At 42.2% G+C, this 125,747-nt stretch overlaps 2 protein-coding genes across 2 annotated transcripts; one reads left to right on the forward strand and one right to left on the reverse strand.

Moving 5' to 3' along the window:
- Window positions 1-21,362: 21,362 nt before the first annotated feature.
- On the forward strand, window positions 21,363-30,860 carry LOC117654794 (uncharacterized). The gene is made up of 2 exons (XM_034401704.3): window positions 21,363-21,562; window positions 25,506-30,860. The coding sequence occupies exon 2, from the start codon at window positions 26,247-26,249 to the stop codon at window positions 27,348-27,350; it is 1,104 nt and encodes a 367-aa protein (XP_034257595.1). The 5' UTR covers window positions 21,363-21,562; window positions 25,506-26,246; the 3' UTR covers window positions 27,351-30,860.
- An 8,642-nt stretch (window positions 30,861-39,502) lies between these two features.
- GARS1 (glycyl-tRNA synthetase 1) lies at window positions 39,503-80,514 on the reverse strand. Its single transcript, XM_087893116.1, has 17 exons — window positions 79,857-80,514; window positions 75,567-75,668; window positions 74,117-74,219; window positions 73,042-73,183; window positions 59,365-59,453; window positions 56,428-56,504; window positions 55,574-55,719; window positions 54,497-54,646; window positions 52,462-52,624; window positions 50,952-51,116; window positions 48,825-48,933; window positions 47,279-47,423; window positions 45,620-45,705; window positions 45,316-45,425; window positions 44,152-44,245; window positions 41,358-41,548; window positions 39,503-40,816 (listed from the first exon to the last, which is right to left on the reverse strand). Exons 1-17 carry the CDS (start codon window positions 80,100-80,102, stop codon window positions 40,691-40,693), a joined length of 2,244 nt encoding a protein of 747 aa, XP_087749242.1. The 5' UTR covers window positions 80,103-80,514; the 3' UTR covers window positions 39,503-40,690.
- Window positions 80,515-125,747: the final 45,233 nt, after the last annotated feature.

A 125,747-nucleotide genomic window follows, 5' to 3' on the forward strand; every position in this document is an offset into this window, starting at 1 on the left:
CGATGGTGACGCTGAGGCCCCCTGCGGAGTCCTCCCATTCCTCCCATTCCCCCGGATGCCTCGAGAAAGATCTGTGGAGGCTAGGGGCAGCTGGGGACGGCCGCGGGGGGGCCAATGGCGATGGTGTCGGCGGTGGCGAGGGCGTCTGCGACGGTGGTCGGCGAGGATGGCGGCTGGTGCCAGGGAGGCTTCCTAAAGGCCTGTAGACCAACTGAGGTGGCGTGGGACTCTTGGCAGCAGCCTCAAAAGTGGATTTCCCTGGTGGCTGGAGGGTGTTTGGCCCTTGGGGGCAGGGCCACCCCCATGCAGACCCGGAGACCTCCATGGAGAGCTGGAGGGGGCAAAACTGGGTGAGCACTATGTTCCATCAATTGGAAGTCTTGAGAGATTTGAGGGGGCTGGAAAACATCTGTTGGCACTCGCTGCCTATATTTCCCCCTCCTCTCCTTCCTTTTTTCAACCGAGTTAAGACCTTGTTGGCCTCATTATGGCTATAGCTACCCAGCCTATCCTGGCCTGCTGAGCTGTTCCTACTTTCCCCCATTTCCATCAAGCCATCTCTGAATCTCCTGCCTTGCAAGATTTCTCCTGAACTAAACTTCAAACTAATCCTTCTCATGAACTGGAAGATTGGGCTTTCTGACTTCTCCTAATCCATATGGGGAACTGGATCTATGGACTCGAGGCCGGTGGGAGTCGGTGTATGGCTGCCTTCACTCCCAGGTTTCCATCAAAGTTTTATTGGTCGGCCTTTGTGAGAGCCAAGAAATTTCCGGGGGTCAGATGGCATATCTCCCCCTCCACTGCTGTGAGAGGGCAATGGAATTCGGCTGCCTGTGCCATGGACTGGAACTTTTCCCCCTGTATTATAACATCATGGTGGTCTCCCGACCATGGACTATCCTCACCCCTGATGATTTAATGTACTCAGTGTCTGAACTCCTTGCCCTGCGAGATTCCCCCCTCTCGCAGGTTTGGCCCTCCACTCTATCGAGGGCCTATCTCGATGACAGATTTTGGAATCCTGAGAGATGGCATGGCGCGAGGAGGGGAGGGGGTCTTTTAACAATTTTTTAAGGGGAACTGGGAGGACGACCAAAGGGGATGGGGGGGGGGAAATCCACTAAGGTCAGAGCCGAGCTTGGAGGGTGCAGGACGAGGGATTGGGGAGGGGATGGAGGGCTATACCAATGAGGGGTGTACCATCAGCATGGTGGATGGGAGGGGCAGATATGGCGGGAGCAGGAGACCATATCACATGTCGGGGGTGCGCACTCGCTGTTTGAGAGCTATTGCGCGCCCCGGTCTCCAAGGCTCCCCTCGGATACTAGGTGGCTTAGATACTCAGGACCTGGGCCTTCGGCTGATGCTGTGCAATGCCAGGTCCGTGGTAAATAAGGCCCCCCTCATTCACGATTTTATACAGGAGGGGGGAGAGGACCTGGCGGGTATTACGGAGACCTGGTTGGGCCCGGAGGGAGGGGTCCCTCTGGTTGAGATGTGCCCACCAGGCTTCAGAGCATTCCATCACCCGAGGGCCCAGGGGAGGGGCGGGGGGGTGGCGGTTATTATTAACGAGGCTCTTAGTCCGAGGGAGACCACTGTGTCACAGATTGCTGGATGTGAATCCCTCTTTGTGAGATGGGGTCATGGGGTTCAGATGGGCTTGTTGCTTGCGTACCTGGCTCCCTGCCGCGCGGCAACAGCCCTGCCCGAGCTCCTCGACGTGATAGCCATGGTGGCAGTTGATACACCCAGGCTTATGGTCATGGGTGATTTCAACTTGCCATCCATCGGTGAAACGTCTGAGACAGCTCAGGAGTTCATGGCTTCCATGACGGCCATGGACCTGACCCAACTAGTTTATGGCCCCACTCACAGGGGGGGACACACTCTGGACTTGATTTTTGTCTCTGGCCAGTAGTTGAGTGATCTTATTATAGGGGATATAGACATGGAAACCTTGTCATGGTCAGATCACTCACTCCTTCGCCTGGACCTTTGAACCGCTACACCCCACCACAGGGAGGCGGAGCCAATAAGATGGGTCCGCCCCAGGCACCTGATGGATCCTGATAGGTTCTAGATGGAGCTTGGGCCATTTCCTGAGGATCTAGCACATGACTCGGCTGAGGACCTGGTAGCCGCCTGGGATCGGGCGGCTGGTGGGGCCTTGGACCGAGTCGTGCCTTTGCGGCCTCTGACCCGGTGCCGATCCTGCGCAGCTCCTTGGTTTACTGAGGAGCTGAGGGAAATGAAGTGCTGGAAAAGACGCCTGGAGAGCGGTTGGAGGGCCAGTCTCGCTGAATCTGATCGAACACTGGTAAGGTCGCATATTAAGGCCTACCTAGTGGCGATAAAGACGGCAAAGTTTAATTACTTTTCCACCTCTATTGCATCATCAGGGAATCGTCCGGCCGCCCTGTTTAGGGTGACCCGCTCCCTGCTCCATCCGGGAGTGCGGGAGGATCCCCTGGAAGGCAGGGCGGAGGATTTCGGACAATACCTATATGACAAAATCGCTCAGATCCGGGGGGATTTGGACTCTGACTGGGTAGATCAGGGCAGGGTGACGAGGAATAGTCTTGAGAATGTTATCTGGGAGGAGTTTGATGCTGTGACTCCGGATGATGTGGACAGGATTTTGGGGAGACTTAGTGCGGCCACATGTTTACTGGACCCGTGTCCCTCCTGGTTGGTACTGGCTTCCCGGGAGGTTACACGAGGCTGGCTCCAGGGTGTTATCAACGCTTCGTTGAGTGAGGGTTACTTCCCCGCTGCCTTGAAAGAGGCGGTGGTGAGGCCTCTCCTCAAGAAGCTGTTCCTGGATCCGGCAATATTGGCCAACTATCATCCTGTCTCCAACCTTCGCTTTATGGCGAAGGTTGTTGAGAGTGTGGTCGCGCAACAGTTTCCACAATTCCTGGAGGAAACATCTTATCTAGATCCGTTTCAGTCAGGTTTCAGGTCTGGGCACAGCACGGAAACGGCATTGGTCGCGTTGGTTGATGATCTCTGGAGGGCTCAGGACAGGGGTTGTTCCTCTGTTCTGGTCCTGTTAGACCTCTCAGCGGCTTTTGATACCATCGACCATGGTATCATGCTGCACCGGCTGGAAGAGTTGGGGGTGGGAGGCACCGTATTGCGGTGGTTCTCCTCCTTTCTCTCCGACTGGTCACAGTTTGTGTTGGCAGGGGGCAGAGGTCGACCTCGAGGCCTCTCATCTGTGGAGCGCCGCAGGGATTGGTCCTCTCGCCCCTTCTGTTCAACATTTATGTGAAGCCGCTGGGCGAGATCATCCGTGGCTTCGGGGTGAGATACCATCAGTACGCTGATGACACCCAGCTGTACATCTCCACCCCAGGCCACCCCAATGATGCTCTTGAAGTGATGTCTCAGTGCCTGGAGGCTGTGCGGATCTGGATGGGGAGGAACAGGCTCAAGCTCAACCCTTCCAAGACTGAGTGGCTGTGGCTCCCAGCATCCCGATATAGTCAGTTGACTCCATCACTGACTATTGGGGGCGAGTCGTTGGCCCCCACAGAAAGGGCTCACAATCTGGGAGTCCTCCTGGATATGCAGCTGTCCTTGGAGGAACATCTGACGGCTGTAACCAGGGGGACCTTTTATCAGGTTCGCCTGATTCACCAGTTGCAGCCCTTTCTTGATCGGGATTCCCTGTGCACAGTCACTCACGCCCTCGTCACCTCTCGCCTTGACTACTGCAATGCTCTCTACATGGGGCTCCCCTTGAGGGGCACCCGGAGGCTCCAGCTGGTCCAGAACGCAGCAGCGCGGGTAGTGATGGGAGCAGCATGGCGCTCCCATGTAACACCGCTCCTGCACGAGCTGCACTGGCTCCCGGTGGTCTTCCGGGTGTGCTTCAAGGTGTTGGTTATCACCTTTAAAGTGCTCCATGGCATCGGGCCTAGCTATCTTCGAGACCGCCTGCTGCTACCGATGACCTCCCAGCGACCCGTGCGCTCCCACAGAGAGGGCCTCCTCGGGGTGCCATCAGCCAATCAATGTAGGCTGGTGACCCCCAGGGGGAGGGCCTTCTCTGTGGGGGCACCTACCCTCTGGAATCAATTGCCTCCAGAGATAAGGAGAATCCAAGACCTCGGTGCCTTCCACCGGGCCCTTAAAACCCACTTTTTCCAGCAAGCCGGGCTGGCTTAGGAAGAAATTTTTTAAAATTTTTAAATGTTTAATTGGTTTGTGGTTTTTTAAATTTTGGGCCAAATTTATATAGATTTTAATTGTTTTTAATATTTGTATTTCATGTTTTTAATTCTGGCTGTGCACCGCCCTGAGTCCTCAGGGAGAAGGGTGGTATATAAATTGAAAATAAATAAATAATAAAAAAAAACAATTGCAGTGATTCAGTTAACAACAGGGGCAAAAAAGCTTGTAAAATGAGGCAAAATTCACTTAACCAATGTCTCACTTAGCAACAAAAATTTGGGGCACAATTGTAAGTCGTAAACTAAGGACCATCTGTATCTATCTAACCTATACACATAGTCCTTGACTTATGACCAAAACTGGGCCCAAAATTTATGTTGCTAAGTGATATAGTTGTTAAGTTTTGCCTCCATTGATCTTTCTCGCGAATTATTAATACCACTGTTGTTTTGGAGTATCTATCCTTTTGTCAATCAGGAATCAAAGTATTGTATGTCTGGATGTTCTCGGGCACTGATGAAATCTGGTTCTGAATTAAGTTCACTAAAAGCAAATGAAGGCATCGTAGAAAGAAGATTAACAGATTAACAGAGTTGGAAGGGATCTTGAAGGTCATCTAGTCGAACCCTCCCGCCCAAGCAACAGATCCTACACCAGTGATGGCTAAACCTTTTTGCCATCGCGTGCCAGGAAGGTGGGGGGGGCAGGGGAGGTTCGCAAGCAGGCACGTACCCATAATTCTATGCGCCCCGCCCTGTGCATGCATGCATTCTGAAATACTTTAAGATCAATTTTTTATGGTTCTTAATTCTATGAATAGTTCTTTTTAACATCCCACGCCTTTAAAGGTAAACATTTTCTTCCAGATTATTAAATCTATAGGTAGTGCTAGTTAAAAATTCAAGGTTTAAAAAAGGCATTAGAACATCCAAAAATCATGTTTTTCTTCAATCATTTATACTCTTATTTCTTAATCAAATTGTTTATGTATTTATATAAGAATAATAATAGAAAAAAAGGAGAAAGTAATAGCAATAATAATAATAATTACAGTAAAAGAAATACAAAAAAATAAGGCAACACTAAAAAAAAAAGAAAAGAAAAAAAAAGAAAAAGGAAGAGAGTAGAAATATAACAAAAGAAGTCAAATGGATTAAGAAAAAAAAATAGAGGGAAAAAAAAACAAAGAGAAAGATACTAAGAGAAAGAAATAGAGAGAGAGCATAGAGAAGAGAAAGAAAGAAAAATCTCCTAGCATTATTCAACCACCCAGAAACCGTTACATTCATTTAAATCAAAATGTAATATTTTGTTGTCTTGTTACATAATATATTCCATTATTCCTTTCCGCAGTCAGTCCAAATATGTATCTTTTCCATTTCAATGTCATCAAAGTTATAAATTCTACAAAGTTAATTCTGAAGCTATTCCAATATGGTATCATCATGTCCTTCTTTTGTTGCCACGTTTATTAGTTCAGTTTTCATTGTTCCATTTAATTTCTTCTTTCTAACCTTCAATAAATCCTCCAATGAACAGATTATATATCCTAGGTCAAGTTCTCTGAGTCTTTTCCTCAAAATAGTCAACTTTGGATAACAAACGACAAAGTTTCTCTTTTCACGTAACAAGCAGTCTGGAATTTAGACTTTCACTTTTCAGCTGGCAACCATATTTTATCCGTCTCCGTTTGTCTTTTTCCTTTGCTTTTAAAGCCATAATTATTTCCTCTTCTCTTTCCTCTCTCCCAAACATAGTCCAATCTCATTTATCCACCAAAAAGTAAAGAAAAAATATATCCAAATCTGTAGTCAAACATTTCCAGAAATGTTTTTCAAACTTATGACCATTACAGCATCCTCATGGTCACATGATCAAAATTCAAACACTTGGCAGCTGACTCATATTTATTTATTTTATTTTATTTTATTTATTTTTATATGCCGCCCTCCTCCGGAGACTCAGGGCGGCTTACAATGCGTTAAGCAATAGCCTTCATACTTTTGTATATTTTATACAAAGTCAGCTTATTGCCCCCACAAACCGGGTCCTCATTTTACCCACCTTAGAAAGGATGGAAGGCTGAGTCGACCTTGAGCCTGGTGAGAATTGAACTCGCAGTAATTGCAGGCAGCTGGATGTTAAATGCTGCCTTAGTAGGAGGCATTAGCCTCCTACGCCACTCAGGCTCCTCCTCCTTATGACGGTCTCAGCATCCTGGTGTCACGAGTTTGTTCCCCTTTTGCAAGCTTCTGGTAAGCAAAGTCAGTGGAGAAGTTACGAACAACAACTTCGGTGGTTCACTTAACAACCATGGCAAGAAATGTCGTAAAATGGGAAAAAGTCACGACAATTGCCTTGCTTAGCCACATAAACTTTGGGCTCAATTGTAGTGGTAAGTCGAAGACTACTTGTATCAAAATCCAGAAAACCTGCAGCTCTTTGGAAAAGAGACGAAGAAAAGCAGGATATTCTTATCCATGTCCTTATTAAGCACCAGATTAAATCAATGCAAGGCCACGTCAGCTCCACCTACGATTCATTTCCGATCTTCTTTTCTCCCTTTGGCAGAATTTCAGAGGCAAACTTTCTTTCCGTTGGATAAAAAGCATTGGGAAGGAAATGTAATACAATTTCTCTGCTCAATATTACTTTGGAAACAGATTTATTCAAAAGTATACCCCTTAAGTCCTTGATGGCAAACCTATCGGAGCCATATCGGTGGGCATGCCCTAGCTCAGCTCCAGTGCACATGTGCACGCCAGCCAGCTGATTTTCAGGCCTTCCGGGCCCACCGGAAATCAGGAAACAGGCTGTTTCCAGCCTCTGGAGGCCTCCAGGAAAGGAAAGGCCCTTTTTTTGTTCTCCCCAGGCTCCAGAGGCTTTCTAGGTCCCACTGGAAATCAGCAAACAGACTATTTCCGGCCTCCAGAGGGCCTCCCAGTGGGGAGGCCGTTTTCGCCCTCCCTAGGCTCCAAGAAAGCCTCTGGAGCCTGGGGAGGCCGAAAAATGGGCCTACTGGGCCCACCGTGCCATCACGTGCCAAAAACAGGGGGAGCTCGGTGGGGTTGTGTGGGCATGCGCGGGGGGATGGGGTGCATTGAATTATGGGTGTGGGCACACACGCACATGACCCCCCCCCACTCCCCCGACTTTTGCCACACGACGGCAAAAAGGTTAGACATCACTGCCCTAAGTATTTTAACTTGCTATTTGAATCAGGGCATCAGGAAAACACTGGATAAATTTTCCAGCGTGAGAGTTTGGCCTAGTGGTTAAGGCACCAGGTTAGAAACCAAGCAGGACTAGAACTCACTGTCTCCTGATGATGAGTGGACTAAAGTTACCCAGCCAGCTTTTCTGCCTAAGGCTGGCTAGAACTCAATCACTCTTTATTGCAGCCACAGAATAAAGTAAAATAAAACAGGATTGAACAGAATCAAACAGAACAGAGTATAGATTAATTGTGAAATCATCAGTGGCTGACCAAGGTTTGCCAAATTTACAAACAGTGTACCAGAACATTTAAAGAAACTCTATCATACCAATCTGATAATAGTAGTTGTACATAAAATTGGACCAACGTCATCCAGTGGGTTTAAAACGGGATTAGAACCCATGGCCTCTGTTAAGGATATTGTTGTGTTAACCAACCAGCAGAGTGTAGAGCACAGGGAAACGGTGCTGAGAGCGATGAATAAAATACATACAAACGCGTTTATCAAAGTTTTTACTTTGTAGTGAACAATCTCATAGTCTTTAAACAATCCAAGTCTTTGCCAGTCAAATCAGTCCAGCAATACAAAAGTCTTCTTACCATACAAAACAGCGGTAGGTAATAAACAGCAGCACATTCACGCTGGTAACAGGTCACGATGGTAGCATATCCACCCACAATGATAGCATCTCCACACACGATGGTAGCATATCATCAATGACTACATTTCAGCTCCCTTCTTAAATACAGTTACAACAGAGCTTATCCAATTAGGATACAATGACTCAGCATTACAATGACTCAGCAGTACTTCTTAAAGTCATATAATACATATTTATGTTAAAGTCATAGAACACATATATTGTCTATATATTGCCTGGACAACCTATTAGGTATCAGGTTTCGATGTCATCTCAAATAAATTGCACTCCCAAACAATTAATCTTTGCTGAAATATTCCATTTATTGAGTACGACAAATCTGGCCCCCACTTCGTCGTAGCTGATACTAACCCTCTGACCCCCAAACCCTTCCCTTTCCGTTCCCCAATTCTCATCTTCTCATTGGCCATCTTCCAAGTCAGTCTCCCCAGCTTCTGACCTCACCCCACAGGAATGTTCCCCCCACCATCCCATCTCCTAGGGGATATTATCTACAGAGAAAATAAGTAGTTGAAAAGTCAAGCCTCGTCTTTTTATGGCAGCATCAGAATGCTGACATCAGGCTTACACCATAACCTAACAGTCTCTTATGATTGGCCCAAAGCCACCCAGTCAGCTTTTGTGCGTAAAGCAGGACTAGAACTCATGGTCTCCTGGTGATTGGCCCAAAGTCACCCAGCCACCTTTCATGGCTAAAGGAAAGGCCTCCTAGTCCTCTAGTTTCTAGACAAGGACCAAACAACCAATTTTATCTGCCAAATTCCCTGAGTACCAAAGCAAGGTTGCAATTGAAACTGGCTGCCTTTTGCATATTCTGCATGGTGGCCCCTCTGATGTATGGGTTAGGCGAAACCTGGCTCAAAAACAGTAACTGTTAGAGGGACCTTGGAGTCCTAGAAGGGAAGAGAAAAAGCAATGGACGGAAACTAATGAAGGAGAGAAGCAGCATGGAATTAAGGAGAAACTTCCCAACAGTAAGAACGATTAACCAGTGGAACAGAAGTTGTGATTGCCCCATTGCTAGAGGTTTTTAAGAAGAATTTATTTATTTTATTTATTTTATTTATTTAATTTGATTTATATGCCACCCTTCTCCGAAGACTCAGGGTCCTCAATTTACCTACCTTAGAAAGGATGGAAGGCTGAGTCAACCTTGAGCCTTGGCGAGATTCGAACCTGCAGTAATTGCAGGCAGCTGGTCTTAATAACCAGCTTAATAACAGGGTGCCTTAAACCCCTGTACTACCAAGGCTCTTGGACAGAAACTGGACAGCCACTTGTCTCAAATAGAATAGAACAGAGTAGAATAGAGTAGAGTAGAGTAGAGTAGAGTAGAGTAGAGTAGAGTAGAGTAGAGTAGAGTAGAATCGAATCGAATCGAATCGAATCGAATCGAATAGAATAGAATAGAATAGAATAGAATAGAATAGAATAGAATAGAATTCTTTATTGGCCAAGTGTGATTGGACACACAAGGAATTTGTCTTGGTGCATACGCTCTCAGTGTACATAAAAAAAAAGATACGTTTGTCAAGAATCATAAGGTGCAACACTTAATGATAGTCATAGGGTACAAATAAGCAATCAGGAAACAAAATCAATATAAATCTTAAGGATACAAGCAACAAAGTTACAGTCATACAGTCATAAGTGGGAGGAGATGGGTGATAGGAACGATGAGAAGATTAATAGTAATGCAGACTTAGTGAATAGTTTGACAGTGTCGAGGGAATTATTTGTTTAGCAGAATGATGGCGTTCAGGAAAAACTGTTCTTGTGTCTAGTTGTTCTGGTGTGCAGTGCTCTATAGTGTCGTTTGGAGGGTAGGAGTTGAAACAGTTTATGTCCAGGATGCGAGGGGTCTGTAAATATTTTCACAGCCCTACTGCACAGACTCGTGCAGTATACAGGTCCTCCATGGAAGGCAGGTTGGTAGCCATTGTTTTTTCTACAGTTCTAATTATCCTCCGAAGTCTGGGTCTGTCTTGTTGGGTTGCAGAACCAAACCAGACAGTTATAGAGGTGCAGATGACAGACTCAATAGTTCCTCTGTAGAATTGTATAGGGTCTCCTGCTTGAGCAGAGGGCTGGACTAGAAGACCTCCAAAGTCCCTTCCAGTTCTATTCTGATTGTCACGCGAGGAAATCTCAGCGCCTGCTGATCAGTGTAATATAATTCATGGGTTTGGTTAACTATCCTTGCTAGCAGATGGTAATAACGGCACACGTCCCTGAAGATTACAAACTAATTAGCTAATAACATCAGCAATGCCCTCCCCCTTGGTTTACACTTTTCATATTAGTGATCCCTGTCACTTTAATCCTGAGAGATGTGAATCAGGATTTGGGGCTTCCCAACAGATTCTCTTTACTAGGCCATTGGCTCTAACGAAGACTAAACAACGGAAGAGGGGAAAAAATGCATAAGATGCCAACTTTCTCTTTCTCGTCTGTCAAAGGGACAGAAACAAACCCTTAATTCCATGCCGCTTTGCTTATCTTAGATGTTCACGTGATGTTTTGTTTTTAGGAATACAGAGACGGCTTAAAGTAGCTCTAGTCGCACCTGCAACCCCTTTCCCTGCAAATGGGATATAGGTAGTCATCGAGTTACGACCATAATTGAGCTCTGCAATTAGGGTCATAAATTGAGATGGTTGTATAAAGTGGGTCATTATTTGACTGGACCTGATTTTACAACCTTTTTTTTTTTTTGCAGTGGTCATTAAGTAAACCATTGTTCACTATGGGCTTCCAACAAAAACATAAATCATAGTTTAACAGATTTCTAACAGATTAAGAGAGTTGGAAGGGACCTTGTAGGCCATCTAGTCCAACCCCCTGCCCAACCCTCCACCCAAGCAGGAGACGCTACACCATTTCTGACAGATGGCAGTCCTGTCTCTTCTTGAAAGCTTCTAGTGATGAAGCTCCCACAACTTCCAAAGGCAACTTCTGTTCCATTGGTTGATTGTTCTCACTGTCAGAAAGTTCCTCCTCATTTCTAGGTTGAATCTCTCCTTGGTCAGTTTCCATCCATTCTTCCTTGCCTGGCCTTCGGGTGCCTTGGAAAATAGGTTGACCCCCTCCTCTCTGTGGCAGCCCTTTATATCTGCAATCTGCAATATTGGCAGATTGCTATCATGTCTCCCCTGGTCCTTCTCGTCACTAGACTAGCCATGCCCAGTTCCTGTATCTGTTACATGATTGTGTGCCAATGCTAATGGTCAAGCCCGCAAATGCGGCTAAATGACCGTGGGAGAGTGGTGGTACATCAGAACTTCAGAATTAGGCCCCAAGTCATTTCTTTTAGAGGGGGGCTCATAACTGATTGTAAGTCAAGGATTATTTTTAAAGTGTATCGCTCAGTTTTGACACCTTTTTGGCCAATGCAGGTGATCCTCGACTTACAATCACAACTGAACCCAAAATTTCTGCTGCTCAGCAAGAGAGAAACAATTGGTCTATGGCAGGGGTCTGCAACCTTAAACACTCAAAGAGCCATTTTCCCACAGAAAAGAAAACACCGGGAGCCACAAAACCCTTCCCGTGCCTGACTATTTCTTGAGCGGCCACAAAACTAGCATATGTAGTTGAATTAAATGTTCTGTTTTCTTCTGAAACTTTTATTTTCTTGGATCTATCCATGGTTGGCCTACCGGGGCTTGAACAGCTCAATAAATTGCGTGCCGGCAGGTGTCACACATTGGTGATTGTGATGCATATTTTGAGTGACAGGGAGCCAGAGCAGAGGGGTGAAAGAGCCACATGCAGCTCCAGAGCCTCAGGTTGCTGACCTCTGGTCTATGGAGACCTCCTGTGCAAGCATCATCTCATCTTCTAATTCTTCTGAATTTACTACTATTGTTACTGGTGGGCCTTTTGGTGTTAGCATTATGCCACCTAGTGACCTGCTGAGAAAATGCTTTGTATCTGACAAATGGTTGTCCAATCTCTTCTTTAAAAAACCTCAACTTCTGGAGGAAAGTCATTCCACTGATGATGATGATGATGATGATGATGATGATGATGATGATGATTTTTAAGAATAGAATTCTTTATTGGCCAAGTGTGATTGGACACGCAAGGAATTTGTCTTTGGTGCATACGCTCTCGGTGTACATAAATGAAAATAAAATACATTCATCAAGAATCATAAGATACAACACTTAGTGATAGGTTACTAATAAGCAATCAAATCATACTAGAAAACAAATAAAACAATATAAATCATAAAGATACAAGCAACATGGTTATAGTCATAAGAGCCTTGGTAGTACAGTGGTCTAAAGCACCCTGTTATTAAGACCAGCTGCCTGCAATTATTGCAGGTTCGAATCTCGCCAGGCTCAAGGTTGACTCAGCCTTCCATCCTTTCTAAGGTAGGTAAATTGAGGACCCAGTTGTGGGGGCAATAAGCTGACTTTGTATAAATATACAAAAGTATGAAGGCTATTGTTTAGCGCATTGTAAGCCGCCCTGAGTCTCCGGAGAAGGGCGGCATATAAATCAAATTAAAAAAAAAAAGTGGGAGGAGATAGCTACTTGGAAGGATGAGAAGAATAATAGTAATACAGTCTTAGTAAATAATTGTTCTGACTGTCAGGAAATTTCTCCTTAGTTTTAGGTTGGTTCCTTCTTTGATGAGTTTCCATCCATTGCTTCTTGTCCTGCCTTCAGGAGCTTTGGAGAATAGCTTGACTCCCTCTTCTTTGGGGCAGCCCCTCAAATATTGGAACACTGCTATCATGTCACCCCCTTTTCACTAGACTATATATATTCAATTCCTGCCACTGTTCTTCGTATGTTTATATGCCTCCAGACCCCTAATCATCCTTGTTGCCCTTTTCTGCAGTCAACATCTTTTTTTAAATCGTGGCGACCAAAACTAGATGGCGCATTCCAAGTGTGAAATGATATCCCTCCATCCACCACTTTTCATAATCACGAGTAGTCCTTGATTTACAATCATTTGTTTAGTAATTACAATGGCACTGAAAAAAAAGTGACTTTTGGCTTTTGTTTTTCACACTAATGACTGTCACAATATCCCCATGGTCATGTGATCAAAATTTGGGCACTTGGCAACTGGCATGTATCTATGACTGTTGCTGTGTCCTGGAGTCACGTCATCCCGTTTTGCGACGTCAATGGGGAAGCCAGATTCACTTAACAACCGTGTTACTAAATTAACAACTGCAGTGATTCATTTAATGTCTGTGGCAAGAAAGTCCTAAAATGGGGCAAAATTTACTTAACAACTTTCTCCCTTAGCGATGCACATTTGGGGCTCCATTGTGGTCGTAAGCAGTGACGGGATTCAAATAATTTTATTTCTTCCAACAACCAGTTCACCAAACTGCTCAGAAAGTTAACAACCGGTTCTCCTGAAGTGGTGCGAAGTGGCTGAATCCCACCACTGGTTGTAAGTCGAGGACTACCTGTATCAGGATTTTAGTGGCCAAAATCCATTAATGCAACATTGGGGAAGGCTTAAAAATGTAACTTTTTCTTCCGCTCCTCTTTTAACAGTTAGGTAATCTTCAGAAAATAATGACGGCTTTATTACCAATTATTTCTTTTCCTTTAATAGATATACATTTCATAAAAAATAGCAGATGCCTCCTTTCTTTTTGGCACCACTTAGCAAACAAGACTTCTGCTTCATTAAAATATCATTTTGGAACAGAGCAACATGCTTAAGCAAAAAAAAAAAGGAGTTCATTTAGGCTATGAAACAATGCCAGGAGTGTTTTAAAATGATAGGCCTTTCACCCCCCTTGAAAGAATATCTGTAATTATACTTAGTCTTCTGACGAACCTTTAAAAAAACAAGACAGAAGCCTGATTCTAATAGATAATTGCTCTAATTTTCCTTTTGGTATTATTGCAAGGACTGTTGTTTTTCTTTTTTTATAAAAGCAAAAACTACAACCAATCAAACCAAATAAATGGAAATCACAAAACTTGTTATCGGCAATTTATTCAGTTTGATTGTCTTTAACTGAACAATTGAATATCATTGGATATTCAGTACCTCCTCCTCTTGTTTCTTCAACACTTTTACCTTTCACCATGGTTTCCAAAGTCAGATGAATTAAACCATCCGTCAGCTTCATTCTCCAAAAATTATCAAATGGAAGCAAAAAGCATTTTCTTCCAGCTAGGAAACATTGTACCCTAAACACTGAACAATAGCACGAATCCAAAGGAACATGGAACAACTTCTAAAATTGCCCTTAAATCCACCTGCTAATTACAAAGAACATTCTTGCAAGTGACATGATAGCAATGTTTCAATATTTGAGGGGCTGCCCCAAAGAAGTGGGAGTCAAGCTATTCTCCAAAGCACCTGAGGGCAGGACAAGAAGCAATGGATGGAAACTAATCAAGGAGAGAAGCAACTTGGAACTAAAAGAGAAATTTCCTGCCAGTGAGAACAATTAATCAGTGGAACAACTTGCCTGCAGAATTTGTGAATGCTCCATCACTGGAGGTTTTTAAGAAGAGGTTGGACAGTCATTTGTCTGGAATGAAATAGGGTTCCCTTCCTGAGCAGGGTGTTGGACTAGAAGACCTCCAAGGTCCCTTCCAACTCTGTTATTCTGTTATCTGTTTGAGAAATCGAAAGTTTCAGGAAACCAGAGAGAAGTGAAATAAGACTGCCATATGTTTGCATTTCTGCAATTCGATTCTCACTAAGATTAATCTATTTTGCTTCCTGTCAATTTGCTAAGAATAAAATCAGCTGCTCTGAGGAGGGGCAGCGAGTTCATTAAGTCCGAAAGGCAAATTTAATTCCACCTACTCTCTTTATGTTGTTTAAGGTTTCCTGCCATCTAACTCTGTGCCAGATTTCAACTTTGTTATTGCCGTTTATTGTGGAAAGCATCCAGACAGAACAATTTCTATTAAGCGCCAGTAAAATCCACTAGCAATTTATTATCATGTAACTAGAAGCAAATTAATTTCAATGAGACCAAGCTATGACTGAAGTAGCCTAAACTCCGCTGCTCAATTCTCTAAACAGCCAGCTTAGGAAGATGGTGCAGCAAGATATTAACTAAATAAATGTAAAAGACTGCCCTTTGTACTCATAACATACGTGGTCCTGATCACAGACGTGTAGAATGTCACGTATTGAAGTTAACATGGGCCCCCTATTATTTTGAGCATGCAGATCAGGGAGGGGTGGGCCAGGTTTGAGAACAGAGTAAACTTTAATGGACAGAGCTGGCAAAGTGTGGGTAGTTTTCAACGTACGAGCACAGCTGAGCCCCAAATTTTTTCATTGTTAAGCAAGACAGTGAGTTTTGCCTCCATTCTACCACCTTTCTTGCCACCGTTAATAAGTGAATCACTGCAGTTGATAAGTGAGTAAAGGTTGCAAAAGGGGACCACAGGACCGTAGGACACGGCAGCTGTCGTAAGTATGAACTAGGTGTCAGGCAACCGGGTTTTGACCATGGAGATGCTGCCACAGTCTTAAGTGTGAAAGCAATTCTAAGTCACTTTTTTTTCAGCGCCACTGTAATTTCAAATGGTCAATAAATGAAATCATTGTAAGTCAAGGACTATCTGAGATCTATCTCCTCTATCATCTCCAAGGCCTGGAGTGGTCCTGACTCCCTACGTCATTCCCATTATATTTATAGGTTCTCAGTTACTCATTTAGCGACCATTCAAGATTGCGACAGCACTGAGCAAGTGGTACTTACCGTATTTTTCAGAGTATAAAACGCACCATTTCCCCCCAAAAAAGTGGGTGAAAATCTGGGTGCATCTTATACTCCAAATGTAGCCCCGTCCAGCTTCTCAAATGGAGGTTTCAGAGGCTGAAAAAAGCATCAGAAACGAAGCTTCAGAAAAACCTATCTTCTCCCCTTTTTTAAATGTAAATTTTAATTTGATTTTAAATTATGGGGTATTTTAAATTTGTTCAGCCAAATTATTTAATTCGTTTTTATTTTATTTTAAATTTTTGTATTTATGTGTTTTATCTTGTGGCTGTTCACCGCCCTGAGTCCTTCGGGAGAAGGGTGGTATAGAAATTTAATAAAATAAATAAATAAAATAAATATGTTTTAGCCTCCAGGCCCCTCATCATCCTTGTTGCTCTTCTCTGCACTCTTTCCAGAGTCTCAACATCTTTTTTTATATCATGTTGACAAAAACTGGATTCAGTATTCCAAGTGTGGTCTTACCAGGGCAAAATCCTCGACGTTCCAGCCATTATAATGACCTGAAGTCATGTGATTAAGATTTGGGTGCTTGATAAACATACTCACACTTACAACTGTTGTGGTAGTAACCTCCAGGCCAGCTGTTCTTACCCTAATCCATCCCAGTCTTCTTGCAAACCACCCAGGATTTAAGATTTCCCTTCGGCTTCCCCACTGACTTTGCATGTTGGAAGCCAGCAGGAAGCGCTAAAGGGGTTCTCCCTTAACGACCCACAATCCTCACCTAACAACAGCAATAGGGACTGCCAGCATTGCCGTCGCTACATGATGTGGTCATGTGACATTGCATTTTACATTGCTTAGCGAGAGAAATTCCCTATTGCTGTCATTAACCAAGGACTACCTCTATGGACTTCTTGGGAAAAGAAAATAATTAAATAAATTTATGACTTTAACTAAATTTGTGGATTTGGAGACTAAAAAGGGGTTAAAGTAGGAGTGAAGATGGTAACTACTTGATAGATAGAAAGGAAGAAGGAAACCATAAATCTTTTTCCTTTCCCTTTCCTTTCTTTTCTTCCCATTCTCTTCTCTTCTATTTTCTCCTTTCCTTCACCTTCTTCCCCTTTCCTTTCTTTTCATGTTTTCCTCCCATACTTTCCTTTTTCTCTTCATGTCTCCTTTCCTTTCCTTTTTTCTACCTACTCTCTTCCTTTCTATTTTCTCCTTTCCTTCCCCTTTCCTTTCTTTTCTTGTTTTCCTCCCATACTCTTCCTTTCCTTTCCTTCTTTCCTTTCCTTTCTTTTCCTTTCCTTTCCTCCTTTCCTTTCCTCTTTTCCTTTCCTTTCCTTCTTTCTTTTCCTTTCCTTCTTTCCTTTCCTTTCCTTTCCTTCTTTCCTTTCCTCCTCTCCTTTCCCTCTCCACTCCCCTTCTTTTCTTTAATTTCTTTCCTTTTTTCCTCATTTTCTATATTCCCTTTTTTCTTATTTTTCCTTGAATTTTCTTTCTTGTGTTACATTCCAAAATTCAAACAAATAAACAAGCAGCAGTTCGCCTGCACAACACATTTCTTTCCGTCTCTCCCCCACCCTCCCACCCTAAAAACGGCTTGGCAATTGTGTTGAGGTTGAGGTTGTGTCTGCCTCTGTCTGCCTTGCGTGCTCCTATCACAATCTCTGGCTGCTATATGGGCAGCCTTTGTTATCCGCTCCAAATTAGGGAACGAATATTCTGTTTGTTGTCTTTTTGCCACTCCACATCCTAACAATCTCTTTCATGTCTTAAAATTTCTTCCCAGGTTTTTCTGATTCTTACAGCCAGTCTCCAGAAAGGCTGAAAGCTCTACTAACACTCTTCACAGAGATGAAAAGCAAAAAAACAAAACAAAAACCCAGGCCTTAATGCAGTTTCAAAACTGTGCAGCGTATGAAAAGAAAGGGCTCTCCGATAAACATAGTTTTACATTAGCCAAAGGACGTATAAAAACTGTGTGAGATGGAGTCCTCTATCCTCTCTTCCAAAAAGGGGCCTCAAAACTTAGTCATGGATTTCGTAACTTCAATTAACCAGGATGATTAAAGAGCAACTTGGATGATTAAAGGACTGGAGGCTAAAACAAATGAAGAATAGTTGCAGGAACTGAGTACAATTGCTCTGGACAAAAGAAGGATTTAGGTGGAACATGATAGCAGTAGTCCAATCTTTGAAGGGCTGCCACAAAGAAGAGGGGGCCAACCTATTCTCCAAATCACCTGAAAGCAGGACAAGAAGCAATCGATGGAAACTCATCAAGGAGAGAAGCAACTTAGAACTAAGGAGAGAATTTCCTGACAGTGAGAACAATTAACCAGCAGAACAGATTGCCTCCAGAAGTTGTAGGTGCTCCATCACTGGAAGTTTTTAAGAAAGGACTGGGCAGCCACCTGTCTGAAATGTTATGCCGTGATGGTGAACCTATGGCACGCGTGCCAGAAGTGGCATGCAGAGCTATCTCTCCAGGCGTCGCCTGTTGCTCTTCCCACATGCCGGCCAGCTAGTCTTCATGCACGCGGGAGCACTTGCGCACACTAGGAAGATGATATTCTGGTTTCTGGCATGCACACACACACCGACCAGCTGGTCTTCACATGCGCATGCATGCCAGAAACCGGAAGATCAGGTGGCCAGTGTGCATGTGTGCGCTGGAAACCGGAAGATCATCTTCCCACCATGTGCGTGCGCATCGGGCAGCTGCTCTTCCGGTTTCCGGCATGCACGCATGCTCCTGGTTTGGCACTCAGTACCAAAAAGGTTCGCCAACACTGGTATAGGGTCTAGAACCGTGATGGCGAACCTATGGCACGCGTGCCACACGTGGCACACGGAGCCATATCGGTGGGCACATGAGCTCAGCTCCACTGATTTTCGGGCCTTCTGGGCCCAGTGGAAGTCAGCAAACAGGCCATTTCCAGCCTCCAGAGGGCTTCTGGGGGTGTGTGGGGAAGGCTGTTTTTGCCCTCCCCAGACTCCTAGAAAGGCTCTGGAGCCTGGGGAGGGCAAAAAAAAATGGGCCTACCAGGCCATCACATGCCAAAAGCATGAGAAGCGTGGGAGGGTCGCACACACATGCACGGGGATGGGACATAGAATTATGCATGTGGATACACGTGCATGTGACCCCCCCACACTTCCCCCGCTTTTGGCACGCGATGGCAAAAAGGTTAGTCATCATTGGTCTGGAAGATTTCCAAGGTCCCTTCCAACTCTATTCCGATTGAATGCCTCATTATTTCCCACAAATGTATTTGATACTTAAAGGCACACGGTTCAGGATCAATGTTTTCCATCGTGTTATTCACGTCTCCTTATGCCAGGAAAGCATTTTAATTCATCTCCCTCTTTAATGACATGCAGCACTGCTTAACCTTCTGGTGAGATTATAAGAATATTAACAGACGTAAACACCGTCGTAGCAAACCGAAGAGGCCTCTTTTAATTTTCTTAAAAGCATCGTGTGAGTAAGAATCGGATTGATTATTTTGATATTCATTTTGCATATTCAAAATATGGAATATGCAAAACTGTCATATTCTGTACAGGTAGTCCTCAACTTACGACCACAAAAATTTTCTGTTGATAAGCGAGACAGTTCTTAAGTGAGTAATGGCCAATTTTACGAACTTTCCTGCCACAGTTGTTAAGTGAATCAATGCAATTGTTAAATTAGTAACATGGTGGTTAAGGGAATCTGTCTTCCCTATTAACTTTGCTTGTCAGAAAGTCGCAAGAGGGGATCCTATGACCCTGGGACACTGCATCCGTCATAAATGCGAGCCAGTTGTCATGCGTCTGAGTTTTGATTACAAGACTGTGAGGATTCTGCAAGAGTCACGTGAAAAACAGTCATAAATCACTTTTGTTCAGTGTTGTTGTCATTTCGAAACAGTCACTAAATGAATTGTTGTAAGTTGAAGACTACAACTTTCTATTTAGTCTCCTGTCTTGTTTAACGCCACCAATTTCCAGTTTAGATTAACTTCGGGGCGGTTTGTTTACGGCTGGGGAGAAATAATGATCTGAGCTGGTCTGATATCCTTTCGGTTATCTTCTGAACACCCTTGTGAGGTAGGCTTGGCTAAGAAGAACTAATTCGAAACAGCCTAGGTAGGATACCTGGCTGAAGGTGGGCTCACACCTCAGACTAACCTGCAGCTCAGCCACGGTGTTAATCAGGATTTTGAATTCTGCAGGTTACAAAGAAATAATGCTGAAGTGCAGCTGTAACATAGTGACTCCTGAGGACTAGTATCCTGAACTGAATGCCAGAAATGTCACAAGCTTTCATCCCCTTACTTGTCTTAACAGAACAACAGAGTTGGAAGGGACCTTGGAGGTCTTCTAGTCCAACCCTTTGCTCAGGCAGGAAAGCCTAGACCATTTAGGTAAATAGTTGTCCAATCTCTTCTTTAAAACCTCCATTGATGGAGCTCCCACAACTTCTGGAGCCAAGTTGTTCCACCGATTAATTGTTCTAACTGTCAGGAAGTTTCTCCTTAGTTCTAGGTCTTTGGTTAGTTTCCATCCCTTGCTTCTTGTACTACCCTCATGTGGTTTGGAGAATAGATGGACCCCCTCTTCTTTATGGCAGCCCCTCAAATACTGGGAGACTGCTATCATGTCACCCAGGGGTGAAATCCAGCAGGTTCTGACAGGTTCTGGAGAACCGGTAGCGGAAATTTTGAGCAGTTTGGAGAACCGGCAAATACCACCAAATAACACCTCTGGCTGGTAATGGGTAATTGGTAATGGGGATGGGAATGGGGATTTTGCAATATCCTTCCCCTGCCATGCCCACCAAGCCACGCCCACAGATCTGGTAGGGAAAAATTTTGGATTTCACCCTGGATGCAGGGGTGAAATCCAGCAGGTTCTGACAGGTTCTGGAGAACAGGTAGCGGAAATTTTGAGCTCAGAGGAACCAGTAGTGGAAATGTTGAGTAGTTCGTTGAACTGGCAAATACCACCTCTGGCTGGCCCGCGAGTGGGGTGGGAATGGAGATTTTGCAGTATCCTTCCCCTGCCACGCCCACCAAGCCATACCACGCCCACCAAGCCACTCCCACAGAACCAGTAGTAAAAAAACTTGGATTTCCACCACTGCCCTGATGTCACCCCTTTTCGCTAGAATAGAAGTACCCAATTCCAGCAACCGTTCTTTATACGTTTTACCCTCCATCCTCCCTAATCATCCTCGTGGCTCTTCTCTGCGCTCTTTCTAGAGTCTCAACATCTGGGGTTTGTCTTTTTTTTTTTTTTGGACATCGTGGCGACTCAACCTGGACGCAGCATATTCCGAGACGAATTAACCAGATTGGCTTTAGCGCATAGCCTCAATTTCTCACGCTTGGAGACGCGAGTGAAGATTCTTCCAACGCAGAGCTTCTTCTCTTTCTTTGGGAAGTTGGGGGGCCGGCGAGGGTCGTTGAGGACAAGAACTACAATTCCCAGGAAGCCTTGCGGCCCCCGAGCCCATGCCCATGTCCTGGCATGCCACCGTGTTTCTGGAGAAGGCGATTTCCGGGGGGTGGGGGGAGCCAGATTCCAAAGGGAGACACCCCTTTCCTTTCCCAGGGACGCCCTTTGTACAAATCTTGACGACAGGATCACCCATCCCTGGTCCTACCCGGGGCAAAAGTTGCCTTTCCTTTGTTTAATTCAGCTTCCCTGCCCCGGGGGTCTCAGCGCTTTTCCTGCGGGGGCCTCCTGCCCTCCTGTCGGTCATCTCAAGCCTTTTGCAAACGGGAGCTCAGACCAGAAGGATTGCAAACGAGAGCTCGGTAAGGCCGTTTCCACGTCCTTCTCCTACCCACCCCGCGTCCCGAGTGCATTGCATTCGCCTCTCCCCCTTTCAAAACCCTTTGATGAAGCCATTTCCCCCGTCATCATCATCACCAATCATCATCACCATCCGCGATTCCCACTTGGACGGGATTCAATTATGGCGCGTTCACACGAGACGCCCAACGAAGCCAACGCGGGATTCCGCCAGTGGTGGGAACGAACGCGGGCATTAGCTTGGCATGCGGTGACAGGCCAAAAAAAGCTACGAGTTGGGGCTTGCTCAGCTGGGTGAATGCGGCCAATGTGTCAAGTTAACTCTGGGGTTTTGCAGGTTGTGTGAATCTGTCGAAACCAATGGGGTTGAGGGTTGGAGATATTGGGAAAGGGCACCCATCTAACATCTGGGGCAGTGTATCTCTGCTGAAAGTGGGCACATCTCAAACATTTGGAGCGATAGGATCTGAAGGCGCTACTTAGGCGCTTAGGCTGACCCAGATAACAGTTTCCATCATGTCTTCAAGGGCAGTCCCTGGCAGTAGTCAAGGCTGCATTGAAGCCATTGCAAAACGCCTTTGCTGGGCAAAACAGCTGTGAGTTGGTTTAACACCTCATGTTTTTCTCCTTTTAATCTGTATTAACTAAGAAAGTTTTCATAGAATAAAAGAGAAGGGAGGGAGGGAAGGAATCAGAGAGATAAATATTAAGAAATATATGGAGCACTTCCAGTCTTCTTTTTCAACAGATCATTAGAATTGAATTGTTCCTCCTTCCTTATGAATATTATACATCTCCTTCATTTAATCTATGTTTTTGTCAAACTTCAAATCCAAAAATCATGACATCCTTCCTTTTTTTTCTTTTACAAAAAGTCCATACAGATAGTCCTTGACGTACAACAGTTCATTTAGTGACTGTCACTTTAAAAAGTGACTTATGACCATTTTTCACACTTATGGCCAGTGCAGCATCCCCATGGTCACATGATCAAAATTCAGAGGCTTGGCAACTGACTCATATTTATGACGGTTGCAGTGTCCCGGGATCACGTGATCAGCTTTCGCAACTTTCTGCCAAGCAAAGTCGGTGAGGAAGCCAGATTCACTTAACAACTGCAGCAAGGAAAGTCGTAAAATGGGGTCAAACTCACTTCATAAATGTCTCACTTAGCAACAGCAATATTGGGCTCAATTGTGGTTGTAAATCAAGGACTACCTGATTAAGGTTTCCAGCCTTCCAGACCAGTTTTTAATTGGCTTTTTGGGGTTGTTGTTTTTTGTTTGCTTTTCTTTGCATTAATTATACCCACCACCCAACCCAGGAAAGCATTTTAATTAATCTCCCCACTTAATTTGATGTTGTATTATTAACGTCTGATAAGATGTAGGATATTAACAGGCACAAAAACCATAACAGGAAGCGGAAACAACCTATTTTAACTTGTTTTGAAAATGCACGGAAAGTATACAGGTCGTCCTCGACTTACATCCACAACTGAACCCCAAATTTCTCTAGTTAAAGTGAGACATTTGTTAACTGAATTTTGCCCCATTTTACAACCTTTGGTGCCTTCGTTGTTAAGCGAATGACTGCAGTTGATAAATTAGTAACTTGGTTACTAATTCTGTCTTCCCCATTGACTTTGCTTGCCAGAAGGTCGCTAAAAAGAGATCACGTAATCCCGGGACACTGCAACCGTCATAAATATGAGTCAGTTGCCAAGCATTCACATTTTGATCACGAGACCATGGGGATGCTGCAAATGTCGTAACTCTGAAAAACGGTTGTAAGTCACTTTTTTCAGTGCTGCTGTAACTTTGGTCACTAAGCAAACTGCTGTAAGTTGAGGACTACTTTTATAACTTTACTGGATTCACCAAGGGAACTCCCCCCGCCCAACATCTAAACTCTTTTTCAATCCCCCTTCCTCAATGGGTCACTCCTTCCTTCCCCATTAACTAAGGCCACGTCCATCAGGCTTCACCAACACTTAAGTCAGATTTTTTTTTGAAGGATCATGGGAAATATGGTTGGCATTAATTTTAGGAGGTATTTGGTCAGTTCCTAGGCTGAACCATATGGGGACATCTACAAGGAAGTCAAAGGACTCCCTATGTACAGTCACTCAGGCACTCGTCACTTCCCGCCTGGACTACTGCAACGCTCTCTACATGGGGCTCCCCCTGGGGTGCACCCGGAAGCTCCAGCTGGTCCAGAACGCGGCCGCACAGGGGATTATGGGGGCGACGAGGCGCTCCCATGTGACACCTCTCCTGCGCGAGCTGCACTGGCTCCCGGAGGTCTTCCGGGTGCGCTTCAAGGTGTTGGTGACCACCTTTAAAGCGCTCCATGGCTTAGGCCGGGGTATTTACGAGACCCCCTTCTGCCACCAATAGCCTCCCACCGGCCAGTACGCTCGCACAGAGAGGGACTCCTCAGGGTGCCGTCCGCCAGACAATGTTGGCTGGCGATCCCCAGGGGGAGAGCCTTCTCTGTGGCGGCGCCCACCCTCTGGAACAACCTCCCCCCAGAGATACGTACAATAACAGACCTCCGGATTTTTCGTCGGGCCCTGAAAACCTATTTATTTCAACTAGCTGGGCTGGCTTGAGTTAAATTTTAAATTGATTTTAAATTGGGTTGTTTTAATTTACGGCCAAAATATTTAATTATTTTAAACTGCTTTTAAATTTTGTATGTTCTGTTTTTTACTTTGGCTGTTCACCACCCTGAGTCTATTGGAGAAGGGCGGTATAGAAATGGAAACAAACAAACAAATAAATAAATAAAAAAGTTGGCAGCCCCAGTGATTCAATAATGTATACCCTGTTTTCCCCAAAATAAGACCTCCCCTGATAATAAGCCCAATCAGGCTTTTGAGCGCATGGCAATAAGGCCAAGCGCTTATTTCAGGGTTCAAAAATATATAAGACAGGGTTTTATTTTCGGGGAAACACGGTAGCTGGTTCTCGACTTACAACGATTCATAAGTGACCATTCAAAGTTGAAATGGCATTGGGAAAAGTGACTTATGACCCTTTCCCACTCTTACAAACATTCCAGCATCCCCATGGTCACATGACCAAAATTCAGACGCTTGGCAAGTGACTCATATTTATGACGATTGCAGTGTCCCAGGGTCAATGTGATCCCCTTTTGTGACCTTCTGACACGCAAATTCAACGGGGAAACCAGATTCACTTAACAACCATGTTGCTTACTGAACAACTGCACTGATTCACATAACAACGGTGGCAAAAGAGGTCATGAAATGGTGCAAAACTCATTTAGCAAATATCTCATTTAGCAACAGAAATGTTAGGCACAGTTGTGGTCCTAAGTTGATGACTATTGAAAATATATATATATATATATATGATTATTTTTTACCATTACGACTGTTACAGCATCCCCAGAGTCATGTGATCAAAATTTGGAAGCTTTGCAACTGACTCATATTTATGACGGTTGCTGTCTCCGGGGGTCACGTGATTCCCTTTTGCGATCCCCCCCCGACAAACAAAGTCAATGGGGGAGCCAGATTCACTTAACAACTGTGGCAAGAAAGGTCCTAAAATGAAGCAAAAAACTCACTTAACAATTGTCTTGCTTAGCAATTGCTCAATTGTGGTCATAAATCAAGGACTACTTAGCTGTCGCTGCCATTGTTTGACCAACTCCCACGGGACTTTTGCCAGATGTTTCTCCCCCTTTCTGTTTGGAAATCAAACATCTTCCAGCTAAATTGTGATTCTATCCCCAAATAAGCCACAATTGGCTGGTTAAACCGTAACCAGGTTTGGTACCCAGATGTAATTTTATACAAAAGAAAACGCAGGGAGAGAATTAAAATAAGATGGAAAAAAAGAAGAAAAGCTGCAGATATTTTGCAATCCCCTTAAGATATATTTGTTTGTTTGTTTGTTTTCTTCAATCAAACAGGTAAAGGCTAAGAATATCATCCAAGGAAGTTCATGAGAATTAGAATATCAATTACATTGATTACAACAGTGCTTCTTCTATCGTAGTGGAAGAATGAACATGTCAATAAAAAACCCGAGCTGAAGTCGAAAGAAAAGATTCATTTGAACAAACTTGCACAAACTTTGTTTCATTTCTCAAAAAAAAAAAAGAGAGAGAGAGAGAGAGAGAGAGAGAAAGAGGGAGAGAGAGAGAAAGAGGGAAAGAAGGAAGGTAGGAAAGAAAGGAAGGAAGGAAAGAAAGAGGAAAGAAAAGAAAAGAAAGTTAAATTAAGAATTGCATGTCAAGTGACAAATATAACAAGATTTTTGCCATTGAGAGATAATCTGCAAATTTATCAAAATACCTTCCAGAGGAAAAATTGTTCCACTATGCAGCACATATGCCAGCATCTCTGTTCAAAGAATTGTCTGTCTTGAAAAGTGAGCCATTAAGTCTTCCTTTACTCTGAGTTCAAGGTCAAATTTCAAAAATTTATAAAAGGCCGGACTGTGCATTCTTCAAACACGATGAAAAGGATATTGAGGAAATGTTAATCAGGCTTGCTCAGGGGGAAAAAATAAGCCTCATCGTTACACTTTTCTTCCCAGGAAGTTGATTTCTATGCATGGCCCTGGAGAGAAAAGGGTACCACCAGTTGATGGAACCAACCGGTTAATTCGGTTCCAAACAACACACAGCAAACAGGAGTTTTCTTAGGAGATGCCCAAAACTCAGGTGCAGATGGCATCAGAAGAGAGAGACGCTTGGGAAGCTGCAGGAAATCCAAAGATGGTTAAAAATTCCTGGGGAATTCAGAATAAAAAGGAAATAGAGATGAGTCCAGAATGGAATCTCTCTATGGAAGAAGACCTGGCTCTACATTTGGAAAGTCTCAGTGGGAAAAAATCCCTGGACACAACCGAGCAAAAACACTCACCAAAGAGATATTCCAATTTTCCTCTGGAATTTCAACCAGAGGAGGAAGCAGAGAATATTGAAATACATGCCAGTTGCTTAGCGGGTGGGTCCCAAATCAGCATCAAAGAGGAAGGCTTAGAGCACCCTGAATATGAGTGGGCGCTGTGCCAAAACCCTGTCCCGTTTCTGTCTCAAAGGATCAAAAAGGAAGCCAATGCAAATCCTCCCCTGGATTCAGAATGTGGGGAAAACGTTGATCCACCTTCAATTTTCCTCCAAAGGTGCCCTACCTCCGTGTTTGTAAAACAGGACGGGGGCTTTGCCAAATCCCAGAAAAATATCCCCACCATCCTGGAGGAGCCGAAAGCGGAGAAAACTTTCCCCTGCCCTGTTTGCAACAAGGAATTCAATCAGAAGTCCAATCTCACCCGGCACCATAAAATCCACACTATGGAAGGTTCGTATAAGTGTGCCAAGTGCGGGGAAAGCTTTCGCATGAACCGGCAACTCCTCCGACACCAACGGATGCATCTGAGCGACCCGTTCAAATGCACCGAGTGTGGGAAGAGCTTCAGCCGGAGATCCAATTTAATCCGGCACCAAAGAATCCACACACGGGAAGCGCCGTACCAATGTCCCGAGTGTGAGAAAACCTTCAACCAGAAGACCAATCTTTTCCGACACCGGATGATTCACCTCCAGATGGGACCTTGCAACTGTACCAAATGTGGGAAACTTTTCACGCAAAGAAAATACCTGGTCAAGCACCAAAAGTTGCACTTGAGTGAGGGAGACCAGAAATGTTTCATTTGCGGGAAGCAATTCCGTTTGAAGAAATACCTCCGGCGACATCAGAAAATCCACAGTCGCGAGACACCGAATATTCACCTAACTCAGATGGAGTGACAAGGCAGGTTTGGCAAGAAGAACTGGAGTTACAGGCCGGTGGAAAGCTCAGAATGGCAGGAAGGGACGTCCTCGCTGAACGGCTGTCTCTTTTAGTGACCCTTCGTAGTTAACGACGGGGAAAATGAAACAGTAACTTTGTTTGAGACCAGTCTTCCATTCATGACCTTTATACAGGTTTGTAAATCAAAGGAAAGCGGAAAGGAAGATCGTAAGCACAGTCGTGATTTTACGTGGCAGTTGTTTCACGTAGCAACCGGCAAATTATGGTCGCTAAATGAGGACTGCCTGTAAACATGTCTGGAGATGCACATTTGAAAAACAAATCATAGGATCCTGCTTTTTGCAGTCTTCAGGGGCTTAAAGCAGCGTGTTTTGCTGTGTGTGTATGTGTGCTAATTCATAGGACTAATTTTGTGTGTGTTCTCCAGGTACACAAAAGGTAGCGCTAGGAGGAATAGAACCTGTGTCATTGTGAATTTCTGTCCTCGTGGAGGGAGATACAGAGGGCACCAACTTTCTAGTTGCCAAGATACTTTCAGAAGAAATGGGAGTTAGAAATTAGTTCCTAACTAGTTTCATTTCTGTAGTTTATACATGTTGACCGCTTCATTCTCCCAAGTAATTTACCACCTCCACCTAACAAAAATTGTGCAAAAAAAATAAGAGAGGTTATATAAATTTGCTGGATTTGTGTAAGATGCACAAAAGGAATGTTTTGGGTGGAAAGACACACAAGCATATATAATTTCGGTTAAGAGTCTCAGCTCAGTGACCCTGTTATTTAAGAGGTAAGATGGTTCCTACTACCTGTCATTTCTAGCCAATATGTCAGGTCTTGTGGGATGATCTGATTCTACTTTATCGAAAAGTACATTGACAGAATCTTGTGAGTATGAAAGTGCAAATCTCCCGCTGTCTTTTTTTGGGTCCCTTTTGGGCCTCTTTCTCTTCTGTGCATTATGCAGCTGTGTGGCCTCTTTATCTGGCTGTTTTCTTGGCAGTGTTTCTTTGCCCAATCCCTATATCAGTGTTTCTCAACCTTGGCCACTGGACGATGTGTGGACTTCAACTCCCAGAATTCCCCAGCCAGCTCTGCTGGCTGGGGAATTCTGGGAGTTGAAGTCCACACATCGTCCAGCGGCCAAAGTTGGGAAACACTGCCCTATATCCCTATCATGTAACATGGCTAATGGTCAAAGATGAGGGGATTTTAAAACATCTGGTCCTCAGGACATTTTTGCAGGGGCCTGGATAAAACTTGATTTCAGTTCTGCTTCCTGAATCATGCAACTCCCGTTTGCAATTACAGGTAGTCCACGGTTCATTTAGGGACCGTTCAAAGCTACAATGGTGTTGAAAAAAAGTGACCAACGGACCATTTTTCACGCTTATATGGCCATTGCAGCATCCCCGTGATCACGGGATCAAAATGCAGATGCTTGGCAACTGACTCATATTTATGACGGTTGCGGTGTCGCTGAGGTCATGCGATCCCCTTTTCCGACCTCCTGACAAGCAGAACCAATGGGGAAGCCAGATTCACTTAACAACTGTGTGACTAACTGAACAACTCGAGTGGTTCATTTCACAGCTGTGGCAAGGAAGGTCGTAAAACGGGGCACAACAAATGCCTCGCTTAGCAACAGAAATTTTGGGCTCAGTCGTGGTCGTAAGTCGAGGGCTACCGTATCAAAATGAAGCAGGAAGTTGTGACTAGATGTTTTAGAACCAGGATGCGCCAAGATCGGGGTGGATTCTACTTACGTTTACTACCGGTTCGCAACGGGATCGCGTACATGCGATTGCTTTGCTCGCGCAAGTGTCTTGCTTCTCTGCATGTGCAGAAGCTTCTGCACATGCGCAGATCGCTGATGACGACATCCGGGGTGGTGGGCAGGGCCTTCCACCGGTTTTACTACCGGTTCTTGTGAACCGGTCCGAACCAGGGGCAACCCACCACCAGTCAGGATCTACCCTCTCTCAAAAGCTCCCTCCGGCCCTGTCAATCTAAGAGGAAATCAGTGGTCAGTGTAGGTCGGTAATGTCAAACTCAAGACCTGGGGGCCAGATCTGGCCTGTGGGGTGTTTAGATCGGGCCAGCGGGGCCACCTTGGAAACAGCGAAGGACCGGCGAACTGGTAGCTCTGACGATCATCTGGGAGCGAACCGGTTCGCTCCAAATATCAGGTTGGCCCACCCACCCGGCCCTGCGCTTTATTTACCTTTATCTTCTCAGCTAATTGGCGCAGCAAAGCGAATTGCCATGCTTCAGCTGTGTTAGTATTTGTGCACGCATCCCTGGTGTAGGTTAATAAGGACTGTTCAAGCATAGCGTGAAGACTAGTCAAAAAACAACCTCAGGAATTTAGTCTACATTTGGTGATGGAGGGAACAGATAATAATTATGCTCTCGAAGATATAATACAGACCAGTCCTCAATTTACAACCATTTGCTTAGCGAACGTTCGAACTTACAACCTACCCAGAACCAGGGTTCGGTTCTGAAGTTCCTCATGGTTTCCCCCTTCCATAGGATCTCACTTCAGGTGCTTGGCAGCACAGCCACATGGATGGTCCTTACCTGTGTCCCGCAGACACACGGACGTCTTTTGCAGCGGCTATGCCGAAACCTGGAAGTTCCTTCCAGTTTTCGGCAACACTGTGCCCATAGCAAACCGTGGTTTAATCAGGGGTCCCCAACTCGTAGTCCGTAAACTGGCATGGGTCCACGCCACAGCATGTTAGAAACCGGGCTGTGAAAACAAGCGAAGCCCCATCCATGGGAGTCCTCGAGTTACGATCACAATTTAGCCTGGGATTTCTGTTGCTAAGCACAACGATTGTTCAGCGCGTTGTGCCCCCCATTTTACAACCCTAAGCAAATCACTGCAATTGGTAAGTGAAACGTGGTTGTTAAGCGAATCTGGCTCCCTCATTGCTTGTCAGAAGCCAGCCTCGAAGGTCACAAAAATAGGATCACGTGGCCTCCAGGTCACCACAACCGTCAGAATTACAAGTCAGTTGCCAAGGGTCCAAATTTTGATCACGTGACCATGGGGATGCTGCAGTGGTCTTAAGTGTGAAAAACGGTCATAAGTCGCTTTTTCCAGTGCTGTTGAAACTTCAAACAGTCACTAAATAAACTGATGTAAGTTGAGGACTATCTGTCCGCACATCCACAAGGTGAGAGGGGACATATTAGGAAATCTCAATGTGCCCGTTTCCTTTGAAAGAAAAATTTTATATTTGTATGAAAAGCCTTGAAAATGTAGAGACCTTTTATGCCAAAACTCTTACATCCTCCTTTTAAGCACAACCCAAAAAAACAGGTTGAAAATGGGCTTGTCCATTCTCTACTTAGGATTCTGTGACTTGATACACCCACTCATGTAGCTTTTCTGGCACGTTTTTCCTGTTTAGCCTACAAGCTTGGGATTTTCTGGGGTTGCCGTCCAAATATTGGGCAGAGCATGAGTTGAACAATTCAATAAATAAAGTGAATTATCAGTGGCCTCTTTGCTTTAGAGACTGTCATGCATCTTAAAAAGTCAAGGTTCTATTTTTTTCCCCCCCAAGTTGAGCTCAACATCTGGCGTCTTCATGGACTTTTCCAAAAGTGGTCTTTTCCTCATCTATCTTCTTCCTGTCTTCTGCCTTCTTTTTCCTTATATTTCTTATTTTCGTCTCCTTTTCCTATTTTCATCTTCTCTATCCCCTCCTCTTCCTCCTCTGTGAATCCCACTCCCTTCTAACATTTTTTTTTATTAAAAAGTTTTATCAAAGATACAAACATTTTCTCCCCGCCTCCTTCCCACCCACCCACCCCTCCTCCCCCCTCCCCCCACTCCCCTCCCCGGACTTCCCAGAGCAAATACAGGGTATAGCATTTAACAATCATAAACTAAAATGTGCTAACATTTTATAGACTCCAAATTCTCCCTTGGTCCTTAACTCCACATAGTTTAAAAACAAACTATAGACATAAACTAAAAACTAAATTGAATGTTTCATTCATAGGCTATTTGAAGCTTTTTAGTCTGATACTTGTTTTGAATACTCCCTTCTAACATTGATGACGTTACCAAGTTTGGTAATGAAATGTTTGTAAGAAAACAACCAAGCTCAGAGAGCACCAAGGATCCCACAGTCGTTCTCCTTCTCTTCCTCTTTCTGCTGCTCCTCTTCCTCCATCTTCCTCTACTTTTCTGTTTTCTCCTCTCCATGAACCCCACTCCCTTCTTGCATTGATGATGTTACCAAGTTTGGTAATGAAACGTCCTCAAGGAAATCACCAAGCTCTGCTTACTGCTGTTGCTCCTCCTCCTCCATCTTCTTCCTCTCCTCTCCTCCTTTGCTATTTTTTCCTCCCGTTCTTTCTATCTACTTCACCTCCTCCCATCCCTTTCCCTGTGTAGCTGGGAGTCTCCTAATAGGCCGTCATGCAGGTACAGGTGGTCCTTGACTTACGAGAAGTCATTTAGTGACTGTTCGAAGGTACACAACGGCACTGAAAAAAGGGACATGACTGTTTTTCACACAACCATTGCGACATCCCCATGGTCATGTGATAAAAATTCAAACGCTTGGCAATTGACTCACTTTTATGACAGTTGCAGTCTCCCGGAGTTACATGATCCCCTTTTGCGACCTTCTGACAAGCAAAGTCAATGAGGAAGGCAGATTCACTTAACAACCACGATAGTATGTAACTATGATTTATGACCTATGACCCATTACGTGCTGTTTATATGTACACCGTGGACTTATGCACTAGAGACTAATTCCTTGTCTGTCCAATCACACTTGGCCAATGAATAATTCTTTCTCTTTTTTATTCTTCTTTCTTTCTTTCTTTCTTTCTTTCTTTCTTTCTTTCTTTCTTTCTTTCTTTCTCTCTTTCTTTCTATCTCTATATCATATCTACTATTTATCTAATCTCTATATCATTATATTTTTATACTTTATCGTCTGTCTATTATCTCTACCTATCACCCATCCATCATCCATCCATCTATCTATCTATATTTATCTATATCATTATATGTATTTTTATATTTATCTGTATCATCCATCTAGCTATCTAGCTGTCTTTATATTTATCTATATCATCTTATATAGGTATTTTTATATTTATATCATCCATCTATCTATTTATCTATCTATCATCTATCTATCTATCTATCTATCTATCTATCTATCTATCTATATCATCTTATATATGTATTTTTATATTTATATCATCCATCCATCTATCTTTATATTTATCTATATCATCTTATATATGTATTTTAATATTTATATCATCCATCTATATATCTATCTATCTTTATCATCTATCTATCTATCATTTAACAACTGTGGTGATCCACTTAAAAACTGTGACAAGAAAAGTCGTAAAAAAAAGGGGGGGACGCTCACTTTATAACTCTCTTGCTTAGGAACAGAATTTTTGGGCTTGATTGTTGTCGTAAATCAAGGACTACTTGTACTACCAGACGACCAAAGCTATGGTGAGATTGGTCACCTTCCTCTAGGACCCCCCTCAATTCTTCTTCCTGCCCCTCTTCACTATCTGAAATTCAGGGCAGACCTAATTAGTTAGCAAGTCCATAAACCCAGCCCGGACTTATCCCATTTGTTTGTTTTGTAAAATCAGCGGCACAACAAAATTGTTCTGGATGATAGGAGCAGGTGGGTAGGAAGCAATTGCATATGGATCACGCGTAAGGATGCAAAACTGGGTCACTAATCCAACAGCATGGCCGCTTTAATCCTCCTGAGCGAGAGCCTAAAACGAGCCCAGCCTAGTTCCTTTGCTTATGGATACCACGACTTTAAATATAAAATCTACCTCTGTGTAAACTTTGATCCCATTAAAAGAGGTCAGCCAAAGGATTAAAGTGCTCAAAAACGTTTTGCCTTTCGGGCAGCTGCCGAGAATAAACATTGGAGGAGATTATCATTAGATTTAACACCGGAGAACATTCAACTCTGTTCTGCGTAACTAATCAATAAAGAGTAAAGAGAATAAAAGTTACGTGTCGCTGCTAGGAAATTGTGTTTTTTTTTTTCTGCAACAAATACAGGTGTTTTTTTTTTTTTAATTTAAATTTATTTTCCAGGCTATAGTTTGGAACAGAATCGTGACTGGATCCTCCCTATTCCTGGCACCTATAACTATATATAATATATATGTTTGTTTTTAGGAAACAAAAGTGCCAAAACTTTATTTTCTGCAGGATTTCAGCAACTGGGACAAGAGATGAGGTTAGTAGTTCAGGATTGGGCACTCCCAAATTTTGGGGTACAATTCTGGCTGAAGTAGGGCTGTAGGCAGTGGTTTTTCCTGGGTGGATTAAAGTGCTGGTTTTTCCCCCAAATTTGGTCACTTTTAAGATGTATGGACCTTAAAATTCCCAAAATTCCCCAGCTGGCAAGCTCTTGTTCTCCCCAACCACAATAGCTATTGGAATTATGTTTAAATAAGGCCAAAGAATGCTCCGGGGGGTGGGGGGGTATGCTGTGTCTCTGTGGGTAGAGTTTGAGTGTTTGTAACTATCATTTAATTTAACTTAATATGTCAAGGTTCAGACCACTGGATTCCACGATGACTCTGAGCGAATGTTATGTTAGTGACTTACCAAGCACATCTAAATTATATTAAAGTAACCAAAATATCTTTACAATCCCCAAGGTATGTTCATCACAACTTATGAGCAACCCATTTGTTTGGAAACTGAAAGCTGAAACATTTGACACGGCCTAACAATTGGCCCCCAAGACTTAACTCAAGATTTAAATCATAACATTTCTTTAAACCTTCGTGGACCCCCGGTGACATCGTGCCCCCACCCACCCCAGAAGTCCGCAGACCACAGGCTGAGAGTCACAGTCTCAGGACAAACTCCGAAGGTCATTGATCTCCTCGTCTTCCCTTCCTACACAATTTTCAGAGAAGAAAAAACACTGGAGGGTTAATGGGCAGAAGGGTTAGTGTGTAGTTAGACATCCATCGTTCTAGTCTGCACATTCCTTGGCTGAGCCCAATACAGTTAGTCCTTGAGTTACAACCATTTGTTTCGTACCTATTTCAAGTTACAACAGCATTGAAAAAAGTGACTTTGGATCATTTTTCACACTTTTACGACCGTTGCACTGTCCTGGGGTCATGCGATCCCCTTTTTTCGACCCTTTGACGAGCAAACTCAAATGGGGGAAGCCGGATTCACTTAACAACCATGTGACTAACTTAACTACTGCAGTGATTTGACTTAACAACTGTGGCAAGAAAAATGGGGCAAAATTCACTTAATAATTCTCTTACTTAGCAATGGAAATTTTAGGCTCAATTTTGGTTGTTAAGTTGAGGATTACCTACAGTGTAAGACTTTGAAAATGATTCCCGAAGTGTTAAAGGGAAGATACCATCAAGTTGCACTCCCGACAATTTTTTTCCAGTACAAGTAGTCCTCAACTTATGACCACAATAGAGCTCCAAATTTCTGTTGCTAAGGGAGACAACAAAGTAAATTTTGCCCCACCTTATGACCTTTCTTGCCACAGTTGTTAAATGAATCTTCACAGTTGTTAAGGTAGTTAAGACGATTATCAAGCGAGTCTGGCTTCCCATTGACTTTGGTTGTCAGAAAGTCGCAAAAGGGGATCGCATGATTCAGGGACACTTTGACCGTCATAAATATGAGCCAGTTGCCAAGCGTCCGAATTTTGATTAGATGGCCATGGGGAATGCTGCAATGGTTGTATGTGTGAAAAACAATCATAAGTCACTTTTTTCAGTGATGTAAGTTTGAATGGTCACTAAATGAAGTGTTTTAAATCAAGGGCTACCTGTATTATGACACTGTCATTGCTTTCTTCCAGATTTTGTCCTGGTGGTCACGCAATCATCTAACCCAGGGCTTAGCCTGGGTTAAACTCCTGGCCTGCGGGCCGGATGTATAACGCACTGGCCACACCCACACCCAGTTTAGCAATGAAGAGCCCCGATACATCACATGATGCTGTGATGCCGTTTGACACCCCTGACCTAACCAGACAAGATAACGATCTGATCGTTTCATTTACTTCAATGCTTTTGAAGGCATGTTCACTCCAAACACTTAAGGCAAAGTCAATCACACCTGATCATGGCTTGTATCCTCCGTGATCAGGGCTGGGCTGCTGGAGGTTCGCGGTGGCTCAGGAGAACCTCTAGCTAAGATTCTGTGCAGTTTGGAGAACCCCCAAATCCCACTCCTGGCTGGCCCCGCCCCCTCCCCAGAGTTCCCATGTGGCACGCCTGGAGACTTGGGAAGGGCGAAAAATGGGCCTACCGGAAGTTTGGAAAGGCTGGAAACGGGTTAGTTTCTGGCCTCCAGAGGGCCTCTGGAGCCTGGGGAGGCCGTTTTCACCCTCCTGGAGGCTCGAAGAAAATGTCCAGAGCCCGGGGAGGACAAAAATGTCCCCCACCCCGTGGTGCAGGAGGCCAACTAGGCTACACCAACCATGGCCACACCCGCCCAGCGACCAGGCAGAGAACCCCTTGCTAAAATTTTTGAAGCCCACCCCCGTCGGTGATGGCTTGTAAAACCCTGGCATTTTGGCCAGAAATGTTAGGTAAACAGCCAATAAGTGAACCATAGTCAAATCATGGCTGACGAAGCTTTCTCAACTTTAATGCGGGAAAAAAAATTCAAAACCGCTCTTCCATATCAGAAAGGAAGATTAAAATAATTACCGGGAGATCCTCCTGAGAAGACTTGGAACTAAGGAACGGTTGCTTCAATCAAAGCTGACAATGGGGAATTTGGCCTGTATATTAATCCAAGCAAATGCCATCTGTGGCTTAACTGCTTGGAAGAGAAAAATATTCTGAACTTTTAAAATAAATAGCAACTTTCTAATATGAGAAAAATACGACTTTTAAACAAGTCATGCCCCAAGCGGCACAGAAAAAGGTTGAATGCTAATTCCACCTCTTGTATCAAGTGAGATTTGCCATAGACTCCTTTCATACTGTTCAAAATGGGAGTTTGGTTTGTAGAAGACTGTTTTGGGTTATAGTAGTCCTTGACTTATGACCTTAATGGAGTCTGGAATTTATGTCGTAAGTCATGATGGTTGTAGGTCAAAGCACCTATGTGACTGACACAATTTTACAATCTTTTTTGTGGCAATCATTAAGTGAACACCATGTTTGAAAAGCAAACAAGACAGTCATTAAGTGGCCATTAATTGACAGTCACTGGCCGTTAAGTGAGTCAATACGTTATTAGATGTGGGGAGTGGGTGTTGTTTTCTTTTTTTGCCAAGAAACAGCTGAAAAGGCCAGTTTCCAGCAAAAAATATTTGAAATTGCTTTACAGGAAGTCCGTGATTTACAACCATTCATTTAATGACCGTTCAAACTTACACCGGCACTGCAAAAAAGTGATTTATGACAATTTTTCGCACTTATCCCCATGCCCTTATGATCAAAAATTTGGATGCTCAGCCACTGACTCGTATTTATGACGGTTGCAGGCTAACCTGGGGTCATGTGATCCCCATTTGCAACCTTCCGATAAAAAAAGTCAATGGGGAAGACAGATTCACTCAACAACCGTGGGACTAACTTAACAACTGCACTGATTCACTTAACAACTGTGGCAAGAAAGCCTCTAAAATGGCACAAAACTCACTGAACAATTGCCTTGTTTAACAGTGGCAACTTTGCTCAGTTGTGGTCGTAAATTGAAGGGTACCTAGTTGTGCCTGCTATATTTTGACTGACTCCCTTTGTACTTTTGCCAGATGTGTCTCCTCTTTCAACCTGGGAAACAAAAGTTCTCCAATTTGGGTTTCTTTGGGAGGGGGGTCTTTTAATTCCTCTGTAATCCCTTACATCAGGGTAGAGTGCGGGGTAACTGAATGGAGCTGTTTACTGGCCAGATGCCCTTCCTGTTGCCAATGCAGAGTTCACAGTAGGTAATTAATTACTCATTGTGCCCAGATCGAGAAATATCTGCTGCTACCTAGGATCGAACTCACAGCCTCCTGATTGTGAAGCAATTCTCCAATCTGGTATCTTTCAGCTAAATTGAGATATCCCCAAATAAGACACAATTGTCTGGTTATTCTCATCCCATTGACATAACCAGGTTTGGCCCCCAGGTGTAATTTTATGCCTGAAATACAAGAGAATGCTCTGAGGGAATTAAAATAAGGTGGAAAAAATGGGGTGAAAGTCACTTAACAACCGTCTTGGTTAGTAATGGAAATTTTTGGCTCAATTGTGGTCGTACGTCGAGGACTGACTGCGATTATGGAACGCTGCAACTGGCTTATAAAGGCGAGCACCATTGCCAAGCATCCAAAATGTGGTCACATGACTGTGTTTGTTTGCTCCAGAATAGATCATCTGAACCTTTGAGGGGTTTAGTCATAATTTGAATAGTCTCTATGTGGGTATATATCTGAGTACATTTCTGTTCTATTCTGAAAAGGAACAAGTGTTGTTTTCATGGAACTTTAAGTCCTGTATTGCCATCTGGTGGAAATGAGGTACAATGCACTGAATAAATAGGTACAGGTAGTCCTTGATTTATGACAATTGAGCCTTAATTTTATGTTGCTAAGTGAGACATTTGTTAAGTGAGTTGTCCCATTTTATGACTTTTCTTGCCACAGTTGTTAAGTGAATCACTGCAGTTGATAAGATAGTAACCCGGTTGTTAAGTGAATCTGGCTTTCCTCTGAATTTGCTTGTCAAAGGTTGCAAAAGGGGATCAGGTGCAACCGTCGTAAGTATAAACCAATTGCATCCAAATGTAAATCACGTGACCATGCAGATGTTGCAATGGTCGTAAGTGTGAAAAATAGTCCTGTCACTTTTTTCAGTGTCACTGTAACTTTGGTCACTAAATGAACTGTTTTAAGTGAAGAGCTACCTATAATTCAGTAAAATGTTCAGTAAAAAGTATAAAATTTGAGCCTTATCAGATAAATCCAGGTGTTACAGATAGTTTTGTTTCCTTTCTTTCAAAGGATGTAGCTTTTTATCTAACATAACCTTATATTGTTTTGAGAGGTCCCTAATAGTTTCCTTGGAACAGATTGCGAGACAAAATCACTAGTGGGTTTCAAATCCCATCACTACCGGTTTGCTCATGGGCGCATGTGCACTCGCAGCGCTTCTGCGCATGCAAAGAAGCATCTGGGTGGGTGGAGTCTCCGCCACTGCTGCTACTGGTTCGCCTGATCCAGGGCGAACTGGTAGCAACTCACTATTGGACAAAATCTATTTGTGAAATTTGTCTTTTTTAAAAAAAAAAAAAATCCTGCCTTAAAAATGTAACTGTATTTAATATTCTGTGTTGTAAGTGGGCATACATACACTTGTGGCATTCTTTCTCTTCTAATTTATTATTAATCTGAAATTGAACACAACATTAATAGAGTCTCACATAGCATAAATCCCTGATGACTTCCTGTAGCGATATGGAACTAAAACATCACACTAAAATAAAAAGATGAAAAGATGAAATTGTTGTTTCAAACTTTGCTTAGCAAAAAAATACAAGTAGTCTCGACTTATGACAACAATTGAGCCCAAATAGGTAGTTAAGCGATTTTTGCCCCATTTTATGACCTTTCTTGCCACAGTTGTTAAGTGAATCACTGCAGTTGATAAGTTAGTAACATGGTTGTTAAGTGAATCTGGCTCCCCGCTGAGTTTGGTTATCAGGTCGCAAAGGAGGACATGTGACACCAGGACCTGCAACGGTCATATGAGCCAGATGCCAAGCCTCTGAATTTTGATCACTTCACCATGGGGATGCAGCAAAGGTTGTAAGTGTGAAAAACGGTCCCAAGTCACTTTTTTTCAGTGCCGTTGTAACTTCGGATGATCACTAAAAAAATAGTTCTAAGTCAAGAACTACCTGCAATGAATAAAGTTTTGGCTAAGTCTGTACTTTGCAGCTCAGTATTACTAATGAACATTAAATGTGGTTGAATATCACACAAATATTAGCAAAATTGTATGACAGCCTTCAGAAAACTTGATGGCATGTGCTAATGTTTCTGTAAATCACCCTGGCCACCTTCTCGAGAAGATGGGCGACATGAGAATTTAGCAAATAATAAAATGTAATAAATAACACACAGGCTCGGGTTCTTAAAATGGCTTTGTTAAGCTTAGAAGCACCTACAGACATACAATTTTTCCAAACTTGTTCCCAGGAACAGACAAGAACAGGAGACAAAAAGCCACAAAAGCAAGCAAAGAACAATTATTCAGAAAAAGCAGGGAAAATGTCACCTTGGTATTTCACCTGAGAATTCTGTTTTAATGAAGGAAAATGTTAAGAGACTCTGGCATGGAGAGTTAACATTTTTCTATACAGGCAATCCTCAACTTACAACTGTAATGGAGCCTGTCTTTATGGTTGTAAAGTGAGTCACCCACGTGACCGACCTGATTTTATGATCTTTTTTCGTGTGATAATCATTATGCTAAAAACCCAGTTTGCTAAAAACTGGAAGTAAGGAGCGGTAAAATTTTCATAAAGTTTTGGTCACGTGAGTGCGGGATGCTGCAAATGGCTAATTTAAGCCGGTTGCTGAGGATTGACATGCAGTGACATGACTGGGGGTGGAGGGGTAGCTGTCAGAAATCCAGAACCGGATTGTAAATACTCCTGACGGTCTGTTTTAATTTCAAATAATTGCTAAGCAATCAGTCAAAAGCCAAGAAATATCTGCAGGTTGAGGAAGGAACTGATTTTATTTATTTATTTTTTTATCCCACTTTTATTTTTTTACAAATAACTCAAGGTGGCAAACATATCCAACATACCTTCCTTTTATTTTACCCATTACAACAACCCTGTGAGTCGAGTTGGGCTGAGAGAGAGTGACTGGCCCAAAGACAGCCCACCTGGCCTTCATGGCTGAGATGGGACCTGAAGTCTTGATTCTACCCTGGTGTCTTAACCACTAGACCAGGGGTCTCCAAACCCGGCGGCTTTAAGACTTGTGAACTTCAACTCTCGTAATTCCCCCACCAGCATGGCTGACTGAGGAATTCTGGGAGCTGAAGTCCACACGTTGCCAAGCTTGGAGATCCCTGCACGAGACCAAACTTGACGTTAAGAGAACCTGATATGTTTTAAGCCATTTTAATTGGGGTGATTGGAGATGGGAGTTAAATTCAGGCAGAGACCAGGGACTGGATAACCAGGGGGCCCCTGGGTGTGCGGACAAAGCAAAGTCAAATAATACACATCATAAAACCTCTATTAACACGGACAATTAAAAGTGGACTTCATGATGAGGTTTCCTTTCCGGCATTAGTTTCAGACCTCTATCGCATCCTTTTTGCCTGTCTCTTGACCCTCGAAGGGAGGGTACTTGGCCTCCACGTCAGCCCAAGTTATGTTGCCATTGGCCAGGTCACCCACCAGGACTGGCAGCTCCGAGACCTAAAAGCAAGAACGGGTGAGATACCGATCAATCCAGGATTGAACGTCCCTGATATTCTTTCAGAAGGCAAGGAAGTCATTGTCCAGTGGGGTGCGTTTCTCCCCACAGAGCCAGATGTTTCGCTTCTCATCCAAGAAGCTTCTTCGGTTATAACTTTAGTTCTTCAGTTAGAACTGAAGAAGCTTCTTGGATCAGAAGCGAAACGTCTAAGGAAAAACAAAATAAGTCTAGTGCCTGGACTTTTATAAATATAAAAATATTTATAATCCACCCACCATCCAGATGATCTCACAGCAAGTTATCCTTCTCCTAATTCTAGTTATGCGAATTCTGGGAGTTGACGTCCACATGTCTTAAAAGTTGCTATGGTTGAAAAATGAGAGATGGATATGGATTCTGTTGGTGTGTGTTTGTGTATTTGTGGGACTTTTCTCTCTCTCTACCTTTCCTTCCTGAGAGCATATTTTTATTTTCTTCAGATTTTACTCCCCCAACCTGTGCAAAACCCCCTTCTAGCTGGCTGCCCAGAGGCCATCTTACCTCGGCCCGTATCTGCCGCATGGAGTCACGATCTCTTAAGGTGGCTGTGTGTGGGGTCTTGTTGACAGTGTCAAAGTCAACTGTAATCCCGAATGCCACCCCGATTTCATCTGTCCTTGCGTACCGCCGACCGATGGATCCAGAAGAATCATCCACTTTGTGGGAGACCCCATTCCTGGTCAGAGCTTCAGCTGGTTAAAAAAAAAGGTGCGGCGGGAGAGGGAAGGAGGATTAATTCATTACAAGTATAGTACCTTACTGATCAAATGAGCCTTGGTGGCGCAGCAGACTAAAGTGCTGTTAAGTAGCACCAGTGGCTGCCTGCAATTACTGCAAGTTCAAATCTCGCCAGGCTCAAGGTTGACTCAGCCTTCCATCCTTCCGAGGTAGGTAAAATGAGGACCCGGATTGTGGGGGCAATAAGCTGACTTTGTATAAAAAAGAACACCACTTAGGGGGGGCGAAAGTCCTACTAAGCAGGTATATACAAAAGTATGAAGGCTATTGCTTAATGCATTGTAAGCCGCCCTGAGTCTCCGGAGAAGGGCGGCATATACATCGAACCAAAAATTAAATAAATAAATAAATTTGTCTAGTCTGAAAAAGCTTACAGGTATGTCATAGTCCCTGACATATGACCATGGTTGAACCTGGAATTACGGATGTTAAGTGGGTCCTCACATGATTGATTATGCCTGATTTTTTATACACACACACACACAAATACATACATGTAGTTAAGTGAATAGTTGTTAAGTGAACACGTGTTCTTTAAGTAAATGCATTGTCCACAATGGGCATTTGCAGCAAAAAAAAAAAAAGTCATAAATCATGGCCACATGACTACCTGATACTGCGAGTAGCCATAAATGCAGGCCAGTTGCTGAGCAATCAAGTGATTGTGGGGGACAATCACCAGATCTTTAATCATAAGTAATAATTTTCTCCTAATTTTGAATGATTGCTACACAACCAGTCGGTCATAAGTCAAGAACTATCTGTAAAGATGAATGCAATACAAGTCACCAAATTGCTGGCTATGAATCTGAGCATCTATAAGTTAAAGACAGCCTTATTTACAGGATGAAATCTTTAGAAAAATACAGCCCCCCCTCATGTCCCAAAAATACAGCATAAACTCTACACGATGTTTTACAACTGAAATAAAGAAAACATGAATTCCGCAAGGTCTCCCCAAATAAGAACCCAAATCGAAGCCCAAAATATCCTAAAAGTCCATTTTGCATTTCTCAAATGGAGAATGAAAGGACAGCTTATACTTTAGACAGGAGGCGGTTGGTGCAGTGACAGAGAAGGCACCATCCCCGCTCCATTCAAGCTCTTGGTTTTTAGTTGGTGCTCAACTCTTGTGATTTTAATTGCTGTTTATCATTATAATTCTATATAGCATTTATAGTTATATATAATTTTATACATTCTATACCCATGATGGCGAACCTGTGGCACGAGCCCTCTCTGTGGGCATGTGCGCCATCGCCAGCTGCTCTTCTGGATTCCGGCGCTCTGGCATGCACACACGCTCCAGTTTTGGCACTTGGTGCCGAAAAGATTAGCTGTCACTGTTCTATGTATCTTATTGCATTGGGAGCCGCCTGAAATCACTTTGGATAGCGAGATGGGTGACATACAGGTTTAATGTATAAAAGATAATAAAATAAAATAATAAAAAAGAAATGAAAAGTTTTCAAAATAGTTTCCTCTCCCTCAATGAGGGAGAAGCTGGAAGAGCATAAAGTATTGGCCAGGGGTGAAATGCTCCCGGTTCGGACCGGATCACCCGATAGCGATGGCGGTAGGTGGTTCGGAGAAGCAGTAGCAAAAATCCCTGCACACACACACACACATATTCCCAGCTGAGCCGCACAATCATCAGAGGCTTTTTAAAAAAAAATTTAAAAGCATTTTTTCTACAACCTTTTTGGCCAAAAAAAAAAAAAAAGCTTTTAAAACAAACAAACAACAACAAAAAAAACCCGCCTCTGATGATCATGCGGCTCAGCTGGGATGTCAGAGGCTTTTAAAAGCATTTTTTCTGCAACCTCTTCGGCCGAAGAGCTTATAGAAAAAATGCTTTTAAAAGTTAAAAAAAAAAAAGGTTGGCCACATCCACCCACTCACATTACCACCCCACCCCACCAAGCCACGACCACAGAATCGGTAGTAACAAATTTTACATTTCACCACTAGTATTGGCCCATTCATCATATTTCCTATTCTTTGCAGATCTCTAGTGCTGGTAACACCATAATACAGGTCAATACATCAATTTGTTCAGTGAACATGACTATCATTGACAAAATCCAGACATATGATACTTCCATCCCCATACAGGTAGTCCTCGGCTTACAACCATTCATTTAATGACTGTTCAAAGTTACAACAGCACTGAAAAAAGTGATTTATGACTTTTTCATCCTGATGTCGCAGCATCTCCATGGTCAAAATTTGGACATTTGGCAACTGATTCATATTTATAACAATTTCAGCATCTCAGTCACACGATCCCCTTTTGTGACCTTCTGACAAGCAAAGTCAATGGGGAAGCCAGATTCACTTAACCGCCGTGTTACTGACGTGACAACTGCAGAGATTCACTTAACAACTGTGGCAAGAAAAGTTGTAAAATGGAGCAAAATTTGCTTATCAAATGTCTCTCTTAGCAACAGACATTTTTGGCTCAATCGAAGTCATAAGTGAAGGACTACGTGTAGGTCCCCTTTCCAGAAATAATTCATTCAAATAATCTTTATTTACAGGGAAGCATTTTACTCACAGAGTTCCTTCACAAATGGAATGAATTCCTGGTTCTGACTCAAAGGAAGAACGGAGCATTTGAAAGGAGCCACCACAGCAGGAAAGCTGAAGTACTGGTACAAAGAGAAAACAGCAAGCAGACACTGAGAAAAATGGAGCTGGTAGAACCAAACTTCGCGTGGCTATTTAGGACTGTGAGACCCACCCAGTTTGAAACATTTTTCTTCAAGAAATTTTATTAAAATATATTATAAAACACAAATGAAAATAAAGATCAGGAAAAAAGGGGTGTAGGAAAAAAACAAAACAGACAGTAGCTTCTGACTCTTGTCAGCATGGTACAATACTAAACAGCCTTAACTTTTTGCTCTGCATTTCTATACCGTTTTGGTATAGCAGTTAAAATGCTGGCTTAGAAACCCGGAGGCAGTGAGTCCTAGTCCTGCCAGGCATGAAAACCAATGAAGGGACTTTGAGCCAATTCCTAGGAACAATGAGTTCTAATCCCACTTTAGCCATGAAAGGCAACTGGGTTTGAGTCAATCACCAGGAGACCACGAGTTCTAGTCTTGCCTTAGGCATGAAGCAGGCTGGGTGACTTTGGGCCAATCCGTCTGTCTCACCCTAATCCACATCACAGGACTGTTGTTGTGGGGAAATAGGAGGAGGCAGGGGTAATAAATATGCTCACCACCATGACTCATTTATAAAATAATAAAAGCAGGATAAAAATTTAATAAATACAGGTAGTCCTCGATTTACAACATTTCATTTAGTGACTGTTTGAAATTACAGTGGCACTGAAGAATGTGATATTACCATTTTTCAGACTGAGGATTGTTGTAGCATCCCCATGGTCATGTGAACAAAATTTGGAGGCTTGGCAACTGGTTCATATTTATGACGGTTGCAGTGTCCCGGGGTCATGTGATTCTCTTTTGTGACCTTCTGATCAGCAGTCAATGTGGAATACAGATTCACTCAACAATAATGTTACTACCTTAACCACAAGAAGGATTCCCTTAACAACTGTGGCAGGAAAGGCCGTAAAATAGGGTAAAACTCACTTAAAAACTGTCTTGCTTAGCAACAGAAATTTTGGGCTCAGTAGTGGTCTTAAGTTGAGAACTAACTGTAATTCAGAGCCCCTAGGTAAATGCCTTATGGCTACAAGAAATCCTACCGTTCGCTGTTCATCTCCCTCCCTGATGCGGAATGTATGCTCAAATATCGTATACATAATTCTTCCAAGCCCAAATGAAGGTTCAATCACGTTGGGGACAATCTCTTCCACTAGAAAACAAAACAACAACGATCTAATGTTTCTGGGTCAGATTCAGTAAGTTTCCAGGTTTAAGACTGTTTTTATCATCAGCGTCGGGAGGGAGGAAAGATAGTAACATTCTGCTGCCCCCTCAAGATGATTTTTGGCACTTCAGCTGAAGCGGCTCTATTTTTTGAAGAGCTGAGAAGGAAGGAAGACTTACCATGCAAGGTTTTCTGGAATCTCTTCACACTGACCATGTCCTTTGTTACCCGAAAGGTTTTCCCTTCTGTCTCAATCGTAAATTCCCTACCAAGGAGAGAAAGGGGTGTCAAAAGGATGCTGAACTGTGGAGGTAAAGGGATATTTGGAAGCTGCAACTAATACAGAATGCAGAAGGCTGAGAGTTCTGGAAGTCCCTCAAGTGGCTTGTGAGATACCGTTGTTGTGTAACTTGTACTGGTTGCTGGTTTCTTTCCAGGTCCAATTCAAGGTGTTCATGATCACCTTGAAAGCCCTTTATTTTATTGGTCCAGGCTACCTGAGGAATATCTCATCCCAAATGGGATTGGCTTGCCCCCATCTGTGCCAGCAGAATGGGCACATCACGGTCCACATTGGTCAAGGAATTCTGGCCAGTGGGTCCAGAAGAGCCTTTTCTCTTGTGGCTCCCATCCTCTGGGACACTGTGCCCTTTGTGGGGAGACCTGGCCCCCCTTCTTGGCCTGCCAAAGGGGCCTTGTTGCCACCTGACTGGAGTCATCCCACCCTGGAGGTGTTTAGATTAGAAGATCCCACCTCCATCCTTATTGTTTAAATATTGGTCCCTTTTTATCTAGGTTTTTGTTAATTTTAAGTGTTTTAATTCTTATTGTAGAATGTTTTAATGTTATTTATGTTTATGGAGATTCTCAATCATTCAGCTCATGGTGGCCCCAAAGGTGCTTTTTCCAAAAGGCAACTGGACTTTGTTTTTTCTTTGAAAACATTTCACTGTTCACTCAAAGCTTCAATTCATTGATGAGAAATGAAATGTTTTCAAAGGAAAAAAAAAAAAACCAAGAAAGTCCAATTTCATCCCACAAAGTCTCTGTGGGATGATGTTTTCATTGTTTTATTTTATGCCTTTATGATGCTATAAATTGCCCAGTTAGCTTGACAGTGAGATGGGTGGACTATGTAGTTAGTTAATTAGTAAATTAGTAAATAAATAAACATGCAACAGGGAACTGGTGGGTGGAGGTTGCAATCCTCTGATGTGAAGAGGAAATTTCAGCTCCTCTAAAGCAAAGAGATTCCTATTAAAGTTTGGTTGCACCAACATTAGCTCTTAGGACTGTGCCTTGCACACTCGTCAGTTCACTTTTAGGTGGCTTCAAGTTTCTTTACAAGAAGCTGATCTTGCAAGTCACTTGGAAACTGCTGGTTATTGTTGCTGGTTTTATTATCATTTCTCTGAAAGGTGATCAGTCTTCTGAAGATGAGCAGTTGGGTATCCATCAATAAGTATTGTGAGATACTTATTAAGTATCTCACAATACTTACATAAAAAAGAGAATTGTTTATGACCCATAATCCCTTGCATTGGGGTGGAGTTGGGGCGACTGAATGGAGCTGAGCATTTACTGGCTGGATGCTCTTCCTGACGCCTATATGGAGTTCACAGCAGATATTTTCTCCCTAATAGAGAAACATGTTGCTGCCTAGGATTGAACTTTCAACCTTCTGGGTAGAAGGCAAAAGTCTTCACCTCTAGGCCACTGATAAGAAAATTAAATAAAATCACACCGGATGTCCACATTTATTGGGTTGGAATGCTGGGTTTAAAAATCTTGACTCTCACGGCTCCCAAGGAGACCCAGTTCTGTCAGGCTTAGCTTACCCTTTTTCATTCAGGTGTGTCTCCATCTCACTGATGTAACACTCGTCACAGATGGCAAGATACTCCAGCACCAGCTTGGCATCCTTCTTGTATGCCTTCCCTATGGCTCCCTTATTTGCTTCAAACTGAACAATGTTGGCAATTCTGTACAGGTGGTGCTAAGGAATCCAACTACAAATGTGTCTGTCCATATGATGTCACATGGGGCAGATAAATGCTTTTTTTAATTGATCTTTCCCACCATTTCATTTGCGCTTTTACCGGTAGTCCTCAACTTACAATCAAGTTCTGGGAGCAGAACTTCCGTTGCTAAGCAAGGAGGTTGTTAAGTGAGTCGCACCCAATTTTACAACCTTTTCTTTACGCTTTTACAGGTAGCTCTTGATTAACCACCATAACCGGGACCAGATTTTTCATTGCTTAGCAACACAGTCGTTAAGTGAGCTGCTTCAGTTTTAAGACCTTTTTGCCATGGTTGTTACATGAATCACTGCAGTTGAGTCATGCAGTTGTTAAGTGAATCCAGATTCCCCCATTCTCAACTTTTCTGTCAGAAGCCAGCTTGGAAGATCACAAATGGTGATCATATGACTTCAGGATGCTACAACCGTCATAAATACATGTCAGTTACCAAATGCCCAAATTTGGATCACAGGAGGACTGGTTGTAAATTATTTTTTTCACTGCTGTTCTAAATTTGAATGGTTGCTAAATGAATGGTAGTAAGTGGAAGACTACCTCTCAAGATACAAAACTTTGATTACGGATTGTAACCTTCTCTGTCCGGCCCTGCTGTTCTGCAGTTATTCAATGGCTTCACGAAATTAACTTTCAAATCCTGAAGCAGCTCAAGCTGCCTCTTTTCTATGCAGCCTTTCAAAACATTTGACAATTTCAACTTAAAGAACCAGATTAGTCTCCCAACAGTGAGGCAAGAGTTAGCTGCAGCACAGGGTACAAAGTAGTCCTCAACATACGACCAAAATTAAGCCTGTAAATTGTGATAATCATAAAGTCACCGCATGATCGTACCCAAATTTCACAAATTTGTGAAATGGTCTTTAAGCAGAAGTCACAGATGTTAAGCAAACTTATTATGCACTATATAGCTTTTTTTTTTTTTTTTGCTGAAAGCAGGAAGTAAACACAGCTTTCCCCCCCAAAAAGAGTACATTGCAGTCATGTGACCACAGGATACTGCAGAAAATTGCAAGTGAGGGCCACATGCTGAGTGCCCAATATGCAGCCCCATGACCTGAAGGGACACAAACTATGAATCCTAGGTATAAGTAGCTTTTTCAGGGTCTGTTGTAATTTTGAATGGTCGCTAAACAATTAGTGTAAATCAAGGACTACCTGTACTGAGACAGTTGACATCTCATTTAAGGATTATGCTGGAATCACAGAAAAAAAACCCACAGCTCTTAGCTCAGAGCAGTTCCTTGATTTCACCCTAATGGCCCCGAAGGCTTGTAAAGCTCATCCACACCAAAATGGACAGGACCAGCCACAGAAAACAGCCACAGCTTTCTTTCAGAAAAGGATATCGGCTCCTTCAAAAGCTTCTCAGCAACAAGAGGGACTTTGGTGGCTCTGGCATGGCAGGAGAGATCGTAGCAGGAACGATCAGCGCAGCCAACAATTTCAATCCATCCCTGGAAAAGTAAAAAACAAAAACAAAAATGAAGCCTTCACTTTAGACAAATCATGACATCAAAGCAATCCTGCACAGTTTGAAGCTCCAGCAGGCCTTTCACCTTGCACTTACCTAAGAAATGTTTTCATTTTGTTAAATAATAACTTCCTTACTCGCAAGGATGCCATCAAACATGCAGCATTAGATTAAATAAAAAAAATACTTCCAGAAATGCCTGGAAGTCAATGGGGAAGAATCTGGCTTCCCCATTGACTTTGCTTGTCAGAAGGTCACAAAAGGGGATCACCTGACCCTGTGACACTGCAACCGCCATATGTCAGTTGCAAAACATCTGCATTTTGATCACGTGACCATGGGGGAATGTGAAAAACGGCCATAAGTCCCTTTTTTGACTTGTAACTTTGTTGTTGTAACTTTGAACAGTCACTAAATTGTAAGTCGAGGACTAACTGTACTGGATCGCATGAAATGTCTGCAAATGCAACAAGAAGGGAAAATTGCCTTTAAGCCAAACTCATCTCCCGGGATGTGCAAATATTTTCTTAAATACAGTATGTAAGTGGTGTTCATTGTCTTTTTCCAGTTATCGTTTTCAACTCTTTAATCAACTGTTCTAGGATTTCCCAGTGGCCTCCCATCCAATCATAGCCAGGTCTGATTTTTCTTAGCTTTTGACTCCATGTGACTATCGGCTGAACCTACACGGAATGGGAAAACTCACTGAGGCGAACTCCCCACAGCCAACTCGCCACAGGACAATTTAACAATTCAATTTAATTATTTGAAATAAATTTAAAATTATTTTAATTTTTATCATTCTCATTTCATTTTGTCCCTCCTTTTCAATCCTTTAATGATTCCATTCCACCATTTCTTTGATATTAGTGTAACTCTTGTCCTGCAGCGAGTTGTCCGGTGGTTGATTGGCTGTGGCTGGTTGCCCTGTGGTGGGTCGGCTGCAGCAAGTTGGCTGTAGAGAGTTGGCCGTGGAGAACTGTTATAAACTCAACCCTAACCATGGATAGCTGGGAGATAAGGACTGCATACAGGAAGGAGTTTTCACATTACTTCCTATGGCAATCTGCTTAAGAAGATCTACCTCCCGAATCTCCTATAAACTCAATTTCAGAAGCATAATAACTAAATCATTTTAAAAGTGGAACTGGCAGATTTTCCTTTGGAGAGGCACCTCTTGAAAATTCAACTTCAGCTTTCATCACAAGATTCACCTTAAGATGCATGTGCGCATGCACCTACGCCAGTGGTGAAATCTGAACCGGTTTGTTGGCCGTGCATACATGCTATGCACCAAACGCAGTGTGCATGCCCGCTGCACTGCATGAACTTACACGTGCATGCAAAGTACACCCCAAAAGGAGGCTTGGGAAGTTAAGTAGAAACGAGGGGGGTGATTAGCTGTGCTGCCAATTTAGCTTTGCTAGAAAGCAGGATTTCCTGCTTTCTAGCAAAACTAAATCCCGCAGCACAGCTGATCCCCTCCGCCATTCTACTTACCTTCCCAAGCCTCCTTTTGGTGCATGCTGCTGCGCACTAAAGCAGGATTTCCTGCTTTCTAGCAAAGCTAAACCCCATGGCACAGCTGATTGTCAGAAATACCAGTTTGGAGGAACTGGCAGCTTTTTTTAACTACTGGTTCACCCAAACTGGTAGTTTTTATCACTACCGGTTCGGCTGAACCAAAGCGAACCGGTAGCATTTCACCCCTGACCTACGCACACGCACCCACGAGTTGGGCTTTCCACCCAAGAATTCAAAAGTCTGGCATTTGGGTGGTGCCACAGTGGTTAGAATGCAGTATTGCAGGCTAATTCTGCCATCTGCCAGCAGTTTGATCCTGACTGGCTCAAGGTTGACTCAGCTTTCCATCCATATAAAGTGGATAAAATGAGGATCCAGTTTGTTGGGGGGAAAAGGTCAACTCTGTCAACCGCCTAGAGAGGCCTATAAAGCACTGTGAAGCGGTATATAAGTCTAAATGCTATTGCTATTGCTTACATAGGAGGTTTTGGTCTCCGCATCCCAGCAGTCACAGGCGTAATGAGCCATCTCGTTCTCCATGTGCTGCCGGAAACGAAGCTTCCCTGGAGAGATGCCAACTTTGATGAGGTAGAGGTAGATCCGGCCAATGAAGTAGCCCAGGACAGAATTGTTGATCACCCCCTGGGAAAGCAGAGAAGCAAACAGGCTTTTCAAAGGAACAAACACTGTAAGCAGAAACCCTTTCTCCAGAAAATTTCCAAGCCTTCCCTTACTTGGCATCTCGAAGTATCCTGGCAATGAAATTCTGCAAATACTTAGCCAGTACAATACAGAATAACAGAGCAGGAAGGGAATTTGGAGGTCTTCTAGTCCAATCCCCTGCTCAACAGGAGACCCCATTCCCATGATGGTGAACCTATGGCATGCGTGCCAGAGGTGGCACAAAGAGCCCTCTCTGCTGGCATCACCCCAGGTTAGATCTTTGTGGTGTTTCTTTTGTGAGCTTGTTTCCCTGCAAATGACGAAACAGAAGTTCACGAAAGAAAAAGATCTTAGCTCTTGCTGTGTTGCTGGTGTTGGGATGCTCCGCCTCCTGCCGGTCTTTGGGTCTCTGCTGCGCATGCGCACGTGTATGTCATGCATGCACACATTTGCACGTCTGCATATACGCACATTTGCGCATCTTTCCATTTGGGAATGCGTACGTGTGCAGTTTGGGCACTCGGTATCTAAAAGATTCACCATCACTGCCCTATACCATTCCAGACAAGTGGCTATCCAGTCTACCCTTAAAAACCTCCAGTGTTGGAGCACGCCTTCTGTAGGCAAGCCGTTTTACTACTTAATTGTTCCCACTGCCCACTAAGAACATTTCTCCTTAGTTCTAGGTTGGTTCTCTCCTTAATTAGTTTTCATCCATTGCTTCTTGTCCTGCCTTCAGATGCTTTGGAGAATATGTTGATCCCCTCTTCTCTGTGGCAGCCCCTCAAGTACTAGAAGATTACCATCATGTCACCCCTAGTCCTAGTTCATGTCACCCCAATTCCTCCCCACCCCCCCACCCCCGTTTCACTGGGAAGAGATTTCTGCATTTTCCCTCAAAATACTGAAATCTTTTCTCAGATACTTTATGTGGGCTCCTTAGGGCATGATGAGTATTCAATTATGACTATTTTACCTCAGTGTTTCTCAACCAAGGCAGCTTTGAGATGTGTGAACTTCAACTCCCAGAATTCCCCAGCCAGCCATGCTCTATCTTAAGTCTGCCAAGCAGCCTTTCCAATGTGTTGCAGCCCAGGTTTCTCTGCACTTAAAATTCCAGTGGAAGATGGGTAGAGATTATGGGATGGGAAATCCAACCCTCAGCAGGTACAGAGTTAAACCCAGCTGCCATAAAGCAAACAGCTTGGACGTTTCCATGAATTCAGGTGTTGTCTGTATCTGATTTCATTCTCCTTCTACACTGAATGTAACTAAGAGAGTCAAGAGGATTTCCTCCTCCCCACAAGAATGCCCCAGTCCTTACCTGCTCAACGGCATCCCCCAAACACATGACACGGGCTGGCTGCCCACTGGTCTGGGCTTTGGCAGAATACAAGAGGATGTGGAGGTCTGCTACATTTTGAAACTTAGGATGACATTTTTCCATGGGGTCCACAAAATGTTCAATTTCTGCCATTGTGAATTCCCTGAAACAAAGAGAAACACTTCGGATTGTAACTTCTCTCGATAAGAGAGCAAATCTTAGGGAGATACAGACAATCCTCGATTTACAACTGGCTGCTTAGTGACAGCTCAAAGTTATGACCTGCCTGAAAAAGGGGACTTACAACCTGGATCTAAAGTTCCAACAATCAACATATCCCTTGGTCATGTGACCACACTTCAGATGGTTGGCAACACAATCATTTACTATTGCTTGCAGCAGCCTGTGGTCAAGAGATTTACAATGATTTTGCAAAAGAAAACGTGGCACTTACTTCTGGGTTTTGGCAAAACCGTGCCTATCCCAAACGGTGGACTTGCACTTATGAGCACCACATTTGCTTAATAATCATTGTGGTCACACGACCATTGCATTTTAGAATGCAGTATTGGAAGCTAACTGCCTCTTGCCCACTGCCAGGAGTTTGACCCTGACCGGCTGAAGGTTGACTCAGCCTTCCATACTTCCAAGGTCAGTAAAATGAGGACCCAGAGTCCTGGGGGGCAATAAGCTGACTGTAAACCGCTTAGAGAGGGGACAATGACAGTTTGCCATGGTCAACTCACCAAGCTAACTTGCCACAGCCAATTTGCTATGGGAAAAGAGTTACACTAATATCAAACAAATAGTGGAATAGAATCATTAAAGAAAGGATGCAAAAGGAGGGAACAGAATGAAATGTGAATGGAAAAAATTATAAAATATTTTTTATTTATTTTAAAAAATTAAATAGAATTGTTAAATGGTCCCAAGGCAAGTTGTCCTGCAGCTTTTTGGCTGTGGTGAGTTGTCCCATTCCATTAGAGAGGGCTGTAAAGCACTGTGAAGCGTTATAAAAGTGCTACTGCTATCTGCTTAACCACCAGGAAAGAAGTTGTAAAGTCAGGTCAATATGTGACCAACCTTGTGACTAACCTGTTTTACAAATTTTACGATTTATGAACATAATAGGCTGGGTTGTAACTCAAGCACTATGTCTTCAAAGAGCCAAATATTCAATGTCTTCTTTGTCACAACCCCCCCCCACCCACCCTAATGCTGCTATTCTCTGGGATGTATTATAACAAAAGATTTTTTTAAAAAACTTGGCACATGCCAAAGCGGCAAAGAGTGGTGATTTTATCACTAGAGGGGGGCATGGGGAGATGCAGATTCAGGCTGATAGCAAGAAAAGTGGAATTGGATATACAAATGCATTCTGAGAAAGAGGAGGCATTTGTAAGAAAGATTATCAGTTAGGCATTTTGATCTTTAACTCTTACAGTCTATGATTTACTAGGTAGTCCATGGCTTATAGGTAGTAAGAGATAGTTCTCGACTTACAACCATTCTTTTAGCAAATGTCCAAAGTCACAATGGCCTGGAAAAAGTGACTTATGATCAGTCCTTGTACTTACAACCATTGCAGTGTCCCCCATGATCATGTAATCAAACTTCGGGAGCTTGTGCAAGTAGCATATATTCTATTTATTTGCTGCTCATCTTGCTGCAAGGCAACTCTAAACAGCTTACAACCATAAAAGCAACATAGATAGTCCTCAACTTACAACAGTTCACCTAGGGACCATTTGAACCTACAACAGCACTGAAAAAAGTGACTTATGACCATCATGGCAAGACAAGTCGTAAAATGGGCCAAAATTTTCTTAACAAGTGTCTCAGTTAGCAACAGAAACTTTCGAAAACTACCTGTATATTATTTTAGCTTTTGTTGTGTGCCACTAGAGTCCCTTGATTAAGAGATGGGTGGCTGTAGAAATAGGATGAACCAGTAAAAATAACATAAATACATCTATCAAATCCAGTAAGGACCAAGTTCCCTCCCACTCTTTGCCCAAATTTTCAGAGCAATTACCTGACCCTGATGAGACCTGAGCGAGGAGAGATTTCATTCCGGAAAGAATTGCCTATCTGAGCAGCAGCAAAAGGCAGTTTCCCTTGGTTGAATTCCAAAAGGCGTTTGAAGTTCAGAAAGATCCCCTGTGCGGTCTCTGGCCTCAAGTATCTATCAGAGGGTGGGGGTGGGTGGGTGGTGGGTGGAAACAATAATTGGAAGAAAGAGAAAGCAGGAACGCTTAGCAGCTGATAGCAAGACAAGACAGCCTAGTTTCCCAAATGTATCTCTGTGAAAATCTCGCCTACCATGAGGAACTAATAGTTGAACAGGTAGTCCTCAACTTACAAATATTTGTTTAGTGACCGCTCAAAGTTACAATGGCATTAAAAAAGTGACTTATGAGCACTTTTCACACTTACGACCGTTGCAGCATCCCATGATTCATATTTATGATGGTTGCATGTCCTGGGGTCATGTGATCCCCTTTTACAAGCAAAGTCTTGTAAAGACTCTGACAAGCAAAGTCAACGGGGGAGCCAGATTCATTTAACAAGCATGTTATTAACGTAACAACTGAAGTATTTCACTTAACAACTGTGGCAAAAATGGTCGTACAATGGAGCAAAACTCACTCTACAGCTGTCTTGTTTATATTCTATTGTGGTCTTAAGTCAAGGGCTACCTGCAATAATAACTGCTCTGACGGAGCCCAGTAAATGATTCCCACTCTCACTTTGCTTTGCCCTGGGCTGCTAAAGCAGGGTTTCTGAGACGAGTGGACTTCAACTCCCAGAATTCCCCCAACTATCTATAATGTAAATCCCCTGGCATTAGGTTTGTTAGATCTTCCCAAATTACATGAGGAAACTACAAGGCAGAGTTTTGGAGGCTGTCCACTGGCACACCTTGCTGTTTCTTTCCTCTTTGAAGGGATGGTCCATCCTGTCCACCAGAATGAAGCAACGATCCCCAGATCCTCCCTCAAATAAGGAAACTCAACCAGCTGGAATTACAAATGCAGGGACAAATTCAAATCCAGTAAAACCCAAGCACCCTCTTTCTCCCCTTCCACCCCATTTTCATACACCTACATACCCAGCCATGTTTCCTCCCGGACCAATAGAGGTCTTGAACATGAGATTGAAAGACACTGGAGCAGTGAGGTCATTTCCTGTTAGGGGGGACTTCACATTGTAATTGACAAACAGATCTGCAAGCTGTTCCTGATTGTAGTTGTCCAGCTAGCAGGAAAAAAAGAAAGACCGTCTTATTTACCCAGGAACATACAAATCAGCCTAATAGAGGTAGTCCTTGATTTAGAACAGTTCATTTAGTGACCATTCAGTTATAATGGCACTGAAAAAAGTGCCTTAGGACCAATTTTTCCCATGTATGTCTGATGCAACATCCGAATGGTCATGTGATCAAAATTCAGATGGTCATCTGATTATCTTTGGCAACCTTCCAGCAAGCAAAGTCAATGGGGATTCAGATTAAGCCAGATTCGCTTAACAACAACGCGACTAAATTAACAACTGCAGTGATTCACTTAACCACAAAGCAAGAAAAAGGGGCAAAGCTCACTTAAGAATCATCTTGCTCAGCAACAGAAATTTGGGGTTTAATTGTAATCATAAGTCAAGGACTACTTATATTATTTATCCTGGTTCTCCTTTTTGGAAATCTACCTGTCCACCCTCCCCCACCCCACCCCCCACCCCTTTGAAAAGCAAGGGCCACTGAGTGCTTATTTAACTGACAGAAAAACCACAAATCACAGATGTTTTATAAAAGCCTTTTCGCAACAAAAGAAATGCACAACCAGAAGCAGCTCCTGCGTTGTTCTAAAATATATGTGCTTTGCAGAGAGCTTCAGAGGTCCCTGGGATCACAATCACAATTTCTGGTGTACGAGAGAGCCATTTCTGCCTGCCAGATTGCCGACTGACCTGCGTGATCACATTCTCCATTTCCATCTTTTTCTCCGCAGTACATTTCTTCTCTGACATCAGCTTCTGTAAATGGGCTGCAAAAGGAGAGAGGGAAATAGGGTCCATAAGTAATTATTTTCCTTTTAGTCAATCTATCAGAATAGAGCTGGAAGGGACTTTCAAAGTTTTGTAGTCCAATTCCCTGCTCCATCAGGAAATCCTATACAATTTAAGACAACTGGCCATCTAGTCTCTTTCTAAAAATCTCCGGTGATGAAGCACCCACAACAGAGAAGATGTTCTTCTGGTTAATTGTTCTCATTGTCAGGAAGTTTCTATTATTATTATTATTATTATTATTATTATTATTATTATTATTATTATTATTATTATTATTATTATTATTATTATTATTATTTGATTTGTATACCGCCCTACTCCCGAAGGACTCAGGGTGGTGAACAGCCACAAAATAAAACACATAAATACAAAAATTTAAAAGCAGACTAAAACCGAATTAAACAATTTGGGCCAAGACAGATTTAAAACACCCCAGTAATTTAAAACAGATTAAAATTTACATTATAAAAGAAAAAGGGGAAAAGATTAGGCCAGGCCAGCTTGATGAAATAAAAAGATCTTGAGAGCGCGACGGAAGGTGCGCAGATCTGGGATCCTCCGTATCTCTGGGGGGAGCTCATTCCAGATAGTAGGTGCCCCCACAGAGAAGGCCCTCCCCCTAGGGGCCGCCAGTCGACACTGTTTGGCTGACGGCACCCGGAGGAGTCCCTCTCTATGAGAGCGTACTGGCCAGTGGGAGGCTATTAGTGGTAGTAGGCGGTCCCGTAGATAACCAGGTCCTAAGCCATGGAGCGCTTTAAAGGTGGTAACCAAAACCTTGAAGCGCACCCGGAAGACCACCGGGAGCCAGTGCAGCTCGCGCAGGAGAGGTGTTACATGGGAGCGCCATGTCGCTCCCATTATCACCCGCGCGGCCGCACTCTGCGCCAGTTGGAGCCTCCGGGTGCTCCTCAACGGGAGCCCCATGTAGAGAGCATTGCAATAGTCCAGGCGGGAGGTGACGAGGGCATGAGTGACTGTGCGTAACGAGTCCCGATCCAGAAAGGGACGCAACTGGCGAATCAGGCGAACCTGATGAAAAATCCTCCTGGTCACGGCCGTCAAGTGCTCTTCTAAAGACAGCCGTGAATCCAGGAGGACGCCCAAGTTGCGAGCCCTCTCCGTGGGGGCCAATGATTCGCCCCCAATAGTCAGTGATGGCGTCAACTGACTATATCGGGACGTCGGAAACCACAGCCACTCGGTCTTGGATGAGTTGAGCCTGAGTCTGTTCCTCCCCATCCAGATCCGTATGGCCTCCAGGCACCGGGACATCACTTCAAGGGCATCGTTGGGGTGATCCGGGGTGGAGATGTACAGCTGGGTGTCGTCAGCGTACTGATGGTACTCCACCCCGAAACCACGGATGATCTCGCCCAGCGGCTTCACATAAATGTTGAACAGGAGAGGCGAGAGGACCGACCCTTGCGGCACCCCACATATGAGGGGCCTCGGGGTCGACCTCTGTCCCCCTGTCAACACAGACTGCAACCGGTCAGAAAGAAAGGAGGAGAACCACCGCAACACAGTGCCTCCCACCCCTAACTCCCTAACTCTTAACTCTTAGGTTAGGTTAACTCCCTAACCCCCTAACTCTTCCAACCGGTGCAGCATGATACCATGGTCGATGGTATCAATTCTCCTTAATTCCAGGTTGCTTCTCTCCTTAATTAGTTTCCATCCATTGTTTGTCTTGCCTTCTGGTGCTTTGGAGAAAAAACAATGGATGAAAACTAATTAAGGGGAGAAGCAACCTGGAATTAAGGAGAAACTTCCTGACAGTGAGAATGACCCTGTAATTCCCTGCATCAGGATGGAGTTTGAACAATTGGAATGGAGCTCAAGTACTTACTGGCCGGGTGCCCTTTCTGCCACTTACGTGGCGTTCGCAGCAGAAAATTACTCATTGCGCCTGAAGAGAGAACTATCTGAAGCTACCTAGGATCAAACTCACAACCTCCTTATTCCGAGGTGAAAGCTCCACCTCTAGGCCACCATGATGCTCCCATCATGAAGCCTGCACAAATACTGAGAAGTGAAGAAATATCAGAGATGTCTTCCTCATAGGACATTCTTCAACATATAAGTAGTCCTTGACTTACGACGATAACTGAGCCCAAAATTCCCATTGTCAAACAAGGCAGTTACAAGTTGGGGACTATCTGCTGTCTTTTATCCCAAAGGCACTTTTTTTCAAAAGTCAACTGAACTGTTTTTCCCCCTGAGGAAGAAGAAGAAATTTTGCTTCTCATCCAGGAAGCTTCATCGATTCTGGCAGGATGGTGGAGGCAACAGAATGATTCGTTCTGACAGGATTGAGGGGGGGGGGTGGAAGGGGGTTTGGAAGGACCGCATTTCTTTGCAGTCATCTGGTCGTTAGTACTCTTCCTGAGAGCTCTTGAGGCCACTTGAATCACTTGACTCAGAATGCAAATGGGGGGTGCAACTTTCTTGGGACTGCTGAAAGGGATGCATTGTAAAGAGGAGACAGGTGGTGTTTTATCCCTCCCCCTCTGTTAACATAAATGGCCTCTTCCAAACCAGTAGTACTTTCTGTCCATAATGTGGACTTTTTTGTCTTTGAAAGTATTTTTCCTCAAGGGAAAAATAAGTCCAGTTGCCTCCTGAAAAAGCACCTTTGGGATGATGACCTGGATGACTAAGACTCTCCAGACATTTTGTTGTCTTTTAATTCTTATCTGTAAGATACCAATAGTTGCTGTGGAGTGGAGTGGATGTTAGGACAAGAAGAAGTTACAGACAGGTCCTAAACATCAGCGTAAGCTGCTCTTATGATGGAATTAGACAGAGACAATGAAATAACACAAGGCATACCCTTCAGGAGGTGATCAGCTCGGAAGCATTCTCCACTTTTTACATCTTTCACCATGAAGTCTGCAAATTTGTCCACATGTCCAGAAGTCCTGCAAAGAAAAATACCAATATTCTCCAAAATAATATTATCCAAAATATTATCATTTAGCGACAGATATGACGACATTGTAAAATGTGACTTAAATAAAATCATTGTGCTTACAAATATCACAGCATCCCATAGTCAAAATTCAGTCCCTTGACAACCGGCATGCATGCATTTATGATGGCTACACTGTCTCAGGGTCACATGACTTGTTTGCAAAAAACCCCACCCCATAGCTTCTGGTGAGCAAAGTCAACGGGGGGAAGACAAATTCACTTAACAACTGTGTGATTCACTTAATAACTGCAGTGATTTTAAGAAGAGACTGGAGAGCCACTTGTCTGAAATGGTATAGCACAGTAATGGCTAATCTTTTTGCCATCATGTGCCAGGAGGTGGGGAGCGGGGGAGGTTTGCGTGCACGCATGCCCACACCCATAATTCTATGCGCTCCGCCCTATGCACACAACCCCCCCTCCCCCCTGCTCCTGGCACGCGATGGCCAGGTAAGCCCATTTTTCTTTCTCACCTGACTCCAGATCCTCTCTATGCATCTGGGGAGGGCGAAAACAGCCTTCCCCACTCCCTCAGCGGCCCTCTGGAGGACTGAAACGGTCCATTTCCCAACTCCCAGTGGGAAAGGAAGTGACGTTTTTTGCTGTCCCCAGCCTCCAGAGACTCTCTAGGAGTCTATATCTAGGACTCTAGGAGTCTCTCTAGAATCTATATTTTAAAATATATTAAATAGCAATAGCACTTAGACTTATATATCGCTTTAGTGCTTTACAGCCCTCTTTAAGCGGTTTGCAGAGTCAGTCTCCCCCCCCCCCAAGAATCTTGGTCCTCATTTTACTCACCTCAGGAGGACGGAAGGCTGAGAGAGGGCGTGGCCGGCATTGGGAGATATGATGTGGATTCTGGAGCTCCAGAAGAGCACCGATATCCCTAGGTATCATAGCTGTCTTGTAGGGACAGTGAAGAAAGAAGATGCCACGGATAGGGAAAGAGCAAGTTCCCTGAAGTGCCAGCATTAGTCTTCTACCCATTGGCAAAGGAAGGCAGCCATGGAGCTGTCAAAAGCAGGATCGGCCACGATCAGAAAGAGGAAGTGCAGGAGTGGTGATTGAACAGAGTATTGTTACTCTGTTCAATCTGTTCAAACACAAAAAATAGTGTTTGGCCAACTCACAGGTAAGAAGAAAATTTTTTTAAAAGCTTGAAAGAAGTCCCAATGAGCAATTAGCGGCTAATTTGCACTTGGGAATTTAAGCTGAGAAAAAAAGAAAAGAGGAACTTTAAAGTTAAAACGAAAGCCCTAAAAGGAATCTTCCATCTGGATTTAAAATTGGATTTTGAAAAAAATAAAGACAAGACAAGGGAAAAGGAGACAGAGGAACATTTTTTAAACAATAAAAAGATTTAACGTGACTTCCGGTTTTTCTGGCTCCGGTGAAGACGGTGCCTTTTTAAGGACCGCCAGCCCCGCCGTTTGTAGAGCCGCTTCTATCGTGAGAAGTGGCTTGGAAACTCCAGAATCTGCAGGATTTGAAGGAGAGAGTAAGCAAGGCGCAGGTCGAGCCCCTGTGAGCCCCCAGAAGTTTGCTACTGGGGAGGAAACAGGCGCGGCTCCCTCTCAACTTGCGAAGACTCCGAACGGCGTGGGACGACTCTGCTTTCTGCAGAGCAAGCCGGCAGCAGCAAACACGGAAATTGATTGAAATTAACTTTATCAACTAGCGAAGGAAAAAACCTGAACCCTGAAACCAAGAAATTGCAAGTATTCTCTTTTCTTTGTGACTTCCCGATTTGATTAAAAACTAAAACGAGCGGAAGCGGCTTGAAAAGATGGCGCCGCTCCAGCGTTAACAAGTTGAAAGGGAGAGTGATTTCTTAAAGCTATTTCAACAAGCTACATTGTTGCGTTGCTTGTAGCAAGCACAGGAGAAGAGGGGGGGGGAAATCCCTTTTTAAAACAAGCTGATCTTACACAGTCTAATTCTACTTCTAATCTGACTAAAACTGGGGGACTTTTTTAGAGGACTTTGTGGTGCTGGAAGAGGAAAAAGGATTTCCCTTTTTAAAAAATCTAACCTACGTGGCAAAATGGCTTCAAAAAAACAGGAAAGCAAGGCAGCAGGAGGGGGATCCCCCACACACAAGCCTGAACAGCAGTTTGACTTTGAAAATTTAAAAAAATTTATCACTCAGGCTTTGGATGATAATTTTCAAAAATCTCAACAGGAAATGGATGATAAATTTCAAAAATCTCAACAAGAAATCAAGCAGGAAATTAGTGAAATGAAAAATTTGGTGAAAGAGAATTATGACAAGGTGACTGATAAATTATCAAATGTGGTTTCTGGCCTGTCAGAAATTATTATTAAAGTGGATTCTAAATTGGAAGAATTTAAATCAGAAGTGAATGTTAAAATAAAGGACACTGATTTTAAAATTGCTGATGTGGATAATAAAATGCAGAGAGTTGAAGACGAAATCACGATGATGCAATTCCGGTCCATGGAATTTGCCATAAGAATTAGAGGTATTAAGGAGAGTGATCGGCAAGATCTGAGACAGGTTTGTGTTGATGCCTTGGCTGTGTTGTTAAAAATTAATTCTGATGAGATTTTTTTACAAAATAGACAAAATTTACAGAGTGAATTCGTGGGTGGCCAGACAAAGACAATTACCTAGAGATGTGGTGATATACTTCACAGATAGAAGAATGAGAAATGATATTTTGCAAAAATCTTTTCTTTCCTCTGTGCAAGTGGAGGGAACTCAAATTGGAATTTATAAAGAATTACCGCCAAAGATGTTGAAAGATAGAAAAGATTTTGGTTTTTTAGTAAAGGAATTAAACAAATTAGAGGTTCCATTTCGGTGGGATGCCCCAAATGGCATAATCTTGAAGTATCATGGGGAAAGATATCGACTGAATACTGTTGAAAAAGCGGAACATTCTGGAAAACAGCTTATATTTCTTTGATACTAAAAGAGCAAGCAGGTCCTAAAAAATCTGAGAACTATAGACCAATATCTCTTCTGAATAATGATTATAAAATTTATGCAAAAGTACTAGCCAACAGGTTGATGCCAGTAATTCAAGAGGTGATTCATGATGATCAAGCGGGATTTATAGAGGGTAGATATATGAAGGACAATGTAAGGCAAGTTATAGATTTACTGGAATATCTTGAGAAGAATAAACAGATCCCTGCAGTGCTGGTTTTCTTGGATGCGGAGAAAGCCTTTGACAAGAGTGGATTGGAATTTTCTATTAAAGACTTTAAAAAAGATGGACTTTGGAGATCAATTTATACAAGCGGTTTCAGCAATTTATCAAGAGCAAAAGGCACAGATTATTATTAATGGAAATTTAACAACAGATTTTAATATTGAAAAAGGAACAAGACAAGGTTGTCCGTTATCCCCTTTGTTATTTATTTTAACACTAGAAGTCTTGTTGAATACAATACGGGATTCAAACAGCTTGAAAGGTATAGTGATAAGGCAAGAGGACTACAGAATAAGGGCATCTGCAGATGACCTGGTTGTTACCCTTACACAGCCGATGGAATCAATAATCCAGATGAAAGACATTATAAAAGATTATGGTACAGTATCAGGATTTAGACTGAACCAGAAAAAAACTAAGATGATAGTTAAAAATATGACACAAGATCGAAAACATGAACTTGAAAGGAGGGCAGGTTTTGAGATTGTACCAAAGGTTAAATATCTAGGAGTTCAGGTTGCAGAATCAAATATGAAACATTTTTACCATACTGTTTTTAAGGAGAGATCACCATCTCCACGTTCATCTACTGTATTGGAGATAAAGGAGAGTGATAAGGAGAAGCAACCCCAGCAAGAGTTGGAAATGCAGCTTAAGCAAGTTGAATTAGATCCAACAGAAGCGCAGGGTGCTGTAGGAGGTTTTCTGGAGGAGCCCCTGTTAGAACCCTCTCCAATTTTGACTACAAGAGATGTGGCTTTGGACCTAGCTCGTATGGTTGAAGCTAAAGACCAGCGAATAACTCGTGCAGTTTCAAAACAACTCAAAGAAAAACAACTGCAAGAAAGAGCTAAGGCACAACAATATAAAAAAGGAGCTAAGAGTACTACAGAATATAGTGCAGCCATGGGGAGAGCAAAGTTGGTGGCCTCGGAAGACATCCGGCAATTCTGCTCGTCGCTTCAAAAAGGTATACATGATGGTTAAGTTTTTGTCTTGGAATGTGAATGGACTGAATTCACCACAGAAAAGAAAGAAAATATTTACATATTTGCAACAATTTAATAATGATATAATTTGTTTACAAGAAACTCATATCAGAATGCAAGATCAAAAATATTTGATAAATTCAAAATTAGGAACACATTTTATAGCTTCAAACTTGGAAAAAAAGAACGGTGTGGTTATTTATATAAATAAAAGATTATCAGCTAAAATTATAGAAGCGGATGAAGGTGGTAGGTTTGTAGCAATTGAACTGTATACTGTACATGGTCAAATTCTTGTGATTGGAATTTATGCTCCTAACCAACAACAGGATCACTTTTATAAAATTTTGCATACTAAAATATTGCAATGGGATTATAGAACTATTTTGATTATGGGAGATTGGAATGGAATAATTGACTCTAAACTAGATAAAAAAAGTCTGGCGAAGTCAAGGATTAGACTACCACAAACTTTTTTTGATATGAAAGAAGATTTAGAATTAAAAGATGTTTGGAGAATATATAATTCAAAAGATTTGGACTATACCTTTTTTTCTGATAGACATAGATCTTTTTCAAGGATTGATTTTATTTTATTATCAAATGATTTACTTGTTAAAACAAAAAGAACTAAAATTTTTCCAAGAACTTTATCTGATCACAGCTCAGTATGGATAGAAATTGAGATTGGAAAAATTGAGAGAAGATCATGGAGATTAAATGAAAATTTGTTTAGATATGAAAAAAATATAATAGAATTTAAGAAGCAGATGAAAGAATTTTTTGAAATTAATTTGAACAAGGGTACCCCTATTGAAATTGTTTGGGATGCGAGTAAAGCGTATATGAGAGGGGTACTCATTCAAATGAACTCTAAACATAAATTGAATAGACAAAAGAAAAGATTAGAAATTGAAGCAGAAATAAAGAAAAAAGAACAGTTACTTATCAAAAATCCAGCAGATGAAAGAATACGTGGATATATGAAGGACAATGTAAGGCAAGTTATAGATTTACTGGAATATCTTGAGAAGAATAAACAGATCCCTGCAGTGCTGGTTTTCTTGGATGCGGAGAAAGCCTTTGACAGAGTGGATTGGAATTTTCTATTAAAGACTTTTAAAAAGATGGACTTTGGAGATCAATTTATATTGGCGGTTTCAGCAATTTATCAAGAGCAAAAGGCACAGATTATTATTAATGGAAATTTAACAACAGATTTTAATATTGAAAAAGGAACAAGACAAGGTTGTCCGTTATCCCCTTTGTTATTTATTTTAACACTAGAAGTCTTGTTGAATACAATACGGGATTCAAACAGCTTGAAAGGTATAGTGATAAGGCAAGAGGACTACAGAATAAGGGCATTTGCAGATGACCTGGTTGTTACCCTTACACAGCCGATGGAATCAATAATCCTGATGAAAGACATCATAAAAGATTATGGTACAGTATCAGGATTTAGACTGAACCAGAAAAAAACTAAGATGATAGTTAAAAATATGACACAAGATCGAAAACATGAACTTGAAAGGAGGGCAGGTTTTGAGATTGTACCAAAGGTTAAATATCTAGGAGTTCAGGTTGCAGAATCAAATATGAAACTATTTGAAAACAATTATGAGGTGTTATGGCGAGATGTACGAAAAGATATGGAGACTTGGAAAAAACTGCAGCTTTCGTTACTTGGAAGAATAGCAGCAGTTAAGATGAACATTTTGCCAAGATTCCTTTTTTTGTTTTAAATGATTCCGGTGCTTAAAAGTGATAAACAACTGAAAGAATGGCAAAGTGGAGTGAATAAGTTTGTTTGGAACGAGAAAAAACCGAGAGTGAAACTAAAAATTATGCAAGATGTTCCAGAAAGGGAAGGCCTTAAACTTCCAAACCTACAGTTATATTATGAGGCAGCAGCTTTGACTCAAGCAAGCGATTGGTTTGGGAGGAAAAAGACTGGAATATTGAATATAGAAAGCTTTGATCTTGAACTTGGTTGGCACGCTTACTTATTTTACGAAAACAAAGTGGACAAAGTATTTAAAAGCCATATACTTAGAGATTCTTTGATGAGAGTTTGGAAGAAGCACCGATTCAAATGGGATTACAAAATACCATTATGGCTGGATCTTGGTCATATTATGTGGAATACAAATATAATGTCACTCGGGGGTTTTTATATAAAGAAGTTCTTTTTACAGATGCGGGCAGATGGCAACTAAAGACATTAGAGACACTGTTGGACGAAGGGATTAACTTAACTTGGTTACAGTATAATCAACTTCAATTGAGATGGAAAGAGGACCAAAAAACTGGTATTATGTTGCATGAGGAAGAACTGGTTAGACATATAAAAGAGAAAGGTCCAATGCATATTAAAAGGCTTTACAATGTTTTGTTAGAAAGGGATTCAGAAACTGAATTGGTTAAAGATTGTATGATTAAATGGGCACAGAATTTTGCAGAACCAGTAATGATGGAAACATGGGAGAAAATATGGGTTCAGAATGTTAAATTTACACAATTGCAGAATTTGAGGGAAAATTTCTATAAAATGTTTTACAGATGGCATTTAGATCCCAAGAAATTATCCTGCATGTATCCTAATGTTCAGCCAAAATGGTGGAGATGTGATTGTTTAGATGCTACATATTACCATGTTTGGTGGAATTGCAAGAAAGTTAAGGCTTTTTGGATAAAAATATGGTGGGTTATGCAGAATGTTTTGAAGAAAAGAATTCAATTTTCTCCACAATTGTTTTTATTGGGTATAGTAAAGGGTTTTACATTGGATGAAACTAAGTTGATATTGTACATGATAACAGCAGCGAGATTATTGATAGGTAAATATTGGAAAAATGAAGCTTTACCCACTATCGAAGAATGGACTTTGAAGATGGCCAGTTTTGCGGAGATGGCGAAGATTTCAGCATATTTAAAAGATCGCTCACAAGAGACTTATGAATGGGAATGGAAAAAATGGATAGGTTATGTGCAGAATAAATACCAAGTTAGGAAGTATCAAATAGCTTTTCATTGAAAGTATTATATAAAAATAGAAATGTATGAATTGTGAAGAGAAAAAAATTATAAGGGGGTTTGAGGAGTTCAAGTTTTATAAAAAAGGGGATTTTGATGGGATTATATTCTGTGGAAGTCAGGGGGGGAGGGTCAGGGGGGGTTTGGGGGGGTTAGGGTGGGGAGTGAGGGGTGGGTTGGGGGGGAAAAAGTGGGGTGAAAATGTAATTGTAAAACTTTTGCAATAAAAAAATAAATAAATAAAAAGATTTAACTCAGAAGAGAGGAAACGGGCGTTCCCCTGGTGCTATAAAATGGATTCTTGCCAAAAGAGTTGTGAATTGAACAGAGACATCTGCTGGAGGAGAGATCGTGGGAAAGAGCTGTAGGACTTTACAGCTGAAAAGATTAAGAGAAGCAGAGAGGACGAGGACTGAGATTGTGATGGCTCAAGCGAGCATTTGAACTGGACACTATCTGGAAAGAAAAAGGAGAAATGTGAAAAAAAAATGAACTGTTTTTGATGTTGGAGGAAGCACTAAGTGGAGAGAAATAAAAGCAACAAAAGAATTAATTGAAATTAAGATGGGAATTGAAATGTAAAATGGAATAAAAATGGAATGTTAGTAAATGATGTAAATAATAGACTTCTAAGAAGTAAAACAGAAGAAATACATTGTTAAAGGAGAAAAAGCAAGGGTTGGAAGATTATTTTAACAAAGGTTTCAAGGGACTTCTGGTTTGCTGTTTGTCGCTGCCAGACGTTCCTTTGGGATCGTCAGGTTCCATCGCCTGTCAGAGCCGCCTTCACAACGGAATGGCGGCTCGAAAAAACTCCGTTTCCATGAGGAAACTGAGATAGAGCCGGCAGGGGTGGGTAGAACTCTCTGCGGAGTCCCAAAAGTTTTTCCTTTACTTTTGGGACGGAGCGGATGAGATGCCCCGTATCCCCAGCCGCTGCTCCGGGCTTTGGGAGACCTCTGCTGATGCAGAGCCAGGCGTCAAAAGCAAGCCTGCAAATTTAACAGACTACTCAAAGAAAATGTGAGCTGGACCTGTAATACTGAATCGCAAGTATTTTACTGAATTTTTAAAAAAATTACTTAAGAGAGAGGAGGAAAAGAAAGAGGAAAAAAAGCCTTTTAAAATGGCGTCGGCTGGAGGAGTGGCTGAAAGGGAAAGTCCTTTCGTTTTCTATTACCACAATGTAGCGGAATAAATACCACTGGCTACATTTGTAGACAAAACTTCGCTCCTGTGTCTTTTTCTCTTTTTCTTCCCTTGGAGACTTGATATTGTTGTTGATTGGAAAGAAGTCCTTTTTTTTTTTCTTGCTTGCTTTTTTTTTAACAAAGCCTGCCTGGGCGGAAACATGGCACTGAGACTCATAAAGTCAGATAAACAAGAAGGGGGGGGATTCCCCCACCAATAACTTAAAGGAACAAGTCTTAATTCTTCAGTCTCAGAAACCTGATTTTAATATAATAGAATTTTTTATAGAGGAGATTGAAAGAAGGGAGGAGATTGTGAATCAGCAACTTGAAAAATTTAAGCAGGAAATTAAAGAATTGGTGAAATCCAAGTTTGATTCTTTGGACAAAAAATTCTCAAAAGTGGCTAATGGTTTTACAGAATTTATGATACAGTTGGACACAAATACTAATGTACTAGAGTCTAAAATGGAAGAAATTCAAGATAAATTGGACAATAGAATTCAAAAAATTGAAAATGATCTGACAAACACTCAGGATAATAGCTTAGAAGAAAAACCTAAAATGGATGCTGATCAAAAGTATGGTAATGCAGAAAATCTGCAACAGAAGATTGAAAAAGAGATTTTAATGGTACAATATAATTTCACAGAATATGCGATAAGATTAAGAGGTTTGCAGGAAAATAATAGAGATGATTTAAGGAAAATATCTTCTGAATTTCTAGCTGGGATTCTAAAGGTTCAACCTGACGAAGTGTTTTGTAGGATTGACAGAGTTTATCGAATTAACTCCTGGATTGCCAAGCAAAGGCAATTGCCTAGAGATGTGGTGATTTATTTTACAGATAAGGAAATTAGGAATAATATCGTGCAAAATTCCTTCAATTCTAATTTGCAATTGTATGGAAGAAAGATTTGGATTTACAAGGAACTCCCACCTAAGATATTGATGGAAAGGAAGAAATTTGGTTTTCTGGTGAATGAGTTAAAAAAGAGAAATATCCCATTCAGGTGGGACGCCCCAGTTGGTATTATATTTAGATACCAAGGAGAAAGATATCAGCTAAATACTGTTGAAAGAGCGGAAGAATTTTGTCAAAATAGGTTGAAAATGAACTTAACATCTTCAGATATAATACAGGATAAGCAGAAGGAGCCGGAAATAAAGGTAAAATATCGAATTACAGAGACTGTACCAGATGAATTGCCTTTGGATTTATTGGATACCCCAGCTGGACTATCTACAAATTTGAGAGAAGTGGCATCTAACCTTAATGTGATGACTTATCAAGGCAAGGATAAGCATGGAAACCAATTAGGGGATATACAAGGGATAAAAAAGAAACATGAGATACAAAAACAAAACCAACAAGACCAATCTACAAAGCAGAATAAAAACCGACCAGATGATACACAATTTGTAGAAAGGAAACCAGGATGGAAACCAAACCCACAAAAAGAAAAGAAAAAAAGAAATAGGTGGCATAAAAATAGAAATTTCTAAATCAGGCAACAGTGAAGCCAGTGACTTTAAAATATGAATGATTATGTGTAAACACACAAGAGGCGACGTATTGGTTAATATCATCCTGAGGATTGTGGCAGATCTCTGCATGGCCGTAATCTGGGGACGTGAAACGAGCCTTAAACTGATGGATTTGAATTATCCATTTTGGAATTTCTTTTTGTGTTGATAAACATATTATATTATTTTGAATCACAAGGCAAGAGAATTATGCTGGGGCATGCAGAAGATCGGGTTGTTACCCACTACGATGATGGGAATCAATAATCCTGATGAAACCCACAATTATTACTATATGGAATATAATTATAATGTCACTCGGGTGGTTGTTTTTACTTTTATACATATAAGAAGATATTTACTACTGATGGGGGCAGATATGATTGAAGATCCTGAATAAACTGTTGCACCAGCAAGCTATGTTACCCGATTATGGATGTTGGTACCAATCCAGTGGAAAGACCTCAAAGAAGATACTATATGGATTATAAATTTAAAGTCATTGTATTTTCTTTTTTTATATTTAGATATAATGGAAAATATAGACATATATTTTTAAGTAGTGTGGGCAGTGAATCAAAGATATTAAGAAATGTTGTGTATGGTAATTTTGCATGATAGTGGGTGAATAAGCTAGTTAGTAGATTGATTAGTCTAAGAAAAGGGATTTTTAAGTGACATATTTAGGGGAGTGGAGGAAATGGATAGAGTGGAATAAATGTTAAACTAGATTTTATGGGGAAGGCCGCTTTGAAATGTTATAGTAATATATATAGAAGATTAAATGTTAAAGTAGGACTTATCGTATAGTTTTAAAGTGGAGAAGTTATTCTATAATGTCATAGTATAATGTCTTTTTTTTTTTCTCCTTTCTTTTCTCTTTTCTGAAATGTATGGATAAAGGGGGATGTTATAATTATAATATTAATAATATTTTTAGTAAGTAAAGGTCAATATCTAGAGGAGGGAGTAAGTAAGCTGTTATGAACTAGGTTTTTTTTTGTTATGAAGAAGTCACAGGGGGGATGGGTGGGGAGGGGGGGTTAGGGAGGGGGAGGGAGAGGGGGGAAAAAGGGGGGGGGAAATTTGTATTTGAAAACTTTTTCAATAAAAAAAAAACAAAGGTTTCAAGGAAAAAATGCAATAAGTTGAAATATTTGTTAATAATTAAAAAGAGGAGGGGAATTTCGAGTAATATTTTTAATAAATGAGAAAGTTTGGGGTTGCCTGGACTCCATAGTGAAAAATATTAAATTGAAAATAAATACAGCAATAGAGAGAGATGAAAGAGGAGTAGAGAGATGGAAGAGAAGGGAAGAAGAGAGAGGGATGGAAGAGAGGGGAGGAAGGAAGAGAGGGGAAATCAGAGTAGAAGAGAGGGCTAGACAGAGAGGAAGAAAGGAGGAGAAGGAGAAAGGAAGAGGAAGTAGAGAGGAGCAGGAGAGGAGGGAAAAAGAAAGTAAGAAGGAAAGAAGAGAGGGAGATGGCAGGATTGAGAAGATTGCTGTACAACAAAAAAGATGAAATGGAAGAAAGGGAACCCCGAACATATATAAATATACTAAGATAAAGAATGAATGGTTAAAAAATAAAAGAGAATAAATATGAATAAGCAGGAAAATTAGAAATTGAGGTCGAATGAAGATGTTGTTTATATAAGTAAGCAAAGAAATATTGAGATATGATTTTAAAAAGGGAAAAAAGAAAATTGTGGCAAAAATTGTAATTGAGTAAAATGTATTTGAATTTGATAAATTGTATAAGGTAAGATATGGCCAATACTCTGTTCAAAAAAGATGTGGGTGAATGTGTGTGGGGGGGGGACCAATAAAACTTGATTTAAAAAAAGAGGGACAGAAGGCTGAGTGAATCAACCTTGAGCCACTCAGGATACAACTGCTAGCTGTGGCAGTGAGTTAGGCTGCAATACTGCATTCTAACTACTGAGCCACTAAGGCTCATAAATCATTTTTTCCCATGATATTTTGTGACACTAGTTTCTGTATCATGAATAATTTTTGCTAGATGTAGGTGACAATGGCTACGCTAGCATGTGGATAACACCAAGTTGATGACAGCAGCCTTAGATATTTGTGCATATTATATTAATAAGGAGCCCTGGTGGTATAGTGGTTAAAGTGCAGTATTGCAGGCAAACACTGCATTCCCAAAGCCTGGAGTTCGATCCTGACCAACTCAAGATTGATTCAGCCTTCCAGGTTTGGTACAATGGGGGACCCAAATTGTTGGGGGCAATATGCAAATAATGCTTTTACAGATAGTCCTCAGCTTACAACCAGAATTGACCCCAAACTTTCTGTTGATAATTTAAGATATTTGTTTAGTGACTTTTGCCCCATTTTACAACCTTGCTTGCCACAGTTAAGTAAATCATTGCAGATGTTATGTTATTGACACTAGTAAATTAGTGAATCTAACTTCCCTTTTGATTTTGCTTGTCAGGTCACAAGACACTGCAACCGTCATAAATATGTGTCAGCTGCCAAGCATCTGAATTTTGAGCACGACTGTGGGAATGCTGTGGTGAAAAACACTCGTAAGTCACTTTTTCCAGTGCCGTTGTAACTTTGAACATCATTACATGAACTGTTGTAACTTGCGTACTACCTGTACATTGTAAAGCACCCATAGAGTGCTATAAAGGATTATAATATCTAATCGATATTTCTAAAGGATTAGAAATATCTAATCGCAGGACCAATATAATTCGTTGCGGAACCAAGCATGAAAGAAATGTTATCAATTTAATAAAACTATTCCTGGAGAAAATATATCTAAAAAGAGGACCCAGATTGTTGGGGGGAATAGGCTGATTCTGTAAAACACTTAGAGGGGGCTTTAAAGCTAAATGCTATTGTTATTGCTATTGCTTGGATCAGCCCTGCTGCTCATCCAATTCAGCAGTCTGCTCTCAAAGTCCACAAGTCTCCCAGCAGAGGGCCTTCAAACGGAGCCCCACTGCCATCAAGGTTAATAACAGTCCTGGTCTCCAGGTCTTCCATCAATTGGTTCAATCCTTTTTATGAAGCCAATTAAACTGGTCACCAGCAACGCATGTCCCAGCAGTGAATTCTAAAGCTGAATTATCATAGTATTTTTTTTTTTCGGTCTGTCTGGATTCTTCCAGCATCCAATTTCACTGGGTGACTTCTGATTGTAATATTTTTGGGAAGAAGAAAATAGCTTCTCCTTTTCCACTTTATCTCTATTATGCTTATTTTTGTGCACTTAAATCATGTCCCCTCTTGTCCACCTCCTTTCCAGATTATAAGGCCCAAATATTGCAATTTTTCCTCCTAGGGAAGCTGCCTCAGTCTCTGGATCATCTGAGTTAGCCTCCTCGGAACCATCTTTAATTCCACTTTATGCCTTTGTTTTTGCGGCAACGGGAAAGATACATAATATTCCAGATGCAATCACACAATTTAATTTTAGGCCAGACAGATCACATTTTGTAATAGAGATCATTATTCCCTGAGAAGGGGAACCTGGTTTGTAGAAAGTTGCAATAAGGGAAGATTTTTTTAAAAATGTTTAAAGAGATTGAGGATTTGGAAAGCTAGCTTTTACATCGAGAGGGTCTGTGCTTACTTCAGAACAGCTTCAGGTGTGAGCATGGTGCAATCTATCTCAAAAATCTGCTCTTCCTGGATGAAGTGCTGCCTCCAGGCTTGTATTATGTTGTTCTTCAAAGCACAACCCACAGGACCAAAATCATACAAGCCACTTACTCCTGCAAGAAACAGCAAACACAAATCCACAAATACTGTTAATAGTATCTTCTGTTCAATCTGAGGAAGGGAGGGAGGGAGGGAGGGAGGGAGGGAAGGGAAAGGAAGGATGGAAGGAAGGAAGGATATGAGGAAAGGAAGGGATAGAAGAGGAAGGAGAGAAGAGGAAGAGGGGAATGAGGCAGAGGAGGAGGACTAGATAGGAAACAGAAGACAAGGAAGAGAGGGAGGGAGGAGGAAAGAGGTAGATGGAGAAAAAAAGAAGGAGAAGGCAGAGTAGATGGGAGGAAGGGAGGGAGGTAACCACCTTTTGGAATACTAGGGAGTCAAATCAGATTATCAGAATACAAAACTTGTACCTAGCCTTTATACAGAGAGGTCTGTGCTTAGTTCAAGCTATACAGAAAACTGTATACAGGTTACAGAAAACTGAGATCCTTCTATTGTTCCTATGAAATTATAATATTAAGGCTTTATATTACCTCCATCATTCTTTCTGTGAGGGAAAAGAAAAATATCCTGTCCCTACATGCTTCTACCTCTCTTCATGGGAGAAAGAAATCACTCTTTTAGGTGAGTCCAGCAGTCATCTTGATGCTTTAATACGTGGTTTCATTATTTCAAGGTTAATTTTTCCTTTGTGTTTATTTATTCATTAAACAAATTTATACAGCTGCCCAACTCACACACTGATGTAGGGCAGTGCCAAACATTAAAATAAGTAATTTAAAACAAAGATTTTTTTTTTTAAAAAAACTGTATCTAATATTTTGCCTTGCTTTGAGCTGGTTTGAGAATATTAGGATATCTATTGCTAATTAAATATTTTTCATTTACAAACATATTAAGTATTTTTTTAAAATAAATGACACATATGTTATAAAACTGACAGCTAATTGGAAGGAAGAATGTCATGCTGTGGAGAGGTACAGTACCTCCATAAATAGAAAATGCTTGGTCGTAGAAAAATCTTCGTTTCAAGGTATCTTCCATTTTAAGCCTGTCCACAATGTCATCTTTAGGCTGCAGAGCCAACTCCTAGAAAATAAAACACAGAGGCCATGCGCACCTACGATGTACAATTATACTTTGCATATGTGGATAGTTTGCAACATATAAAATCAGGGATGTCCAGAAAATCAACAGGGATAGAGCTAAAATCTCTATCGGCGGTTGAGGGTGTTCCATAAGATAGGCATCTTGGTGGAGAAAAACCATTTCCTGAATATCTATAACAGGCAGGATGTGAAATGTGCCAGGTCTGATGGAATGGGCGGATATAGCAGGGAAGAGGTTAACTCTCAGATAATCCAGCCCCATGGCATAAAAAATCACAATCAGGCTCATTTTTGAAAACACTGATATATAGGTAGTCCCTGACTTACAATAGTTTGTTTAGTGAACACTCAGTTACAACAGCCCTGGAAAAAGGGACCGTTTTTCACACTTATGCCTTTTGCAGCATCCCCGTGATCATGTGATCAAAATCGAGATATCTGCAGTGTCGCAGGATCATGTGATGCCTTTTAGCAACCTTCTGAGAAGCAAAGTCAAAGGGGAAGCCAGTTTTGCTTAACAACCGTGTTACTAACTTAATGACTGCAGCAATTAACTTAACAAGCGTGGCAGGAAAGGTCGTAAAACGGGGCAATATTCACTTTAAAATGTCTCACTTAGCAATAGAAATGTTGGGCTCAAATTGTAATTCTAAGTTGAGGACTACTGTGTTTTTAGAAAAGGAGCATAGGAAACCTATTCCAACTAAGCAGAAACAGACAGAATACCAGCAAAGTGGTATTATAAGATAAGATAAGATAAGATAAGATAAGAGGCCTTGTCCGGGCCTTCCCCTGACTCCAGGAACTGGCCCACTGTCCTCCCCAGCCTCCTCACTGTCCGACTCCACTGCCAGTTCCACAGGCTGCTGGCAGACCACAGCAGTAAACAGGAAGGATTAACTCTGAAACACGTCTTGTCCAGGCGGGACAAGACGTAGCTGGGAAGCAACAGGAAAGGGCATGGTTTAAACAAATTGCAGACTCAGTCCAGCTAAAGACAGGAGTTAACTCATTCCTGACTGCTGTTTCCAACTATTCTGGAGAACCTGGATATTAGTTTTTATATGCAGTTATCAGCATTTGCCAATCTCAACCCAAAATATAGGAACTATCTTATTTGCAGCGGCCATGATTAAAATGAACAGGAGTTTAGTGTAACTGTTTCATTAAAAATGAGGAATTTTTTTGGGTGACTGCTAAGGAATTGAGAAGTGTAGACTCTTGCTGCATATTTTATCCTGCTGATACGAAACTCTGAATTAACATTTTATGGGTGAAATAAGCCATTTACTCTGAATAAAATAAAACAGGAAGTTTGAAGACTCACCTTGGCTTCTAGGATTCTCTTTCGAGCTTTAAGTTCAGCCACAGCTTTGTCCACATCCATCTGAGGAGCCTTGTCATCCTTCAATTTTCGAACAAGCTCTCCCTAGGAAAAAAGCAATTGTTCAGAGATGAAGTTTAGGCCAGGGAACCCTTGAGTTCACCTCTTGAGGGCATTAAGGTCAATCTCTTGCTCGGGATAGAAAACTAAATTCAAGGATCTGTGACCGATGGCTGTCTACCCTCTGCTGAAATACAGAACAATCCTATAAGCTTGGTGTGGGGGAGAAATTGCACAGAGACAAATAAAAAAGAAAATTAAATGCAGCAAGACAGGCAGCAAATAAATCTAATAAATAATTTTCTAACTTTCTGAAAGATGTGAAATAGAATAAAGAACAAATCATGAAGGTGATTTCATTTTACAAATCAAACACAAGACCTTGCCTTGAACTTCAGAACAATCATAGTTACAACGGCACTGAAAAATGTGACTTAAGACTGTTTTTCAGTCATGACCATTGCAGCATCCTCATCATCATGTGATCAAAATTCTCACGCTTGGCAACTGGTTCATATGTATGATGGCTGCTGTGTCACGTGATTCTCCTTTTGCAACTTTCTGACAAGCGAAGTCAATGGGGAAACCAGATTCACTTAACAACCAGGTTACTAACTTATCAACTGCAGAGATTCATTTAACAACTGTGGCAAGAAAGGCCCTAAAATGGGGCAAAACTCATTTAACAATTGTTTAACAACAGAAATTTGGACTAGAGGTTGGACTAGAAGACCTCTGAGGTCCCTTCCAGGACTGTTCTGATTTATTGATGATGATGATGTTATCCATTCAGTTATGTCAGACTCTTGGCAATTCTATGGCCCAGGTCTCTCCACAAGAGGGCAACTCTAAATATGACAAACCACAAACCGAACAATGGAAGCGGGAAAGAAAGAAGTCTGCCAGTTCTCAAGAACTGCCTCTATTTTTAAAAGAAAGCTGCCGTTGCAGGCAAACGTGGCAGGAGGGAGGGAACTTAAAAGGTTTTTTTTTAAAGAGAACATTCATGGCTATTGCAGGAACCAACACTGTAAATCTGCAGCGCTCTTAGTTAAGAGTGAAAGTGAAATAGAAAGGAAATCCTGGGTAAAGCATAGGCCTTTTGAAGAGACCAGAGATTCTAAGATCTTTTCAAGCAGCAGAGAAAGAGGAACTGGGGTGAAGAGTAGAAGGAGGGGGGGCACTGGTCACCCCTTCTTCAAGAGCCGGGCATACTGATGTGGCAAATTTTAGTACAGCTTTGTCCTATATATAACAAACAGAAGGATCCACCTCTTAAACTGTCCCTTCTTGCATCAGGCATCACTGCAGCAGGAAAACAGCAACACTGATCTCTGATCAAGGAGATCTCCTGGGTGGATTCAAGAGCTTTACCTCCTGCCCCACTGAAACAAGAAGACTGATTTTAAAGCGGTGTTTCTCAACCTTGGCAACTTTCAGATGGGTGGACTTTCAACTCCCAGAATTCCCCAGCCAGCATGGCTGGCTGGGGAATTCAGGGAATTAAAATCCATCCATCTGAAAGTTGCCAAGGTTGAGAAACACTGCTTTAGAACAAAGGCTGAAAACCTCACTACAGGTAGTCCTCAACTTATGACCATAATTGAACCCAAAAATTCTCTTGTTAAATGAGATGTTTGTTAAGTGAATTTTGCCCCATTTTATGACTTTTCTTGCCACGGTTGTTAAGTGAATCACTGCAGTTGATAAGTTAAGCGAATCTGGTTTCCCCATTGATTTTGCTTGACAGAAGGTTGTGAAACATGACCCTGGTACACAGCAAAGGTCATAAATATGAACCAGTTGTCAAGTATCTGAATTTTAATCACATGATCATGGGGATGCTGCAAAGGTCATAATGATGAAAAACAGTCACTAAATGAACTGCTGTAAGTTGAGAACTACCTGCATACACTTCCCCTTCATTTGACAGACCAAGGAGCCTCTCTTGCTAATGTTACATCACATTGTGATTCTCCAATTTCATCCTGGATCAACCTGAATTTTTTTAACTCTGCAGGAAAAAAGCAGGAATATTTCTATGAAAAAGCACACAGCATTCAAGGGTTAAACCCATTCTGCTCATTCTTCTTAGTTGCTTCCAAGCTCTGATCCCAGCTCCTTGGTTTTTTTTTTTTTTTTTTTCTTCAAGCACTTCTTGTAGTTCAATCAGTTTCTGGGAGGTGCATGATGATTCAGAAAAAGACAAAGCTTATTCCAATTAAGATGCTACCAGTCCTGTTCCCTAAAAGACACTTTGATGCATTTTTTCTCTCTGACTAGCTAAGCAAAAAATAAGAGGCACATGGGAATTCTACAGGAACAGAACTATTCATTTAACTAAATATAAGTCTTGAATAAACAGATCTACAGTCTATAGTTCTCAACTTGTGACGATTCAGATTTACAACAGCCTCGGAAAATGTGACTTATGACCCATCCTCAAAGTTATGACCCTTACACCACTCCCTACAATCATGCGATTGCAATTCTGGCCCTTGGCAACCTGCTTACATTTATGACGGTTACAGCATCTTGTGGTTACAGTTTACAATTAGTGACCTTCCCAATCTGACAAACAAAATCATTTGAAAAAGCCGTATTCATCTAAAGACTGTGTCCATTTAACAACCATGTAAAAACAATCCGTTAAAAAAAAAAATCAGGTCTAGTAACATGACTCGCTGAATGACCACGTCTGATTGAAATTCCAGTCCCAATTAAAGTCATAAAACAAGGACTACCTGTATAGTACACTTTGCTTAGGTGTTACATTTGACAGTCAAATAAACCCAGCCTTTTTAAGAGTAGTAATTACTGCTGGATATGGTATATTTCCAAGGAAAGGAAATTTTATCCTAACAATTGGAAAGGGCCTTTTCTGTCCCAAAGAAAACAAAAGGCTATGTCAGGAAAATGGATGAAACGCACCAAAACTTCAAGACACGTACAATTCTGGGGGTAGATTTCTGAGGTCAAACTTAGAAACTGAGTAAAGGTCACACAGGGAGATCAGTTACCAAGAAGACAGAAGCACATTATCAACATTATCTTCCACGAGCAAGAAGCCAAATCACGATTATATACCCAGGAGCACAGAAAGGGAGCAGTTTCGTTGGGACAAAATCAAATTCAATAAAAGCCATTGGATTTGCTCTTCGGAAGTGGCCTTCCATGACCCTGGTGAGGTGAGAGGACCTCAAATGTCAGATAAGGCATTGCAGAAGCTGAGAAACCACATGGAAAAGCACAAGCAAAAAGGAGGAGGGGGTGGGGAGAAAAAAACTGATAAGAAAGATAAGAAAGATTTACTTCCAGCAGCTATCAGGCAAATCAGATTTAATCAGATTTAATGGGTGGAGGGGGAGGGAAAGCATTACCAATTGGCCCTCCTCAAGAAATAAGATGGTAATTACTTAAGTGGGAGGTGGGGGGTCTCCCTAAAAGCCTTAAGATCCAGCCCCACCCCATCATGCAAATTTGTTCTAGTTTTTTTTTTTTTTTTAAGCAAAGGGGGAAAGATTCAAGAGGTCCTTTTGATTCAGAACCTTTTTTTTTCTCTCCCAAAACTCATCAGGGCAACCTTTCTTAGCATATGGCCTCCCAACTTCAACTCCCATCTTTATACCTTATGATCCTTGACCAACATATCTTTTCTTTTTATGTACTCCAAGGAGAGAGAGAGAGAGAGCGTAGACACCAAAGACAAATTCCTTGTGTGTCCAATCACACTTGGCCAATAAAAAAAATCAATTCAATTCAATTCAATTCCCATTCCATCTTCCCCAGCCAACACAGATGGGAGTTGCAGCCCACCACCTCTGGATCGGAGGCGCCCCTTTACATAAGAGTGTGGGGGGGGGGAGCTGCCTCAAGTGCTAAACTCCCGTGAGAGACCCCCGGAAGGGGGGGGGGAGGAAGGGGTTGGAGTATATTTATTTATTTATTTAATTTTTATACCGCCCTTCTCCTGAGGGACTCAGGGCGGTGAACAGTTAACAGTATACCCCCTCCCCATCATTTCTTTTCTTATTCTTTTATCATCCCCTGCAAACCCCCCCCCAGCATGAGTTTTGCAGCCTAAGAGATCGGGGTGGGGGGGAGGGGGGATCCTTAGATCAGGTAAAGCCGATCCCACCCAAGATCGGCGGGGATTTCCGGGCCCATCCTCCACAGCACAGATGGGGTATGCAGTCGAGCGATCGGCGGGGTTTTTCCACCAGGCGGCCTCACCTGCTGCCGCACCGACTGCCTGAGCGGCGCCAGGAGCGCTTCGGCGGCGGGTCCGTCCATGCTGGCGCCGATGCCGGGGCTGGGATCCGGTGGGGTCGGGTGGCGAGAGCGGGGTCGGGTGCTGACGGAGGAGGCGGAGGAGGGGCGGGCCGCGTGGAATGAGGCGCGGGGCAGGAGGGCGGCCAGAAGGCGGGCGCTGCTGCTGTTGAGGAGGCGGCCGATCGCGACGCTAAAGCGCCACGGCATGGAGCGTCGCGGCTGAGGGCGGGCAGGCGGACAGAAGGGCAGGCGGGGCGCTCCGCATGATGAAATCGCAGCCGTCGCGGCCTCGCCAGCTCCGCCTCAGAACTGCTCGGTGGGGGAGGGCGGAGGCGCGCATGCGCGGCGCGCTCGCGGCCCAACGGCCGTTACTGGGAGACGCGCGCGCGCGCGTCAGCCGCAGGAGAGGAGACGGGGCGCATGCGCGTGCGTGCGCGCGCGCGCGAGGGGGAGGGAGAGCGAGAGAGAACAAGAAGAGAGAGCGAGAGGCAAGCCCCGCCCCCTCTCCTCCGCCCCTCCTTTAGGGAATACAGGTAGTCCTCGATTTACGACCGACACAGAGCGCGCGCCCCCCCCCCAATTTCTAAGCGAGACACCATTAAATGAGATTTGCCCCCCCTTTTTTACGACCTTCCTTCCCACCGTTGTTAAGCGAATCACCGCAGTTGTTATTAATTTAATTTAGTTATTTGGGCCAATAATAAAGAATTCTTATTCTATTAAGTGGATGCTGGCTTCCCCATGGACTTTGCCTTTTAGAAGGTCACAGAAGGGGATCACGTGACACACACACACACACACACACACACACACACACACACACACACACATATATCCCCTGGGGCATTGCAACCGTCATAAATACGAACCAAGAGTCTGAATTTTGCTCACATGACCATGGGGATTGCAGTGGTCGTAAGTGTGAAAAATGGTCGTTAAGTTGTTTTTTTCCCCAGTACTGTTGTAGCTTTGACCGATCCCTAAATGGAACTCTTGTGAAGTTGAGAACTACCTGTACAGGTTGGTAAAAGCTTTTCCGTTTATTATATGTGAATCAGCCACTAGAGGGCGATCACCCACCACCCTTGAATATTCAGCTGTGAAGAGTTCTTGAATGTCATTCAGCCAAGGTACAGATTTCCCAACTTTTCCTGGTTGGTGGCATGGAGGGAGGGGGGGGAAGAGGGGATGGTTTTGTGACAGGGGCAGGTGCACACGCATGCACAGTTTCATTGTGGAGCGGTAAGCCCCAGCAGCACCCATTGCTCACAAGTTGGGCTGCAAGCAACACAGCCTGATTGCAAATAGGCCACAGCTGTGACTTATAGGTTGGGTAGCTCTGATCTAGCCCAACACCCATCCTGCCCCCATGTAGGGCAGGAATCCAACTCTGCAGCATTATTTATTGATTTATTTCACAACTAACAAGGCTAATCAACTCAAACAAGTCAGGGGAGGGGAGGGGAGGAAGGAAGGAAGAAAGGAAGAAAGGAGGCAAAGAGATATAAGAGGAAGGAGAAAGAGAAAAGGAAGTTGGAGATGGGAAGGAGAGGTTTTATGCATTTTCTATTATTTTTTCTAAGAAAAACAAAGTATGCATACATACAAGCAGAAAGAAAGAGTGAGAGAGAGAGAGAAAGAAAAAGGAAGAAAAAGGAAGGAAGGAAGGGGGAAGGAAGGAAGGAGGGAAGGAGGGGAAGGGGAGTTAGCGATGAGAAAGAGTTTTTTGCATATTTCCTATTATTTTTTTAAGCAAAAGTAAGCACACAAGCGAAGGGAAGGAGGGAGGAAGGAAGGAAGGAAGGAAGGAAGGAGGAGGGGAAGGGGAGTTAGCGATGAGAAAGAGTTTTTTGCATATTTTCTATTATTTTTCTAAGCAAAAATAAGCACACAAGCGAAGGGAGGGAGGGAGGGAGAAAGGAAGGAAAAGAAAAGAAGGAAGGAAGGAAGGAAGGAAGGAAGGAAGGAAGGAAGGAAGGAAGGAAGGAATCATAGTTCTCTTCTTTTAGGGAGCCCTTCTTGGATTGCTTCTTGGAAAAAAACAGCTTCCACAATTTTATATCCCCCTTTTTTTGTTTTTCCACGTTGTTTCCCTTTGAAAAATAACTCTTTTCCAGGGTTGATTATGCAACTAGAGGTGTGAAGCAGGAGGTTGTGGCCACAAGATGGCACCCAGCCTCCTTCAGTTGGCTCCACTTCTTCCCTGTTAGCAAAGCCTCAGTTGGCAGTTTCTTCTCGTTTTCTCCCCCCCAGCTGTGATTGTGTTCCCCAAATTCCCTGAAGCCTCTATGGCGGGCTGCCTTCCGAAGAGACCAAAGGCTGCGGTGTGGCCCCAATTAATCACAACTGGCAAGAAAGCAGAGAAAATCATTTTGCAGGATTGCTTCTACCCGCCACTGTCCCTTCTGAATACAAAAGCCAAGGATATAAACTCCAACCTTCCTTTGAGACTTGACTATGCCCCAGGATCTCCTGGTGGTCACCCATCCCCAGGTTTACTGGTAAATCAGGCTGATCTGATCTAGCTTTCTCAGATTAGCCAAATTCACCTCAATGCTTTCCTTTGAAGGCACATTTGAATGGAGTAAACAAATATTAACACTGCAGGAGGAATTAAGCCTACCTATATTCTAGACAGAGTTAAGAGTTTCAACAGACCAACATCTAAATCTGGTTAGGAATCTATGGAGTTACAAGTACTACAGATAACCCTTGACTTATAACAGTTCATTTAGTGACCACTTGAAGTTACAATGGCACAGAAAAAAGTGACATATGACCATTTTCACACTTATGACTATTATTGCAGTATCCCCGTGGTCAGAGGATCAAAATTCAGATGTTTGGCAAGTGACTCATATTTATGACGGTTGCAATGTCCTGGGGACATGTGATCGCCTTTTGTGACCTCCTGACAAGCAAAGGCAATGGGGAACCCAGATTCACTTAACAACAGTGTTACTAACTTAACAACTGCAGTGATTCACTTAACAACTCTGGCATGAAAGTTCATAAAATGGGGCAAACTCACTTAACAAATGCCTCACTTAGCAACATAATTTTTTGGCTCAATTGTTGTTGTAAGTCGAGGATACCTGTGTCAGATGTAAATGCCTTATTCCCTAATGTGTAAATAATGTATATATGGGATATCAGGGGTTAACTTATTCTTTGTTTCTTAATGTATTCATAATTCACCACTCCCACTCTTGGCTCCACCCTTTGTATATATAAGGAGCCACCTTCACCATTTTCTTTGCTTCTATCTGTGAATATTCAGTGAATATAGAATGCCTATTATAATTAAAGAGAAATATATTTAAACCTCTAACTCTCATTATTATTATTGAGTCTGATCCTAAAAATATTGCAACAAACTGGTAGCAGAGGATGGTTAATTGACTCAATAAATACCTAAAAATGTCTAAGAAAGATAGGCCCAACACCAGGGCCTACAGCAAAGAAATAGAAACTGAACAAGAAATAATCAACGAATCCACAAACGCGATTTCGAGAGAATCCGAAGAATACACCACTGAAGAAGAAGAATTAATAAATGAAAATGATGGCCAGGAGGAAATCGAAATAGAAAATAACGAACTCAGGTCAGAGATACTGAAGTTATTAAAAAGCCAGAAGAATGATGAAAGCCTCATCGCGAACCTCCAAGAAATGCTGAAGAACAGCGGAGCAGCGAGAGAGAAAAACATCGCTAAAGAGAAACCCAAAGACCAAAAAACTGTGAGTGATATGACTACAGAGAAAGTCGTTATGAAAAAGAAAAAATGTGATCCCGCGCGAAATTTTGAATGGCAGCCATCTTGGTTTCAACAAGCCTCCAAAGTGAGCGAAGCAGAGCCAATCAAAATGCTCAGTTCAAAATTTCTGGCGCGAAAAACGTTATCAGACAACGAAAGTGAAAAGGAGGATTCAAACTCTTCGGAAGAGCCAGAATCAGAAAATGAAGACGACTTAACGAAATCCCAAGTAAAGTCAGCAATGAAGACGCTTTTTGCTGCATTTGGGCCAAAATTAAAAATTTCCAAAGCGCCAACGAAGAAGCAAGCGAACAAGCCGATACTTCAAGACCTGCACGCTCCCATCCTGACTTCGAGAACGACGACGCCCGAGCCCAGAGAGCCATGTCGATTCCGCCCTACACCGCAGACCGAAGCAAGTGCCAACGCACCCAAAAGAAAGAGAAGAACAGTCGCCGCCATCAGAACTCCTAAGACCGAGCCAGAGACCGACTCGTCTGAAGAGGAGCGGAGCGAGCGAGCTACAATGGAGAGAACCTTCCACGACGACGTCAAAGAAGAAATGAACAACGCGCATGTGCGAAACTACGTAGACGGTCCGGAAAGACTTGAACTGGCCAGAGAACCGCGCAGACTCGTTGCGAGCATCCCCATGCCGTTTTGCAATTTCCTACACTTGCGAGACCACGGACTACCTCAGGTTGTAAGTAATGGACAAAATAATGTGGGTAACTTACCCAGTGACTTCCCAAAACTTAGGGTTGATGGCATTAATTTACAAGAATGGTATCAACAGCTCCAGGTTGTCTTTATGAAAGAAAATTTACTATTTTTTATCACTAGTCCCCCAAGAAGACCTTGGACTTTAAAAATAGATTGTTTACACCATAAGGCATTTTTCTTAATAATATCTAGCGTGTCTCCTGCAATGTATCATAGCATCAAACCAAATCTAACTGTTTCAGAAATAATTCAATGCATGTTTAATTTGTTTCACAGCGATAGTGTAGCTACCACCACAAGAATGTCTAAGGACTTCTTTTCTTCCAGAGTAAAACCAGGGGTTTCCATAAGTGAGCATTTAATATCTTTAAACAAAATAAGAGCTGAGCTGCATTTGAGGGGGGAAGTGATTTCAGATCAAACAATGAAAAGTGTTATTATCAACTCACTTGATTCATCATGGGATAGTTTTATGTCACACTTAGACACCATCAATCTAGGATATTTGTCAATAGAAAGTCTGTCTAACAAATTGATAGCAGAAGACAATTCAAGAAAAAATTGTTATAGCAACCACACAGAACACAAATCTTTTAGGAAGGTAGCTTTCCAAGAAAAATATAATGAAACTTTTAAATGCCACAATTGTGGGTCTAGAGAACACAATAGAAGAGATTGTCCCAAAATTTCAAAGGAAAGACATAGGTCAGAATATAGGAACAAATACAATTATAAACAGTCTTCCACAGATAGACATAAATATAGAAGCCCACCAAATTACAGAGAAAGTAGAGGGGGCAGAGAAAATTCAAAAGAGAGAAAATCTGGTTCACTGAATGGACTAAATAAACAAGACAGCACTAAAACGCAACAAAATGAGAACAATAATTGGCTTATTGATTCTGGAGCAACTAATCACACCACTAATAACAAAAATATATTGTCTTCATTTACAGAAGATAAGTTTGTAATAAAGGTAGCTAATCAAGAAAAAGTTCAAGTATTAGGCAGAGGGAATGTGACCTTGCCTGGTCTAGGAAAAATAGAGGGGGTATTGTTAATACCAGAAATACCTCATAACATACTAAGTGCCATAAAACTAAGCAGAGATTCTGACATCAATATAGTTTTCTCAAAGGGAAAAGCAACTTTAGAGAAGAATAAAACAAATGTAGGCACTGTGATGATTAAAGGAGGCCTACCCTATCTGATAACAAAAGAAAGATGGTTACATAACATTGATTCAAATATGGAAGATTGTATTGAGGCAGATGATGAAAATATTAGTAACAGTGACAATGATGAATGTAAAATATCTCATGATCACACAGATACACACAATGAGAAGAAACCAAAAATAGGTAAACCAATTCATGACGAGTGTGCTCATATCTTACATAGGAAGTTAGGACATGCAAGTTTTCCTGTAGTACAAAAAATGACTGAACACGCAGAAGGTGTCAAAATAAAAAATTGTGAAAATTATTTGGAATGCTCAGTATGTAAATCTACTAAATTAAAAACTAGTCCCAGGCCAAAAAAATCCACCAGATCAACTAACAATATTTTTGACTTAGTACACATGGACTTAGTTGGCCCATTAACTCCATCAATCACTTATAGAAAACGTTACTTCCTAACAATAGTAGACGATTACAGTCGCTATGGTTTTGTTTACACATTAAAACACAAGGATGAAACCTTTCAAAAATTTAAGGAATTTTACAAACGCATAGAAACACAACATAATATCAGAATAAAACAAATTATGACAGATAGGGGATGTGAATTCATGTCTAAAGAATTCTCCCAATGGTTAAAGGATAGAGGAATGCTACATTACACGTCTAGTCCATTTTCTGCGTTCCAGAACGGGATTGCAGAGAGAAAGAATTCCACATTACAAACCATGATTAGATGCACATTAGAGGATGCTGGTTTAGGCAAACAATTTTGGTCAGAAGCCCTACATTATTCAAATTACACTCAAAATAGAACCTGGTCCAGTATTGTGAATAAGACACCATATGAGGTGATGTATAATAGGAAACCAAAATTAGCACACATGCACATATTTGGGGTCACTGCAGACGTACACATACCCAAACAGTTGAGAAGAAAGGGAGAAAACGTATCCAGAAGACTAAGATTTATGGGATATGAAACTGGCACCAAAGGGTACAGATTCATTGATAATAATAATAAATTTATAGTTTCCAGAACAGCTGTGTTCCATGAACAGGCCAACTGGTCTAAATTACATCTTAATGAAATATTTCCGAATAAATGCAAAGATACCAAATCTCGTGAGGAAGGGACAATAGAAAATCAAAATGTCAACAAAAATAAAAACAAAACCAAAACATGGACAAATAGTCAACACAAAATAAAGACAGACACATTAACAAAAAAGGAAGCGAGATATTTGCATGACTACCATAGCAAACCAGAAAGAGCTATTAGGAACAACAGAAATCAAATACCAAATAAATACAGAGATTACATAATGCATATGGATGGTGAACAAATAACACCTAATACATATGAGGAAGTATTAAAACTACCTCGTGAAGAAAAGGAAAAATGGGAACTAGCTATGAAAAAAGAGATGGAAAGTTTGCAAGGATTAAATGTATTCACACCTGCGATTGCACCTAAAGATAAAACAATTATTGGTACCAGGTGGATTTATAAAATCAAGAACCTAGAAGGAGGCAACACCTTATACAAAGCTAGATTGGTTGCACAAGGTTATGCACAAAAATATCCGGAGGACTATACTGACACATACTCCCCCACAGTAAGAACAGAGAGTGTTAAAACAGCTCTAGTAGTAGCATCCGCACTCAATCTTGATGTATTTCAATATGACATACAGACTGCGTACCTACACGCAAAACTAGATAAGGAAATATATGTAAGAGCACCTCACAGTCAATACACTAATAAAAATGAAATTTGGCTATTGAACAAGAGTTTATACGGATTAAAGCAATCTGGCAAAAGATGGTACGATTGCTTGGTAAAAGTACTTAAGACCATGGATTTCAACGCTACCACTGCTGATAACTGTTTCTTTGTCAAAAAGAGTGATGATCACATTGAATTTGTATTAATTTATGTAGATGATATTTTATATATAGGAAAACACAAAGAGAGAAGAGAAATCTTTGTAAACAAGTTAAATGAACATTTCTCGTTGAAATCTCTAGGTAAAGTAAACAAATACCTTGGTGTACAAATTAACAAAACTAGAAGGGGATTCAAACTTACTCAGAAAGATAAGATTATTGAACTTCTAAACAAATGCAATTTAAACAATGCCAAACCCTGTGACACTCCTATGCAAACTGATTTCCTTAGAAATACTGATGAATCTTCCCCTGAATTCAGGGATAATACATTTTATAGATCAGTCATAGGTTCACTTCTTTATATATCTAATTGGACCAGGCCAGATATTGCATTACCACTCAATTTATTATCAAGGCACGTTAGCAAACCAACAATGTATCACTGGGAAGCTGTCAAAAGAATTTTAAGATATCTGAAAAGTACATTAGACTTTTGCCTAGTATTAGAACCTAGTGATAATAAAGAACCAAGACTTACATGTTACGCAGATGCGGATTGGGCTGGAGATATATCATGCAGAAAAAGTACTTCTGGTTATATTTTTCTGTTAAATGACTGTCCAGTTTACTGGTACACTGGTAAACAAGAACTGGTAGCCACTTCAACCACAGAAGCGGAATATGTTTGTTTATCCAAAGCTGCAAATAACCTTGTATGGTTTAATGATTTAATTTCAGATGTTTGGAAAAAACCTGCTTTGCCTTTTGTTATGCATGAAGACAATAAAGCGGCCATTGAAATATCTAGATCCGATGCCATTGGACAAAGATCCAGACATATAGATATAAAATTTAAGCATGTGAGACAATTGTCTCAAGATGGATTTATCAAAGCAGTGCATTGTGATACCTCTGAACAATTAGCTGACATATTGACGAAGCCTTTACCTTCTAAACAGCACAAATACTTAACTTCCAAATTGTATGTCTTATATTGTCCTGAATCTGAATGTAATTGGTGTTGTATAGCGAACCGGCATTTAGAGGGGGATTTGTCAGATGTAAATGCCTTATTCCCTAATGTGTAAATAATGTATATATGGGATATCAGGGGTTAACTTATTCTTTGTTTCTTAATGTATTCATAATTCACCACTCCCACTCTTGGCTCCACCCTTTGTATATATAAGGAGCCACCTTCACCATTTTCTTTGCTTCTATCTGTGAATATTCAGTGAATATAGAATGCCTATTATAATTAAAGAGAAATATATTTAAACCTCTAACTCTCATTATTATTATTGAGTCTGATCCTAAAAATATTGCAACAACCTGTACTTTTCTATTCAACGTTTCTCTTTCTGGTTTGTGCCAAATGTAGAGTCCTAATCTCTATGTCCTGCTATTACCCCAGACTTTTGATCATTTTTTTCCTCAACTTCAACAATTTTAAACTGTGTGGAATGCAACTCCCAGAATTCCCTATCAAGCATTGCTGGCTGGGAATTCTGGGAGTTGCAGTTCACAAAGCTTAATGTTGCTAAGGTTGGGAAACACTGCTTTAAATCCAGTCTCATAGCTGACTGAAGTGTCTGAATATTATATTTTGATTGTGCTTCTTGGGTTTGCATTCTTTAACAGACTGCCTCCCTGTTTGGTTTGGGGGCAGCAGAGCCTCAGATAGAAAGTCCATACAGAGAGTGGTGAGGACAGCCGAGAAGATTATCAGAAACTCGCTTCCTGTCATTCAGGATACTGCTTACAAGCACTATATGCTTAGAGCTCAGAGCATTGTTAGAGACCCCACACACCCACTTCACAGTCTCTGTTTCTGTTGCTCCCCTCTGGGAGGAGGTTTCGAAGTATTTCTAGCAGGACTGCCAGATTCTGTAAGAGCTTTGTTCCCTGTGCCATCCGTCTGGAAAACTCAGCAAGATTCGTTTCTCTCGCCATGTACGTTTATACATCTGAACTAGACTGTGTAGTTTCTTTGTGTCATATAATATATGTGAGAATGTATGTATGTATGTATATGTATATGCATAATGGTTATCTTTTGAGAGCTGAATGCAATAAATTTTATTTTAATGTAATGATTAGTGTACATTTAAAGTGACTATAAAGTTTCTATTCTGTTCTGTTCTATTTTCCATTCTATTCTATTTTCTATTCTATTCTTTTCTATTTTCTATTCTACTCTACTCTATTCTATTCTACACTACTTATTCTATTCTATTTTCTATTCCATCCCATCCCATTCTGAATTCTATTCTATTCTATTCTATTTGATTTGATTCGATTCCATCCTAATATTCTATTCTATTCTATTCTATTCTATTCTATTCTATTCTATTCTATTCTATTCTATTCTATTCTATTCTATTCTATTCTATCCCATCCTAATATTCTCTTCTCTTCTCTTCTCTTCTCTTCTCTTCTCTTCTCTTCTCTTCTCTTCTCTTCTCTTCTCTTCTCTTCTCTTCTCATTCTCATTCTCATTCTCTTCTATCCTATTCCAAATCCAAATCCATGCTCTGTTCTATCTTTTGTCATCTACTCCAAATGGCCACCTTGAGATTAGCAATTAATTATGCAAATGAATTTCAGTGATGCGATTGGTGAAAATTAGCTATGGTGTTTCCTATTATTTCAAGACAGAGAACACAGAAACTTCAGTTTAAACTGTTGATCGGTGTTTTTCAAGCTCGCAATCCTGGACTACTAATAAACAAGGCAAAAATGTTAAAGAAGGACCACCTCTCTACCATTTCATTTTAAGAGGATGGAAATTCACATTTTTTTTTCAACAAACAAGGGTCACAGTTGTAGGTATGCATACTTTCCCTTCTTTTTTATTTTTAAATATCTTTTTAAAATACACTTGTTCTATCCCAACCCCAGGTGCAGGTAATCCTCAAATTATGACCACAACTGAGCTCAAAATTTCTGTTGCTAAGCAACAGTGAGCTTTGCCCCATTTAACGACCTTTCTCTGCCCCTCTCCTTCTCTCTCCTTCTTGCCCGTACACTCTCCCCTTCTCTCTCTCCCTCTCCTTTTCTCTCTCTCTCTCCCTCCCTCTCCCTTACTCTCTCTCTCTTCCTCTCCTCCCTCTCCCTCGCCCTTTTCTCTCCCTCTCTTCTCCCTCCCTCTCCTTCTTGCCCTCCCACTCTCCTCTTCCCTCTCCCTCTCCCTTTCTCTCCCTCTCCTCCCCCTCCCTGTCCCTCTCTCTCTCCCTTTCTCTCTCCCTCTCCTTCTTGCCCTCCCACTGTCCCCTTCTCTCTCCCTCCCTCTCCCTTTCTCCCCTTTTCCTTCTCCCCCTCTCCTCCCACTCCCTATCCCTCTCTCCCGCTCCCTCTCTTCTCCCTACCTCTCCTTCTTGCCCTCCCACTCTCCCCTTCCTCTCCCTCCCTCTCCCTCTCCTTCTCCCCCTCCCTGTCCCTCTCTCCCTCTCCCTTTCTCTCTCCCTCTCCTTCTTGCCTTCCCAGTGTCCCCTTCTCTCTCCCTCCCTCTCCCTTTCTCCCCTTTTCCTTCTCCCCTCTCTCTCCTTCTCCCCCTCCCTGTCCCTCTCTCCCGCTTCCTCTCTTCTCCCTCCCTCTCCTTCTTGCCCTCCCACTCTCCCCTTCCCTCTCCCTTTCTCTCCCTCTCCTTCTCCCCCTCCCTGTCCCTCTCTCCCTCTCCCTTTCTCTCTCCCTCTCCTTCTCCCCCTCCCACTGTCCCCTTCTCTCTCCCTCCCTCCCTCTCCCTCTCTCTTTCTCCCCCTTTCCTTCTCCCCCTCTCTCCTTCTTGCCTTCCCCTCCCCTTCTCTCTCTCTCTCTCCCTCTCCCCCTCCCTCTCCTCCCACTCTCCCCTCTTCCTTTCCTGCTCCCTCTTCCTCTTTGTCTCCCTGTCCCCCTCTCCCTCTTGCCCTCTCCCCTTCCCTTTCTCCCTCTCTTCTAATACACACGTACACACACACAGAGGATATAGGATATTTGATTGTGTATGTGTGTGTATCATACTTGAGTCAACTTTCTAAAAATAAGATTATGACTCTTTTTGAATGGCAGCCATTAGTTCTTTGGAAGGACAGAATGGCCTGCAGTAATGAATGAGCACTTTGGCACGTTAATCTCACCTGGCATAATTCATTGTGCCAGTGATGCACATTATCAGGGCTACTCTAAGTGATGAAGAAGGTTAGAAAACTGTGAAAGGTCTAAAAATCTGGGGAAGAATTCGCACTGACCACCCTACTAGAAACTGGAAAAGATCAGCAGTTGCAAATTCAATTTCGGGCCCTAGAATTTGGGGGCGAAGTGCCTACCATCTTCTTAAGTGTACACACCTATTAAAAATAAAATTAATAAAAATGTCTTTACAGGCGGTCCTTAAAGAATGGCGATAAAATGGTGTGAAACTCACTGAACAACCGAACTCACTAAGCAACAGAAATCTGAAAATTGCCATCATTAAGTCGAGGAACGCTTGTATTTAAGGACCTGAAATGATCAGAGTGATGTGTTAATTTTGATATAAAGCCAACATCTTTTCTACGTGTCCTTTTGAGAAACACCTCTGCATTTCAGAAGCTTGCTTTTGGGTTCCTACTAGAGAGTTTTCTGCAAGCTGCCAAGATAGGAAGTTTTAAAGTTGTAAGTTTTGGAATGAAAAGAATTGAGTATCTTAGCCAATTAGGACTATTTGCCCATGCCTGTTTTGCTCACAATGACATTTACAAAACTCAGAAATTAAACCACTCAAAAATACTGCCAGAAAATTGCAATATTTAAGACTGATATGAAGGCCCCCCTGCTTCGAAGTACATGCCTATAATTTATACAGAAATAAGCATTTATGTGTTGGTAATGTGAGCTCAAACATTTTTTACAGACAAAGGTGTGAAATTAAATTAGTTTGGAGATAAATGTTTTAGTAATGTTTCTCAACCTCAGCAACTTGAAAGAGTTGTAGACGTCAACCTATAGAATACAGGTAGTCCTCGACTTATGACCACAATCCAGCCCAACATTTCTGTTGCTAAGTGAGACATTCTTTAAGTGAGTTTTGCTGCATTATACGACCTTTTTTGCCACGGTTGTTAAGTGAATCTGGCTTCCCTAGTGACATTGCTTGTCAGGAGGCCATAAAAGAGGATTGCGTGACCCCGGGACAGTGCAACCCTTATAAGTACAAGCCAGTTGCCAAACCCTCTGAATTTTGATCATGTGACTACAGGGATGCTGCAATGGTTTTAAGTGTGAGAAAGAGTCATGTCACTTTTTTCAGTGTTGTAACTTCAGACAGTCACTAAATGAACTGTTGTAAGTCGAGGACTACTTGTACTCCAGCCCCTGCATAGCAGAGTGGCAGAATTAATTTTGCATGCTGAAAATGCCATGCTCAAACCCACAATCTCCCCAATGATTGGAGAAATTCCAGCCTGCTAAATTACTAACTGCTCTGTTGGTCACTGATGATGGTAATGAACTACCGAGCAATTCCTGGTTTCTCAGAATAATTTTCTATTTGCTTTCTGTTGGAATAGCCTATGGTGCCTAGACAGACAGAAAGACAGGCAGGCAGGCAGGCAGGCAGGCAGACAGACAGATATAGATAGATAGATGTAGGTAGGTAGGTAGGTAGGTAGGTAGATAGATAGATAGATAGATAGATAGATAGATAGATAGATGAGAGAGAGATGATAGATAGATGAGAGAGATGATGATAGATAGATAGATAGATAGATAGATAGATAGATAGATGAGAGAGAGATGATAGATAGATGATAGATAGATAGATAGATAGATAGATAGAGAGAGAGAGAGAGAGAGAGGTAGGAGGTAGGTAGATAGATGGACAGAAAGAAAGACAGACAGGCAGAAAGAAAGACAGACAGATAGATAGATAGATATAGATAGATATAGGTAGGTAGGTAGGTAGGTAGGTAGATAGATGATAGATGAGAGAGAGATGATAGATAGATAGATAGATAGATAGATAGATAGATAGATAGATAGATAGATAGATGTAGATAGGTAGGTAGGTAGATTGATAGATGGATGGATCGATCATTCAGGGCTGAGATATTCAGATTCAGTTACAGCTAGTCCTCCACTTATGACCATAATGGAGCCCCAAATTTCTGTTGCTACACGAGATAGCTGTTAAGTAAATTTTGCTCTGTTTTATGCTCTTTCTTGCCACAGTGGTGTAGACAGAGAGAAACAGCAATGTGAAAACAGTTGCTAAGTGATTGGCTAAGTGATTTACCCCCATTTAAGACCTTTCTTGCCACAGTTGTTAAGTGAATCACTGCAGTTGTTCACACAGTTGTTGTGTGAATCTGGCTTCTCCGTTGATTTTGCTTGTTGGAAAGTCACAAAAAGGGATCATATGATGCCAGGACACAGTAACGGTCATAAATACGAGTCAGTGGCCAAGCAGCTGAATTTTGATCACATGACTGTGGGGAAGCTGGAATGATCGTAAGTGTGAAAAATGGTCATAAGTCACTTTTTTGTGTGCCATTGTACAGTCACTAAACAAACTATTCTAAATCAAATTATTCTACCTGTATTGCAGCTCTATGGAAAATCTACTTGGAGGCTAAAACATATAAAGAACAGTTGCTGGAATTGGGTTTTTCTGATGAAGAGAAGGACTAGGGGAGACATGATAGCACTCTTCCACTATCTCAGGGGTTGCCACAAAGAAGAGGGAGTCAAGCTATTCTCCAAAGCACCTGAGGGCAGGACAAGAAGCAATGGATGGAAATTAATCAAGGAGAGAAGCAACCTGGAACTAAGGAGAAATTTCCTGACAGGGAGAACAATTAATCAATGGAACAACTTGCCTCCAGAAGTTGTGAATGCTCCAACACTGGAAGTTTTTAAGAAGATGTTGGATAACCATTTGTCTGAAGTGGTGTAGAGTTTCCTGCCTAAGCAGGGGGTTGGACTAGAAGACCCCTAAGGTCCCTTCCAACTCTGTTATTCTATTCTATTCTATTCTATTCTATTCTATTCTATTCTATTCTATTCTATTCTATTCTATTCTATTCTATTCTATTCTATTCTATTCTATTCTATTCTATTCTATTCAATCCTTACTTATTAAATACCAATCCATTCTTAGCTCCTTCTTGTTATCTGCACCCAGTTCTCATTCCCACCGTATTTAACTTGTTTTGATGCACCCCATCACACTCCCCATTCTCACTTTCCCAGTGGGCAGAATCCCATTCTTATAAAAGGCTCTTTTCACTTCTTCTAGCCCTCATTCATTCCTTGCGACAGACTGCATGCTGTCCATTAATCTTCTACCAGCCTTTGCGCATCTTAAAATGTCTCCGTCCGTATTCCTCTGCCTAGCAAACATTTCGCCCCCGAAGCCTTGAGAGTATCTCACACCCTCTAATTATCCTGCCTGGTAAACATTTCACCAAAGAACACCGATTTCTTGCCCTAGCAGTTTGTTGTCATTTCTGAATAATTTGCAATCATACGCTCCATTTTGCTGTCGAATGCTACAGCTTTGCTTTGATGCCTTAATGCTCAGATCTCTGCTTCGTGCAACTGTTCAAATTCTTAGGCAGCCACACAGCATCGGTCCCATAGAAAAGGACCTGTGATTTCATCCACCTCTTTGCCAAGGCATTAAAAACAAGGCTTTGCTATCAGGCATGGGGTCTTGATAGTTTAACGAAGAATTTTAGGTACCAAAATACTAGAATAGAATAGAATAGAATAGAATAGAATAGAATAGAATAGAATAGAATAGAATAGAATAGAATAGAATAGAATAGAATAGAATAGAATCTATTCTCTGCATCCCGAGTCCCAGCTGATCGGGAGGAAATGGGGATTTTGCAGTATCCTTCCCCTGGAGTGGCGTGGAAATGGAGATTTTACAGTATCCTTCCCCTGCCACGCCCACCAAGCCACACCCACCAAGCCTTGCCACACCCACCAAGCCATGGCCACAGAACCAGTGGTGGGTTCCTCCCGGTTCGGCCCGGTTCTGCCGAGCCGGTAGCGGTGACAATATGATGTCACCGAACCGGTTCTGCCCCCCCGCACGGCCCCACCCCGCATTATTCTTACCTTTTATTTGGCCCCACCCCCAATCTATTGCTGCCTCCTGAGTCCCAGCTGATGGGCTAAATCTGTAGGGAAATTAATGTATTTCTCGTTTTCATTCTAATATCAGAATAAAGCCAACATCAACAATAACGGTTATCATCAATGGAAGGGTTGAATAAAAATCTCTGATTCTTCATTTCTACTTCTAAAGCTGGACTGGAGAACAGGTTACGTATAAAAGCATTTAAAAGCGATTTTTAAAAAGAAGTATTAATGCCATTTTATAATGCCTTGGTAAGGCCACACTTAGAATATTGCATCCAGTTTTGGTCGCCATGATGTAAAAAAGACGTTGGGACTCTAGAAAGAGTGCAGAGAAGAGCAACGAAGATGATTAGGGGACTGGAGGCTAAAACATATGAAGAACGGTTGCTGGAACTGGGTATGTCTAGTCTGATGAAAAGAAGGACTAGAGGGAACATGAGAGCAGTCTTCCAATATCTCAGGGGTGTCCACCTATTCTCCAAAGCAGCAGAAGGCAGGAGAAGAAGCAATGGGTAGAAACTAATCAAGGAGAGAAGCAACTTAGAACTAAGGAGAAATTTTCTGACAGTGAGAACAATTAATCAGTGGAACAACTGGCCTCCAGAAGTTGTGGATGCTCCAACACTGGAAGTTTTAAAGAAGATGTTGGATAACCATTAGTTGAAGTGATGTAAGGTTTCCAGTCTAAGCCGGGGGTTGGATTAGAAGACCTCCAAGGTCCCTTCCCACTCTGTTATTCTATTCTATTCTAAAATATCTGTGAGGGAGAACAAGGTGGGTCAGAGCGAGTGCTGAATTTCGTCAAAACAACTCAAGTTCAAAGAGACAACTGTAGTTTACGGATTACTCACAAAACCACTAACCCACTCAGGTCCTTCTGCATAAATATTAGAAAGCGTAGCCTCCACAAAATAAAACTTATCTCTCTGCATCCGAGCCTCTCCTGCAGACAGAGAGGAAAACGTAGACAAAATATTTAGAAGGTGACATCAAAAAACACTCTCCTGCAAACTTACTTTCAAGGATTTGTAAATGTATCCTTTTAGGGGTGAATTGTGGTCATTGCTGGACTTCGTGGGGAGAAAAAAGATTTGTTCTTTTAAACAGCAGGATACGTGCAAAAACTTTCGATTTGATATTTGACCAAAAAAACCGATTCATATTTATGATTCGTAGTCAGGAGTGGGATTCAACTGGTTCAGACCGGTTCGGGAAAACCGGTAGTTCCGATGATCAGCTGAGAGCGAACTGGTTCGCTGCGATGATCAGCTGGGCCTGCACACCCCTGTGCTATACCGACCTATATTTCCTTTGTTTGAAACCCAGCTGATAGGCACGGCAGAGCGGATTACCATGCCTCAGTACCGTGCATTATTCACTGGGGCTGCAGTAGAAGGTAAGTTTTATAGCTGCTTTCAAATGCACTGCGTGTACACGGAGCATATGTTTGGTGCTGGTCCGCTCAGTGAACCGGTTGTTACACTGGTTGAATCCAGTGGTGGGATTCAGCCGGTTTGCACCTATTCAGGAGAACTAGTTGTTAACTTTCTAAGCAATTCAGAGAACCAGTTGTTGGAAGAAATCTTATTTGGTCTTTTTCCATTTTACAGGGCTAATCCTGTAAGGAAGGCAGGAAGGAAACATTCTGGTGGTGTTTCTAGCCTAATCTTTATCGCCCTGCTTACAGAAACTGCCTCTCTGGTTAATCCTTATTACATTGTAACAGCTAAGGTGTTGTATCCATCAACGTGAGTGACGTTGAGTTGGCCACGGCCACACGGCCACCGAGCCACGCCTACCCAGCTGGTCATTAGGGCAGAGAAGCAGTTGTTAAATTATTTGAATCCCACTACTGGTTGTACTGTCCCGGGTTCACATAATCCCCTTATGGGGCCTTCTGACAAGCAAAGTCAACAGGGAAGCCAGATATACTTAACAACTGTGTTACTACTTTAAATGCTGCAGGGATTCATTTAACAGCAATGGCAAGGAAAGTCATAGAATGGGGAAAAACTCACTTAACAACTGTCTTGCTTAGTTTTGGGCCTTAGTTTGTGGTTGTAAATCGAGGATTATCTGTATTTTCGTGTATATTCCATCACAAGATGCTTTTTTAAAAAAAATACTTAATTTCAGGCTCAGCAGAAACAGGTCAGATTTAAAATGCCACGGCAGAGAAATTTCGGACTTCTGTGTCTCAATTTGTTGAGCTATAATGAGCCCAAATATCACCCGTCAGAAAGCATGAGTAGGCCATTAAAAAATCCTGCAGCCAGAAATTCACAAAAGCGTCGTGATTTTTGATACATTAAATGGGACGGGAAATTTTTTACTCAGAGTAGCAATTGAAAAGAGGGAATGAGGCATTGCTTGAACACCAGAAACTATAAACAATCTATCCTTTGGAAATTGAATTACGTTCTGAATGAATAATCGCTGAATTTGGTCAGTGGACATGAAACTGCTTTGAATGCAGCATAGAGCAGAGGTCTCCAACCTTGGCAACTTTAAGCCTGGAGGCTTAAACATATAAAGAACGGTTGCAGGAACTGGGTATGCCTAGTTTAATGAAAAGAAGGACTAGTCGGGGTGACATGATATGTTCCAATATCTGAGGGGTTGCCATAAAGAAGAGAAAGGTCAACCTATTCTCCAAAGCACCTGAAGGCAGGACAAGAAGCAATGGATGGAAACGAATCAAGGAGAGAAGCAACCTAGAACTAAGGAGAAATTTCCTGATAGTTAGAACAATTAATCAGTGTAGAACGATTTACCTCCAGAAGTTGCAGATGCTCCAACGGGGGAAGTTTTTAAGAAAAAATTGGACAACCATTTGTCTGCAATAGCATAGGATTTCCTGCTGCTGCAGGAGGTTGGACTAGAAGATCTCTAAGGTCCCTTCCAATTCTGATATTCTGATATTTCTCAACCTTAGGTCAGTGGGTATAATTGTCATCTGGAACCCTGCTTAAACCAAGGTTTTTCTGGAATCCTGGATTTCAATAAAGGCTTCACAAGAGTTTGTGAGCAACGAAATGCGGGGTGGGGGAGAGAGATGTTCACTCAAATGCGTCCCATTTTATTCCATTTTATCACTGTTCTTTTGCCTCTTGATCAGGGCTTCTGGTATGGTTGTGTCTTTCTTTTTTTTTTAACTAACAGCTTCCTGCAAATGTTTGAAAATTCCTGGTCTAGGCTGCAGATGACATTGTCCTGTGTAGCTTTCCTATCTCTAGCGCAGCACATCTCCATGTCAACAATTTTAAGACATGTGGACTTTCCAAAGCAAGCATCCTGTAATCAGCCAACAAAGAAAAGCTTATCACCTGAAGTAGCTTTATGCTTTTATTTTCTTTATCGTTCAGGCTGAAGTGCTCTTGTCGCTTTAAAAAAAAAAAAAAAACAGAACAAGAGCTATCTTTTATCTGCACCTGAAATATTTGGCGATGGGTGCGGAACATCTATCTACACAATTGCTAAGAATCAACATCGACTTCATACCCCTGATCTGTCAGTCGGTCAGCGGAGGTTAAAATCTGCCTGTCTCAGATCTGCAGAAAAGCAGGGAGGGGTGAAACTACGAGGATTTAATGGAGAGGGGGCTGGGGACAAGGGGACCAAATGTAAAAGTCCCATAAAATGAAATTACAGGTAATCCTCAAATTACGACCACAGTTGAGGCCAAAAATTTCCATTGCTAAGCAAGACAATTGTTCAGTGAGTTTTGCCACATTTTACAACCTTTCTTGCCATAGTTGTTAAGTGAATCACCACAGTTTATTTATTTATTTATTAGTTCGATTTATATGCCGCCCTTCTCCGGAGACTCAGGGCGGCTTACAATGCGTTAAGCAACAGCCTTCATACTTTTGTATATACCTGCTTAGTAGGGCTTTTGCCCCCCCCCCAAGTGGTCTTCTTTTTTATACAAAGTCAGCTTATTGCCCCCACAAACCGGGTCCTCATTTTACCTACCTTGAAAGGATGGAAGGCTGAGTCAACCTTGAGCCTGGCCTTTTCCGGCTTCCGGAGGGCCTCCAGGGGGGCGGGGAAGGCCGTTTTTGCCCTCCCTAGGCTCCTAGAAAGGCTCTGGAGCCCGGGGAGAGAGAAAAATGGGCCTAGCGGGCCCACCAGGCTATCGTGTGCCAAAAGTGGGGTCACAAGGGGGTGTCGCGCACGCATGCGTGATGATGGGGTGTATAGAACTATGGGTGTGGGCACGCACGTGACACACACCCCGCACTCCCCCCAGTTTTGGCACGCGATGGCAAAAAAGTTAGCCATGACTGGCATAAGGTCTCCTGCCTTGGGAAAAAGGTTGGACTAGAAGACCTACAAGTTTGCTTCCAGTGGTGGTATTCAGCCGGTGATATTCCCAGTGGTGGTGTTCAGCCAGTTCGGACTGGTTCAGGTAAACCGGTAGCGGCAGCCTGCGGGTGGGCCTGCCCACCCACCCTGGCGCTATGCCGTCCTATTTAACTACGTTTTCTAAGCCACGCGCATCGGGGTGGGTTCTACTTACCTTTACTACTGGTTCACAATGGAGCCACGAGTGCGCTCTTCTGCACATGCGCAGAAGCATTTTGATGACATCAGGATCGGTGGGTGGAGCCTCCCGCCAGTTTTACTGCCAGTTCTATAGAACCGATGTGAACCGGGGGCAACCCACCACTGAAGTGCATGCGTGCAAGCCGTGCACACAAGCAAAGCAAAGGCCACGTGTATGTGCAGAAGGCATGCGCACAAGCGAAGTGAGTCTGCACATGCGCACGCTCGCATGTTTGGTGCGCAGCGAGCCAGTGGTAAAATTATGCGAATCCCACCTCTGCTCCAGCCGTATAATTCTAATTTATTCTAACCTGTGTTGACTGGGGAATTCTGGGAGCTGAAGTCCACCCATGGTGGCTGAGGAATTCTGGGAGTTGGAATTTTATCCATACTGGCTGAGGAATTCTGAGAAATGGAGTCCACCATTTTAAAGTTGACGCGATTGAGACGTCCAGATCTCCTCAGCACGCCACCCTCCTAATGGAGAAGGAAGGAATTTAAGTGATTTAGTCCTCCCGACTAAAAGTGTTGAATAAATTTCATTTCAGCCATGATCAGGTTCTGTCTTCCCACACATCTCCAAAACACATTGTCCCGAATATTATTTTTAATCATCCATTGTCATATAACAGTTTTAGCTGGAGGTGGGGATTTAAAACATTATAGCCATTTCATTATGCAAAGCTGGAGGTTTGTATGCACACTTGTGTTTTAAATGTACTTTATTATTCAATGGCAAGACAGCAAAACCGTCCCTTCTTTCTTTCTTTTTTAAATTTTCGGAAGCGCGCGTACCATCATCAGCCAGGAGAGAAAAGCTTATCAGTTGAAGAAAGTTTTTTCTTTTGCTTTCCTTATCATTCAGGCTGAAGTGCCGTTGTTTTTCAAACAAGACAAGAAAGAGGTAACTTGTCACTACTATAAAAATGTTATGGCTTCTATGTGGAAAATTATTTTGGAAGGAGATGTTTTGAGGAAGATAGAGGAGGCCTGCGTCTGAAGGCTACAGAGTGTTTTCTTTTAAAAAGTGAAAAATGTTTTTTTTCCCCCCTTTAGCACCTGAAATGTTTGACGGTGGGAGGAGAAAATCTGTCTATGCGATTGCTGAGAGTCAACATCAGCCTTAATCTGTCAGTGGGTCATTGGAGGTTAAAATCAGCCCGTCTCAGGTCTGCAAAAAAAGCAGGGAGGGTCAAAACTATGAGGATTTAGTGCAGAGACGGCTGGGGGAGGCCTCTATTTTCAGGACAAGGGGGTCAAAAGAGAAAGTCTCGTAAAATGAAATTGCACATAATCCTGAATTTAAGGTCACACTGAGGCCAAGATATCCATGGCTAAGCAATGTTCAACGGGTTTTGCCCCATTTAACAACCACAAATAGTTGAAAATGGGGGCCACTTGCTAATCAACCAAAATACAGTCACATGACTGCCCGGAGGGGGAAAATCTTTTAAATTTTAAATTGATTTTAAATTGGGTTGTTTTAATTTACGGCCAAAAATATTTAATTATTTTAAACTGTTTTTAAATTTTGTATGTTCTGTTTTTTACTTTGGCTGTTCACCGCCCTGAGTCCTATTTGGAGAAGGGCGGTATAGAAATGGAAACAAACAAATAAATAAATAAATAAAATAAAAATAAAATCGATGTCAGAACTTTAAAAGTGGGTCCCAAGCAGGGGTGAAATCTACTTACCTTCCTTACCGGTTCGGAAATACACGCATCACATGTGTGTGCACCTCTCCTATGCATGCGCAAAATCTTCTGCACATGCGCAGAAGGTAAAAAAACATTACTGCCTGGTTAAAACCAGGAAGTAATGACACCTGTGTGGCGATTGCTACCGGATTGCCGAACCACAGGGAAAAATCGCTACCGGATCAGGCGATCCGGTTCGATCCGGGAGCATTTCACCCCTGGTCCCAAGTCCCATTTTTGGGTTCAGTCATTAAGTTCGAAGACTTGCAAGTGGCCAGTCGTAAGTCAAGGACTGCCTGTACATAGATCGTATGTTACGTCTTCCTACGTGATTGATATTTTTGCTCTCCTGGTGCTTTGAGGTTGTATATTTTAATTTTTTTGCAATGTTTTCATTTTTCATAATGGTAATTTGTGTTTTTATAACTGTTGTTTTTTATATTGTCGGTTTATTTAACAAATCTGGCAAGAAAAGTCGTAAAATGGAACAAAACTCACTTAACAAATGTTTCACTTAGCAACAAAAATTTTGGGCTCAATTGTGGTCGCAGGTCAAGAACTATCTGTACAAAGAAAGAGGCAGAGGCCTCAGGATGAGTATAGAGAAGAAGAACAAATGCATTAAAGGGTCTGGAGGAGGCTGAATCGTACGAGAAATGTTTGAAGGTGCAGAGAAGAGCAACAAAGATAATTAGGGGACTGGAGGCTAAAACATACGAAGAACAGTTGCAGGAACTGGGTATGTCTAGTTTAATGAAAAAGAAGGACTAGGGGAGACATAATAGCAGTCTTCCAATATCTCAGGGGCTGCCCCAAAGAAGAGGGAGTCAAACTATTCTCCAAAGCACCTGAAGGCAGGACAAGAAGCAACGGGTGGAAACTAATCAAAGGAGAGAAGCAACTTAGAACTAAGGAGAAATTTCCTGACAGTTAGAACAATTAACCAGTGGAACGACTTGCCTCCAGAAGTTGTAAATGTTCCACCACTGGAAGTTTTTAAGAAGAGGTTGGATAACCATTTCTCTGAAGTGGTGTAGGGTTTCCTGCCTAAGCAGGGGGTTGGACTAGAAGACCTCCAAGGCCCCTTCCAACTCTGTTATTCTAATCTGTACTTATTCTTGAAAGTACCAGAGGACAGGACAAGAAGCAGCGGATGGAAACTTACCAAGGAGAGAACCCAACCTAGAAATAAGGAGGAATTCCTTGACAGTCAGAAGAATTAATCAACAGAACAGCTTGCCTCCAGAAGCCGTGGGTGCTCCATCACTGGAGATTTTCAAGAAGAGACTGGACAGCCACTTGATGATCTGAGCAGGTTCTTAGCCTAGAAGGTCCCTTGCAACCAAGGGTGGGTCCTAAATTTTTTTACTACCGGTTCTGTGGGCGTGGCTTATTTTGTGGGTGTGGCTTGGAGGTCATGTGACTAGGTGGGCGTGGCTAGCTGGTCAGAGTCATTTCTGGAAGGTCCTCGCACTTACGACCCGACTCATTTGTTTGCTTTTAACACTGATCAGCTGTAGGATGGCCCTTTGAAGCCCTGTGGCAAGAGTTTAAACAGTTTTTTTCCCTCTAGTCATCAGCTGGGACTCAGGAGGCAGCAATAGATTGGGGGTGGGACCAAATAAAAGGTAAGAATAATGTGGGGGGGTGGGGGGGTGGGAGGGCGGGGGGGAGAACTGGTTCGGTGACATCATATCGTCACCGCTACCGGCTCGGCCGAACCGGACCGAACCGGGAGGAACCCACCACTGCTTGCAACCCTATGATTCCATAGAACATACAGTAGTTCCCCAAGTCCCATCAACGAACAAAAATCAACAAAGCAAGAATTTGGGGGATAAAAGGAGTCCTAAAGCCCACTCAACTCTTTAAAGTCGCATTCAGAATCAGATTTGGCAACTTCTATCCTTCAGGCTAATGCCTGCGAAGTTCTGAGAAGAACACGGAACATTGTGGATTATTGCACATGTAAGAAAGAGCAAATATATATATCTATATCTATATATATATATAGGTAGCTTTCAACATACGACTATATTGAGCTCAGAATTCCTGTTGCTAAGCGAGACAGTTGTTAAGTTAATTTCGAACCATTTTACAACCTTTCTTCCAACAGGGGTTCAGTGAATCATTGTTAAGTTAGTAACACACTTGTTAAGTGAATCTGGTTTCCACGTTGACTTTGCTTGTCAGAAGTTCTCAAGGGGGGATCATGTGACCCAGTGATGGGTTCCTCCTGGTTCGGCCCGGTTCGGCCGAACCGGTAGCAGTGACGATATGATGTCACCGAACCGGTTCTCTTTTTTCGGGAGCTGGGGCCCCCCGCACCCCCCCCACCACATTAGTCTTACCTTTTATTTGGCCCCGCCCCCAAACTATTCGCTGCCTCCCGAGTCCCAGCTGATCAGCTAGAAGGAAAAAAACTGTTTAAACTCTTGCCGTGGGGCTTCAAAGGGCCGCCCTACAGCTGATCAGTGTTAAAAGGCAGTGTGGTGGTAGACCGGTGCCTCCAAAAACAAATGAGTAGACCGATGCCTGCAAAAATAAATGGGTAGACCGGTGCCTGCAAAAATACATAAGTAGACCGGTGCCTGCAAAAATAAATGGGTAAACCAGTGCCTGCAAAAATACATGAGTAGACGGGTACAGCTCTGCAAACAGTTAAAAGCCTGGTAGACCAGTACCTCTGCTAAATCCTAAAGAATTGTCACATGACCATCAAGCCACGCCCACAAAATAAGCCACGCCCACAGAACCAGTAGTAAAAAATTTGTAGAACCCACCCCTGATGTGATCCCAGGATGCTGCAACGGTCATAAATACGAGCCAGTTGCCAACTGCCTGAATTTTGATTACAGGACCACGGGGATTCTGCAATGGTTGTAGGTGTGAAATACAGCCACTTTTTCCAGTGCCGTTGTAATTTCGGTCACTAAACGAACTGTTGTAGGTCGAGGACTATCTGCATTGTAACCAGTAAAGTTTTGCTGTTATTGTAAATTCACTGGCGCTCCTGTATTTGAAAGAACCAGCCCTTGTGAGTTTGTGAGTGAGTGACCATAATCGGAACCTGGGAGCACGCGTGTAACACCCCTACCCCCCATATGTTGGAAAGAAGGATCATGTTTCTCTAAACCCTCTGTGACACGCCATACTGCCGAAAACAAAAACGAAACACAGTTTATAGACATTTTCCATAAGCCCCAGGAGCCACCGTTGCATCTGAAGGAACAAGGAATACTTGCGATGCTTCTGAGCAATTCACAACAATTCTTCCTGTGCCTGAAGGACCTCAGCCACTAATTTAATATCATTATGTCTTCATTCTCCCACGCTTTCCAACTGGCTGATCCACCGAGGTTTCCTTGGACACCAGAAACTGCCAAGCAAATAGAACGCATTCGCCCCAACCTATTTTTAGTGACCTTTGCAGTTTTACACATTTCCTATTCTTCTTTCTAAGAAAAACAATGTGTGCACTCATACAAGAGGGAAGGAAGGAAGGAAGGAAGGAAGGAAGGAAGGAAGGAAGGAAGGAAGGAAGGAAGGAAGGGGGAAGGAAGAGGGAGAGATGAAAAAAGAAAAGAAAGAAAGAGAGGAAAGGAAAGAGAAAGAAAGAGAAAGAAAAAGAAAAAAAGAAAGAAAGAGAAAGAAAGAAAGAGGGAGAGAGGGAGGAAGTCAGGAAGGTAGGAAGAGGGAGGATGGAAGGAAGAAGGAGGGAGGGAGGGAGGAGGGAGAGAGGAAAAAAAGAAGAAAGGGAGGAAAGGAAAGAAAAAGAAAAAGAAAGAGAAAGAAAGAAAGAAGAAAAAGAGAGAAAGAGAGGGAGAAAGGAAGGAAGAGGGAGGGAGGGAGGGAGAGAGGAAAAAAAAAAGAAAGGGAGGAAAGGAAAGAAAAAGAAAGAAAGAAAGAAAAAGAAAGAAGGAAAGAAAGAAAAAGAAAGAAAGAGGGAGGGAGGGAGGGAGGAAGGAAGGAAGGGTCAGAAATAACATTAAATGCAAAGGCCCCCATTTCAGAATCTGGAGCTATGTGTCACACATCTAATGATAGACATCTTGACCTCCTCACAGGTCATGAGATCGTTGCAGAAATATTGTGAATTATGGTTTCATTTTGAAGATTATAAATTTCCCATGATATTTGACCTACGCATCCTAAGAAAACTAAGCTCTTTTTAAAAATGTAAATACAGTAAATCTCCAGTTTAGCGAATTCTCCATTTAACAGGCCAAAACTGGTTCACGAATTACCTGTTTCTGGTATTGGTGGCCTCTTGGCAGAGGGATGCCAGCTGTGCCATGCCATTCATTCCCCTTTCACCCAAGGGGTTGACACCATATAGAAAGAGGGCTTCTTGCTTCCTTTTTTAATTGCCCCATCTCCAGCCTCCCTCTTTGACCAGTTTTCAGACACTTCAGCTGTTCTGCTGGCATAAAACCACATCTGGCATTTCATGCAAAGATAAAATGTATAAAACATCCCAAAATCCAGACTTAATGGATTTTTTGGCTTTAACAAGTATTTTTCTCCCAGGCCATCATAGTTGCATCTCGGTCTGCAGTAAAAGGTTCCCGTGTATGTCAAATATTCTTGTAACCTTGGAATTAGATAAATTGACTGAATAAATAAATTGTTGCTTATTAAACAGAATAACAGAGCTGGGAGGGACCTTGGAGGTCTTCTAGACCAACCTCCTGTTCAAGCAGGAGATCCTATACAATTTTAGATAAGTGGTCGTCCAACCTCTAGTGATGGAGCAACCACAGCTTCTGGAGAGAAGTTGTTCCTCTGATTAATTGTTCTGTCGGGAAATTCCTCCTTAGTTCTAGGTTGCTTCTTTTCTTGATTAGTTTCCATCCATTGCTTCTTGTCCTGCCCTCAGCTGCTTTGGAAAATAGCTTGATTCCCTCTTCTTTGGGGCAGCTCCTCAAATTTTGGAACATGTTGTCACGTCACCAGTGGTGGGAATTCAATTTTTTTTATTACTGGTTCTGTGGGCGTGGCTTGGTGGCGTGGCGTGGCAGGGGAAGGTTACTGCAAAATCCCCATTCCCTCCCGATCAGCTGGGACTCGGGAGGCAGAAAATAGATGGGGGCGGGGCCAGTCAGAGGTGGTATTTACCGGTTCTCTGAACTATTCAAAATTTCCACTACCCGTTCTACAGAACTGGTCAGAACCTGCTGACCAGAAAGACCCCTAGTCTTTCTTTTTATTAAATTAGACATACCCCACTCCAGCAACCGTTCTTTATATGTTTCAGCCTCCAGTCCCCTAATCATCTTCATTGCTCTTCTCTGCACTCTTTCTAGAGTCTCAACATCTTCTTTTCATTGTACCGACCAAAACTGGATGCAGTATTCTAGATGTGACCTTATAAAGTGGTATTAACACCTCACATGGTCTTGATTCTATCCCTTTGTTAAAGCAGCCTTCTCTCCCTGTATAAATCAAGGAATTGCCATTGCATTTAATTGTATAGGCATCCGCTAAATTTCATATGTATACAACAGAAAGTTGCTTCTACCATCAAAAATTGTTTCCAGTAGTGCTTATTGATAGATGGAGTGGATTTCCATCTGTCTGTCCATCTGTCATTTCTGTCTGTCTGTCTGTCTGTCTGTCTATCTATCTATCTATCTATCTATCTATCTATCTATCTATCTATCTATCCATCCATCCATCCATCTATCCTATCATGTCTGTCTATGTAGATATCTATCATCTATCTATCCTATCATGTCTGTCTGTCTATCTAGATATCTATCATCTATCTATAAAGCATCTATCTCTCTATCGATCGATCGATTGATCAATAGAATTTTTTATTGGCCAAGTATGATTGGACACACAAGGAATTGGTCTTTGGTTCATATGCTCTCGGTGTACATAAAAAGACAAGATATGTTCATCAAGAATCATAAGGTACAACACTTAATGATAGTCATAAGGTACAAATAAGGTAATCAAATCATACTAGGAAACTATCAATATAAATCATAAGGATACAGCAACAAGTTACAGTCATACAGTCTTAAGTGGGAGGAGATGGGTGATAGGAATGATGAGAAGATTAATAGTAATAATAATGCAGACTTAGTGAATAGTTTGACAGTGTTGAGGGAATTATTTATTTAGCAGAGTGATGGTGTTCACAAAAAAACTGTTCTTGTGTCTAGTTGTCTTGGTGTGCAGTGCTCTATAGCATCATTTTGAGGGTAGGAGTTGAAACAATTTATGTCCAAAATGCGAGGGGTCTATAAATATTTTCACAACCCTCTTTTTGACTCGTGCAGTAGACAGGTCCTCCATGGAAGGCAGGTTGGTAGCCATTGTTTTTTCTGCAGTTCTAATTATCCTCTGAAGTCTGTGTCTGTCTTGTTGGGTTGCAGAGCCAAACCAGACAGTTATAGAGGTGCAGATGACAGACTCAATAATTCCTCTGTAGAACTGGAGCTCCTTGGACAATTTTAGCTTTCTGAGTTGGCGCAGAAAGAACATTCTCTGTTGTGCTTTTTTAATGATGTTTTATTTATCTATCTATCTATCCTATTTCTACACCAATCTCACTTAAGTGACTCTGGACAGCTAACAATAAAAACATGACGTAGTATAAGAAACATAAATGAAAACATTCCTTCATTCACTCCTTTCCCTCAGGGAAATGGGAAATCCACATCATTAATGAACAAATAGCAGGAAGCCTGAATAATTTGCTAGAAATCTCTCCAAGGCAATTTTAAATTGTATCTATTTAAGAAAATTTATATGGCTGCCCAAGTCACTCTCGGTGACTCCAGCTTTACGAGATAAAAATTTAGATTACGATATATAGCAGGGAATGTAAATGAAGGGAGGCTTTGCTGAATTCTAATTTCGTTTATTTATTTATTTATTTATTAAATGCATATGGCCACCCATCTCACAAGAAATGACTCTGGGAGGTGTACAGCATTCAAAATAAAATATAGCATCTCCTCCTCATGCAGAGGATTGGACAAGGATTGGAGGATTGACCTCCAAGATCCAAAAACAAGATCCCTGTTTTTCTGTTATATGCAGCTAAAAGTCTCCAGAATCCGAATCTGAATGTGGGGTTGGAAATTTGCTTTTCGTAAACAATGACAGGGAAATAAAACCCAGAGCAACAATGAGAATGAGTCACCTTCTCAGCTGGGAATACAGAAGGATGTGACAGTCCTTCAGAAGTTAACAGATTATAATTCTCTCAACATTGGCTTTGTCGTAGAATTATTCCCAAGGCGCCAGTTACCTATAAAAATAATAAGTATTATTATTTTACACTTATTGTCAGTATAAAGTAATTTTTGACTAACAGGCAGGATAAAAATCTAATAAATAAAATAAATAAGGCAAATCCTGCTCTTCTGGGCTTGCATTCTGTCATCAGACACAAGAATGGAAAATTCGGGTTGTGATCTCGTGATACAAATATAGGTAGTCTTTAACTTTCGACCGCAATTGAGCCCAGAATTTCCATTGTTAAATGAGACAGTTGTTAAGTGAGTTTTGTTCCATTTTACCACCTTGCCACCGTTGTTAAGCGAATCATTGCAGTGGATAAGTTGGTTTCCTTCTGTGGGTTGGGATATCTTTTATCTGACCCTTGCCTTTTCGGAGTTTTTCCTCCTGTCCCCCAAGGTCCTTCCCACATGCCATTACATCAGTGGTGGGTTCCTCCCGGTTCCGCCGAGCCGGTAGTGGTGACAATATGACATCACCGAACCAGTTCTGCCCCACCACCACCCCACCACCGCCCTTGCATTATTCTTACCTTTTATTTGGCCCCATCCCCAGTCTATTGCTGCCTCCTGAGTCCCAGCTATCGGCTAGAGGGAAAAAAAACTGTTTAAACTCTTGCCGCGGGGTTTCAAAGGGCCGCTCTACAACTGATCAGTGTTAAAAGAAAACAAAAGAGTAGACTGATGCCTGCAAAAATAAATGGGTAGACCAGTGCCTGCAAAAATACATGAATAGATCGGTGCCTGCAAAAACAAATGGGTAGATCGGTACTCTGCAAGCAGTTAAAAGCCTGGTAGACCAGTACCTCTGCTAAATCCTAAATAATTGTCACATGATCATCAAGCCACACCCACAAAATAAGCCACGCCCACAGAACCGGTAGTAAAAAAAATTAGAACCCACCCCTGCGTTACATCACTGCATGTACTGACAACCCACACGTGCAGTGATAACTTCTTCTTTGGTGCCACATTTTCATGACGTGGCCTTCATCTCATTCCCACCCCTGAGCAAGATCAGAGGTAGTCATCCCTAGTTGCCTTAGTTGTTAAAAGTCTGTTTTTCTGCTTATTCTAACATCTAAATGGAGTCATTAGGTAACTATAATAATCAATAATAATCAGAATAGAGCTGGAAGGGACCTTGGAGGTCTTCTAGTCCACCCCACTGCTGAAGCAGGAGAACCTATACCATTTCAGACAGGTGACTGTTCAGTCTCTCCTTAAACACCTCCAGTGATGGAGCGCCCATAACTTCTGGAGACAAGTCGTTCCACTGGTTAATTGTCTTCACTATCAGGAAATTTCTCCTTAATTCCAGCTTGCTTCTCTCCTTGATTAGTTTCCATCCATTGTTTCTTGTCCTGCCTTCAGGTGCTCTGGAAAATCTGTTGATACCCTTTTCTTTGTGGTACTTGCATTATCTTGGAAAGAAGCCCATGGACTGGCAAGGACTAGGAACAGGGATAATCAAGGCATGGGAGGGAACTGCAATGGTTGCCACTACATTTACGCAATTTTGTTTTCTGCGGGTTCAAGAGCAGATTGAAAAGAGTTTAGTCTGGTTGTGGGATATACTCCAGGTTGGAAGTTAATCCACTCTATTGTGTTCCCCCGTAGTTACCTATAGTTGTGAAAGTTGAACCTTAAAAAGCAAAATGGACTTGTTTTGAGTTGTGGTGCTGGAGAAGTCTCCTGCGTGTTCCTCGAACAGCAAAAGTGACTAACAAGCAACTACTGGAACATATAACGCTAGATATGTCACTGGAAGGCAAAAATCACAAAACTGCATCTCACTTGCTTTGGCCACGTCACGCAGGGGCCAAATTCACTGGAGAAAGCAATTACGTGTGGAAGAGTTAGTGGTAAAAGGAAACCAGGCCTCCCAAGAACACAGTGACTGGACACCAATCAAAGCGCAGAACAACTCAAAGAAGCATTGCGCATCCGGAAGATGTGGCCCATAGAATCGGACACGACTGAATGGATATCATCATCATCTTCATCCTCATCCTCCTCTTCCTCATTGCTGCAACAAATATGACGCTGGAGCCTGCCCCTTGTGGGGTTGCTTTTCAAAGAACTATTCCTGCAAAAGTGAGAAAACAGGTCCATGTTCAGTTTGCATAAGACCTTTGCCAAATAAACACTCACTAAACCAATGAATTAGAAAATGGATGCAGCTACTGCCAGGTGGCTTGAGCCGGAAAAAAAAAAACAGAGAGAGAGAGGGAGAGAGAGAGAGAGAGAATCAGTGCGCAAGAGAAATTATTCAGGCGTAGGCATTTGATGGAAATTTTCAGGGCTCCGCTCTAAATTGCTACTTGGCGTCAGAAAACAACCTGCACGCAACCTGCATTGATGAGCAGCAAGTCTTACCGACTCAGAGAAGCGTCAGCTGCAATAATAATTGGCTTTGTCTTTCACAAAAAGTTGCGCAGGATGAAAGCTCAGGTCTCCGATGGCCTCCACCACCCCGCCACGCAACTTGGACGCTGTCCTCACAGCACCTCCAAAGGTTTTCACGCAACTTGCAAAGTTTGATGCAAAACAAGGGAAAGGATTTCACATTCGGCGGACATCAGAGGAAGTCCAGTGAGCTGTGTGGCTTTTAAGTTCACATTCCATGCAACTTGTGTTTTGTTTGTTTGTGTATTTATTTATTTTGGTCACCACATTGCAAAAAAAAAAAAAGAAAGAAAGAAAAGAAAGATGTTGAGACTTTGGAAAAAGCGCAGAGAAGAGCAACTAGGATGATGAAAGATCTGGAGACGAAAACATATGAAGAACAGTTGCAGGAACTGAGTATGGCAAGTCTAGAGAAAAGAAGGACTAGGGGGGATTGATAGCAGTAATCCAATATTTGAGGAGCTGCCACAAAGAAGAGGCGGTCAACTTATTTTCCAAAACACCAGAAGGCCAGACAAGAAACAATGCATGGAAACTAATCAAGGAGAGAAGCAACCTGGAATTAAGGAGAAACTTCCTAACAGTGAGAACAATTAATAGAATAACAGAGTTGGAAGGGACCTTGGAGGTCTTCTAGTCCAACCCCCTGCCCAGACAGGAAACCCTACACCACTTCAGACAAATGGTTGTCCAATCTTTTCTTAAAAACTGCCGGTATTGGAGCATTCACAATTTCTGAAAACAAGTTCTTCCACTGATTAATTGCTCTAACTGTCAGGAATTTTCTCCTTAGTTCAAAGTTGCCTCTTTCCTTGATTAGTGCCCATTCGTTGCTTCTAGTCCTACCTTCAGGTGCTTTGGAGAATAGGTGGACCCTCTCTTCTTTGTGGCAGCCCCTCAAATATTAAAAGACTGCAATCATATCATCATAGTCAGGGGTGAAATGCTCCTGGTTCGGACCGGATCACCCGATCTGGTAGCGATGAAGGCGGGTGGTTCGGAGAACCGGTAGCAAAAATCCCTGCCACCCCCCCATGCCCAGCTGAGCCGCACAATCATCAGAGGCTTTTTTTTTACTTTTAAAAGCATTTTGTCTACAACCTCTTCGGCCGAAAAAATGCTTTTAAAAGTTAAAAAAAAAAGCCTCTGATGATCGCGCGGCTCAACTGGGATCATCAAAGGCTTTTAAAAGAAAAAAACCCTTTTTTTCTTTTAAATGCCTCTGACAATCCAAGCTGAGTTGCCTGATTGGCAGAGACTTTTTTTCTGTTAAATGCCTCTTCCGATCAGGCAACTCAGCTTGGATTGTCAGAGGCATTTAAAAGAAAAAAAAGGGTTTTTTTTTCTTTTAAATGCCTCTGACGATCCAAGCTGAGTTGCCTGATCGGCAGAGACTTTTTTTCTTTTAAATGCCTCTGACGATCAGGCAACTCAGCTTCGATCGTCAGAGGCATTTAAAAGAAAAAAAGGATTTTTTTTTCTTTTAAATGCCTCTGACGATCCAAACTGAGTTGCCTGATCGTCAGAGGCATTTAAAAGAAAAAAAGGTTTTTTTTTTTTTAAATGCCTCTGACGATCCAAGCTGAATTGCCTGATCGTCAGAGGCATTTAAAAGAAAAAAAGTCTCTGCCGATCAGGCAACTCAGCTGGGATTGTCAGAGTCTTTTGAAAGCATTTTTCAAATGGCCCCCCCAAGCCCCCCAAGCCACACCCACAGAACCGGTAGTAACAAATTTTAGATTTCACCACTGATCATAGTCCTTCTTTTCATTAAACTAGACTTACCCAATTCCTGCAACCGTTCTTCATATGTTTTAGCTTCCAGTTCCCTAATCATCTTTGTTGCTCTTCCTGGCACTCTTTCTAGAGTCTCAACATCTTTTTTACCAGTGGAACAATTCAGAAGTTATAGGTGCTCCATCACTGGAGGTTTTTAAGAAGAGAGTGGACAGCCACTTGTCTCAAATTGTGTAGGGTTTTCTGCTTGAGCAGAGGGTTGGATTAGAAGGTTTCCAACTCTATTCTGACTGATTATTAATGAAAGAGATTTATATAGCTGCTCAACTCACACAAAGGTGACTCCAGGCAGCTTACATTTTTAAAAATCCATCATATAATTAAAAACCCATTAGAAGCCCCTACTCCGTCCTTCCAACTGTACCCCAGGGAGGAAGATGTTCTATAAAGAAGGGACTACCACTAAGAAGGTCCTTTTTCATGGTCCCACCCAGGGGTAAAATGCTACCAGTTCTCGCGAACTGGTAGCGGCGGAAGTGGGTAATTTGGAGAACCGGTAGCGGTGGCAGTGCAAGGTTCCGCTCACCCACCCGGACATCATTACGTCCTGGTTTTAACCAGGAAGTAACCTGTTTTTGACCCTCTGTACATGCGCAGAAGACTTTGCTCATGGGCAGAGGGTACAAAATCGCTCATGACACACACACCCTTCCGAACCGGTAGGGAAGGTAAGTAGATTTCACCCCTAATCCCACCGGGTGTACTTTCGGTAACATGCCCTGCTTTCCCCTTTCTGGTGAGCCTTGGAGATGTAATAGTTTTGTAATTTTGTTTTCGTCCTACTCTTAACAATTTTTTCTAATGTAATTTACCGGATTCTCTGCGTGGATTGCCCCTGTGACTATGTAAACAGATGGGTAGGAAGCTAACCACCAGATTATGGAAACACGAGTGAGTGGTTAGATGAGGAGACCCAAACTCATTGATAGCTTCACATTGCAATGAATAAGGAGACACATTCGATTTCGCAGCTACTACGATTGTTGGCTGAGCAGGGACAAAAATAGCTAGAGAAATGACTGAAGCCTAGAAACGGGCCCTTTGACAGTCAATAGGATTGCTGATTTAACTACAACTTACCAGGTTCTTAAGAGGCGAGGGTGCGGCAGCTCAAGGAAACAACTATTATTTAATTAAAACAATGATTTAATAGAGAGTCATCAACACCCTAATTAACAACTAAAAGCCATACACAACCAGTCACCATATATACAACAGTTGGAACACCTCCATCAGGGTGAAATGCTACCGGTTCAGACCAGTTCGGGCAAATTGGTAGTAATAAAAGCTAATATTTCAGATGAACCGGTAGTAATAAAAGCTACCGGTTTGAGGGAACCGGTAATAAAAAAATGCTACCAGTTCAGATGAACCGGTATTTCCGATGATCAGCTGTACCGTGTGATTTATATTCGCTAGAAAGCAGGAAATCCTGCTTTCTAGCAAATCTAAATCGTGCGGCACCACTGTTCCCCCCCCCCCTCGCTGTTCTACTTACCTTAGAAAAGGCTTCTCAAGCCTCCTTTTTCAGCGTTGCACGGTAGCGCCTGTGATGCACATGTGTGCAAAGTGCACATTTGGCACACACCGCGCACGTGCACAGAGCAGCGGTAGCGAAGCGAACCGGTAGTATACCTCGGAGCATTTCACCCCTGACCTCCATGTACATATTCTGGAGAGAGAGAAATTCTGTGAGGATGGGCTCCAGCAAGAGGCTGAAAGTTTTGAAGAATAAACCTTTTTTTTTTTTTTTTAATTTGATTTATATGCCGCCCTTCTCCGGAGACTCAGAGCGGCTTACAATGCGTTAAGCAATAGCCTTCATCCTTTTTGTATATGTATACAAAGTCAGCTTATTGCCCCCACAAACTGGGTCCTCATTTCACCTACCTTAGAAAGGATGGAAGGCTGAGTCAACTTTGAGCCTGGCGAGATTCGAATCTGCAGTAATTGCAGGCAGCTGGTCTTAATAACAGGGTGCTTTAGACCACTGTACTACCAAGGCTCTACCAAGGCTTTTGATCCCTGTGACCAATTCAGATTCCTATACCCTTCATAAGATAGAAGAAAGGGCGTAAAGCTAGACCTATTCAACCAGCGGTGAAATGTAAAATTTGTTACTACCGGTTCTGTGGGCGTGGCTTGGTGAGGAGGGGTTAATGTGACCGGGTGGGCGTGGCCAACTTTTTTTTTTTTCTTTTAAAAGCATTTTTCCTACCACCTCTTTGGCTGAAGAGGTTGTAAAAAAATGCTTTTAAAAGTCTCTGACGATCAGGCAACTCAGCTGGGATCATCAGAGCCTTTTAAAAGCATTTTTTTAACAACCTCTTCGGCCAAAGAGGTGGTAGGAAAAATGCTTTTAAAAGGCTCTGACGATCCCAGCTGAGCTGCGTGATCATCAGAGACTTTTTTTTTTTTAACTTTTAAAAGCATTATTTTGGCCGAAGAGGTTGTAGAAAAAATGCTTTTAAAAGTAAAAAAAAAAAAGCCTCTGATGATCGCGCGGCTCAGCTGGGCATGGTGGGGGAGAGGCAGGGATTTTTGCTACCGGTTCTCCGAACCACCCGCCACCATCGCTACTGGATCGGACGATCTGGTCCGAACCGGGAGCATTTCACCCCTGCATTCAACATTTTGTGTCCCAAAGTGGCCAACTGTAGCGCATATGGAAAGCTCACAATTTCCAGATTGTCATTAGCTATTTCCCGCAGCTACTTCTCAGCAAACAGCATTTAAGTCCTGCTGTCTTGTTAAAGAAGCATCACGTATTAGTAATTCATAGGCTGTTCCTATTCCGTTTAAGACCATCCAACTGGCGGCCATCCACACCAGCGCCATTCCACAGTTGAGTTGTGCGCAGTGTGCAAAAACACTGCCTTGTGACAGGAACTCCCGGCATTTAGTTTCAGGTGCAGGTAGTCCTCGACTTACGACCACAACGGAGTCCAAAATTTCCGTTGTTAAGTGAGACATTTGTTAAGTGAGTTCTATGACCTTTCCTGCCTTGTTTGGTTGTTAAATTAATTACCGCAGTTGATAAATTAGTAATCTGGTTGTTAAGTGGATCTGGCCTCCCCATTGACTTTGCTTGTCAGAAGGTCACAAAAGGGAATCACAAGATCCTGGGACACAGCAAAGGTCATAAAAGCTGCCCAGCACCTGAATTTTGATCACACGATCCTGGGGATGCTGCAAAGATCATAACTGTGAAAAGTTACTTTTTTCAGCATTGTCGTAACTTTCGTAAACAGTCACTAAATGATCTGTCATAAATCAAGGTCTACCTGTACATGCTCATCTTCCTCCATATTACTTATGCTATGAATAATTTCATAGAAAAGTGTTTCTTTTAACAACCATGGACCAAAAGAGAAGATTAGGTGCGACTCATTTAAGGGCTGTCTTATTCATCAATGGAAATTCTGGTCCCAATTGTTGCTGTAAATCAAAGAAGGACTAGAGGTGACATGATAGCAGTGTTCCAATATTTGAGGGGCTGCCACAAAGAAGAGGGAGTCAAGCTATTCTCCAAAGCACCTGAGGGCAGGACAAGAAGCAACGGATGGAAACTAATCAAGGAGAGAAGCAACTTAGAACTAAGAGGGAATTTCCTGACAGTGAGAACAATTAATCAGTGGGAGAACTTGCCTACAGAAGCTGTGAATGCTCCAACATTGGAAGTTTTTAGGAAGAGATTAGACAGTCATTTGTCTGAAATGGTATATAGGGTTTCCTGCTTGAACAGAAGGTTGGACTAGAAGACCTTCAAGGTCCCTTCCAACTCTGTTAATCTGTAAAGGTAGTCCACAATTTATGACCACAATTGAGCCCCAAAATTTCTGTTGCTAAGTGAAATATTGATTAAGTGCGTTTTGTCCCACTTTACGACTTTTCTTGCCACGGTTGTTAAGTGAATCACTGCAGCTGGTAAGTTAAGTAAAACGGCTGTAAAGTGAATCCAGCTTCCCCATTGACTTTGCTTGTCAGTGGATCCCCAAAGGGGATCACGTGATCCCAGGACGCTGCAACCATCCTAAATATGAACCCGTTGCCAAGCATCTGAATTTTGATCGAATGCTTGGGGATGTCGTGACAGTCATAAGTGTGAAAAATGGTCATAAATCTCTTTTTTTCACTGACGTAACTTTGAGCGGTCACTCAGTGAATTGTTTAAGTCAAGGACTACCTGCAGAAGCTGTGCAATCCATACGACTGTTGGAAAACTGATTGCGTCAAATTTTCTTCCCAAGGGGACCCAAAATATGTGCAAGGAACTGTGAGGGGAATCCTTTTTTTTTTTTATTAAAAAACAAACTTTATTAAACTTAAAAAGATAAAATGCAGTATATGCAGAATACATTTATATTAATCCGAACAGCATTACTTACTCATCATTTTCTATATTTTATTTTTTGTGTTTTATTTTTTGTTTTGTTTTGTTTTGTTTTTCTATCTTTTGCTATGAGTATGTGAGGGGAATCCTATTTAGGGTGCTTTCCCTGCAGTCAGCATGTTTTCTATTTCGTTGTCAGGATACATCACTGCAATTGAGGAATGTGTGACAAGCACATTCAAACCATCTAAAAATACACCCTGGGCAGAAGGTTGAATAGGGATCCTTCTCCCTTGGCAGGACACAAACTGGAGCAAGGCAGGAAAAGATTTCGGGTATACTTTCTCCACCAGCGGCCGTGAAAGTCACTTGCAAGGCAGGTAGTTCTTGGCTTACAACCACAATGGTGACGGTCGTAAGTCAGCGCGGTTATAAAATCATGTGATTTTTGCCACCATTTTACCGAGGTTGTTAAAGTGAATCGCATGGGAGGGAATTCCAAGATGCAAAGCCAATGGGGGGGGGGAGCTGGATTCATTTAACAATCATGTGATTCACTAAATAACCATGGCGACAACAATAAAAAAAAGCTTGTAAAATGGGCGAAATTCGTAATTTAGGAATTTCCTTAGTGGAGGAAGTTCTGTTTCCAATTATAGTTATAAATCAAGGACTACCTGTAATTCTTAAGCTTTGAGAACAGGCTTGAATTGGCTCTGAAATACTAGCATTTTCAGAGTATTTTCAGAGAAGAGATGAATATTGATAATGTGGGTGATAATCTGGAGAAGATCTGGAGAAGACGTAGTACCGTAGACCACTCTGTATACATTGGCCAACGGATCTCAATGGAAGGGGATACAATAAAGGAAACTGAACGGCGTCTTAAATGTGGTTGGCGGGCATTTGGCAAGCTAAGCGTAATTTTCAGGAACAACCTCCCACTATGCCTGAAGAGAAAAATTTTAAGATCCGTGTGTGCTACTGCTCTAACATATGCTGGTGAAACATGGGCACCTCACAACCGATACAAAAGCCATGGAAAGAGACATGCTCGGCATTACCAGACAAAATAGAAAGACCCACACATGGATTAGAGAACAAACAAAAATACTGTGTTTCCCCGAAAATAAGGCCCTGTCTTATATTTGTTTGAACCCTGAAATAAGCGCTTGGCCTTATTGCCATGCGCTCAAAAGCCTGATTGGGCTTATTATCAGAGGATGTCTTATTTTGAGGAAAACAGGGTATATGATATCATCAAGAGAGTAAAAAAATTGAAATGGAAATGGGCTGGCCATGTAGCAAGAAAGACTGACGGCAGGTAGGCCAAGGCAGTCGAATGGATCCCACTGGATAAAAAATGTGTCAGTGAAAGAGACCTAAAACAAGATGTATCAATGACATGAGCAACTATTGCGGGTCCAATTGGCAAAAGAAAGTTCAGGACCGTATGGGTTGGAAACATGTGGAAGAGGCCTTCGTCCTGCTTTGGATAGACGATGGCTAGAAAAAAGAAGGAGGAGGAGGAGGAGGAGGAGGAGTGGTGGGATTCAACCGGTTCGCACCATTTCGGCCAAATCGGTTATTAAACTGCTGGCTGGCCCCTCCCCTTCCCGCCCCTTCCAGAAGTCTCCACACATCCCATTTTGGCTCCCAGGTAAGTGCAGGGAGGCCTACTAGGCCCAAAACACGATTGGGGAGCAGTGCAGCATGGGCCTCTTGTGGTCCATTTTTGCTCCCAGGGGGCTGCAGGGAGGCCTACTAGGCCCAAAATGGGGGGTGGGAAGGGATAGGCGCCCCCCCTGAGGCCGGTTTTGGCTCCCAGGAGGCTGCAGGAGGTGGAGTGCTGCCTGTCACACTCCTGGCCACGCCCATTATGGCCACACCCACCCAGGCGAGCATTAGGGCAGAGAACTGGTTGTTAAATTATTTGAATCACACCATTGAGGAGGAGGAGGAGGAGGAGGAGGAGGAGGAGGAAGAAGAAGAAGAAGGAGAAGGAGAAGGAGAAGGAGAAGGAGAAGGAGAAGGAGAAGGAGAAGAAGAAGAAGAAGAAGAAGAAGAAGAAGAAGAAGAAGAAGAAGAAGAAGAAGAAGTTATTATAATCTAGTTATTATAATCATTCCTATCAATATTATCACTATCATCTTTGAGATCAAACAGCACACTATCCCATTTAAGGAAAATTTCCTAGTTATCCCGGTAGGAAAATCTCAGGTTAGATACAGAAATAAAAGAACAATAACACTCATTTTTAATTCAATTAGGTTTGGTGCATAGTCGAGATCTGGCTGAGTTCAAAATCCATCAAATTTGTGCTCCTTTCACTTTCCTGTGTTTTCATTTGGGCACATGTCCAATTTTGACAGGAATCCCCTTGTTCTCAACAATCATGCAAAATTGTTTTGTTTCTCTCTCTCTCTCTCCCTCATTTTTTGTTTGTTTTTCTTTTAGAAAGAGAAACTTTACCAGTTCCAGGAATTTAGAGACAATTTATTCCAAGAAGAGAGGAAATTTGGGCTGTACTGTATTTATATCATTAGGTTTTATTCAGTTTTATCTTTTTAGTATTGTAAGCCGCCCAGAGTTACCGTGGGGTAAATGGGTAGCTAATAAATTTTTACAAACAAACAAATCCTTAGATTTCAGAATTAAAAGCAAGCCTTTGATTTGATAGCAAAAAAGGGATATACAGGTAGTCCCCGATTTACGACCATAATTGAGCCCAACATTTCTGTTGCTAAGTGGAACATTTAAGTGAATTTTGCCCCGTTTTACGACCTTTCTTGCCACAGTTGTTAAATGAATCACTACAGTTGTTAAGTTGGTATCGTGGTTGTTAAGTGAATCTGGCTTCTTCCCCATTGACTTTGCTTGTCAGACGGTCGCAAAAGAGGATCACATGACCCCAGGACACTGCAACCGTCATAAATATGAGTCAGTTGCCCAGTGCTTGAATTTTGATCACGCGACTCTGGGGATGCTGCAACGGTTGTTAAGTGTGAAAAACAGTCATAAATCACTTTTTTCAGGACTGTTGTAACTTTGAACAGTCACTAAATGAATTGTTGTAAGTCGGGGACTATCTGTACCAGTAGTTCTCAACTTACATCCAGCTTTGGAATGCTGGAATATTGTCGACATGACTGTGGTTATGTTGCAATGGTCCTAAGTGTGAGAACTGGTCATAAGTCACTTTTTCAGCACCACTGTAACTTCAAGCAGTCACTAAATAAATGAAAGTTTGTAAGTTGAGTACTATCTGCATCCAAATGCTGCCATAATATATATGTAGATCTAAGCAAAGCTGTTTCCCTCCCTAAATTAAATACTGTAAGTCAAACAATTCTCTTCTGTTATACACACGAACAAGGAGGAAGACCTTTGTTCCTGGTTCATTCAAGACTTCCAGTTTGTTTCTCAAGCAATTTCAGATTTCTAATAAATGATATGCTCATATTTAAAACAAGGATGTGCAGAGGTGAAGTGAAGTGGAAAGAAAGCGGGAGGGGGAGGGGAGGAGGGGGAAGGGGAAGGTAAGGGGAAAGGTAAGGTAAGGTAAGGTAAGGTAAGGTAAGGAAAGGAAAGGAAAGGAAAGAAGGAAAGGAAAGGAAAGGAAAGGAGGGAGGGAGGAGAGGGAAGGGAAGGGAAGGAAAGGAAAGGAAAGGAGGGAGGAGAGGGAAGGGAAAGGAAGGGAAGGGAAGGAAAGGGAAGGAAAGGAAAGGAAAGAGGGAGGGAGGAGAGGGAAGGGAAAGGAAGGAAAGGGAAGGAAAGGGAGGGAGGAGAGGGAAGGGAAGGGAAGAAAAGGGAAGGGAAGGAGGGAAGGGAAGGAAAGGAAAGGAAAGGGAAGGAAAGGAAAGGAAAGGAAAGGAGGGAGGGAGGAAAGCAAAGCAAAGCAAAGCAAAGCAAAGCAAAGGAAAGGAAAGGAAAGGAAAGGAAAGAGAAACAAAGGGAAAAGGGAAAAGAAAGGAAATGATGGACAATTCCATCACAACATAACTATTTGTTTAAATTCTGTTTGGTACTTTTTTGTCAGTAGGAATACTTTGAAAGATTTCCTAATATATTTTAGTTACATGTGTCAACCTTTCAGTCAATTTAAAAACACCTCTTGGGATGGGTAATGGGTTTCTATGGCATTGTTTAGTAATTTATCAAGGTCTGGGAAGCTCCGACTTAAGGCTTCAGTGACAGATACTATTCGTAGGTATCCGAATGGCCCTTTATCTGCATAAATCTTCCTGGTTCAGTTGAACATTGAGAAATGCAGGTCATCCTTGACTTGCAATCAAAGTTGGGACCAGAATTTCCATTGTTAACCAAGATGGTTGTTAAGTGAGTCATGCCGAATTTTCTGCCAAATCACTGCAGTTGTTAAGTGAATCAGGCTTCTGTTTTAAAGACTCTAGAAAAAGTGCAGAGAAGAGCAACAAAGATGATTAGGGGACTGGAGGCTAAAACATACAAAGAAAAGTTGCAGGAACTGGGTATGTCTAGTTTAATGAAAAGAAGGACCAGGTGTGACATGATAGCAGTCTTCCAATATCTCAGGGGCTGCCACAAAGAAGAAAGAGTCAAGCTATTCTCCAAAGCACCTGAGAGTAAGACAAGAAGCAACAGATGGAAACTAATCAAGAAGAGAATCAGCTTAGAACTAAGGAGAAACTTTCTGACAGAACAATTAATCAGTGGAAGAACTTGCCTGCAGAAGTTGAGAATGCTCCACCACTGGAAGTTTTTAAGAAGAGGTTGGATAACCATTTGTCTGAAGTGGTGTAGGGTTTCCTGCCTAAGCAGGGGGTTGGACTAGAAGACCTCCAAGGTCCCTTCCAACTCTGTTATTCTATTCTATTCTAAATGAATCCAGCTTCCCCCATTGCTTGGGGGAAGCTAGCTGGGAAGGTCCCCAGTTGGAGATCACTTAGTTAGTTCCCCAGGATCCTGCAATCATTGTAAATACAGGGCAATTACCAAACTCCCAATTTTGATCACATGACCTTGGGGATGCTACAATGGTTGTAAGTATGAGGAACAGCCCTAAGTCCCTTTTTTCAGTGGTGGTGTAACTTCAAATGGTCACTGAACAAATAGTTGGTAAGTGAAGCATTACCTGCAGGTTGAATCTGTTCCGGACCAGAAAGTCTTATGGGTTTGTGCAAGCAGAGGTATACTTGAGTCTAGGGATGGGAGTTTGGGGGAGGGGCTTACTTGAAGCTCCGCCCTTCCCTTCTCTTAGTTCAGGGAAATAATTAGCCTTAGTGAAAACAATTTTATATATGCTCAAGCTGCAAGATAGATTTCATACAGCGAGTACAGATAGTCCTCAAGAGACAGCTGGACTTCCTTGGTTTTTCTTTGAAGACGTTTCCCTTCTCATCCAAGAAGCTTCTTCAGTTCTGACTGGATGTTGGGGAATGGAAGGATTTATACTCCTTGCAGACAGCTGGTTATAAATCCTTCTATTCCCCACCATCCAGTCAGAACTGAAGAAGCTTCTTCGATGAGAAGCAAAACGTCTTCAAAGAAAAACCAAGGAAGTCCAGTTGCCTCTTGAAGAAAAGCACTTTAGGGACAACTATGACCTGGGTGACTGAGAATCTCCATAGACAGGTAGCCCTCAACTTACAACCACTATTGAGTGAGATGTTTGTTAAGTGAGTTTTGCCCCATTTTATGACCTTTCCTGCCCTAGTGGTTAAGTGAACCACTTCAGTTGACAAGTCAGTAACCTGGTTTTTAAGTAGATCTGGCTTCCCCATTGACTTGGCTTGTCAGAAGGTCGCAAAAGGGAATCACCTGACCCTGGGACACAGCCACGGTCATAAATATGAGTCAGTTGCTAAGCATCTGAATTTTGATCACATGACCATGGGGATGCTGTAAACGGGTGTAAGTGAGAAAAAGAAAATTATTTTTTTCCTCAAGTGATGTTGTAACTTTGAATGGTCACTAAATGAATATAAACTGAGGACTACCTGTAATAGCTTCCTCGTGATTTACAGGCCCCACAATTCAAGAACTGGGAGGAATCTTGGGCTGCCAATTGCTGAGCCCTCCTTGTAGGTCCCCAGCCCTACAAGTTGGTTACCACCTTTAAAGCGCTCCATGGCATAGGGCCTAGCTATCTGCGAGACCGCCTGCTGCTACCGATGGCCTCCCATCGACCCGTGCGCTCCCACAGAGAGGGCCTCCTCGGGGTGCCATCAGCCAAACAATGTAGGCTGGTGACCCCCAGGGGGAGGGCCTTCTCTGTGGGGGCACCTACCCTCTGGAATCAGCTGCCCCCAGAGTTAAGGAGAATCCAAGACCTCGGTGCCTTCCGTCGTGCTCTTAAAACTTTCTTTTTTCAACAAGCCGGGCTGGCTTAACATATTTTTAAATATTTTAATTGGTTTGTCTTTTTAAACTGGGGCCAAATTAATATATATTCTTTTAATTGTTCTTAATGTTTGTATTGTATGTGGCATAGGACCCAGGTACCTCCGAGACTGTCTTCTGCCACCAATAGCCTCCCACCGACCGGTTCATTCCCACAGAGAGGGCCTCCTCAGGGTGCCATTGGCCAAGTTATGTCGGCTGGCGGCGCCCGGGGGGGGGGGGGGGGCTTCTCTGTGGGAGCCCCAGCCCTGTGGAATGAACTGCCCCCGGAAATTCGTAAGATCTCCGACCTCCGGGTGTTTCGCTGCGCATTGAAGACCCTGTTGTTCCGCCAGGCCGGACTATCAACACAATAGTTTTAAATTGGGGTATTTAAATTTATTGGGGTTTTAAATTTGAGCCACTTATTTAATTATTTTAAATTTTATATCAGTGTTTTGTCTGTGTTTTTAAATAGGCTGTACACCGCCCTGAGTCCTTCGGGAGAAGGGCGGTATAGAAATAAAATTATTATTATTATTATTATTATTATTATTATTATTATTATTATTATTATTATTATTATTATTATTATTTTATCTGGCTGTACACCGCCCTGAGTCCCTCGGGAGAAGGCGTGGTCTATAAATTTGAAATAAAATAAAACAAAAATAAAAAAAGTGTCGGGATAGATGGCGGATAGAGTTCCTCTCCAAAGAGTTGCGCCCCTTCCCCCAATCTAAAAAGCACCTTATGGAATCTATGATGACGCTACGGCTTGCTTGCTTCCACGAGATGCCACAGCTAAAAGGCAAAACATAAATCCTTTCCTACCGAAATGAATAATGAGGCTTAAGACCATCAAGAAGATGGCAAGAGGCCAAATTAACCTCCTTATCTCTGGATGAAGTTGCAGCCAAGAATTCCTGTAGCCTAACGTGTTATGAGAATGGATGAAACCTACGGACATCTACGAATAATGAAGTGCAGAGGTCTGTTTTCCAGGCCAAGCAGAGGGGAGCAATGGTGGGGGAGGAGGGGGCGGTGAGAGATATAAATCTTTGGCAAGGTGAACGGCTGGCTGAGACATTAAAGGCAAGATAGAAACTACTCCTTAGATGCAAAAGGGATGCCGTAACCCTGAGATGTACAATCTTTGCAGGGAGGGAAATGAATGGCAAAGAAGGGAGTTTACACAGAGAGTGGCCTTGCTTTGCAAAATTTTATTACGGGAAAGGTTTGGAGGTTTGCACAGAGTTTGCTCTTTTTTTGAGATTCAGAGGTGTTCTCCAGAACAGGCATGGGAAAGAAAAAACTCGATATGAATAGGAATTTGATGTAGACATTTATTTCTCTACAGGTAGTCCTTACAACAGTTCGCTTAGTGACCGAAATTCCGTCTTATCTGGCGCCAATTCACTTTCACCATTAGTAGTTCAGATTTCTGTATATATAGGTAGAATAAAATTCTACAGGTGGTCCCCTACTTATGACCAAAATCGAAATTTCTGTTGCTAAGCGGGGCAGATGTTAAGTGAGTTTTGCCCCATTTTATGACCTTTCTTGCCACAGTTGTTAAGCGAATCAATGCAGTTGTTAAGTTAGTAACACAATTGTAAAATGAATCTGGCTTCCCTATCGACTTTGCTCGTCAGAAGTTCACAAAAGGGGATCGCATGACCCCGGAATGGTCATAAATATGAGCCAGTGGCCAAGTGTGTGAATTTTAATCATGTGACTATGGGGATGCTACAACTCTTGTTAAGTCTGAAAACTGGTCATAATTTTTT

The sequence above is a fragment of the Pantherophis guttatus genome, chromosome 4, assembly GCF_059756535.1.
Source record: "Pantherophis guttatus breed Tessera chromosome 4, ASM5975653v1, whole genome shotgun sequence".
Lineage (NCBI taxonomy): Eukaryota > Metazoa > Chordata > Lepidosauria > Squamata > Colubridae > Pantherophis > Pantherophis guttatus.

Coding starts and splice junctions, on each gene's coding strand:
- GARS1 (XM_087893116.1), bottom strand. CDS start 80,102: ATGCCGTGGCGCTTTAGCGTCGCGATCGGCCGCCTCCTCAACAGCAGC. Junction 45,426..45,619: donor ATTCCAGAAAACCTTGCATG/GTAAGTCTTCCT, acceptor TTTGTTTTCTAG/TGGAAGAGATTGTCCCCAAC. Junction 44,246..45,315: donor AGGGAGATGAACAGCGAACG/GTAGGATTTCTT, acceptor TCTTTGTACCAG/TACTTCAGCTTTCCTGCTGT.
- LOC117654794 (XM_034401704.3), top strand. CDS start 26,247: ATGCCCAAAACTCAGGTGCAGATGGCATCAGAAGAGAGAGACGCTTGG.